The 136,995-nt window shown below is 37.7% G+C and overlaps 20 protein-coding genes, 1 long non-coding RNA gene and 3 other non-coding genes across 36 annotated transcripts; 17 read left to right on the top strand and 7 right to left on the bottom strand.

The window, feature by feature from the left end:
• The first annotated feature begins 7,371 nt into the window (after positions 1-7,371).
• Positions 7,372-11,374, top strand: LOC114729050 (uncharacterized). Its single transcript, XM_028915998.1, is given in 4 exon segments — positions 7,372-7,835; positions 8,993-9,744; positions 10,212-10,408; positions 10,411-11,374. Coding segments are annotated over 4 exon segments (1,521 nt in total). The 5' UTR covers positions 7,372-7,547; the 3' UTR covers positions 10,695-11,374.
• Positions 11,375-12,136: 762 nt separating this feature from the next.
• Positions 12,137-12,209, top strand: TRNAK-CUU (transfer RNA lysine (anticodon CUU)). Its single transcript has one exon. It is a non-coding gene; the product is annotated as a tRNA-Lys (tRNA).
• A 3,633-nt stretch (positions 12,210-15,842) lies between these two features.
• LOC114729037 (uncharacterized) lies at positions 15,843-19,124 on the top strand. Of its 2 annotated transcripts, none has more exons than XM_028915980.1 (5): positions 15,843-16,435; positions 16,612-16,685; positions 17,900-18,032; positions 18,193-18,470; positions 18,612-19,124. In XM_028915980.1, the coding sequence occupies exons 1-5, from the start codon at positions 16,319-16,321 to the stop codon at positions 18,883-18,885; spliced, it is 876 nt and encodes a 291-aa protein (XP_028771813.1). In that variant the 5' UTR covers positions 15,843-16,318; the 3' UTR covers positions 18,886-19,124. The 2 variants fall into 2 exon arrangements, with proteins under 2 accessions (XP_028771813.1, XP_028771812.1); XM_028915979.1 differs by having other exon boundaries at positions 15,855-16,435; positions 18,193-18,474; positions 18,616-19,124.
• A 1,796-nt stretch (positions 19,125-20,920) lies between these two features.
• Positions 20,921-41,088, top strand: LOC114729036 (probable mitochondrial adenine nucleotide transporter BTL3). 3 transcript variants are annotated; one of them, XM_028915978.1, is made up of 7 exons: positions 20,921-20,931; positions 27,583-27,587; positions 36,223-36,877; positions 37,586-37,889; positions 38,966-39,433; positions 39,939-40,026; positions 40,723-41,088. In XM_028915978.1, exons 3-6 carry the CDS (start codon positions 36,402-36,404, stop codon positions 40,005-40,007), a joined length of 1,317 nt encoding a protein of 438 aa, XP_028771811.1. In that variant the 5' UTR covers positions 20,921-20,931; positions 27,583-27,587; positions 36,223-36,401; the 3' UTR covers positions 40,008-40,026; positions 40,723-41,088. The 3 variants fall into 3 exon arrangements, with proteins under 3 accessions (XP_028771811.1, XP_028771809.1, XP_028771810.1); XM_028915976.1 differs by having other exon boundaries at positions 40,690-41,088; XM_028915977.1 differs by having other exon boundaries at positions 40,611-41,088.
• LOC114729034 (sugar transport protein 5-like) lies at positions 22,022-24,764 on the top strand. The gene is made up of 4 exons (XM_028915973.1): positions 22,022-22,251; positions 22,379-22,698; positions 23,382-24,011; positions 24,115-24,764. Exons 1-4 carry the CDS (start codon positions 22,122-22,124, stop codon positions 24,550-24,552), a joined length of 1,518 nt encoding a protein of 505 aa, XP_028771806.1. The 5' UTR covers positions 22,022-22,121; the 3' UTR covers positions 24,553-24,764.
• LOC114729038 (uncharacterized) lies at positions 30,076-31,081 on the top strand. Its single transcript, XM_028915981.1, has 2 exons — positions 30,076-30,379; positions 30,500-31,081. Exons 1-2 carry the CDS (start codon positions 30,158-30,160, stop codon positions 30,944-30,946), a joined length of 669 nt encoding a protein of 222 aa, XP_028771814.1. The 5' UTR covers positions 30,076-30,157; the 3' UTR covers positions 30,947-31,081.
• Positions 33,676-34,417, top strand: LOC114729039 (uncharacterized). The gene is made up of 2 exons (XM_028915982.1): positions 33,676-33,861; positions 33,961-34,417. Exons 1-2 carry the CDS (start codon positions 33,718-33,720, stop codon positions 34,120-34,122), a joined length of 306 nt encoding a protein of 101 aa, XP_028771815.1. The 5' UTR covers positions 33,676-33,717; the 3' UTR covers positions 34,123-34,417.
• Positions 41,089-41,902: 814 nt separating the features above from the next.
• On the top strand, positions 41,903-46,081 carry LOC114729035 (uncharacterized). Its single transcript, XM_028915974.1, has 8 exons — positions 41,903-42,405; positions 42,530-42,670; positions 42,783-43,010; positions 43,304-43,511; positions 43,932-44,068; positions 44,301-44,381; positions 45,016-45,082; positions 45,218-46,081. The coding sequence occupies exons 1-8, from the start codon at positions 42,086-42,088 to the stop codon at positions 45,515-45,517; spliced, it is 1,482 nt and encodes a 493-aa protein (XP_028771807.1). The 5' UTR covers positions 41,903-42,085; the 3' UTR covers positions 45,518-46,081.
• Positions 46,082-47,160: 1,079 nt separating this feature from the next.
• LOC114729028 (signal peptidase complex-like protein DTM1) lies at positions 47,161-48,074 on the bottom strand. Its single transcript, XM_028915968.1, has 2 exons — positions 47,805-48,074; positions 47,161-47,711 (listed from the first exon to the last, which is right to left on the bottom strand). The coding sequence occupies exons 1-2, from the start codon at positions 48,044-48,046 to the stop codon at positions 47,618-47,620; spliced, it is 336 nt and encodes a 111-aa protein (XP_028771801.1). The 5' UTR covers positions 48,047-48,074; the 3' UTR covers positions 47,161-47,617.
• Positions 48,075-53,369: 5,295 nt separating this feature from the next.
• On the top strand, positions 53,370-54,900 carry LOC114729076 (transcription factor MYB93-like). The gene is made up of 3 exons (XM_028916031.1): positions 53,370-53,528; positions 53,642-53,771; positions 53,900-54,900. Exons 1-3 carry the CDS (start codon positions 53,396-53,398, stop codon positions 54,657-54,659), a joined length of 1,023 nt encoding a protein of 340 aa, XP_028771864.1. The 5' UTR covers positions 53,370-53,395; the 3' UTR covers positions 54,660-54,900.
• Positions 54,901-59,305: 4,405 nt separating this feature from the next.
• LOC114729065 (pimeloyl-[acyl-carrier protein] methyl ester esterase) lies at positions 59,306-61,093 on the top strand. The gene is made up of 4 exons (XM_028916020.1): positions 59,306-60,157; positions 60,407-60,499; positions 60,585-60,652; positions 60,767-61,093. The coding sequence occupies exons 1-4, from the start codon at positions 59,531-59,533 to the stop codon at positions 60,930-60,932; spliced, it is 954 nt and encodes a 317-aa protein (XP_028771853.1). The 5' UTR covers positions 59,306-59,530; the 3' UTR covers positions 60,933-61,093.
• Positions 61,094-61,636: 543 nt separating this feature from the next.
• Positions 61,637-65,365, bottom strand: LOC114729066 (14-3-3 protein 7). Of its 3 annotated transcripts, XM_028916022.1 has the most exons (7): positions 65,146-65,364; positions 64,160-64,466; positions 63,602-63,689; positions 63,405-63,514; positions 62,984-63,132; positions 61,964-62,014; positions 61,637-61,843 (listed from the first exon to the last, which is right to left on the bottom strand). In XM_028916022.1, the coding sequence occupies exons 1-6, from the start codon at positions 65,210-65,212 to the stop codon at positions 61,971-61,973; spliced, it is 765 nt and encodes a 254-aa protein (XP_028771855.1). In that variant the 5' UTR covers positions 65,213-65,364; the 3' UTR covers positions 61,637-61,843; positions 61,964-61,970. The 3 variants fall into 3 exon arrangements, with proteins under 3 accessions (XP_028771855.1, XP_028771856.1, XP_028771854.1); XM_028916023.1 differs by lacking the exon at positions 61,964-62,014 and having other exon boundaries at positions 65,146-65,365; XM_028916021.1 differs by having other exon boundaries at positions 61,637-62,014; positions 65,146-65,362.
• Positions 63,828-80,661, top strand: LOC114729063 (uncharacterized). Of its 3 annotated transcripts, none has more exons than XM_028916018.1 (5): positions 63,828-63,841; positions 78,072-78,142; positions 78,243-79,569; positions 79,661-79,807; positions 79,900-80,661. In XM_028916018.1, the coding sequence occupies exons 2-5, from the start codon at positions 78,089-78,091 to the stop codon at positions 80,394-80,396; spliced, it is 2,025 nt and encodes a 674-aa protein (XP_028771851.1). In that variant the 5' UTR covers positions 63,828-63,841; positions 78,072-78,088; the 3' UTR covers positions 80,397-80,661. The 3 variants fall into 3 exon arrangements, with proteins under 3 accessions (XP_028771851.1, XP_028771849.1, XP_028771850.1); XM_028916016.1 differs by lacking the exon at positions 63,828-63,841 and adding an exon at positions 77,003-77,302 and having other exon boundaries at positions 77,755-78,142; XM_028916017.1 differs by lacking the exon at positions 63,828-63,841 and adding an exon at positions 77,003-77,448 and having other exon boundaries at positions 77,755-78,142.
• On the bottom strand, positions 66,753-69,948 carry LOC114729064 (5'-adenylylsulfate reductase-like 4). The gene is made up of 4 exons (XM_028916019.1): positions 69,436-69,948; positions 68,505-68,692; positions 68,298-68,422; positions 66,753-67,565 (listed from the first exon to the last, which is right to left on the bottom strand). The coding sequence occupies exons 1-4, from the start codon at positions 69,649-69,651 to the stop codon at positions 67,123-67,125; spliced, it is 972 nt and encodes a 323-aa protein (XP_028771852.1). The 5' UTR covers positions 69,652-69,948; the 3' UTR covers positions 66,753-67,122.
• Positions 80,662-81,193: 532 nt separating the features above from the next.
• Positions 81,194-81,287, bottom strand: TRNAY-GUA (transfer RNA tyrosine (anticodon GUA)). Its single transcript has 2 exons — positions 81,251-81,287; positions 81,194-81,229 (listed from the first exon to the last, which is right to left on the bottom strand). It is a non-coding gene; the product is annotated as a tRNA-Tyr (tRNA).
• An 805-nt stretch (positions 81,288-82,092) lies between these two features.
• On the bottom strand, positions 82,093-88,298 carry LOC114729078 (probable pectin methyltransferase QUA2). 2 transcript variants are annotated; one of them, XM_028916034.1, is made up of 9 exons: positions 88,016-88,298; positions 86,672-87,547; positions 86,453-86,585; positions 85,651-85,891; positions 84,886-85,099; positions 84,540-84,715; positions 84,082-84,385; positions 83,751-83,889; positions 82,093-82,768 (listed from the first exon to the last, which is right to left on the bottom strand). In XM_028916034.1, exons 2-9 carry the CDS (start codon positions 87,382-87,384, stop codon positions 82,610-82,612), a joined length of 2,079 nt encoding a protein of 692 aa, XP_028771867.1. In that variant the 5' UTR covers positions 87,385-87,547; positions 88,016-88,298; the 3' UTR covers positions 82,093-82,609. The 2 variants fall into 2 exon arrangements, with proteins under 2 accessions (XP_028771867.1, XP_028771866.1); XM_028916033.1 differs by having other exon boundaries at positions 88,002-88,297.
• A 5,377-nt stretch (positions 88,299-93,675) lies between these two features.
• Positions 93,676-93,760, bottom strand: TRNAM-CAU (transfer RNA methionine (anticodon CAU)). The gene is given in 2 exon segments: positions 93,676-93,711; positions 93,723-93,760. It is a non-coding gene; the product is annotated as a tRNA-Met (tRNA).
• Positions 93,761-94,140: 380 nt separating this feature from the next.
• On the top strand, positions 94,141-97,349 carry LOC114729084 (xylulose 5-phosphate/phosphate translocator, chloroplastic). The gene has a single exon (XM_028916040.1). It carries the CDS (start codon positions 94,356-94,358, stop codon positions 95,670-95,672), a length of 1,317 nt encoding a protein of 438 aa, XP_028771873.1. The 5' UTR covers positions 94,141-94,355; the 3' UTR covers positions 95,673-97,349.
• Positions 97,350-99,605: 2,256 nt separating this feature from the next.
• LOC114729045 (RNA-binding protein 38) lies at positions 99,606-103,377 on the top strand. Of its 4 annotated transcripts, none has more exons than XM_028915990.1 (7): positions 99,606-100,112; positions 100,234-100,357; positions 100,480-100,612; positions 101,120-101,164; positions 101,780-101,816; positions 101,936-102,224; positions 102,866-103,377. In XM_028915990.1, exons 1-7 carry the CDS (start codon positions 99,930-99,932, stop codon positions 102,964-102,966), a joined length of 912 nt encoding a protein of 303 aa, XP_028771823.1. In that variant the 5' UTR covers positions 99,606-99,929; the 3' UTR covers positions 102,967-103,377. The 4 variants fall into 4 exon arrangements, with proteins under 4 accessions (XP_028771823.1, XP_028771822.1, XP_028771826.1 ...); XM_028915989.1 differs by having other exon boundaries at positions 100,468-100,612; XM_028915993.1 differs by lacking the exon at positions 101,120-101,164.
• Positions 103,378-104,414: 1,037 nt separating this feature from the next.
• On the top strand, positions 104,415-105,485 carry LOC114729072 (protein TRANSPARENT TESTA 1-like). The gene is made up of 2 exons (XM_028916028.1): positions 104,415-104,855; positions 105,096-105,485. Exons 1-2 carry the CDS (start codon positions 104,463-104,465, stop codon positions 105,483-105,485), a joined length of 783 nt encoding a protein of 260 aa, XP_028771861.1. The 5' UTR covers positions 104,415-104,462.
• Positions 105,486-115,445: 9,960 nt separating this feature from the next.
• Positions 115,446-117,187, bottom strand: LOC114729042 (7-deoxyloganetin glucosyltransferase). The gene is made up of 2 exons (XM_028915985.1): positions 116,677-117,187; positions 115,446-116,581 (listed from the first exon to the last, which is right to left on the bottom strand). The coding sequence occupies exons 1-2, from the start codon at positions 117,185-117,187 to the stop codon at positions 115,641-115,643; spliced, it is 1,452 nt and encodes a 483-aa protein (XP_028771818.1). The 3' UTR covers positions 115,446-115,640.
• An 8,834-nt stretch (positions 117,188-126,021) lies between these two features.
• LOC114729043 (serine/threonine-protein phosphatase 2A activator) lies at positions 126,022-128,818 on the top strand. Its single transcript, XM_028915986.1, has 2 exons — positions 126,022-127,175; positions 128,299-128,818. The coding sequence occupies exons 1-2, from the start codon at positions 126,022-126,024 to the stop codon at positions 128,303-128,305; spliced, it is 1,161 nt and encodes a 386-aa protein (XP_028771819.1). The 3' UTR covers positions 128,306-128,818.
• Positions 128,819-131,463: 2,645 nt separating this feature from the next.
• LOC114729044 (F-box protein FBW2) lies at positions 131,464-133,825 on the top strand. 2 transcript variants are annotated; one of them, XM_028915988.1, is made up of 3 exons: positions 131,464-131,677; positions 132,462-132,774; positions 133,010-133,825. In XM_028915988.1, the coding sequence occupies exons 2-3, from the start codon at positions 132,467-132,469 to the stop codon at positions 133,665-133,667; spliced, it is 966 nt and encodes a 321-aa protein (XP_028771821.1). In that variant the 5' UTR covers positions 131,464-131,677; positions 132,462-132,466; the 3' UTR covers positions 133,668-133,825. The 2 variants fall into 2 exon arrangements, with proteins under 2 accessions (XP_028771821.1, XP_028771820.1); XM_028915987.1 differs by having other exon boundaries at positions 132,371-132,774.
• A 2,308-nt stretch (positions 133,826-136,133) lies between these two features.
• Positions 136,134-136,675, top strand: LOC114729041 (uncharacterized). Its single transcript, XR_003738705.1, has 2 exons — positions 136,134-136,181; positions 136,288-136,675. It is a non-coding gene; the product is annotated as an uncharacterized LOC114729041 (long non-coding RNA).
• The last annotated feature ends 320 nt before the right edge of the window (positions 136,676-136,995 follow it).

The raw sequence follows: 136,995 nt of genomic DNA, 5'->3' as shown, positions 1-136,995 counted from the left end.
TTTTTAATTTTTTTTTATATGTGGACTATCAGACTGTTTAGCGTGTAAATCACATATCTAGCGGTCCTTATTATATTTGACTTTTATTTGGGACCCAATCCATTTTCTCTCTGCATCCCAAGATAATCCTTCTAATAATGATAAGCCAAATACTTAATTAGCAAGGATATTTTAGGAATAACAACACTTATTTATTATAAATAACCAACTTAACTTACTTCCTTAATCTCCTCAAATAAGTCAATTGGGTCTTATAATTAGGACCGGAGGAGTATAATGATGTGAATTTTCTATAAGATTAATGCTCCTACGTTTGACAGGTCTTAAGTCCGAAATTATTCGGCGTGGCATATCGTGCATATTAAAAAATAATTAGTTTACGGGATACAACTGTAATGATCTATTGATCAGTTCAAGTGAACTAGCGCATGACATTGTGTACGTAGGTTCGTGTCTTGTGGGACTATTGGTTCAGCTCAGTGCATGAACGAGTTCAGATATTTTGTAACAGAAATTAAAGTTACCTCTGAACTAGTTGTCTAGTTGTCTAGTTGAAGTGGTGCCTTCTTCCCCGCATGCTGCTCGGTGTCTAAAACATAAGTTAAGCTATTGACAGTTTTTTCAATGATGCCACCTGTAATTACATTTTAATACTATCTTTGATTTTTAATATAAAAACTAATTACCTGATTTAAGTAGATTAAGAAAATTAATTATGTTAGTTATTCCTAATAAATAAGTTTTATCTTTCATTAAATACCCCTACTAATCAAATATCATTTATTGAAATATTTGACACGTACAATTAATATAAGAATTATATTGAAAAAATAGATAAATATGATAAATAAAATAAATTGCATCTTATATTCAAGACTAAATTGAAAATCAAACTAACTTTCATATTAAAAATTAGAAATAATATTTTGTATCAATGCTAATTCATCAATACGGACAATTACACATGTATTTGACAAGAGACTGGTTTTGACTAACCATTGTATGCAGGCAAGTTGATGTGTGGAAACAAGCCGGCTTAAAATGCATCCATCATTTTAAAGTATTTTCTCAGGCTCATCAAACACTTTAAAATGTTTTGTAATACATCTAGCACTTCAAAGTATTTTTTTAGACGTGTCCAATATCTTAAAATATTTTTTGATACATGCAATACCCTCAAAATATTTTTTTAGGTGTGTCTAGCATCTAAAAATATTTTTTGATTCATCCCGCACCAAGACAAAAAAATATTTCAGAGTGTTGGACATACCTAATAAATACTTCAAGTGTTAGATGCATTATAAAATTTTCAAGATGTTGAATCTACATGAAAAAATATTTTAGAGTGTTGAATGTATCCTAATCTTTAATCTTTAAGTAAATGGAAAAATAAGATAAGTTTGCTATTTAATAATAACAACACCTGGTATCGCGTTATATATTAATTTGTAGGTAATGAAAAATAGGTTGGTTCTGTGGTCTTGTTGACGTTCACATCTGACGCTCTCGCGCGGTGAGAACATCAGGAGGAATTCACAATCATCTACACTCCGACCTCGAAAGTGCCTTGCTATATATAAATATATATATATATATATATATATATATATATATTGCGACTCTTTTTTTCAAAAAACAAATTACGACAAATGAAACAAAAGATTTGATTTAAATATACTTTCATATGGACAAATAAATTACTGACGCGTGGCGGTTCTCTTGTCAAAAAAGGATTTTATGCAATTCGGCTTGATTATGGCAAAGTTTATGAATAATGTGGTGCAATGTTAACTGCTCACGTGATGATTAGGGATAATTGAGTGAGCCGTGGGCCCCGTTATTGTGTACGATCTAAGTTATTTTAAATAATATAGCGCTTAATTATAGATGCCGTAAATAGACAGTCAATAAACAGTATGAGATCCATCAATCACAACAGACGGCTATCATTCCTCGAAATTGTTAACATATATCGAACATCTCTGTGGCTCCAAAAAAAAAAGGACGGGGAAAAGTCTAGAATCGTGATTCACACGGGCCATGCCTTAAAAATAATTAAAGGGAAATTGTAAATAAAGACCCCTAAATATGTAAAATTATGATTTGAGACTGTTAATTTAAAAAATAACAAATAAAGATTCGGTTTCAAGTTACAAATATGAAATCTTGGTGAAATATCTGAAATGTTCCTCAGTTAAATTGTGATTTGATCTACTGAAATTGTTATTCATTATAGTGAATTTGTCATTTTTTATAATCAACTTGTCATTTGACATACTCCCAATCAATATGTGATTTGGTCCACTGAAATTGTCATTCGTGAAAATAAATTTATCATTTTTCATAGTCAACTTGTCATTTGGCTGGAGACATTTCAGACATTTCATTAATATTTCATATTTGCAATTTGAGACCGAGTTCTTTCAAGCTATTTTTCAAATTGAGAGTCCCAAATTCTAAATCTACATATTTGGAGGTCTTTGTTTACAATTTTCTCATAATTAAATGCTTGAAAGCGGAAAATGAGGTGCATCCCTGAATTGATGCCATGGCATGTGTTAGCGGTTTTTATTATTCTTTTATTTTATATCTTGTCTTTATTGAAATTTTAAAATCTCACTTTTTTTATTTTTCAAATCAAACTTATCTTGTTTTCTCCATTCTCCTCGTGCTAAGTATAGGATAAGAGTGGTTGAAATGTTGCAGAACTGGCCATAAGGCTATTTTATTTAGTTTGTTTAAATTGATGCCATAGCATGCATAAGCAGGTGATGATTAAGGACAGGTTTGGTATAAGGAAAATTGAACAGAGGAAAAGAAAAATTTTAATGTGCCCGTTTTAAAAAAAATTAAAAAGGTAAAGTTAAAATTTTTTATTTAATTTTCATTACTCTTTCATTTTATATCTTTATTAAAATTTAAAAACCCCATTTCTCCTATTTTTCAAATCAAATTTATTAGAATTTTGTTCTCCTTTCTTTTTCTCCATTTTCTTCATACAAAACATAGCGTAAGGGTGCTTGAAATGTTGCAGAACTAGCAATAAGGCTAGGTTATTCAGTTTGTTTGAAAATTAAAAAATAATCATGTTTAGAAGTATGAAATATATGTTTTGAGAAAAAAAAATGCATCCAACTTTAAATAAGATCATTATTAAAAAAATATAATTAACATCATATTTAATGATTTATAATAAGAATAACTTAATTCTTGTAAACATGACTTTATAATAAAGACGGAAGGGTCCCCGTAGGCGGGGGGAAGATTTTTTTTTTTGGGGGGGGGTGTTTTGAATATTCTTAGAACATAGACCGGAGAGCATCTACGCTTTCAAACCAAAAACAAAAACATCATCATGTGAACAAGAAAAATATAAAACATTTTGGGTCATTTTAGGGGGGAAGTAGGCCTTTTTTTTGGGCAAATAAACCTATCTTGCTCAGTTGAAAAAATGATAAATAAAGAGGTTAAAAAAATGTAATGTTATAAATTAGGCATCTAAGAATTAAAAATGATAAAAAAAGAAGTGATACCTGATTTAGTATTTTGCAAATATAATCAAATAATTAAAATGTCATTATACCAAAAAATTTATTAACAAGTTCTGAACTAGTAATGAGAAGTATTGAATACCAAATGACAAGAAAAGTACTAGCAATAACAAATTATTTATCAACAAATTGTGAACTGATGATGACAAGTACTAAACAATCAATAAGAAAAAATATATTGATAATGACAAGTTTGATAGCTTTTTTAAAAAAAATTTGATACAAAGACATTTTAATTATTTAACTATACTTATAAAATATCAGATCATACACCATATCTTTCTTTATCATTTCAAATTGGGAAATGATGATTTCAAGATTCTTTTTCTGAAATTTTTCCTATCTAATTTGTTTAAAGTTTTAATTCCTAGAAAAATAGGCCTCAAATTCGCTCTGTAACTTGGGAGAAAACCTTGTGAGAAAAACTCAAATTCTATTCTTCGATAATGTAATGTGATGCACAAAAAGAAAAATATCCCGACAAATAGAGATATTATACGGGAAAAGAATAATCAATGTAAAAAGTAATAATAAATTGGAGTTCATATTTAGCATCAATAATTATATTTTTTTTGGGAAAAAAATCATGAAAAGCAATAGAAACTTGAAATGAAGCGTTTTGTTTTGCTAGGGGGGGGAGGTAGATTGATGAATAAATGAAAGTAATGGGAGCAAGAGAGGAAAACGAGTGAATACGCAATTAAAGCATCCTGCATGTGATGGATGGGAAGGATGATGAAGAGGGGAGCAGGATGATGAGGCTGGGTGGCCCCCATTTGCCGGGGAAATATGGGGCCTCTGCCGCAATCATGACCCCCTCCATTTTCCGTGTCATCCCATATCAAAACCTCCCCTTCTTAAATCATTAGCTAATTATAAAATATTTTAATGATATTCATATAATTAATAATTTTTTCAGTGACGATGATGATTTCTTCTCCTCATCGCATCCTGTGGCGTGTGGATCCCTTCTATTAAAAAAGTGTTTGGGTAAAAACAAAACTATAATTTTAGAAGTGTTTTTACAGTATATGAAATAAACATGTAGAGAAATTTGTCTCGATTTAAAAAAAAATCCTTCTGAAATTAGCCAAGCACCCCTTAAAATTCCCTTCTCTTGGTGGACAGGTTTCACACTCTATGTGTTTCTGAAAGACTACTTATTATATGTCAAAAAATTTTAAAAAATATTTTTATAAAATTGATATAAAATTTTTCTCACACATCTATTTTATACGTTATAAAATTATTTTTAAAATTATGATTTAAAATTTTTCTCACGTATTTATTTTGTATATTATGAATTTATTTTTAAAATCATGATTTATAATTTAATTTTTTATATAAATATTTTTAGCACCCGCGTCATGCGTGTATTCTCCAAAGCCACTTCCTGCGCCCATCCCCTCAGCATCAAACCGGATGTAGTACTACAAGACTTCCTCATTTATTGTTCATTTCATTATTACTCATCGTCAATTATTTACTGCCGTCCTCATTCTCTTAAATTGGAATTACCACTCCTCTAATAACGTCATGCGCCATCATGACCTATTCTTACATTTGACCATTGGCCGCAGTGCACGCGCATTCCCCCCGCTTCCCCCCACCCCCGACCTTTTTTTGTTTGGCCATTTGCTCTTAGTGCGGTGATACAGATAAAAAGGCCCCGTTCATATATTTGTTGGATCCTGCCACGCCATTTGTTGGGTTACAGGGGGGAAAACAAAGCTAATTGCCCGTCAAAATGAGTCAAATTAGCCGATTCATTCCCCCGTCTGAATTCATGATTCCATAATATTACACATATCAGAGCTAGTTAAAAGTATATTAAAAAAATTAGTTATCTGTACTAAATAAGTATTATCTTCCCTAATATACATTTATTCACTATGTGTATTAGTTAGAATTATTATTTGATGAATCTTTTAACATGTGTACTATTATAAGGATTAATATGAACAAATGAATAAATACGAGACAGAATATATTGGGGTTTTATATTTAAGATCAAATTAAAAATCAAACTAGTTTTTATATTAAAGATTAGAGGCATTACACTTTTATTTTTCACCACATAAATCGGTAAAAGCTAAAACACATTTTATAAAATTAATACATTAAAACGAAATTTTATATCAATTTAAACAACTAAATTTTTTTTCCTCTTTTTTTAACCTGCCATTTTTCGAGTCTCAATTTGAATAAATTCCATCTGAAATTCTGAATCACGGTTGTAAGGCGAATTTTTTTTTTTTCAGGTGACATACTCGGTAATTAAAAAGGATCACTGATTTTTTTTTTGTTGCCAACAAAAAAATCACTGATTGTTGTGACCAAAAAGGACCAATTATATTGTAACTTTGGAGAACGGTGATTATAGTAATCTCGACGGGTGCAATTAAGATTTAAATTGGGTCGGCTGATTCTAACCTCTACCTGGAATCATGCTCTTAAAAATCAATAGGATAATGACGGCAACAGAATTACGTAAGCGATGATCGGAAGCTGGCGCAAGCGAGTCGAGATTCATATGCGCTTCCCGCCCATGTGAAGTTCTGTGTTTAATTAAAAAGGTATTTGGGTAAAGACAAAATTATAATTTTAAAAGTATTTTTTACGATATATAAAGTAAATATGTGGAGGAATTTGTTTCGTTTTACAGAAAAGAAGTACTTTTAGATGCTTTCAAATACCTCCTAAATAGAGTCATGATTGTGACTCGGGTATAATAATATCACAACGAGAAATATTATATATTAGTACTCTCTCCTATTCTAAATATAAGACCTATTTTATAGTGTATTGTATTTACACTATAAAATGAGTTTTATATTTAGCACAGGAAGACTATATATGTTTGCCCCGGCAAAAACACTAAAGTGCATATGTTTGCAATTGCGATGCTGCGACTATTATTTGATATTCAATAATTGTAATCCAACTTTGGAAACAACTGGCAGATATTATATGTGTAATATATGTAAATGTTTGGTTTTAACATGCTCTTTTTTGTTTCAATATATATTTCCTTGTTGGCAAAAATTGAAAAAAGTGTAGGGCAAAAGCGCAGATTGGAGAGTAGCCACGACCATGTGATGTGAGCCGGAAACTATGACGTGCTCCCTACAATCCCTCTAACAGTACGACGAAAAGTAAGGGTTTTATTTTTTGGATTGCCCAATGTATTCTTTGATATGAATAGTAAGAGATTAATCTTTTAAGATACTATTAAAAGCCGTAAGAGGAATTCCTCCCGGTAATATTTTTTCCATACATACTGTTTCAAAGATCAAACCTAAAATATGATGTTTAAAGTGTTCAATTCAAGTCTCTTCTATCTGTAGCAATACTTGTTGATGAGAGTAAGAGTTGTATGAACTTTGAAAAGAGTTGGCAGGCCCACATTATGAGGCAAAACCAACAAAACTACTCACTCTTGCCTTCCAACTCTTACCAGGCTACTTGTATTTTGGGCCTCAATGGACAAGGTCAAATCTAAAGCACCCTTTCACTTCATCCGCTCACTTTAAAGAAGACAATGACAGCCCTTTTTATCCCAAATGACTCCCAAAAAAAAAAAACGAGACAAGTCAATAGAGGCGGGGGAGTCAACTTCACGAGAAAAGTCCACAATACCAAACCGAATATGCTAAAGAAGGAAAGGAGGAGGTATTTTTTTTTGAAATCTTATTAAGAAGGAATGCGAATAATCCTGTGCATCTTACGCGTGGCCTTGGATCAGGCTTTGCTGGCATCGACTGGTCTCTTAAATTCGGCCACTTGTAAATTACCTGCGACAAGGTTTTTGAAGCAACATGGAATGCAGACACTCGTCCACCGGAAAGTTGGATTCACTGTTTTTCGAGACCAAGAGAGGAATATTAGATTCAATGTTTCATGCGTGTCTCGCAAAGAATTTAGGGCCTAGATCACATTCGGCTCCTGCAAAAGCTGTGCAGAGATATCTCGGTGCGTGCAGTTGGTGAAGAGGAGATGAAATCAGAGACGGTGACTTTGGTGCTGGTGAACCTTGCTGGGATAATGGAGAGAGCTGACGAATCGTTGCTGCCGGGTGTCTACAAGGAGGTTGGTGCAGCGCTTCACACCGACCCGACCGGACTGGGTTCCCTCACCCTATTCCGCTCCATTGTTCAGTCCTCTTGCTATCCTTTAGCCGCCTACCTTGCGTCGCGGCATAATCGGGCACACGTTATCGCAGTCGGTGCTTTTCTATGGGCCGCTGCTACTTTCCTCGTTGCCTTCTCCTCCACTTTCTTTCAGGTACTATGTTCATATCCGCTTCGTCCTTTTTTCTTTCCTTTCCCGCGTTATGTCTTTAAAATCCAGGATCCCGTTGATATTAGGCTATCATTAGACTGTGCGCTTATAGTCACGGAGGTCGATTCGAGCTCAAATTGATCTGGGGTTATGGCCGCAATTTCTTTGTTCCTCTCAGCACTATAAACGACCTGACTATTAATATGTGTGTTTTTCTTGCTTTTCTATTTCATGTTGTTGTGCAATTAACGAGGAGTACTAAATAACTTCTAAACAGGATAAATTAGTAGAGGGTTCAAGATTAATGGGAAAAAAAAAAAAGAAGTGTGGCATTAAAAATTATTTTTCTCCAACAGTGATAGGCAAATCCTTTGTCGCTGCATTCTCATGGTTCAAAACAATGATCTCCTGGGAATTGGGGAGGAGAATGGCAGGATCTACGCTTTGATACCCCCGTGAATAGAAAAAATCAACATTTATGATGTTTTATTTGTCTGTGGCTATGCAATCCTGACAATTGTCTATAAAGGAGGGCCAATAACTTGTGCGTGTCTATTCAATGAATTCCACCAAAGCAACTCAAATGTGGTGCAGGCGCTATAGCTTAAAAATAAAAAAAATGGAAAAAGATTTTTTGAACTGCCTGTGCTTTAGGTCTTGAAACCAAGCTGTTATATCACAGGTCATATTTTGCTCTCTTTGGACATATTCAGGAGTTTCTTCAAGGTCTTGGCAATAGGCTCCTGTAAGGAGGAAAAGAGACTTTAAAACGTGCAATAGTGAAATTTATTTGACTTTTGAACCCTAATTTTTTGTGACTAAGTTAGGTCATTCGCAACTTTTTTTCAACTGCCAAGTACAGCATATATGTATAGGCACACAAGATGACCATTTGGCGTCTGCTGAACCAATCTAAATCTGTGGACATTCATATTCTTGAGATGCAACTGAGACATTCAACTTGATTGAACATCGAGAAACCAAAAAATTACGAGCTCAGATAATTGAACAAATTCAAATTACTAATAGCAATTTAGGCATCAGTCAAATTTAATACAAAGTAATGTGAGTTTCTACTTTCTAGTGGTAATTCAATGGTTTTCCCTTTCGAAGACCCTTATTCACCTGATTGTATTCACTTTGAAGTGATTGCCATGCAGGTTGCTGTATCACGAGCATTAAATGGTATTGGCCTGGCACTGGTTGCACCTGCAATTCAATCCCTTGTTGCTGACTCAACTGATGATTGCAATCGTGGCATGGCTTTTGGATGGCTTCAACTCACAAGCAATCTTGGTTCTATTGTTGGTGGCCTCTTTTCCGTGTTGATAGCTCCTATTACATTCATGGGAATCCCTGGTTGGAGAGTTTCCTTTCATATTGTTGGAGTAATAAGTGTTATAGTGGGTACTTTAGTATACTTCTTTGCCAAAGATCCACATTTCTCAGGTTACAGCACAAGTGCTTGTAACCGAATTCCAAATAGAACATTATGGTCAGAAGTAAAAGAGTTAGCTCAAGAAGTCAAGTCAGTTTTGAAGATTTCATCATTCCAGATAATTGTTGCCCAGGGCGTCACTGGCTCCTTCCCGTGGTCAGCATTGTCATTTGCACCAATGTGGCTTGAGCTCACTGGCTTCTCCCACAACAAAACAGCATTCCTCATAGCTTTGTTTGTGATTGGCAATTCGGCTGGAGGTTTATTCGGGGGTAAGACTGGGGATATCCTTTCAACACGATTTCCAAATTCTGGGAGAATAATTCTGGCGCAGATAAGCTCTGCATCAGCAATCCCCCTTACAGCAATACTATTGTTGGGTTTACCGCATGATCCATCAACAACAATGCTACATGGGTTGGTCCTCATCATTGTGGGATTCTTCATCTCTTGGAATGCTCCTGCTACCAACAAGTAAAGTCTCCCTAGCTAACCTCTCCTTTCATTGATTCATATATCCCAATAAAGAATCATTGTCCTATCGTATTCATTTTGCGCCCTGACCATGAAATTTCTATAACTCACTCCATCTTTTCTTAGTGTCATTCATTCATTGAAGTTTGAACTCAACGTATTAATAAGAACTAAGATTGCAAATGATTGGTGTAAAAACAACTGCTGCCCAATGTGAATCTGTCAACTGTGCTTTCAAAAGCATTTTAATTATCACCTAATAACTTGGCCTTTTAACATATTCATTAATCAATTTTTCTCATTCTTGCAAACAAATTCATGTTTGCTTGTGGTTGAAAAATAAGCAGATTTGTCTTGTATGATCTACAACTGAAAATGGAAACAAAGCTGGTCCTTTTTGAATTCAATAGGATTGTTATTCTTAGATATGTATGGGAAAGCTATATGATAAAGTTTATGGACAAAAGTCCAATATTTGCAGAGATTGTTCCTGAGAGAGCTCGAACGAGTGTATATGCTTTGGACCGATCTTTTGAGTCATTGCTGTCATCTTTTGCTCCGCCTTCAGTTGGACTTTTGGCTCAGCATGTGTATGGATACAAACCAATTCCCCTGGGGTCTACTGTATCTGAAGAGATTTTGACGGATAGAAAGAATGCCGCATCATTGCTAAGGCGCTATATACTGCAATAGGTATTCCAATGGCAATCTGCTGTTTGATCTACTCATTCCTTTATGGGGCCTATCCAAGAGACAGGGAAAGAGCTCGGATGGTAGCTTTAATTGAATCAGAGATGCAGCAGATGGAGTCAGATGGTTTAAGCACCAATAGAGATTTCCTCTCAAAAGCTCATTCTTCCGGGTCTGAAGAAATGTTTGTTCATGATTATGCTGGGGACACCATAGATGTTGATGATGAAGATAATGTTCTGCTGTACCGTGGCATTTGACTTTCTCCAATTTAGATGATTAGTTTTGATTCAGCACTTTCTGCAATATCGACTGGGGAATTTTTCGAAACTGCACAAGGTTTAAACTTTTCCCGTGATGCATCACCCGCTGATTCCACTTGGTGAGTTCGGTGATAAATTTGTACATCAAGTTGAAGAGATAACCTCCTGCACCTAAGCCTCATGTGAACGACTCAAGCCTCTTAACAGTGGTAATTACAATATTCTAAAGATACAATTCAGCCGTGGCCAGGGAGTTTTTAGGACTATTTTCCCTTCAAAGATTTTTTTTTTTTAATCATCAGAGGTACAGACCGGCAATTTGCCCAAGTCAGCTATCAGTCGAGGGATCAAAGACTTGGGACGGTCAAACTCAGCAGTCCTGATAACAGGAGATGAGATAACGTCTCATCCTTTCAGAGATTACATTGAAGAGGCTCAAATATCGATAGATGCGAGCAACGGGGTGCCCATCAATTTAATGTACAGGGAAGAATAAGTGTGCCAATGCAATCGCTAGATTTGTTTTATTCTAATCAGTGATGTGCCTGAGATTTGTAGTAGATATAGAGTTGGATGAATTACCAACGTTTCAATTGAGCTTTGTATTTTGATTGATTGTAATGACAAAACGTACAGAACGACAGAAATGCACATAATGCAGGTGAAGACGAAGTATGGTAATATTAAGCCTCACCTCCCTTTAATCGCTGCTGCTACTGCCCGGGAATGCTTTTCTTTATTTCTGTTTTTTTTTTTTTGGAAAGTTCTTTTCTTTTCTTTGCTTTCCTTGCTTGTGCTAGATTATGGCACCTGAGATTCATCCGTTAGACCCTCCTAGGCTGTAATATGGAAGTTTGGCTTAAGAATGGCTCCCGCCCTTCCATGTGCGTGATCTCAGAAACACCTATAACTGTTCTTGAATAACCATATTAATTTAAATCCGATTTTAGAATATCACTATTTGAAGTTATTAGTTTATAAAAATATTTATCTCGAATTTTATGAGAATGCCTGAGAAGTAATTTGCTCTATCCGTGCAGTTACTAGCAGACTCGCTAATTTTAAAATTTGTACGTCGAATAATATATTTCCTTCGGCCCAGAGCAAGTCTACCGGTTTAGTTTATCAGCCATATATTCTCCGTTTTGTCCGGATAAATAATATATTTTTCTTTTTTCATTAACTCGTTTTTACTGTCACTTTCCTTTACAATTAAAAAGCTATTACCCAGTTTTGTTATCAATAATGTGTTCAATTTTTTTTTTACGCGCAAAGATTTACTGTCTTGACCATGCAGACCTTCTGTACACCGGAAACCCTAATCCATTTGTTTTCCTCACTTGAATAATGCACACCTGATGTAGTTAAAGAAGATGATAGTGTTAAGTGAAACTACTAGTATTACTTGATATTTATGTGTTCATAGCCCAAAACTAGCAGCCCGTCTAGCTCAGTCGGTAGAGCGCAAGGCTCTTAACCTTGTGGTCGTAGGTTCGAGCCCCACGGTGGGCGTTTAAATCATTTTACTTTTTATGATCGCCCGTTTGTAGCCGTTGCACACTCCATGTTATCGGGTTGGTGGGTTTGACCTTTAATTAATTTAATTCGGAAACTGCAGTACGTCATCTTCATGCTCCTGCCGACATCTTCCAATTTTTAAAGCACTTAACTATTGAAATTGATGCGTTGTCATATGTAAACCCACCCTCACCAAAACCGAATTATTAACTTTCAAAATGAACATAATTCTACTCATAAGTCATAACAATTGTGTATCTTTCCTCTTTACTTGCCCCGTCGCTGCTTGGCATCCCCTTGGGGCGCCCCACCAAATAAAACTAATTTCCTGCATCTGCACATCCAACAACATCACAAATACTAATAGAAATTGGGTTTAACGAGAAGGACTAGTTGATGAATTAGGATTCGAATTCATTAGAAGTGTATCCACATTTAGTACCTAATAGTATTTTGAATAGGATTGCTTCTAATAAGAGGATATCGATGTTTTAATTAAAAAAAAAAACAACATTACAAATACAACTCACCTAAGACGACTCCCTATTTTCTCATTTTCATGTGATCTGGTTCCTCATATAATAGCAAAGCTCAGACCCATTATTAAGACGCTTAAATAATAATAGATGCAACCACTTAATATTGGTGCGTACCTTGAAACACTGAGGGCCACTCCTCATATTATCTTTCTAGTCTCCAGCAAGAAACAACCATTGGCTAAAACACCCAAGTCGTTCACCCGTCGCAATATGATTGCCTATAAAATTTCAGGACATGACTATTTATATCTGGCTCTTTCCCTGAATGATTGCGCACGTTGTGCTCCTGACCTGTCGGAGTCGTATATGTTTACCTCCTTTCCTTTATAAAAGGACCTAAGAGCGTGTCATGCTGATGAAATGCCTCTAATTTCAAAACCCAACCGCCTAATTAATTAGAATCCAAGAGGATAAATGCGCACCAAATTGACAGGCCATTTTGTTATGATCACAAATGAAAAAAGGTTTCGCATTTTTCGCAGTCATCATCCTAATCCCGCAAGGCTGATGCAGACTTTGCGGCGAGTCATTCAGTTAATTTGGATGAAATCTTTGGAGCGGGCATTAATCAGAACACTGTGCTGCTCTAACTCATCAGAGGAGAGTGGGTCACAGAACTATCCAAATCTGAAGTTACAACTTAACTAATTGATGAAATTTTATGGTGACAGTAACAGGCTTGATTAATGATAAAATAAGGGGGTAGATGGCGAGGGAAAGCCTAAGAAGAAGGCAGGGGTGACGTTGTGGCTTGAAAAAGGGATCGGCTTCCATTTTGTTTGTGGGTGTGTGCGCTTCAAGTTAGGTTGCACTTACCCATGTGGGGCCATCTGCTATGCTCTTTTTTCAATTTGTGGGGTTTCTGGGTCCACTTTCTCTTTGCATCTGCGAAATTAAAACCTAGTAATCATGGAGTGCATGCCCATAATGGCGTCTTGTTGAAAATACAGGGTCGTATTTCTTCCGAGGCATGTGCCTGTTGTGTTCCTGTTGTCTGAGGAACAGCGATTGCTTGCCCTGGCCCAATACAGCCTTGTGCTCTGTATTGGCGACATTCTTTTTCTCTGTAATTCCACTCTTCAAACAAATGTTGTGTGTTCTTTAGAGGCTCCAGGGGCATGGCGCGGTATATGAACATGATGCTCTTTTCACCGCTGATTTCCTTCTCTCTCTTCCATTTTTTTTAATAATAAGAACAAAGTATGCAGTATGCACTAAGAGTATAATCTTGAAGAAACAAGTTTTTGCGTTGTGGATGTGCTTAAATAAACATTGGAACGGTCTGATTGTTACTCCTCCGCTCCTAAATATAAGACTTACTTTGCAATATAATTTATACTATAAAATGAATCTTATATTTAGGACTGGAGGAGTATTTACCTTGCGCGGATTTGAATCAAGAAATACGCATTTAAATTATTATTTTTCAAATTGTCAGATCAGAAAAAATCAATTAAAAAAATAGTCATTTTTTTGTATATATTCAGTTATTTTCAAGTTATTTTAGACTTGAGCCTTATCTAGTCGAAAACTTTAAAGTTAAAACTCTTTTAAATAAGTGTGTTTTTTAAGATTTGAACTTGTGTTTTTTTTTTATAAACATAAAACCGTTTATTCTCTTAATCAACAATTTGTTTGTAAAATAAATGGTCGTTTATATGAAAAGAGAATAAGGGATATTTTGGCAACCCTACAGTCATTTTAAGAAGTGTTTTTTTTAAGTTGAGATCAAACTTTTTTTACATAGTTATTTTGTATGTCATAAAATTATTTTAAAAAAACTAATCTAAACACCCATTAACGTGTCATTTGATTTTTTTCCCCGAGTGCTTAATTTTTTGCTGGAGACTGAATTTTTTTATTTGGAAACATACTATCTCGTGTCTTAATTATAAGGTTTTGTTTATGGATTGCAAATAAGGTATAATTAAGTAAGGAAGTAGTATAATATTATTAAATCACGGGTGCTGGTGAAGTGATAGGCCGGCCTATGCTTAAACGGGCGACTCGATTGACAATCGCGCCGGGGAAGCAAGACAAGATGAAATTAAAAGTAGTAACATTTCGAAAAATATGGGGGAGGAAGTCGCGAGTCGCAAGTAAAATGCAGGGCAACGGAACATCTCACGGAGGGGAGACGTTGCGTGGGATTTTCATTATGAAAAGAGATGATCAAATAACCGAAAGGACCAAGTTACCCTTGTATAAACTACAGCCACAGATAGCTCTGCTCCGCTCTGGCCATATACGCCATCAAATATCAGTAATTCAATACACGCGCACATTAACATGATATAAAATTCATAATGAATGGCGATATCTTCAAATAATAAATAAAAATAATATAATTCATTTCAGGCTTCAGGAAAAATATAAAATAACATTTTTCTATCTCTTAAAAAATTGTTTGCGGAGGATTATTGACAACAGCATCAATTTGCCTAAAGAAGGAAGAAGAAAAGTGGAGAAGCAAAAGGCTTCGAGGGGCATGTGGGGGAGAACAAGATAATAATGTACCCAACGCCCATTCGCTTCACGTGAAGCTGCGACACTTTCTTTGAGGGCAAAGAAAGAAAAGAGAGAAAGGAATGGCACAATTCATTCTCCAGCAGAGCTGGCCAGGTCCATTGGAAATTTGGAATCTCCATTTTATGCCTCACAGATTTTCCCCCAGCTCCCAAATTGCCTGCCCACCTCCTTCACTTTTGCCACATGACCTCCACGAGATTCCAATGCGGCTCATACTAATTTAAGTAACATTATTAAGCAAAAAATATTTACAGGATAATCTAATTTTTAGACATCCACGGGGGCAAAGACGTAATTAAGTGCTGGATTCGATGGTTAACAAATCGCACGTGGCGGTATTCTGGATGCGGTTGCCAGCTGGTCGTTTTGAAGCACCAAATTTGCGGTATGAAATTTAAATTATTGATCTCATCAGTTATTCTGATTTTGTATATATAAAAATGAGAGGCGATTTCAAAATTCAAATACACGACGGAGACGGAGGGCACCAAAAAAGGAAGGGAAGAGAAGGGAAAGAGGGTTATATTTAAATGCGAAGAGGGATGGGGTTGGTAAGGTGCTTTGGCTTGTTTTATTAAAAAAGAGGAAGGAGTAGCTTCTACTTCTACTTCTACTGCACTCTCTACTCTCTCCTCCCTTGCAATCCACTCCCTCCCCTTCGAACCAAAGCACCCCAAAAAGCTAACTCCTTCAAATTTAGGATAAAAGTAAAAGTAAAGCAAGAATCTTCCAGATCGGAAGGTCATCGTCGTCATTTCCCTCCTACCTCCTCTGTCTGGGCGTCTCAGTTTAGATAAACTCACTCACGCCCATAAACCCCGCAACTTTCCTTATTCCTCCTGGTTTTTCATTACATGCTTTTTTGTTTTCATTGCCTTCAAACACCCCGGACTTTGGCCTCCGCACAGTGAAGACTCCTGAGTGAACGGCAATCGCTATTCTGCATTTTCCCCTTTCTTTTGCTATATTGCGTGTCCGATTGCTGTTGTCTTCACAGCTTTTTCCGCTTTTTGCCGACGGTGTTTCAAAATAACAATGGAGAGGACCACTCCGGTGAGGAAGCCTCACACTTCCACGGCAGATCTACTTACTTGGTCCGAAACTCCACCTCCTGATTCTCCGGCTCCCGGTTCCGCTGCTCGTTCTCACCAGGTGCCCATTTCCCTCATCCTACTCTGAAATCTGAATCTTTCCTATCCATTTCTGCGCTCTTTTGAGCCTGCTCTCTACTTTCTCCCTTCGAGTCATTATTGCGGAGCTTTTATCATCTGGGTAATTGAGTAATTTGATTTTTTTTCCTCTGTTTGGTGTCTGGGATGCGATGTTAGCCGTCGGATGGGATCAGTAAAGTGGTGTTTGGAGGTCAGGTGACGGATGAAGAGGTCGAGAGCTTAAATAAACGGTGATATCTGCTTCTCCCGTCTTATCTTATCTACTGTAAAATTTTGAAGATGACCGTTGTCATCAGTGAAGCTGCCCCGCCATTATTCTTTAACTTAAGACATCATCTAGCTTTACTAATGGTTTTCAATGTTCTGGATTTTGGCTATAACTTGACCCTTTTAAAAAGCCAACATTTTCTTATATACCTGCTGTTTGTTGAATGGAATATTTCGTTATGGAGATACAGATTTTCTTTTCCGTTTTGCCTCTATTCTGTCGTTTAAAAAGCTGTCTTCCTCATTTACCGTGCGAATGGTCAAATGGATTGTATAAGTTGTTGGACTTGGATGAGCGGATCAAACGTTAAACCATCACCCTTGTTTAGTCTTCTGGCACATTCATCGGAATTCTATCTTTCAGCCTTTTTCAATCCTTTGAAATCATAATGCATCCATCAATTTAAAAGCGAGCAGATTTGAAGTTTCACAAATTAAATGTTGAAATAAGATGGAACTGTCAACTGTTTGCCATTTTAAAGAACAGAGTAATGGCATTCAACAGCTGTTGTGTTGTAGGTGATATGAAAAATAACTTGCTAAAGGAATTTTTGAATATTGTTCCAGAGAAATGTGGTCAAAGTCACCGCAGACTGTAATTTGATCGCCAGTTTATTGTTCGCTAATATTTGCTGTCAAATGCCATGAGCATCTAAAATAACACCAGCAGATCATTGGGACTAAATAAATATTTGTAAGTCTGGAAAGAATAGTTGTAAGATTTCAAGCAAAGTTGACAATTTTCAGTGTTTTATACAGCCACGGACACCTTTGTAGGCTTTTAAAGCACTTCTTGTAGCTTTTAAAGAGCACAGGAAGAAGCACCTTCCAAAATTTACTTCACATAGCAGGCTTTGCTGTTAGAATTTCTTCAAGATGCAAGCTATTAGAAAAATTGAAAACCGAAGGGCTTAACTTTCTCGAATGGGGATTTGTTTGGCATGTTTCCATGTTTGTTTATTATCTTTTGGTTCTCTGTGTGATGTGCTGCATCGATATTTCCTTGACAGTAGCATGTGTTATCCTAAACGAGCTGGATGCAAGTGTGACATCGATAAAGTACAATTATGATATTATAAAAGAAATTTTAATCCCTGCTATCGTTTCTATATAATTAGGCCAACCCGTGCTTTTTCCTGTTATGACATCTAAAATATTTTAACCATGAAATTTCCAGGAAACCTTGTTCCCAGTACAAAATGAAGGAGATAACAGGTAGTGGAATCTTTGCAGCCAACGGGGAAAATGACGAATCTGAATCTGGCAGTGCCAATCCTGCTCCAAGTAAAACAGGAGTGCGCATGTACCAGGTTTTATTTATTTATTTATTTGCTCTAGAGTATTATATTATTATGTGGATTTTTTTGTATGATTATATGATTATGTGGATTTATTTATCATTTTATCTTGGATTAATTAACTTGCGCACCAGATTTCTGTTATTCTTATTGTAATGTTGAAAATTTGTAGCAAGCAATTGCTGGAATCAGTCATATCTCCTTTAGTGAGGAGGAGAGTGTTTCTCCCAAAAAGCCCGTTACCTTGCCTGAGGTGGCCAAGCAGCGTGAGCTAAGTGGAACTCTGGAAAGTGAAGACGCAAATTTGAAGAAGCAGCTTTCTGATTCAAAGTTCAAAGAGCTCACTGGTCACGACATATTCGCTCCCCCTCCAGAAATTAAACCCCGACCAGTAACTCCTCGCATACTAGAGCTGAGAGGGAGCATAAACATAGGTGAACCTTCCCCGCACGAGGTATGCATCACAATAAGTTGCTAACTTGAACTTTCATGTAAATGCTTTTCAAATTTGATCTCTCCATCTTATATTGTAAAGATTTTTATATAATATTTGGGCATTTCAAATAACAATTTGCTTGTGATATTGGGTTTACAGGGCGAGGGAGATCAGGGCAAGAGCAGGTCTAGTGAGGAACCAGTGAAGACAGCGAAGAAGATCTATAACCAGAAATTTGCGGAGCTCTCAGGGAATGATATCTTCAAGGGTGATGCACCGCCACCATCTGCGGAGAAATCGTTGAGTGTAGCTAAACAGAAGGAGATGAGCGGCAGTAACATTTTTGCTGATGGGAAGGCAGAATCTAGAGACTACCTAGGAGGCGTGCGGAAGCCACCTGGCGGTGAGAGCAGCATTGCATTGGTATGACTTGTTAGGTCTAACTCTCTGATTTTATACCGTCTGGTTTTTTTAAATAGTGGGGATGTGTTATTATATTATTTGACCCTGTATCCTGGGTTCCGGGGACTCATATCTTAGGTTTCTTAACGTGTTGACCTAAAAGGGACCAGCTGCTAATTCTTGGGTGAATGTCCGAATGTCCATAATCTTATGTTGTCCTTGGTGTCTACTTTCAATGAAGTGATTTGGGTTTTGTTCTTGATTAAGGAGCATGTTATTAGTTGTGTTGTGTTGTGTCATAACTTCCGCCCATAAGGAATTAAGGATGCCCCAGAAACCTCGGAGCCTCCAAGTTACGCAGTAGGCCGCCGTCTCCGGAGAAGGTAATAGGGGCACAGGCTGCCTTGCTAGCCTTCACCTGTTGGACCGACCACCAACAGGAACCTTCAGATTTTGAGGGCTGCTATTGAAGGCCGCGCCCATGTTAAAACATGGCTAATTGATTTTGTGGCCTCAGGCCTGTGGGGTTCTCGCCTTGAATAACTGGGTGTGACATGACGCGGTATCGTAGCTGCTCTTTAACTCAAATACGTGTGGGAAAATGAAGTTTTCTAATAACCCACGTTATTTGCACTATATTTTTAAACAGGCCCCTTCATCCGCACATAATGTGATTATATTAAAAATAAACATTCAGAATATTTAGATGATAAATAATGATTACAATTCAATGAGAAAAAATGTTTATCGGTACGGATCAAATAAAGAATTTCAGAATTTGGTTATGCAGTGTTTATTCAAAATTTCAAATCTTAAGCTAAAACGTGAATGAAATTAGGCAGACAAGAATGAATTTAATCAATTTTAGATCTACATTTTTTTAGCATCGTGTGGTTATGGAAGGGTCATTGCGGAAGGCTATTAGAGTGGATGCAGGAGATACATAACTTGGACTTACCCGCTTGGGCAGACAAGTTGTGACGGTGAGCACGTGGTGGGCTCAAATGATCCGGCGATGCTATGGGTCGCTTTATTAAATACTATTTGCGGTTATTAATATAAAATTTATTTAATTTTTATTTTGATTTTAAATATAAGATTCTAATTTATTTTTTCTATATTTGTATATTTTTTTCTAAGGTAATCTTCAAATAATAGTAGTTCTAACAAGACACTTGATTAATAAGGTTATTTTAGGAAAAACACCTATTTATTACAAATAATTAAATTAACTTGTTTCCTTAATTTTCCTGAAATTAGTCAATTAGCTCTTATATTTAGGACTGGAGGCAGTAATGTTTTGTCTGGTAAATTATTTATAAAGTCTGAAATAAATTTAAAAATCTCCCGCCTTGAGTGGGGGGATAATTTATTGAAAGCTAGATAAAGATACATGAGACCAGCTCATGAATAAGGATAAGCACGTTATATATTGCAAGTCAGAAGCAACATGCAATTAATTATTAGAAGGGAGGAGGACAACTTGATAATTTGCTGCCTTATCTTGTCCTGAAAGAGTTGAATTTGATATTTGAACATCAAATTAAATACAGAATTTTGAAAGAGTTGAATGTAATGTAAATCCGTTGTGAAAGTAAATTGACCTACATTATATATATATATATATATAGCCAGCCAAAAGCTTGGACCTGGTCTCAAAATTATGCACAGAAGTTAGGGTACAAAAAAAAAATCGCACTGTGGATCTAAGAGAGCCAAGGTTTCCTCACCTTTTATAATCACATCCTTCATTTCATTTCATCCGACTGCCTGGTCTGTAAAGTACTATCTCTCCTGGGGCTACTTCACCATAATTCTACGGTTCAGCCATGTACGTGTGTTAAATAACCCAGTTTTTCTGTTCACGTCAAAAGGAAATCTCCTTCTGAAATCCAGACTCGATGGGCTGAGTCACCTGAAGATCATGGCCATTATTGTTGCATAGATCTTCTGTTTAAAAACCACAACTTGTCATCCGCCATCAACTCTGGTTAACTTAATTCGATTCTCATCAACTGAACATGATGCATTGCCGGCCATTTCAACAATACTGGGGGGGTCTTTTCCCACCACGTGCAGCTTCCATTTCCAAGTTGCTTATTTTTAACTCTGCTTAAGCTTATTATGGCATCATACATTTTGTCTTATCCTTCCAGTCAATTGCTGTGCAATATACATGCTTAGCTTCGGTCAACTTAACGCCTTTCAAAGGCAGCTCTAACTGTATGTTAGTATATAAATACACAGGAATTCAAACCTGCAAAATCAAAAGTCCAAGTAATATATATAGACCAAGTCTTCTGCAGCAATATCTTCTTGATTTAATTTATTTCTTTGCCCGTTACTCAATTATTCATTTTTTTGCTTTGATTTCATCCTCTGTGTATATTGTGCTTGTCTTTCGTATATATGGAACATAAAGTAGACAGAGGTTTCTGTCATCCCCGTTGCAATTCTTTAAAATAATTATCATTAGATAGACTGAAATTGCTGCCACCTGCCTTCCCAATTAATTAATATCACAGACTTCCCTCTTTTGTTTTGAAGGCAGCAACGGCAATGGGTAGCTACTTTGCCATATATACCAACCACCATTTTAAAAAAGAAAACATGATCATTGTCATTAAGGTAGCCAATTAATTTGACTTAAAATGTTTATCTCAAGTCGTTAGAGGTTGATTACCTCATACACTCAATAACAAATGCATTTGGTACTAAATTTCAAAGACAAATTGATTAGAATATGGTGCAGTCGCAGAAAAGCTTCCAAAAACCATGTGATTTTATTAGTGATGATATGTAAAAATAATCATTCCATCACTCACAGAAACAGTGAAACTTTATTTGGCCATCATCTATTTGACAGCATACTGGTTCGCTAATAATTTTTTTACCATAAATTTTTTAGTGAAATAATGGTCTGTATTCTTATATACTGATATGTACCTTCAGTGTTAGTTATAAGATCTCGTTTATAATCTATAAATAAGGTCTTATAATTAAGACAAGAAGTAGTATATAATAGTCAAAGCTAAAAATATGTGACGTGATTAATTTAAGACGTGATCATTACGTGCGGATAGAGTGGAATGCGTATTATATCACTGTAAGGGAAGGGAGTAATTAAATGCGTGATTCGTGAAGGAACATGTTGGAAATTTGAACTGTGGGACAAACATAAGAGCTGGAAAAGAGTTATGAATAGATCAGTTGGCAGAGGAGGCTGGTAGAATTAGCGGCGTTAGAAGCGGAGGACATCCAAAATGGCGGTCGGGGGCATGGCCGTCGACGCACCAGCTGGCTTCGATGGCAAAATAACGCTCTCCGTCGTCATTACTTGCATCGTTGCTGCCTCCAGCGGACTGATCTTCGGATATGACATCGGAATTTCAGGTTCAATAAACCTCTCCTCTCGTTTCTTATCTTTTCAACTCATCGTGCTTAATTAATCGTAGTGATTTTCGAAGATGTCGTTTAGATTAGAGAAGCTAATTATTGTGAAACTGATATTAACATTCAGGAGGAGTGACTAAAATGCCGCCGTTTCTGGAGAAATTCTTCCCGAAGATACTGAGGAAGATCGCGAGTGCAGACATAAATATATACTGTGTGTACGACAGTCAGGTGCTAACACTATTCACGTCTTCGCTCTACCTGGCTGGATTAGCGTCTTCACTTTTAGCCAGTCGAGTCACGGCTGCCTTTGGGCGGAGGAACACCATGATCTTAGGCGGCTTCACCTTCCTTGTTGGCGGCGCCCTTAATGCAGCTTCTGAAAATATTGCCATGCTCATCTTGGGTCGCATCTTCCTGGGTATTGGGGTTGGCTTCACTAATCAGGTAATAATTATATGCCCTCCTCCTTTTTCCTGTCTTGATTAACTTGTATATCTATGAGTTTTAAATTAAATAGATATATTTTTACCGTGATTAAGTTTTTATATCATATACTACCTCTAGTCCTCAATTAACATTTTCTTAAGTTAATTATTTATAATAAATAGTAGAATATCCTTGTTAATCTTATATATTAGTTAAAACTATTATTTAATAAAATTTTTAATATATATAATTATTATAAGGACTACTTTAAAAAAGATAACTAAATATAAAAAATAGAGTGGATTAAAATTTTATATTTAAGATCAAATTAAATATCAAATTAGTTCTTATATTAATTACGGAAAGTAGTATTAATAAAAGTAAATGTATGAATATTCACGTACACTAAGTACATCAAGATTCATAACTCTGAGAATGTATATCATGATGTTGGGAGGTATAATCTATGTACTAATATTTAATAATTAAAGGCCTAGCCTATTCGCTTACCTTGATATTATACTCTTGAATTGCCGGCCAAAAAAAAAAAATAGTTTACTTCTGAATAGACGGATATAATATTCAATTGCATGACATCAAGTCGTGAAGATTTTTATATTTCATTCCATAATATGATAAAACGATAGTAATAATTGAAAAAACGAGAGTAAGAAGAGGTTGCGTGATGGATGATGCAACAGGCGACTCCGGTATACTTATCGGAGGTGGCTCCGGCGAAGTGGCGGGGGGCATTTAACGCTGGGTTCCAATTCTTCTTGAGTCTGGGGGTGGTTGCGGCCGGCTGCATTAATTTCGGGACGTCCAAACACACTTGGGGCTGGCGACTTTCCCTCGGGCTGGCCATAGTGCCAGCAGCCGTCATGGCCCTCGGCGCCTTCCTCATATCAGACTCTCCCAGCAGCTTAGTTGAACGAAACAAGATCGACCAAGCCAGAAAAGCCCTGCTCAGAGTGAGAGGCTCCGACACAGATGTGGAACCAGAGTTGCAGGAACTCGTCAAATGGTCCGAAGCTTCAAAAGCGAACAAGCAAGAGCCCTTTGTAACCATTTTTCGGAGGCAGTATCGGCCTCACTTAGTGATGGCCATTGCCATCCCCTTTTTCCAGCAGCTCACCGGCATCAACATCGTCGCTTTCTATTCGCCTAACCTCTTCCAGTCTGTGGGTTTTGGAAACGACGCCTCTTTACTTTCTGCCATCATACTGGGAGTCGTTAACCTTGGCTCTGTCCTCGTCTCCTCCACCATCGTCGATCGCTTTGGTCGAAGAGTCCTGTTCATTGCAGGGGGGATTCAGATGTTTGTCTTTCAGGTAACAAGCAAGTCCTACATATCTATCATCTAATCCTTCCATTTATTAGCTGTTGTATGCCAGTGATTACTAATGAGTATGACCCCGCATTGACGTTGTGAAGATCGCGGTGGCAATTGTGCTAGCAAAGACGACTGGTACTCACGGGGCAGAGGAATTGTCGAAGGGGAGCGCAATATTGGTGCTGGTGTTTATGTGCCTGTACGCTATTGGTTTTGGTTGGTCCTGGGGGCCGTTGACATGGCTCATTCCCAGTGAAATATTCCCCATACAGATAAGGACGACTGGGCAGAGCACGAGCATTGCCATCAACTTCTTGACCATATTCATTTTGTCACAGACCTTCTTGACCATGCTGTGCCACTTCAAGTTCGGAGTCTTCTTATTCTACGGGGGCTGGATCTTTGTAATGACCATCTTTATTATATTTTTCTTGCCCGAGACCAAAGGAATCCCTTTGGATTCTATGTATACAGTATGGGAGAAGCACTGGTACTGGCGCCGCTTTGTTCCCATATCAGAAGTTAAACCATCAGCATAAAGGTCGTCATCATCTGTTTATACACAACACGTTAGGTCTTGTGTTTTAATGTCATGTTAGGATTAGATATCTCTCTTCCTGTTTTGTGGCCAGGATATTTATTTGTGTAGAAGTTTCTTCCGCAATAAACGTTGAGATTGATATGCTAAAGAATATAGTTATCTGTTTGGCAGCCGGAATCAATTAGAAGTTGGTTTGTTGCCCCGAGAAAACAGTTCTGGGTGTGTAAGCATTTTTCTATCTGTATTTTATTTCGGCATTCACTCGTGCGATAATGCAGACATACTTTATACGCATGATAATTTGTGCTTGCTAGTAATTAATAACTCTGGTCAATGACTTGCTGCTGTTATGGCGATCTTCTGGTCTTAATCATAAAATATATCTGCTATCATTTAATTTCTTAAATCTTCCCCACGGCAGCAATATCTCAACACAAGAGTGGGGCTCACCTCATAGAAGGATCAAGGCAGGGCAGAGAAATCGGGTGTTGTGCAAATACTGATGATCACATTCCGATGGAAATTGAATTGGACGGACCAGAATCATGAAAAGATCCGAAGAGAGTCATATTTTTTGAATTTATTTTCTTACTGGATGCATGATTATAATTTTTATACAGTAGGTGGCAATGCTGCATAAAACAAAAGATTATAAGGATGAAGATATTGCCAACCTGATGGAGATCAGATCGAGCTTGCAGTAACCGTACTGATCCACAGGCGTCATGGTAAAGGAAGAAGTTGAGATTTTACATTCACCTTTGCAAGAACGGAGAATACAGTCTTGTATTTCCCGTGTTTGAGAATATTATTAATTTTTTTTTCATGGCGAGACTCTAGAAATATTCTCTAACTAAGTGCCCCTCATTCCTGCAATCGAACACTGTGATGGGCCTTGATCCAGCCCAATAAGTCTCGCTAGTTGTCACTAGCTTCAGTTGCTCAACAGGACACAGTTAGCAATCAAGTGGCTAAGACGTCAGATGTGAGGATATATCGCACTCCCTGTTTAACCCGTCTTCCTTGCAGGACAGTTTCCTGCTTCCTTTTTCATTTGAAATCTACGAACGAAAAATTAAATACTGACGTATATACAAGTTTACGGGGGGTCCGACGTTGAACTACGATATCTCTATATATGTACGGAGTATGGTATTTATAATCTATAAATGCGTGGCAGAAAAACTTGTCGAAAATAAGTTAGAAACAAAGGCCGCTCAGGTGCAGTCATGTCAGCACTAATACACTGAATTCTATTAGAAACAAAGGATGCTGATCTGTCTCTCCCATGAGGACACGCCCTCTACTGGAAGTCGCTGATTTTGACTGGATGAAACAACAACTGAAGGATACATATCATAAGGTTAAAATATATATTTGATTCTTTAACTTTAAATGAGGTTTTAATTTGATCACTTAACTTTAAAAACATACACATTTGATCCTCTAACCCTAGAATTATTAGGCTTCAGTCATGAATTTTTGTAACAATCATGAATATTTTGAAAATTAAATTCAATATGTTAGCATCTTAATGTTGTCACTTTTTTACGAAATTTTAGGATTAAAAGACTAAAATATATTTTTTAAAGTTAAGGGATCAAATAAGAAAGTTACAAGGCCAAATATGTCCTTTAACCCATATTATAATTACTGAAGATCACTTAAATTCCATCACAGTGACCGACTTGAATGAAACCCACAATTAAAGCACCAGAGGCTCCTTCCTCTTCACAATAACTTCTAAAATCTACGCCACCAACCGGACTGTGAACTCATGAACCTTACCAGCCAAGCAATTCTGCACTGTAACAGGTGGGACCCCCCCTTGCTTCTGTTCTTCTAGCTTGCCCCTCATGATCATGCACAAAATAGAAACCTATCCAACGTTACTTCATCCATCCAAGTACTTCTTTTCAGTCATTCAATCTTCCTGCTGATCGTCAAAATCCTGCTCCATTTCTACGTACACCTACTCTTACATGTCATTATAGCGTGTTCTTTACATTACACGTCCCGGCTGCTTCCTAGGAAAAAGAAATAATTGATACTTCTCCGGTCCTAATTATAAGACCCAATTGACTTATTTGAGGAATTAAGGAAGTAAGTTAAGTTGGTTATTTATAATAAATAAGTGTTGTCATTCCTAAAATATCCTTACTAATTAAGTATATTGGCTAAAACTATCATTATTAGAAGGATTATCTTGGAAAAAAATGCATAAATATAAGAGACAAATGGATTGGGTCTTATAATTAGGACCAAATAAAAGTCAAATTGGATCTTATAATAAGGACTGGACGAGTATTTTGTTTTATCCGATCCAGTTGAAACGTTAAAGTAAAATTTGATTTCTGTATATGTATACGATACAACCCGCCCAGCAGTTCAGAAAAGGGATGAAATTCTAACCCGTTACTTCTTTCGGAGTTTGAGACATATCTAAACTGTAAAAGACTTCTAGTTAGGCCCTCAGAAGCCGTCACTTGTCTTCAAATAATAGTCTTTCACAACCCACACCCACCCTGCTCATATTACTATTTACTGTAATTTCAGTTTATTGACAAGCCTGGCATGGCGTGTGGGAATCAAAACTCATGTCTTTTTCTTCTTCTTTTTTCCCCATTACAAAACTGATGCCTTTTATCATTATTATCATTAAAAAAAAGTGATATGTCTTAGTTTAACGATAAAGGTCCCAAATCTTGATGCGGAGGGTCATGCTACAGCACGACCAAATGCAATGGTGGGCCTCGCTATTAAATTCAAACGTGGTCGGTTGTGAACTTGTGATAACTGTAATCAGATTGTTGGCCGAATTAATTTTAATTTATTGATTTTATTCGAGCAAGCTCTTTAATAATCTTAAAACGATAGGAATCTACTTCCTCTTTCTAATTTTAATAAAGAGCGCAATTTGCTCGCAGAAGGCACTGCAACAATTATCATGCCCTATATATATCCGCTATAGAAGAATTAATTATGCATGGACACACAGACAAGTACACTGCTATGAAATAATCACCAGGATAAGTTCGTGACAAGACAAGACAATCACACGCACCAATCAAAGTTATAATAGATCATTTTTCACACATACTTCTTCAAAACCAACTTTTAAATGTGGAATCACTCAAGATATATTTTGTGCAGAAAGTGGCAGTAGGCGGACGCAGGAGAGAACTTCTACCGCAAAGGGCCGTTAATAAATCACATACGGTGTTAAGGATGGATTGTATAATACCATGTTCATATAAATTTGTGATGAAAAGATCTATCGATCCTCGACTGCTTGAATAGCTTGGTACATGTAGTCTGCAAGGGTGTTAATATAAGCCAATGCAGAGTATTAGATATTCTGACAGTTGAATGCGTTTGAAGTAATTTGGAACTGGAAGAAAGAGAGGAGAATATAAATGAAGGGAAGGCAAGGTGGGTTGAGGGCATTTAACAGAAGAAACCTGCTGGTGAGAGTGACGAAGAAAGATGAGCAGAAGAGAGCGAGTTGGTTTTTAAGTTGGTCATGGTTGAAGTCTGCATTTAAGTGAATTCAAGGTGGTTTAATGAAGGCAGGTGGACTTACTTGAAATCGAACTCTTCCTCTCTCACTCACTGCCTTTAATGGCTTGGTAGTTGGCACCCCCTTTTTCTTCCGCTTGGATTTCTTCACCTTCGAATTTTTTCATCCATCCTTTTCCCTCATTCCTAACCTGTCTTCTCTTCTTGTATTTCTCTCTTTCGTGGTCAATCAGTAATTATCTTGCACTCTTTCGGGTAACATCTTCTTTTACGATTTAAGACGTATAGACATGTGGAAGAAGAGAAGCTGGATTGCTATAAAATTCGCCTTCTTGCAAGTGGTTGTCTGCTTCGCTTCCCTTATTCATTTTAGTTCTGATGGGTGACATTTGTCTAAGAATTGTAAGAAGTAAGAACCCAACAAGAAACATTTGCTATGTCCTTTCTAAATTACAGGAACAATCTACGAATGGCCACCATACGTATTATAGGGTAATTCATCTACGAATACAATTAAATTAAATCTAGATATAAAAATGAATACATACTCTGCACAACATTAAAACTCATGCAAGATAGTGCATTGATGCCATGATAACACCCAAAGGCCTGCAAAGAGCACTTTCTCTTTCGAGTTAGTGCATCTGTCAATGATAGAAAAGATTGTTTTATATGTAAGATGAGTTGATCTCGAGATGGAATTAAATATCAGTGGGAAATGACTTTAAAAAGTGATAGTAGTATTACTACCACATGAGCTAGATTTCAACCGGCGCGCACCTAGTTTCAACTATGCATATTTAGTGGCATGAAACGGCTAGCCATCGGGTAATTGACGGGCTGTTTCTCGAGTGGAAGAGTCAAGAAAGCAGAATTACTCCCTCCGTTCCTTATTATAAGAGACGAATAACCGAATTACGTTGATCAAAAAAGCAGTTAAAATTAGTTAAGAACAATCAATGTGTAAAAAATATAATTTTTTCCCAAAAATACCCTCATTAATATGGAGAGAGAGTATGAGAGAGAACAATTAAATTATTGAAAGAAAGAGAAGTGAGAGGGAGAGAGTGTGTGAATTTGAGACAATAAATATGGGTAAAATAGGAAATCAACACAAAAAAGTAGAGACAACTTTTAAAGTGTCTCTTATATATAGGAACATGCCATAAACACCAAATGTCTCTTATAATAAAGAACGGAGGGAGTATTTAATAAGAGGAAGCGGGTATCCGTGGGCATGAAGAAAATGCAGATGAGTGGTTGTTTAAGAGATTTAATTTAGGAGAGAAGGAGCAATAAATTTGGGCTTATGTTTTTTGTTAACTCATAGGACTTGGTTGATCACGATTTGAATGGCCGAGGGTGTTGAGAGCCTTTAAAGCACAGTTCTGGAGTGTTTAATACATGCATAGGTCACCCATGGGCGTATTGGTTTTGCGGGTGAAGAGGGTGTTGAGAGCTTTAAAGATTTTAGTTTTCTGAGTGACCCAATTGGGGAAGTTGGAGTTATTATCCACATTAAAGAACCATTGGCATTCAAGACCTCCCTTCAACTGTATACAGATCCCAATATTAATGACCCATGCATTGCCCTCTCCTTCTTCGCTTCTCACCGCCTTTCTCAAGTACCATAACTCCTCTCATCGGCTTGGCTTCGCTTCGCTTCGGCGTACTACAGCAAGCCATATTAATTTAGAGCCACTATTATGTGCTAGATTTTTTGGATGGGCTATGTGGCAACTTCATAGTGCAAAAGGGAAGGGCATTAGAAATACTATTTGACCAAAGATATTAGTTAGGAATTCACATCTAACACTTTAGGTGCAAGACTTTGGCCTTTGGGCTGTGTAGTTATTAATTGAAGAGGAGCCAACTTGGAAAAGCACGTCATGCATAGGTAGGCAAGCAACTTTATTTCCGTCTTCAAGTTTTGCCCACCCCCATTATAGACTATTTCTCCCTTTGCGGTTAAAACAGTGCTGCCTCATCCCCCCTATATATCCACCTCAAGCTTGTTGGATGTTTGGACGCTGAGACACGCGCACAGAGGTGGAAAAGGGCCCTCTTTGAGTCCGATCGAATCGATGGTTTCCTTTCATACAGCTCTGCCCGACGCTCCACCTTCTGGTGTTCCTGCAACAGAATTCGAAGCTTCTTCAAAGAAGAGGAAGTGGGAAGAGCCGCTTGCTAGAGAATTTCTCAGGGATCAGACCAAAGCGGATAGAAGGAAATCCATCTTCGATATAGAGCTTCACCTTGAGACCCCTTTGCCTTCTGATAAATGGCAACAATACCTCGGTATTCAGGTATATATAAGTTCATATACTGTCAGACTGACCGAAAGCTATACATATAGCCACACAGGTATACATAAGCTACATATGGTGGTTCGTACAAGTGTATAATAATCTTGTTTGATCATGCAGTCAGGGCAGATACATAACACAAAGATGAATAGGAAACCAGCGGAGGACCGGAAGAGCGCTGAGCCTGAACCACCATCTCCCGGGCACATGAGCCTGGACCTTGGGCTGAACTTAACATGTGAATCCCCAAGGAATAAAACAGGAAGCGGTTATGGTGTAAATGAGAAGCAGAATCGCAGTTCCCGTGGAATTTTGAAAGAGCATCAGGATCTGTTTGTTGAATCGAGAGAGGAGGATAAGAAGGGTTCCGAGGGGTTAACTCGTTCTCCGTCGTGGTTGTCATCGGAGGTAGATCAGAAAGAGATGGTCGCAACGGTATGCATGCGGTGCCACATGTTGGTGATGCTGTGTAAGTCATCCCCTGCGTGTCCCAACTGCAAATTCATGCACCCACCGGACCAAAACCCTTCAACGTTCTTGAAGAGGAGATGCAGCCTCTTGTGCTAGTTCATAATTAAGAAACGTGCAGATAATGGTTTAGATTTGTTAGCTTTAGCGTCGTCTTTTTATTCTGTGGTGAATAGCCAAGTCTGTGTACGCTGCTGTAAGCTGAAATTAGTGGAGATGAGGGTTATTCTACCTCTACCTAGCTGATGAATATTGGCTGTTAAAAGCAGGGTGATGACCGATAACATATATCATGTTACTATTCTAACCTTTGTACGTAATGATATATTTATGATCTACAAGTGTTTCCGATGATCCAGGCTTTAGCAATTAAAACTCAGCAACAAAAGTTTCCCGTATCAAACTTCACTCACAATTTCTTCACTTTAATTTGTGACGTTAAACACCTAGGTACGCCCCTCGGGAGGGCCATTTTTAAAAATTGCAGGACAGTGAGTGTTACGTTGTTGATTGATCTCTTGGAATCACGTTCTTAATGTGTGTTAATGCTGCGTTACAGTATTTAAGGAAATGCAGCGAAACCAGAAGAGGTTGCTTATATCCGGGCTTTCATGGTCCGAGTACTGCATTCATGAAAGCCTCATCCATCCATGCAGGAACAGACGAAATGTTGAGAACATTCAATTAACTCAGCTATGGTTCCGTGGAGAAGTAAATGAGCAGTTACTCCCTCCCCTGCAAAATATAATACTCCCTCCGTTTCTTATTATAAGAGACAAATAACTGAAGTACGTTGATTAAAAAAAACAGTTAAAATTAGTTAAGAATAATTAATGTGTAAAAAATATAATTTTTTTCTAAAAATGCCCTCATTAATACAGAGAGAGAGCATGAGAGAGAACAATTAAATTATTAAAAAAAAAGAAGTGGGAGGGAGAGAGAGTGTGAGTTGGAGATAATAAATATGGGTAAAATAATAAATCAACACAAAAAAGTAGAAACAACTTGTAAGTGTCTCTTATATATAGGAACATGCCATAAGCATCAAATGTCTCTTATAATAAGGAATGGAAGGAGTAGAGTATTCTTTTAATTAATTTGTTAGAATTAAAAAAAATTAATTAATATGATTATTTGTAGTAATTGACATACAGAGAAGATGTTTCTTTTTTTTTTTGAAAAAAATTATCCTTATAATTGTTTATAAAAAAACTATCTTTACTATTTAATGATTGGAATTTAATGAGCAAAGGATAAAAATACTTTGGCAAACATGGTTATTATGAAAGAGGAATAATTAATATGTAAGAGATAAGAAGGAATCACGTTTTATACTAATTTAGTATGAAGCCAAAACTCAATGAAACAAATGTTATGTTTCAGCTATGAGGCAGGATATAAAATGAGAGAGCAGAGAGAATACTTGCGTGTGAAATGAGGTGGTGGTAGTAGAGGAAGATGATGAGTTCACGCCTCTCCCACCAAAATTAAAGGCGAGAAGGGAGACGAACAGATTATATGATGACAGAAAGACCTGCACACATGCCAATCGCATTAATTGGCTAACGTTTTTGGTGCATTTCCATCCGCATTAAATGCGTGCTGGGCGTTCATGACTTAACATAATGTCTAGCCTCCCCTCCCTTTACTTCCATTTCATTTCCCCATTCATCCAAAGGATAAGGGGCGCCCATTCCAAACGATAAACACACATTAAGTCCACTATTTTTTCACATTTTGATGGAACCGGTACCATACTTGGAGGAATTGCATAAGCTCTTTCTCGGTGTTGGAACCACCAAGTCAGTTGCATTTACGCAGTGCTTCATGCACTGATGTGGTCTGTCAATGCTGGGGAAAAAAAAATTAATACTCCCAGCAAATACTATTAGTATTGTGGAATTTCTTATGAATTTTATTTTTTACCAGGGCTTATAAAGTTTATTGAAATTAACTAATCTTTTCATTTGTTTTTAAAAATTAAAATATCGATTTACATCACATTAGTCAAAATACTTCAGTGTAATTTGCCCTTTGAAATAATTTTTTGTTTCCGAGTAATTCTTGTATATATTTTGAAAATAAAGGATAGAATCAATATAAATTCAGGGATTTCAAAATTTTTATGCTTGCTTGATTATGTTTTCTGTTTTGTATTCTCAAACAATTATATAAAGTTCTATTGATGAAAACATTAATTTTCTAATAATTTATTTATTTTTAAAAAACTGCTATGGAAAAAAAACGCACTGTAATTTTTTTTTTTTATATCGTCACAGTTCCTTCGGCATAAAGTAACTCCAACAGTTGCTGGTAAAAAAAAAAAAAAAAAGGTCCGACAGTCGTTTCCTCTTCCTCGCCTCGGCTTCTCAAGAGTCAAGCGGGCCGATTGTTGCTGATTCTTGGATCATGAGCTCGGGGTTTTTTTGGGACCGAAATGAGCTCGGTTACCTTCACTGCCCCTCCGTGCTCCTTTTGTAATAAATCAAGAAGAAATTCTAGCTGAGTTTTGACTTTTGAATGACGCCTGCATTAATTATGCATTTCCTCATCGGTCAACACTCTTGATTACGTAAAAATCTAAAATTACCGGTAAGAAAAAAAGAAAGAAAGAGTGCATATACAAAATTTTATTCATGTCTTTTGAAACTGTGTAAATATTTTTTTATTCTGAAAAATATGTAATTTTAGTTTTGGATAAATTATTTTATCTATAATAAAATAATACAAACATCAAATTAAAGCCCCGAACGACACCCGTTTTAGCGCGCCGAAGCGTCGTTTGTATGAGGTGCCTGGGCGGGAATGCCCGCGGATTTTACAAAACCGAGAATCGGCTTCCCCCCGTCAAATCAAGTGAAAACGTGAAAATGGGGAAGGAGAGAAGAGATGGCGAGATGGAAAACGAAGGCAGGGATCTGAAGTCGCAAATGGCGGTACGCCGATGTGCAAAAGCTGCCCTCCTCCTTTCCGACCTGAAATCGCTCTCCGGTCTCGCCCTGGATAACAACGAGGTCTAATTTTTGAATCATTCTTCCATCCCCTTGTTTCCAGATTCACACATTTTAATTGATCGCCTTCTTGTTTCTCTGACTCCGTTTTTGTTTCTCAAGATGTTAAGGAGAGAAATCGAAGACCTGAAGATTCAATTGGTAAAGCAGCGTTCGATCAACAGGAGAATCAAGCTCTGCGCCCTCTCCGAGTTAATTGTCCAAGTCATCTTGATGCTCTCTCTTTTGACTTTCTTATTGATGCTCGTCCTGAAAACTCAATGAACAACTCTATCAATCTGTGTTCACTTACCTGCTTTTCCTAATCAGCTTGTGGTGAGTCTCTCTAGTTTATTTGTTCATGCCGGATAGAGGAACCGACCTTCGCCTTCTGCCGCGGATGCTGTTATCAGTTGTGTCCTTGAGCTGCCAACAAAAATTGATTACGGGTAGTTGAAATTAATAACTACAGAGTATAGAGAATTTTTATTTCAAATGTCGTTGGGGCATGGAGCCTTCGAGGAAGACCAAGTCGGTAATGCAATTTAGAGGCGATAGTTTTACTAATTACTGGGGCCTATTATATCCTTGCATTACATGCGGGATTGCAAGTGAAGGCCAGGTTAAAAATAATCAAGCACGTTTGCCTCGTTCAGCATGGATTATGTTCAGCACTCCACCTTTCACTTTATAAGATTTTATTTTGGTATTTTATCATATTCCATTTACATGATGATTCTAAATATAATATAAGACTTTAATTCATTTTTTTTATATTTATTACTTTCTCATAAATTAATTTAACTTTTTTAACTTATTTAAATTAATTAATTAGTTTTTACGTTAATGTGGTTTTTGAAACTTATTCTCATTAATTCATTTCTATTTAACAAACATAGCCGTAGATTAAATGCTTACTCGTTCCACTAATGTTGAACTAAACTGCTACCTTCTCCTATTAAACTCATTATTTTATTTTTTTGCCGTTATTCTTTTATTGCTTTGCTAGCAAACTGGCAGAAATAATATTACGAAGCCAATTTTCAAAAGCTTGTAAAATTCTATTTTTGTTGGTAAAATCAGATAATCGCAAATCCAGGAACTTGTTAAAGGAAAACGCTTGACAGGAAGATTGATCCTGTGACTTGTCTGCTCGTCGCATACCCAGCATGGGTTGGGTTTATCGCATAATTTAACCGTGCCACTATTCTCTCGCTTGTGTTTTTCATGCGATTTTAGCCTAGCAAACGACTCTTCGGCCTGGAGAAAAACAACAGATAGGGCAACGGATGAGGCTGGCTTCTAATTATTTTGATATTTATATTTAATATAAAATATAATGTAATTGATATAAATCTCAATCATAATAATATATCATACACCTGATTTAATCAGAAACTATTCATTTATCTCACAAAAATAAAAGTATTTTATTAGATGACACTATATTTTGATAATCTGAATACACGCTTTCTTTTTCAAGTAATTCCATTCCTTGACGTGGTGAAAAAGTGCAAAATCTACATTGGTCGAGGAGTCCCTATCCTAGCTAATATTTAGGCAGTTTAAATTGAGAGTTTTAACATTTACTTTTCAAATAATAAATTAAATTCTTTTAAAAAGTGACCACGTAAATTATTTCTAGTTAATATATATCAAATCTTATTCATTTTGCTTGTGAGTATAGGAATTAGTTGCATATAATCTTAATCTATTTTATCTCTCATATTTATTTATTTTGCTAGATGTTTCTATTAAAGATGGTTCTAATACAGACAATAAAAATATTTTTTAAAAAGACAATATTTATTATAAACAATTAAATTAATTAATTTTTTAAATATATTTAGAGTTGTTATAGACTAAGGGACTGTTTGAGTACCATGAAAAGTTTTTTTTTTAAAACACTTTTTCAGAAATTGAGATAAATCTCTTTACGTATTTATTTTGTGTATTGTAAAAATATTTTTATAATTATAGTTTTGATTCCAAACACCCTAAGTTTTCATAAAAATATTGAAATTCGTGGTGATCATCTACTCCTTTAAAATAAGGTAGAGAAAATATATTTTTGGGTTTTATTTATAGGATACTAAGAGAAATTTTTTGCATAAATGTATAATTTTACTCTTCATTTATTATTATGTTAATATAATATATATTAAATAGAAATAAATTTTTTTTTATTTTTATAAAATATACCATTAAAAATGACTTAGAAGAGTATGTAGGTTAATGCGTACAGGATAATTCCATTAGGTGGAACCAGCCGAGAGAGAAAAAGCCAAGGTGCTGCTGTGCTAAATCTACTGTCGTCTGACGAGCACGGCACGGGATAGTAGCAAAAATTTGAAAGCACAGCGAGTATAATTTTGTCGCGGTGAGAAATCTACTATGCTCGGCGATGAGAGCAAAGTATGGTGCCCCATTTTCGCCCTTCATGCTGTGACTCTCAGCTTCACACATTGTGTCCTCCATTTCCATTTGTTTTCTTGAGAAAGGGCTCATGTCTTTGCATTCAATCGCCCTAGAGTCAACTTCACTGCTACTCCTTTATTCAGAAAATGCCACCGCTGGAATTATGTTGCTCACAGGAACAATCTCGTCCTCCAGTTTTGTTCAAATTTAATTGCGATGCCGCCTCGTTCAATGTAGGCGGCTTGTTTCTCGAACCCACGATACCTGATTCCTTTACCCGTTTGATTTCGTCTATAATTCCTCCCGGTACTGCTTCTTGTTCGGTTTCTTCTGCGCACTATTCCCAGCAATCTGTAGTTTTTGGAGGTTTCCGGAGACCGAGGAAGACCTCGGCTACGGTTGGTGGTTGGTTTTTGTCGGCGAGCTTGAGAGGGGGTAAATTTGTTGGGGACCCCAAGGTAGATGCGGTGCAAAATGGAGATGAGAGCTCCGAGAAGGCTGCTTTGTGTGCCAACCCAGCTGCTGAGCAAGGAAAGTCACAGAAGGTTAGGGTGCGAGCCGGCAGTGCTATGAACGCCACCAAGCATCTATGGGCTGGTGCTATTGCTGCCATGGTTTCTAGGTATATATTTTTTTGTTGCAGCGTGCTTATCTTGAAAGTGGGCTTGGGCCATACTACTACGTTTGTTTTTCTCTCTAGTGCTGTTTTCAGTTTGGTGATTTGCTTACGATGATCTTTTCTATGCTCTTGCTTGTCACAACTCGCTCCAAAATTTATGTGGCGCAACCCTTTAGAAGGATATATTACCTTTTACAAGTGAAAATAGCTTTATTTTGAAGAAATTGATACATGTATATTGATGCAGTAAATGAATGAAATGATTGGTATAGACGGACCAATTCATGTCACTCATGTCGCATGCTTTTGGTGACACATGTCACATATAAATCAATGATCTTCACATGCTATTGCAAGCTCTGGGTGGCTGATGTTTTATACTTAATTACCCGATGATGTTATAACAATATCTTTCAGCATTATACATGGTTTAAGACCATCCCTTTTGACTCCAATTTGGATCTAATATAGCAACAGCGATGAAACATCAACAATTTTACTTGCTTAATTTGTATCAGATGCCAATCAAGTATACTGTTTTCACAAACAATAATGTAATAAACTTTTTCCCGTTGTTAAGTGTAGTGAATTTCAGTTGACGCCAACAATTGCTTGGCATTTTCGTCATGGCCTTTGTCTACGTATTTGAATGCCTACTTTTTGCATAACTTTTTTTTTACGCTTTTATAACAATGCATTTGTCTTTATCAGAACCTGTGTTGCCCCACTTGAAAGACTTAAGCTGGAATACATAGTTCGTGGTGAACAGAAGAATATTTTTGAGCTTATTAAGACAATTGCGGCTTCTCAAGGATTGAGAGGCTTTTGGAAGGGGAACCTTGTTAATATTCTCCGAACAGCTCCATTCAAAGCAGTTAACTTTTGTGCTTATGATACATACAGAAAGCAGTTACTCAGATTGTCAGGAAATGAGGAAACTACCAATTTTGAGAGGTTTATTGCTGGTGCTGCAGCTGGAATCACTGCTACCATTATTTGCCTACCACTTGACACTGTATGTGGAAATCTTAAAATGTGGTCTTTGTTTTTCCCTTTACTGCCTCAACCAAAGCAACACGCACATATGTCCATTATGCTTTAATATTGATAAATCTGGAAATTCTTTATTGATGATTTTCTCAACCAGTTGGCTTTCAATTATTGCATATTGTAATACTGATCTGTTTGTGTGGTTGGAACGGATCAGCAACCATCAACGTGCTCAATATCCATCTGGTTTCCTGGTCTTGGTTTGAATGATTGTTGAAATAACTAAGCGCTTTTAACATTTCCTGGTTAAGCGAACATAGTTACTTCACTCAAAATATGAATGGTGCTTGTCAACTATATGCACCTTTCAGGTCCGAATGCTTCCATTAAGAGTGGTGATTTGAGCATGTTTTAGCTAATTAAACATGTTAACTTTTGTTGCAGTTCCACTTGCATGCAGGATTCAGTTGTAGAGTATGATAAATCACCTTGTGTCAAACTCTTACTCTTTACATCTTAGATAGAAGAATGCTTAGACCCTTAAAGTTCCTTTTTGAGAATAAGAAATCTTGAAAAATTTTGTTTTGTTAAAAGTTTCCTGGCAACGCCTTCATGGAGTCCTATTCACAGTGTAAGCTGGGCGTTGCTTAAGTGGTTCTTGCATACGTTCGTATTGATTCACGAAGATATGAGGCCACCACAATAAAGAACGTGGAAGGAAATTGTTGGCAGCTTTTCTGTTATTCTGATATTATTATTTTGAAAACGAATGAGAAGTAAAATTTGTTCCTGTTTTGCTGGTTTGTTCTTCTCTTCTTCTGTCTAGTTGACTGGTCTCTTTCAACTTAATTTTTTTTAATTATTTATTAAAAGTCAAATAAATAAGGAATAATATGATTGGCATAAATGCATAAAATGTGTGCATCTTTTATCTGCCATGGAAAAAATGGTGCATCATCGTTTCTGTTTGTTTGCTTCAACCTCATTGTGAGCTGTCAATGCAAGTATAGTAAAGTAGGTCTTCTAGTGAATCAAATTGTTTGCATTTTATTATTTTGCGCTGTAATTACTAGGAAGTCTTAACATTGTAGTGTCTTTTAGATTCGAACCAAGATAGTGGCACCTGGTGGGGAAGCCTTGGGTGGTGTAATTGGAGCTTTCCGCTACATGATTCGCACTGAAGGGTTCTTTTCTCTTTACAAGGGTTTAGTGCCCTCGATAATAAGTATGGCTCCTTCTGGAGCAGTTTTTTATGGAGTATATGATATACTGAAATCTGCATATCTGCATTCGCCCGAAGGAATGAGAAGGATCCAGAACATGCGTAAACAGGGGCAGGAATTGAATGCCTTCGACCAGCTTGAGTTGGGGCCAATAAGGACACTACTATATGGGGCTATTGCTGGTGCTTGTGCTGAGGCTACTACCTACCCGTTTGAAGTGGTAAGGAGGCAGCTTCAAATGCAAGTCCAATCCACAAAATTAAGTTCATTAGCAACTTGTATCAAGATTGTTGAGCGAGGAGGCGTTGCAGCTCTTTATGCTGGACTTATTCCCAGTTTATTACAGGCATGCATATCTTAACTTTGGATCTCTTCCTTTTTTCTTTCGTTGTTGTTGGTAAATTTAGCTGTGTGGATACCTCATTATAGTTCTTGAAAGAATTAAGATGATCATGCTTCAGGTTCCAGTTCGTTCATACAAGATGATTCGCTGCACTATAAGTTGTTCAGTTCTTTAGTGTGGATAGTTTAGATTGTGGTTCTTCTTTTTTATTGACTTAATGATTCTCATTTTAAATTAGATCGTGTTGTAATGTGGTGATCACAAGATGGCCGTGCTTCTGTTTGTCCTTTTGTGATATGAATAGTTTTTATTATTTCCGTGTAGAACTAGCTTATCCTGCAGTATCCCATAAACTGAAATGACACTTCAGTAATAGCAAGTTGTGTAACTGTGGGAGATATACCCTGAAACGTCAATTTTATTTCTTGCACATGTATACTCTCATTTTGATAATGCTTTCTGAACATGAGGTTTAATGAATTTCTCATTCTGATTGTCCCATATGCAGGTACTTCCTTCAGCTGCTATAAGTTACTTTGTCTATGAGTTCATGAAAATAGTTCTCAAAGTGGTGTAGGCAACAAGGAGATCCTCAGGTATGTAAATCATGGGAAGGTTTAAGAATAAGCAGTAGACGTACACCCAACTGATCACTCTCTTCATGTGTTAGCAACAAAAGAAAATTTTTGGACTGACTCAAACAGTCAACTTACCCAGGCTTAAAGGCTGCAAATATAAATATTTAGTCTCTGCCGGAAGCTGAATTTTTTCCCCCAATCTGCTCAATTTTGTTTACATTTGTTATGTAGCTTTAAACCCTTAGAGAAATGAAATGGACGGAAAATGGATTTAAATTGAAGAGGCAAAAAAAAAAAAGGTTACTTTTAAGTAGTAATAAATTAATTATATATAAATATACAATATTTGTCGTCTATAATTGTAACCAAACAACCCCAAAGGGCAAATTTATTCCTCGTCTAAGAATTGCAGTTATTTTGCCTAATGTAGTGTTAATCTCTTGACTAGCTGTGTGATGAGCAACTACTGCAAATAGTTAATATTAATTTGATTCTTGGACAATGTAATGTGAAGCTTTTTCTTTATCTTTCCATGCGAGTATATATATGCATGTATGTAAATGTATGATACGAATGGGCTATTGTTGCCTTGCATCCTATAGGATGATCCTTGGAACAAGTATGATTTTAAGATTAGAAGAAGAAAGAAAGAAAGAAGTTCTTAGATAGCGCTTATTGTAGGAAAAATTCAATATTATTTTGATCAATGGGTAGGTGCCGGATGTCCAGGCCGAAAAGAAAGATGCCGGATGGACGGTGGACTAATGGTGGTCTCCTGTTCTATTTATTGGCAAAGACCGACCGAGGCTTATGAACAGTAAAATGGCGGTTGCCTCTTCAGTCTTCGCTCCAACTTACCAGTTCCCTAGTTCCCTTCCACCTCGTTTACTAGTGTCGACCAAATTGTTAGGCTTACTAATTAAGAACATGATTCGGCCGTTTGCGGTCGCGATTCACGAAAGATATATTTTTATTTTTATTATTTATTTTTTGATCTGCACACGGCTGGCATATTATGCACTTTGCGACCGGGAGGTTGAACATCCTTCGTATAATTTAATTTAATTTGGTTTTGAAAAATTACTTTCGTCTTCGCCCATTTCTTTCGGAAACTATTATTCCCTCTGTGTCTGTGATAATTAAATTATATTGTTTAAGAAAACGATTAAAATTAATTAAAAATAATAAATATGTGAAAAAATGAATTTTTTTCCAAGTATACCCTTATTTATAAGAGGGTAGATAAGAGAGAGAAATAGAATAAGACTAGTTAGGAGTAAAAATAGTAAAAACATATTAAATGTATGAAAGAGAGTTTAGTATGTCAAATTGTCAACCTTTTAATGCAATATATAAAACTAATTAGGAGTAAAAACAGTAAAAACATATTAAATGTTTAGACTACTTTAATTAGGTTTTTATAAAAAGAAGGCAATTTAAATTCTAGGCTGCTATAAAAAGGATGGGAGGTAGTATAAAACTAGAATCGCCACTCAGAAGCATATGTAAGCAAGTTATTATGGTCCAAGTGTTTCGAATGTATTCTCTTGATTCTGTATTCTGAAGAGTTACGTAACAGGTGCCACATGAACATATAGTTTGTAAATTTATATGCTGATGCTTATAATTTTTCTGCTCAGAATCTGAGGTGGGATGTTGCTCACCATACAAGTTTTTTTTTGGGCCAAAATCAAGAGACATTTAAAAGAAATAAAAGTCTGGGTTTTTCAGGTACAGTCAGTGGAGAGTACTAAAATTAATTCCCTTTAACAAAAAGTCAGAAATGACAAATGGCGGACCCGGGGCTCCAGCTCTCGCTGCTCGGCGGGAGGCAGTTGTGGTATTGGCCCTGGCATTGGTGGAACGGAACGAGGGAGTCAGTATCGTAATTATAAATTTGTAATTTCAAAAGCATTCGCCCCAACATACCATCAACCGGTTTCATTTGCGCGACTCTACATCGGCCCTTTTGTTCTCTCTTCCTCGCTCGGAAAAACTTCCCTCCCTGCCCTGCTGTTTTTCTCCTGCTACGGACCCTGCATTATCACATTCACTTGGTTGCTTGTTAACTAACGTAATGTCGCCGTCCGCGGACGGGTCCTCCGTAGCTGACGGCTTCTGCTCATGCTGCCTCGATGCGAATAGTGATTCTCAGAGTGATGACAGCAGATCTCTTTATGTGAATTGCAAACATTGTGGAAAATCGGGCTCTTCCCCGTCTTCGTCAGGGTCTTCAGACTTTTTTAGTCTTCTTTCACTGAAGGAGTGGGAGAAGCTCAGGAGAATTCTTATTGCGTCGGCCAAGGGCTTCACGGTTGGAGCTGGTCTCAAGGGTGGTCTTTCTCTTTTCTCGATCTTAGCTCGATTGAAGCAAAGAAGGCCGCTAACTTCTTTGAGGTAATACTCATGGAATTTAAGATACGCGAATATCTGTTTTCAGAATTCGGGCGGCATGTCTATTAACTAGTTCATTTGCTCATTTATGAATGTATATGTTCCTCTTTCTCATTCCCTGATTTAGGAAGGAGGCTCTGAAAACTAACAGCGAAGCAATTGTTACGGCTGTGAAAGAATCAATGAGTTACGGTCTTTTTGTTGGAACCTTTGCTGGAACATTCGTGTCCATGGATGAGCTTATAGGTGCTTTGGGTGGTCACCGCAGGCAGGTTCCTTTGTGGATAATCAATTTTGTTTATTGGTTAACATTTACGTTTTATGAGGTTTATCGAGTGGTGTGTGAGAGATTTTGATTCGTATTATTCCTCCTAGCTCAGGACAGCAAGATGGAGAGCTTTGCTGGCAGGGGGGATTGCTGGCCCGTCCATTCTTCTGACTGGCTTTAAAACACACCACAAAAGCTTGGCGATTTATATACTTATGCGAGCTGCTGTTTTGGCATCTCGATGTGGGATTAAGAGCAAACGATTTGGGAGAATTTGTAAACCTCTCACATGGAAGCACGGTGACATTTTCCTTATGTGTCTCTCCTCGTCACAAATATTGTATGTCTCCCCTTTTTCAATATATTAGCGAGGCTAATTTTGCTTTAATTTGATTTGGTAGAAGTCTTAACTACCACTTATGTTCAAGTAAATAAATATGTTTGTCTTTTATCTATTGTTCTGAATGTGACTGCATCCACATGGTTGCTCCCTTGATAGTTCTTTCTGGGCCAAGAAAAAAAAACATTTGGGAAGCCCTTTATTTTCCGCCCTAATGCGCCTCTACTTTTTAAAGCATTATTGTACAAAAATGATGAAGATAAGCAGGAAAATATTTTGGCAATTGGTTGTAGGTCTTCTTACATATTAAAGCAAGAGAGTTTACCTTCTTCATATAAGTCATTTCTCAATAAACATGGTGGAAAGGATCTTGTTATCTTAAAAGGTGTAAAAGACATTGCAAGTGGGATGCCTTTTACTGATTTGGAAGCAATACAAAGATACTACAAGGCCAAGGGTGTCGATGTGCATCTTGATCCGAATATGGAAGTTCCATGCTCGGTATGGGAATGATTCTTATCCATTTATTTATTTCTCGATAGCTGTTTGTTGGCTAGGGGATTGGAGGACTAAATATAAAAGATAGAACATAGTTATTACGTGTTCCATGTTTAACAAATATTACTATTAGAAACTGGAAATCATTTGATTCAGCATGCAGATGCTACACTTAGCTTGGAAGTTGGAATTATCACAATTTCCTGTACTCACAGTACTTAAAGTTCATCTTACATAATGCGTAAAACATCAGTTCTTTATCATGATCAGGCCTACTAGAGTTGAAGCTCCTATGGTCATTGTTAAGTATCTGATGAGGAATTACATATATGTTAAGTTTGTGTTTTCTATGGGCTCTCTCTCGTAGAAGCATATTTTATTTTTCTATGGCGCAGTATATCGTTGTTGACCAATATCTTGCAGATTATTCATGAAAATCAGTCATGTGGTGGGCATTTTCTTTCTTTTCTCCTTGAAGCCTACAAGAGAGCATTATCTGTTTATCTTCCAGTTTATCTGCTCCCAGCACTATTAGTTCACAGACAAGGACTTGTAAAGAGGTGATCTATTAATCTAATGTCCACTTTCTCCTTTCCGAACATATTAAGAAGTGAGCCTCTGTTTTATTTGGATAGAATTACTTTGAATGCAAGGATTCCCATGATGCAAGCAGTCCTTCAGCAATGTGGAAGGATTGCATCTGTATAATCCTTTAGTCTGTAATTATGGCATAGTGCATGGAATTACTATTTTTTTGGCCTTATTACTCATCATCAACATTCTTATATGCAGGCCTTATACAATATTAGCCAAGGGTCTTGTTGGCACGGCAAGATCAAGCTTATTCCTGTCTGCTTATTGCTCATCTGCCTGGTCAGCATCTCTTACCTACTCGATACCCATTACCTTATCCCTAGTTGTCTTGTTGCTAATTTGGCAATGGTTTTAAATTTAGTGTTCTTTATCTGTTCAAAATTTCCAATTATGCTGGTACGTTATGCTGTCCGTATAATGTGCATTGGCCAAATAGTGCAAACCAACATTACAATCTTGTGAATTCCAGTTACATTAAAAATTAATTGAATCAAGCAAAGCAGATAAACGTTGCAATTCTTGTAATCTTTTTTATAGGTTCAATCTTGCATGTCTAAAGATACGTGATAGTTAAAAGGAAAAAACTAACATGCGCCATCTAAATCATTATTTTGATAGTTTTTAACGTGAACCCAAAAACATGCTCATAGTAATACAATACTGGATTATAAAAGTATCCACTTATCATATTTTTATTGAAAATATGATAGAAAAGACGGACTAAGGCCATATATTTCTGTTTATTGCTAAACATTGGCTTAAAGAGAGAAAACTTACATGTGAGGGAACATAAGAAATGCATGGTCCCCTTTTAAGTGCTTGCGATCAATTGGCTCTATCATTCTCAATTTTATGAGATGACTTCTATTGAAAGTATCATATGTATGATGTGAATGCCTCAATTGTTCATCAGGATGTGGACGTGCTTGCTTTTCAGAATCCTCAGAAGATGCAACATTCCAATGGTGGTCATGGGAACGGTACGTTGCTTATTGTGTCTTTATATTCTCATCTGTTTGGCTAGGGTATTTTAATTTGTATCATCTGCTTGTAAGTGCTGCTGTTGGAATTATATTGGCGAAATATAAAAGCATCTCTAATGCATTTTGCCGCAGTTCCCTACTGGGCTTGCACTGGGTATTGAGAAGAAAAGCAGACGAATGGAGATTTCATTATACTGCTTTGCGCGAGCAATTGAGAGCTTTTTCGCATGCTTGGATGATGGAGGATATTTGCCGCAGTCAATTAAGATTAGGAGAGCTGATATTCTGGTTTTCAGCTTGTCAACGGCCATCATAATGCACTGCTATGCACAAGAGAGGGAAGTATTTAGATCCAAATATTTGAATGTCCTTGACTGGGTGTTCGGTGTGCCTCCTCCGCCATGTGAAACTCCACGCTGTAAAGGTGGGTAGAACGATCAAATGCTTGCCCAGAAGGCAATTTTACTCGCCACGTGCGCTGAAATCGAAGTAAAAACGATGCTCGACTTAGTGACAGCGAGAATAGCATCTAGCTCATCAAGAATCAACCCTTCGCTGATAAAGAACTGGCATTTTTACCCGAGTGCCTGCGGCTTCCAAGGAAGCTGCGTAGGTTTTCCATTCGTGATACATGCAGTGCTGCGTGTTTCTTGGATTTGATGCCGTACCCTGTCCTTATTCTTGTGGGTGTAAATTCAATTTTGAAAATAATTATGGCGGGCGTGCAAGCTAATGTGATTCCATTTATAATTGCTGACAAAATGTGGGGGAACAATATATGCAAGTTTCTCTATTGCTCATGTAATTCAAACAAAGGGAAATGCAACTTGCATATTCACATTTCGTCCTTGGGGAGGGGCATGTTTGAAAATTGAAATGCCCTCGATGATAAAGAGTGATCATTGGATCATTTACTTAAAAGCCTGGCTTATACGCCTATCTGCTTATATTTCTATTACATATTTACATGGGTGCGCGCCTGTTTAACTGTTCGTATATGCAAATAATGTGAGTGGCATATATTTATAAATAAAAGTACATAAAAAAAAACACTTTTTAAAACTTTATCTTTTGTTATACGAATATGCTAATGTTCTTAAAATAATGTTAGACTCAAACAAGAGAGTCAACTTACTTTAGTAGCTTGGAGTAAGCCATGCCTGGGGTTGCACCGCTCATGGCGAAAGCCTTCCAGGTCTTCGGCTATCTTTTTCATAGTGGCCATGGTTTATCTCTGCCGTCTTGTCCCTAGTCACTGCCTCAATTTGCCCCCTTCACATGTGACCATAGCATATTGCGTGTCAACAGCTATGCCTCACACATATCGCAGCATAATAGCTAGTCAGACACCGAGCTGAGTTTCCGCCCCTCTGCTTATTCCGCGGTTTGGGAATTAATTTGCGATATCGCAGGTCTTGGAGTGGGAGAGTGGTGGATATATACACATCATTGGCGCTCAATCAAAAGCCCTAAGCTCCAATCTAGTAATGTGCTTCAACAATACATATTAGATTCCAAACGTTAATTTATTTTAATGAACCAAAAGTAAAATAATTTGTGTTCCCTTCGTTTTGCAAGGAAGTCGCGAATTGATATTATTGTTACTTTTTTCCCCTTTTAAGTAAGCATGCACTTGATAATTTTTTTTTTTTTGACCTGGTACTCGATAATTGATATTGGGTGTTTATATCAACAATAAAATTAAATTCTCTGAATTTTTTTGACCCTATTTCTTATTAATTCGAAGAGTAAAATGTACAAGAGGAATTCAAGAGATGAGAGGCTCTCCGCTCTGCCATCGCATCCCTTTGACCGAGATGAAACCAGAACTTAGATTATATATATATATATATATATATATATATATATTACCTACTGTTTTTAGCATAAAAAACTAATTTAATTTTAAATTTAATTCTAATAGAAAATTTTAATTCACTTTATCTCTTATATTTATTTATTTTTCACAAAATAATTTTTATAATAGTTGTATATATTAAATATTTATTCAAATAGCAGTGGATCAGAAAGAATATCTTATATAATATAATATCTATTCATTATAAATAATTAACTTAATTAATTTTTTAATTTATTTAATTTATAGAAATAGAAGCAGTAGTTTATTGAGTTTCATGATTATAATACTTTGCAGTGATGATGTAGAAAGGGAAAGGACAAACAGAAACAGCTGAAGGAATAGATTTAGACCCTTTGAAGCCAATTCCCTCATTGTACATGGGCTCTTGAAATTGCCTCCGCCGTGAGCCGAGAGGTAGTGACTGGTAAGAGAATGCAATCGATTGGGCGAATATTCTAGAAGGCATTTGCATTACAGAACGCGCAGAGGAGGCAGGCAGTTGGGGTGTATTAAATTTTGAGCAGTCCATGCTCCTAGTCGTGCATCGACACGGATCAAAGATATATGGTCATTCTTACCCTTCAATATACTAAGATGAACAAATCAACACATAATCTAAAACGTACGGCCAGTGGATGCCGTTGCCGGCGCGGGGGAGAGGGAATCCGGAGTTACGAGTCGTCGGAAACATAATCCCACCATTTGTAGATAGCATATCCATAAATGGCGCTATAAGCGATCACCCTGAGGGGAGAACTGGCAAACCTGAAGGGTCAATCCGAGATATTTATAATGAGTGACGACAGGCTGATTATGTATATATATCAGGAGGGCATGAAAAGAAAGAAAGAAAGAGACCTGAGGAAGGCGGATCCATGGTGGGGAAGAGAGGCTCTTTCGTCGGCGGTGACGGGGTAAGGCCAGCGAGAGAAATGACGATTGAAGTAGTCCCAATCGGGTAGGAGGACGCCGGCAATGGCGAGCACTCCGACAATGTAGGTGACGAGCATCTTGCGAGGAGAGTGGGTGGAGAGGCCAACCACCACGATGATGGCCGCCAGCCACAGGAGAGAGGTCTTGAGGGCGGCGTCGTTGCCCATTCACTCCTTATTTACCACACTCCCTGCTTCTCCGGCCATATAGATAGGGATGGCTCACCTCATAAATAAATGGCACGTCCATCCCACCCCCGTGGCTGCCCCCACACCTGTCCTTTTCCAACTTTAACTCCTTCGCCTGTTCCCCCATTTAATGCAGCTGCCGCTCTTTTCCAACTCGCTTCACGCTTCTTGCTACTTCACTCCCCCTTTTTCGTTGTTCCTCCCTCGTTGCCTTCTTTTTTTCTTTTAGAAACATATACGTACTCTCAAATGTGACAAATTTGTTACGAGTTCGCGTATTTTGACTTTATAAATAATAATAGTACTACCTCCTGTGCTAAATATTAAAAGTTACTTTACTAATTTAAGTAAAATAAAAAAAAAAGTTAAGTTAGTTATTTATAATAAATAGGTGTTATTTTTTTAAAAAATATCCTTATTAATTAAGTATATTAGTTAGAACTATCATTATTAGAAGAACTATTTTAAAAGAAGTGTATAAATATGAAAGACAAATTAGATTGAAATCTTATATTTAGAATCAAAATAAAAATCAAATAAAATTTTATATTAAGGACTAGTAGATTATAAACTACGCCGTTGTTCATCAGTTCATGTTTAGTTAGCTTGGCTGAATAAGTAATACATCACATGACATAAAGATGCGGGATAATAAGTGTAGATTACTAGATTAGGTTGCCTTGGTGGCCCCATCTTACATCCAAAAGGAAAAAAGCGTAGTTTGATGATGAGTTTTCTTTTCTTGCTACCCATAAGTATTTTCTTGTTGAAAACAATTTTATTTAAAGTGTTATTAAACACTAAATGTGAATACTTTTTTAAGTAGAGATTTGAACCTTGGGTTAATGAGAGTATATGATGATGGACGGACTAGTTAAAAAATGGGTGGGATGCCAAATGAGTCCTCGGAGTTTCTTTGTTTTTCTTGGTATATAAATTTTAGGAAAGAGGCTAGGCTCACCCATACTCTAAGAGTATGGCACCTAACAGTTGATTCACTGGAGTATAATAAGCAAGTTCTTTTTTTTTTGGACCCGATAGGAATATCCCAGTTTTACTATGCTGTGATGATGCCTCTTCCAGTACTGTGACTAGAGTTACGACAAAGTGGTACTCTTTTGGATCGGATCCTCTCTTTTTAGTGAGAAAGTCCAACCTTTTTGCCAGCAAAATCCAAGGAAGAAAGGGAGTCCTCGGAGTTTCAGTTGCGTGACTATTGGCCTCTTGCATTGGTGAGAAGTCCATAATGTCTGTGAGCCCACAATAGAATGGCCCGCAAATTACAATTTGATTACGTCCATCACGCTCAGCAGCCCCAGAGAAAGAATCATCTTGGGCCGTGTTTATTCACCGCATTATTGATCATTCCAATTTTATTTCCTTCTTTTTCTTTTTTTCTGGGTGAACTCGAGGATTCTGTTATTATTATTATTTTTTTAAAGTTACAATGAGCATTCTGATTTTAGATGTCGTAACTTGTGTATTGTGTGCGAGACAAGTGACTTGAACTCGAAGAAGGTGTGCTATTTAATTTTTATCCCACTTACATTTTTATTTTTTAGTTCTCAATATTAACTGATTAGGAGAGCTGAATTCCAATGAGCTATAAAACGTAAGTGCAGATCCCCATTCCAGAAGTTCTGAATTAATTTCATGAAACGATATAAAGGGATGTCTTGTACACAAAATTAGAACATAGAAAACACAAACCCCGAATACACATTCTAAATCTTGCTGATCAAGTCCTCCTGGGAGCAAACTTTTATTTCTTTTGTGGCATTATACCTCTGCATATTTGGTTTCTCCAACAGAGGTATCACCCCAAACCATCCGAAATAAATGTCAGCTCTCTTCGGTAATCTGTAGGCAGGCATGAGTCTGTGACCCTAAGTAACAAGCACAATCATCACCTCTGGACTCTGCCCTTCGCCCCTTCAACCAAGTCATCTGCTGGGTCACCATTAGGTTATCAATTATGCCTTGTATACAAGTTACCTCTCCTTGGAAATAGCTTCCCCTTTTTGTCGACTTCTTTATTTCTCTGTCACTTCGCCTGTTATTAGCTACGCTCGTATGGTTTCTCTCCTTAACTCTTCATGAATTATTTAATTTGTGCATCCACGTCAATTCATTTATCATTACCACGCCATCCAGATTTCCTTCTTTCTTTCTTTTCCCTCTAATGCCTTCTTAAATGCTTCCATGATGAAGCATAACTTGCTGCAGTTGAATCTACCTTATCAGAACAAGTCTAGTCGAAGTTTACGCCTAAATAAAATCCATTACTAAAGAGATACCAAATATAGTCCATGAAGCTAGATAGATGAGGCCTCTTTTGGGGGACATGTCTTGAAGCACATAAGAGACCCTTGGAGGGATATATGTGAGTAGGTGTAGGTGGCCCTCCGACTCTGGCTTTTAGATGTATTGGTTGGAGACCTATTACAACAAGCAAATCAGTTGTTTAGCTGACACTGAAATCAAAACATAGATACGCGCATTAATTATGTATAAAGCCTTTTATCTGACATCATTACTTCCTTTCAGTCTCATTATATATAAGAAAGGTATGATATTGCCCCCCGACACAAGCAACAGGATCTTGGTGCGTATGAAATGAAACCTTCACTGACAATATTCACAGTTAGAGGAGGGTAATTAATAATATGAGGACGACATTAACGAAAAGCTTCGCCACGCATAATTGAACAAGAAACCGATTCGGAGTTGGTTAAATTTACGTTGTTCCCAGTTTAATAACTTCTTAATCTAGCTAGCTGCCCCACATATGCCGGTGTTTTCACTTAATTAAGTTGACTGGTATAGCCTTAGGTTTGAAAATGTGGTTTTGCTTGACTATGAAGGCACTTAAGGGCGCCACGTACGTCAGTGTTAGGGAATATGTTAACAATTTATCTCTAGCCTCTGCATCCATAAGCCGACCAATCAACTAATACTGTGGAGATAGTTTTCTTTCATACTTGTATGTGTATATATGTATATATATATGAGATTCTTACCTTAAATGACCTGTTACTTGTAATTATGATTTATGATATGTAATTACTAATTAATTAATTTTCTCGGCTCAAATGAGGAAGTCAATAGGCTGTGGCCAATCACAAAGCTCCACATACTGACATTTCCAAGTCATATATTCGAGCTTATATATAAATTATATATCATCATCATTATATAGCTTAGCCTTTAATGATACATATTGCACAACCTCGCTAATTTTAAGTCATCACCTGACTTGCACTAGGCGTTAACCTTTTACTTTGTACATAAATTAAATTAAACTGACCGAGAGTGCCAATATCAAAGAGAAAAATTGGTACAGAACAAGATGCATAGGGACAAGCTACAGCTAACGAATGCTATTTGAAGGTTTATCAACCATGCAAAGAATAATGATAACGTATCAAGGGTTACAAAAGGATAGGTATAGATTTGATGCACCAAATTCTTCTTCACGTCTTCAACTGCACCACCCTCTTTGTCAAACAGGTCACATCGATCCTTTATGTCATTTTCAGACTACAAACTGTTTGATTTCTACTGTTGCCATGACCCTTTTTGATTACCTGGAGGGTATGTTTGCCGGAGAAGATGTGATTTTCACTGTTGATAATTTAATTACGTGCTTATATACATTTTCAACGCACGACTTTGATAGATTTTTTAGTTTACCTGTTTGGTATTCGGTTTTAAGGTTGTGTTACGTAGCATATCTGTATTGACGGGCCAACAATCGGTCAATGCATACACATTAATTCACATGTAATTGAATATATATCTTAATTAATCAATATAATAATATAAAACTAAATCTACAACTCATGAATACAATTTATCTTTTAAATTATTGTAATATATGGAAAAGGTATGCTGGCTATATAAATTTATAGGATTAATTAGCTGTTAATTAAACAGAACATAAATAGTGAGATTAAATTGATGATATTCTATATGTGTGAATATACAAGTCATTTGATGCCATGCAAACCACGACGAAATAGTGAAAATAGCTTCTGCTTTGCGTGCATGAAAGGGGATCTCCTCGGGGTTCCGACCTTTATTTGTTCAGCATCTACTACGAAATGATGATTTGATTTGATAGTTTCTTTTTTTTATAAGCTATTTTCAAAATGTTTTATATAGATTAAATTTTTTTAACTTCATTAAATATTTTTTAAAATTTAAAAATTTTTCAATTTTATTCCTATTTAATATATATTATACCTCATATAAACAGAGTCAATATCAACATATGAAAAATTTCTCTCACTACCTTATAAATATGAACAAAGAAGTATATTTATTAATTAATTACACATTAAACTAATATATTTAAATACACATATCCCGGTAGCTATATACCTAACACCCGCACTTTTTCATATTAAAAATCTTCAGCTAATTAAATAATACAAAAATCTCCAAAGTCTGATGATTTGATTTAATTGAATGCCATCAGCCTTGCATGTTTTTTCTGACAATATTAAAGGTGATGAAAACGCAATTGCTCTGTAATTTCTTGTATCAGTTGTGCGTGCCATTCTCCTGTGAAATTTCTATGCAATGCAATATTTTTCTGAACTTTGAACTTTGCAAGGAGGCGGCACATTAATTATTTGCACGCTAATTGGAAACAATCGAAATGACACCACATAAAATATTAATAGAAAAGGTTCAAGATGGAAATCCTATTTATTTGAGTTGGATGAGGATTTTATCACGGTTAACAATTTTAGACTTTTTCTGAATATATGGATCAAAATTATATTTTAGCCGCCATTTAATGTTTATTACTTGAAATTGAAATTTTGGTAAAAAAAATTAAAATTGAAATACATTTTGAATTTTTCCTGCCTCAAAATATTAGATACTCCTCCGGTCCTAAATATAAAACTTTTACTAATATAAGGGTCTTATATTTAGGACCAAAGGAGAATTATGGAGACGCGCAGCCCCGCTAAATGAAAGTTCTGATTGATCTGTTAATATTGAGCAATTAATTAATTAACGTAATATGGTGCGTGCATGTGCCTATTTTAATTTGCTATAATTATCTGAAGGGCGCGTACGTATAGATGTCTAGGCGGAAGATATTTGTAGCCCACAGTTCTATTACTACATGGCAAGTACAGTCCCAATCTAAAATTAATCAGCCAATAAAGCAACTGTATTTTTAAGGGGAAAAAACAGAGAATTAATTAACAAGGTAGCGTGAAGTTTGGATATAAATAGTGTAGGCGATGCTGGGAGCCCCAAGTTTGATTGGGTGGTAAAACAGGGAAAAGACCGCAGATCTATTGTTACAGAATGGGAAGGTCTCCATGCTGTGATGAGAATGGACTGAAGAAAGGACCCTGGACACCCGAGGAAGATGAAAAGCTCGTGCACTATATTCAGAAACATGGCCATGGAAGTTGGAGAGCCCTCCCCAAACTTGCTGGTCTCTTCATGTTTCCAATACACACATATATATATACTGTCTCAACTCTCTCTCTCTCTCTCTCGCCCCCTGATCACCGCTTTGCTCATTTCCTTTTTAACAAATCTTTGCAGGGCTTAACAGATGCGGAAAGAGCTGTAGGCTAAGGTGGACCAACTATTTAAGACCTGATATTAAGAGGGGCAAATTTTCTCAAGAAGAGGAGCAAACTATTCTCCACCTCCATTCCATCCTTGGAAACAAGTACTTCACATTTTCTCTTTTCTTTTTTCGGCGGGGCAGGAATTGATAACGGAGATTTTGGGTTTTTTGCATTCAAATTTTTGGATTCTCATGTCTTACATCGATGCATGTATATGCTTGTTTCATAGGTGGTCTGCAATTGCATCTCATCTTCCAGGCAGGACAGATAATGAGATTAAGAATTTCTGGAATACTCATTTAAAGAAGAAGCTGATTCAGATGGGCTTTGACCCAATGACTCATCAGCCAAGAACTGACCTCGTTTCCAGCTTGCCCTATCTGCTGGCTCTGGCCAACATGACGGACCTAATGCATCATCCATCACTGGATGAACAAGCCCTGAAGCTACAAGCTGAGGCAGCACAGTTGGCCAAGCTTGAATACCTTCATTATTTACTCCAATCCACAAGTTCCTTGACTACCGACTCCTATGACCAGAGTGCCAACATCGCTAACATGGAAGCCCTCAATTTGCTAACTTCAATGTCTAATGTCAACGAGAATCCAGTTATAAACTGCCCACAAATGGATAACGCATCCTTTTTTTCTAATGGGATTGCTGGCTCTCAACCACTCCACCACCCAAACATGTTATCTCAAGTCTCAGACCCACAAGTCTCTTTCAGTACTTCCCAACCATGTTTGAATAGTGAGAAGAATCAGGATACTAATAATAACTTTACAATGGTTAGCGAAGGGGATAACATTGGCAATGAGTCTTCATGGATGATTCCGTCTCCTGCTCCATCTGTTCACCCAACTGTGACAGGGACCTCATCAAACAGCAATCCTGGAGATGCCAGCAGCCGCACCTCAAGCTATGGAGGAGGAACCTCATTTTATTGGCCTGAACTCTTTTTCGACGACCCAATTATACATAATGCTTGACCCGGCTTAATCAGTATTTCATCCGTGTGTTATTTATGCTTTTCATAGTTTTCTCACGCCAAAGCCTAATGCATATAGAGATGCTATACATACTTCGGATCAGTTAGTTTGAACTATTTGGCTGAATGCCACTGCCATTTTATTCAACAGTGTACACTTTTTTTTTTTTTCCTGAATTAAACTTGGCCTTGATCTGTTTTGTTTGATGATTTACCCTGTTCAAAGGATATATATTATTTGGGTGTGCGATTCCATGATGTATGCAATTAGATTTGGTATTCTCACCAATTCAGCTCGTTCAGGTAAGTGCGCTTTTTCGATGCCATTCCCTCTAGCTTCAACTATGGGTGTCTGTTGTCCAATATCAGTTTTCGAAAATGGGATATGGGACCAAGTTGCGTCATCTTTGGGTTTCCTCTGAATGTTTACGTTGCTGATGAACAGTGTAGATATTAATGGTGTCGAGAGGTCCAGAATATGTTGATGAAATATGACTTAGCATTCTTTTTTTTTTTCCGGTCAAGTCATTTGCCATGTTAGCTTATACTCCTCTCATACTTAATATAAGACTTAATTATTAAGTTAATTTTGATCTTAAATATAAGACAATTTTTCATATTCATTAATTTTTAAATTAAAGTATTTCAACATCATATTCTCTCAACCATAATCAAGTATAAGGAAATAATTACTAATATTTTAGAAAAAACATGTCATATTTCTTATAATTAACTAACTTATCTAACTTTCTTAATCTAATTAAATTAGTTAAATAGGTCTTATATTGAAGACAGGAGGAGTAATATGTATGCAATCATATCTGTGGAAAACCCCCAAGGGAACTCCATGGAAGAACTTGTTCTGCTATTTACACGAGCTTACCATGGAGAAGCCCCACGGCGAACTTTGCTATGCTTTATATCGACTCCGTTGGCACCAGCAACACCATGGACCATCCTCTTCTCTGCCGCCACCCAATCCCAAGCTGATCGCTGCTTCATTTTCACTGCTTGCGTCCCTGACATTGAGAAATACTCCTGTTTGCCCTCAGAAATTATTGTATGTTTGTTTATGGTCGGAGTGCTTCTTAAAATAGACGGCGAGAAAACAAAAACTACCATTATTGAAAACTTTGTTGTTAAAGAATTTTTCACACTAGAGGGCAAAAAAAAAAAAATCACCGTAACGCATAAATTAAAACAGCGTTACAAATGCAAAATAAGTCATTTCATCATCCCTATTATGATCATTAAAAGCTTTGGATTTTAATTTTTGTTCACCGAAAAAGCTTTGGATTTTTTGATTGAGGGAAGCAGTAGCAGGACAGACAGTACGACAAAGTCAACGGGAAAGAAGTCCAATGGGCGGGCTGCCTTAGAAGCATTTTTCTGTAATCCTATAATATAATAACTAGTTGGTTAATTTAAATATATTAAAAAAATAAATTAAATTAATTATTTGTAATAAATATGAGTTGTCTTTCTTAAAATATCCTTACTAATCAAGTATATTCCTTAGAATTATCATTATTATTATAAATACTATTTTAAGAAAAATATAGATAAATATGAGAGATAAATTAAACTAAAGTTTTATATGTAAGACTAAATTAAATGTTAAATGAATTCTTTTATTAAAAGCCCCATCTATCAACAGACATTACCACAAACGTTCCTTTTTCTTTGGTTAATTTTCTTCTCTATCACGGGTGCTTTATTTAATTGCCTGTGGAACCAGGAACGAGGATGAGGCCGGGTAATAGAAGGTGCTTGCACCGTCCAACCTAGAGAAGAATGACCAAAACGTTACTAAATGTAATTTGGACCGATCAGACGAAATTTTCTATCATCTAGTTTCTATTGTCTTCCCTTTCACATAGCATGCTGCAGCCCGGTTTTCTAGGGATCTTTTCGAGATTTTTTTTTCTCATTCACATGTGAGAATTAACTTTCAGATCCAACAAATGAAACATTTTCTTTCAGGTTCTCCATGAATTCTGAGTTTCCTTCTGCAATTCTGAAGGCTCTATTTGCTTGATAAGGAACCGTATACTTCAGTGTCTGTATTCATTTAATTAATGAGGACGGGTCGGTGCTTGAGAAATCAAATTCTTTCCCTTCTTCTATGCGTCTGCACCTAAACCGGTAGAACTTTCTCTTTGTTTTGGTTGCTTTCTTGTAGCTGCACGTTCTTCATCCAGCACAGGTAGGGGAAAACCATGAAGGGATTCAGCCTAGTAGGGGGAAGTCTAATCATCCAACGGAGCATTATCATGTTGCCAAGTTTGTGAATATATACAGTGGAAAGAGTTGGTTTTGTTTGCTAATTGCTATATATGATGGACATCTGGAAGAACACATCCCTGCCTACTTAAAGAAAAATTTGTTTGCTGACATGCTAAAGGAGGTGGGATGACACTTGAATTGTAAGGAAATTTTTGTATATATAATACTACTACAAAAGACACTTTTTACCCCTGTTTTAGCGGGTTTTTCACATCTGTTTCAAGAAGAACATTAGAAGAGGAGACGTAGAAAGTCTGGCACATCTCACGTCCGTTATAAACAGACGTGAATGTTGTTGATATTCACGTCTGTTCATAACAGAGTGAATATTGAGATTTGGAGAGGAAAAATCACATGGGTTCATGGCGAGCTGGGTTCACGGGCAACTTGTGGAGATTGTAGCTAGGTTCTCGTCGAAACAAGAGGCATGGCAAGCTCCGTCGCGAGTTGGAGAATGTCACACACCTCAACCCATTTTCAATAACTACACATATAAAACAACTTAGATAGATTCAACAGCCTCAACCCATTTTCAGTAACTACACATATAAAACAAACCAACTAAGATAATCTCTTCAACTTACCTTCATTGGATTGCGATTTGGAGAGGAAAAATCACATGGGTTCACGGCGAGCTGGGTTCACAGGCAACTTGTGGAGGTTGCAGCTGGGTTCCCGTCGAAACAAGAGGCACAGCGAGCTCTGTCACGGGTTGGAGAAGGACGCGCGCTTGCTGGGATGCGAAGAAGAATGCGAGCTCCGTAGCGGTGTGGAATCAGAGCAAGCACGGCGTGGATTCAAAGCAAGCACAGAGAAGGTTGCAAGGTGAGAATGAAGATTCAGAGGGCATAGTTTTAGAGCGGCGAGGGGAAAGAGCAGAAGAAGCTCGGATGCAGATTGAGTTGGGACAAATTTTTTTAAAATATCAGAGGCTCCTTCTCATCTGTTCTACTGAAAACAGAGGAGAATATATTCTCTTCTGTTTTTCAAAACAGATGTTAATTGGGGGGGGGGGGTGAATGGCTACTTTGTATATCTTCTGTCCTAATTTGATTAATATTAGAGTGAAGAACCTCTATTGTTACGCTTCATTTAATATGCTGGGAGGAAATTTGGGATGATCCCACTGGATCCGTCTCTAAAGCATATGAAACGACAGGCCAGGCAATTCTTTCACGCGGTTCTGATTCGGGGAGTGGTGGATCAACTGCTGTAATTTCATTATTGATTAGTGGTCAAAGGTAAAAAGTTGGAGATTCACGAGCAGTTCTTTCAATTATCAATTATTGGCCAAAAATATTATGGATCGAATCTTGAGTGCTTGGAGATAAAATCAGGAAAAGGAACAAAGTATTCAAAGAATGGTTTGAAAATGTCAAGGGAAGAACAAAATTTGTACTGAATCAGTGATTACAGATTGTGTGGATAAATATTAAAAATTCGTATCCTCACACACAGGCATTTTTTTTTATGCGTGTGCCTTCTTTTTTTGGCAATGACAAATGGGAAAGGGCTGCTTTTATCAGTCATGTCTTGCGAAGGCTGGTCTTTATAATTGGCAGACTTTACTTCTGATGTCTTTACGAAAACAGCTACTGTAGAGGGTAGCTCTGCCAGTCCAGGGCTTCAGTTGCTGGTTAAATTTACGTGTATGCATGAGGCCAACGTTTTTTTAATTCATTTATACTCAGTTATAACTTCTAGTTTCTAAAACATTTCTTAATTCTTAATTTCTTTATGAAAGGGTAAAGACGTCCTTCTAACTGATAACAGTGACTATGCCTCTCGAGAATTCCAATTGAAGAAGGGTTCACGGGGGCGTAATAATATTGTTCGTGAAGATGAAGTGCACGCAATTCGGGCGACTCGGCTTTTGTCTTCTGGAATCATCGCGCAAGATAAGTAGGAATTTTGGTGTCAGGCCAGAAGAGAATTCAAACATGAGCTAGACGGGTCTACAAAGAATTCAATTAAAAATAAATAAATAACGTAATGATTTGGGAAAAAAAAAAAAAAGACAATTCGGGAAGAAACACTCATTTTTGGGAACGCCCACCTCCTTTAGGCCTGTGAGAGACCTGCACGTGCCCCACAACACCAAGTTGAAGGCATCATTAAGGTGAAAAGTATGGGGGATGGGAGCGCATCGGCATCCAACTTGATACATCTGCCACCTGTCCGGGGTCGCTGCGGCCCCAAAATCATTTATTAGAATTAATAAGAGCCAGGAGTTTTTTTTTTGAAGGGGGGGTACAGCCAACAGTCAACCTTTTTTTTTATTCTTTAGAAACGAGGGAGTAAACAAATTTACAACGTGTGATTCGTGTTCGATCATTTGCTTCCATTACACACTGATTGACTATTATGGATTATTTCATTATATAAAAATAAAGCAACACGTGGTCATCTCTTCCCTCATCCAATTAATTGATAAGGGAATCTCAGTGGCTGCAGCTTCTTCAACCTCAGAGACGGAGGAACTTTGGAATAATTACTCATCAGATGTGACATGCCTTCTTCTTAGTTGTTATTTCCGACTTGGATCATCTCCTCCGCAGCCTCTGTTCTTGTACACACTTGTCGAAGATGACCAAGTGCTTTAGCTTGACAGAATCCAAGAACTGGTGTTACAGATCCACCTTCGGGAGGTCGGGGCTCCGATCCTCCACCACTGACCTGAAAGACGGCACCATCATGCATTGCTGGGTGCCTAAGACCCCAGTAGAGTCTAAACCAAATCTGCTCCTCATCCACGGGCTTGGAGCCAACGCATTGTGGCAATGGGGCGACATCATCCGCCACCTAACCCCTTTCTTCAACGTGTACGTGCCGGACCTTCTCTTCTTCGGTGGATCCTACACGACCCGCCCCGAGCGGAGCGACTCCTTCCAAGCTCAGTGCCTGATGCGGGTCATGGAGGCTAACTCCGTACAGAGGCTGAGTCTGGTGGGGTTAAGCTACGGTGGGTTCGTGGGATACAGCATGGCGGTTCAGTACGAGGAAATCGTGGAGAGGGTGGTGCTGTGCTGCTCCGGCGTGAGCATGGAAGAAAAGGACCTGAAGGAAGGCCTTTTCCCGGTGGACTTCGAAGAAGCTGTCAACATTTTGGTGCCGCAGACGCCGGAGAGGCTTAAAGAGCTCCTCGGCTTCACACTTTCCAGACCCTCTACGGTGGCTTGGTTGCCTTCTTGTCTCCTTATTGATTTCATTGATGTAAGGAGCTACTTCTCTCTCTCTTCCTTTTCATTCTATCAAGCCATTATAACATCTTCCATTGAGCAGTAGAGTGAGGAAAGGGAGAGCTACTTCATAACATAAGTAGCATTTCACGAAGCAAAGAACAGAGATAATTGGAAAGATGTAGAAATTTTTATTAGATTGTTTTGCGGTAAAACATGAATATAATTTTTTTTTTTTTGGGGGATTACGAATATGAAAGTTAGAAATGGTGGATTTGGATAGGCAATGTGCAGGGATCATGTAGAAGAGAGGAGGGAATTGATCCGAGCAATCACGAAAGGCCGAAAACTTTCTGATCTCCCAAGGATTTCGCAGGTACGTTCTTCCATCCCCCTATCACATTTACACTGCTACTGGACAGATGTGTATCAGAGGTTTTATTTCTCTTCTCCCGAAGCAGCCTACGTTACTGGTCTGGGGAGAACGTGATCAAGTATTCCCATTGGAACTGGCTCACAGATTGAAAAAGTCAGTCACATCCTTACCCTACTTATTTTGGGACTTTTTTTTTTCCCCCTTCTCCTGTCTTTGGCTTACTTCTCAATTGGGAATCCTGAGCTGATCATTAGGGTTTGAACACAGGCATTTGGGGGACAACGCTGAACTAGTAGTCATAAAGAACACAGGACACGCCCTCAATGTGGAGAAGGTCAGGGAGTTCTCCAACGTCTTGAGGTCTTTCCTTGTCGATCTGAAGCCTCCTGCGGCTGCAGACACTCCATCCCCCAGACCTCACAACAGATCATGACTTTAAACGCCAAAGTGATCTTTATGTCGGAATTTTTCAATTTTTTCTGCTGCCCAATTATTGTAATATTTCTCATTAAAGCAAGTCATTGTACAAGAATTCGCTGATTTCATTTTGGCTTCGTTGTGAGGAGCCTCCAAAAATAAACTTGCATAACACAATCTCCCTCCGCCTCACCCACATATTGTTTTTACTTGTACTACTACTCTCGTTCTTCACATATTTAATATTCCATGAGATTTTTATGATCCGAAATGTAAGTCATTTTACAAGAATTTATGAAGCATTAACATTTCACTCTAAAAATGTCCTCGTATTTATTGCAGAGTATTATATGTTTTTTTCAAGCTCCTGGTTTTTTATTTTTTGGGGTGAGAAGAACTCATGGTATTTTTTAGGGTAAAAAATGCAAAACCAAAATAATTTTCAGACGATTATATTGATTCTATTCTATTAACTTGTTCAACAAAACAAATTCAAATAAGTTTTCTAATATAAATTTCAGCGTAATTAAGAAAAACAAAACTTTAAAGAAACTTGGAGAGAGGCAGGTGTAATCTTTGTATTTGTTTTAAAACAAGACTAATTCAACTGTGACTGCAGCAAAAATGAACGAACATTTTCTCTAATCAGTAACTGAGGAAAATATTTTCTCTATGAGCGTTTTAACTTCTAGGAATCTAAGTACTTAATTAATCAGTAGCTGGGAATAACGGAAGTGTTAGTCATCATTAGCAAAGAGTAATATTATCAGAGTACAGGCTAGCAGATCCGGTGTTTCTGAAAAGTAAGAGAGTAAAATCCATACAAACAAGCCGAAGAGTCGTTTTTACCACTACTGAACGAACACTTCAGCTCCGCTAGCTCTTATGTGACCAAATCCATTCTTTACACGACAGTTTCCTATCCAACTACCCCACCAAATGAACTCACATCAGCAATTGATCCATGCAGAAAATATATGATACAAACGGAGTTAAACTCTAGCAAGTAGCCCACTAACAGCTGCAAAGTAGTGACACATCACTTACACTAGCTTTATCTTTCCTCTGCCTGAGATTCATCAACTTTTGATGGCTCAGCTGCCAGTTTGAAACATGGTAATTAAAATAATCAACACATTTTCTTTAAATTTAAAAAAAGATTCCCGAATGGAAAGTAACATTCTTAAATTGCAAGAAATCTTCTCCAATTGACAGCAACAAGCCGGTCCACTTGTGCTTTTTTTTTTGTGTGTTCATAATGAGGATAAGAGAAACCGGGTGGAAGGGAGGAATATGTTTCAGCAAGCATGACTGCTTGAATTCAAGAATATTTCAATGATATGGTAATTATATTCATTATATTTGAATCAAACTAAATATAAAGTCCAGGGTGGATTCAGAAAATAGGAGCCTTTGAACATGGTAGCTAACTGTTTCTACCAAGTATTAACACACTGAGCGACTTTAAAAACTTCAGAATTCGTTTTACAATCAAAGGCACATATAGCATCAGAATCAAATTCAAAGGGAGATATGCGGTCATGAAAAATATGACATCAAGTGCATGCATCATAAAAAAATGGCCGTCAATTTCAACCCAGAAAGCAACAACATAAATCATGACCCCAGAATAATCGTTGGGGTGACCTTAAATCATTAGCTCGATGTGCCAAACTATGAAAGCATTATCTCCTAATAGATCAGTCCATCATAACCACATAAGGAACGTGTTTAATGATAATGGCAGCCATGAACCTCGTGCATCATACTTGTGCTCCAAAAATTGAGGTTTTAATTGTCAAAAGAACTTATAATGATAACAAATTAAAAAGTATGAAAAACTATAGCATAAATACACTCCGCCATATATCAACCTACAAGCATTTGTAAGGAGTATTATGTAGGGTTAGGCAGAAAGCTGCAAGGAATCATTAGTGACAAGACAATCTAATTTTAGAGGTTCTTTAGTCCGCCAAAGAAAAAAGGTACTATGAAAAAATGGAAGATAAAGGGATATTCATAAAAGAAGCCCTCTAATATAGGGAAAGAGGAAATACATAAACTCACCTCCCTCCTCAGTCAGGTCTGAGGTCCATAGGGTGAGATTGTCCCTCAAAAGCTGCATAATTAGGGCCCCATCCTTGTAGGATTCTTCATTGAGATTATCAAGTTCAGCACTAGCGTCATCAAATGCTTGCTTGGCCAGATGGCAGGCCCTGCATGTATAAACAAGACGTGTGAAACAGGAAGGTGGCAATTTACAAAAGCCCAGAGAAAACTTTTTTTTTTTAGCAAAGCCCAGAGAAACAATTAAAGAATGTAAATTGATGCTTGGCATGTGCGTAAAACCACTCTAATACCAAGGCAATCACACAGGCTAAAATACATTAAAAATGATTTAAAAGGCAATGCTGTCCCCTGAGAAAAAATTTTCTAATACTTTTACAATTGAAGAATTGGAATAAGGAAGAGAAGACAGATGGCAAACCTCTCAGGAGAGTTTAATATCTCATAGTAGAAAACAGAAAAGTTCAATGCCAGGCCAAGTCTGATTGGATGAGTTGGGGGCAAATCAGAGGCAGCAGTACTACTGGCAGCCTGCATTTACTTATCTATCAGTTTCTAGCAAGTTTAAAAATGAGAGGAGGAATCATGAAATCAACGAAGAAGTCCAACTAAATTCACCTCATATGCCCTAAGTGCTTCGTCTGCAGCTTCTTTGCGATGATCACCCGATTTAAACTCAGCTAAATAACGGTAGTAATCTCCTTTCCTATACGGAGGAGAAAAAAGCTTGTGATCCCAGCAAAAACAAATACGTATGAAAAGGAATGTCGAAACATGCACACCAACAGGATCCTTTAAGACAACCAACACTTTTGCAAGTCCCATGGAATCAGCACAATAATTATCACCAAAAACTTCATGCATATGGAACCATATCTGCCGCTAAAAAGTTAAACTCGGTTCAACTGTTGAAGAATATACCCATCTCTCAATATATATTCAATGAACTTTGACCTTCCTGATTCTTTAACATTTGATAACACCAAATGGTCTAAACTTTAGGCAGTGAAATTATATTTCAAAAAGTATAAAGTCAAAGTACTGGCTGTATTCTGAGACTTCTGTAGCTATATCTTGAATCCTACTCAAATAATAATAATTAAAAAAAAAATGCATGTCACAAGGTATCAAAACATTTAAATCTACTAAAAGAACCAGAAATTATTCAAGTCTCACATCTTATAGTAGAAAACAGTTGATTCCCCAGTTGAGGAAGAGGGAAGGAGGTGCTTGTCTATGACCGATAATATGTCATGGCAGATATTTGAGAGCTCATCTTCAACTCTCAGTCTGTAGTCCTTTATCCTCTTCACATTCAATTCATGACCCTTACCCTCCTCCTTTTGCTCAATGGACGACAGTATCCGCCATGATGCCCTTCTTGCTCCAATTACATTTTTATACCCAACGGATACAAGGTTCCTCTCCTCAGCTGTCAGGTCCACACCTAATTTAGCAACACCTTTCATAGCTTCAACCATATCTGCGACAAGAAAAACCAGAGAGACACATAACCAAACAAAATGGAATGAAGCAATTTTAAAAATCTTAAAAAGAAAGGGATTAATGTTAATGTTTAGGAGAAACTACTGTTTATTAAATGATCCAATTCAGATTTTCAAAATGTGGCAAATTTTAGGATGAAACTTGCCTAGCAGTCAAATTTAAGCATATAACCGCACTTTGGTTCCAGGATATGAGAAAAGTACAATATACATAAATGGATTCATTACACTAAAAATACAATTGATAGTTTTTTTTTTTTTAATTGAGCATCCTAGTCATAGTAGACACATCCTCCTCTCTCTTTTCTCTTTTCTCTTCGTTCCTTTATTTGAGGTAAAAAAACAAATTCGCCGGCAGGCTAGTAGCAACCAGAATGGAAATGGCAATAGAGAACAATTTCCTAACCCGGGGGCCTAAAAATATTTATTCAGACACCTCAACCATGCATATTGTACAACAGGGCACAAGTCACTAATCCTTCGGTTTAAGTAAACCCAAAGAGTCAAGGCGGCAAGACGCGGCTATTAATCCAGCACTTCAGGAAGCAACAAAGTAGGGAGGACCTTACATGATCTCGAATTGAATAAAAGAAGTAGATACCGATTAGAAAAACTGCCAAGCCTCTGTGAACCTACAAAGAAAGAGAGAAAGCATACCGGCATATCTCTCTGCTTGTTCAGCGAGTCTCGCCAAGTATAACTGCCGCTCCCTCTCCTTCTCCATGGTTTCTCAGTCCCTGGGAGCGTTGGCAGTTTTGATATTTTGCTTTCTCCGACTGACTCCTCTCTTGCAACGGAACCAGGGGATGGGCTATGAAGAAGGGATGATTACTGGGTCGGATCAGGAGAATGGTCGGTTAATCTCCGCCGTGAATTCTAGAGAGACAGTGACCGTTGGATTAGATAATACGACCAGAGAGAGCAGTCGGTGCGGGCCGATAGTGACCAGGATGACCACTGACGCGTCCCTGACAGGATGTTGATTCTTGTGCAAATGCATGCCACAGGACAAATTCTCGTCTCACATTGGCTATGATTTCACTTGGCCTAACCTGGTACATACCCCATACGGGTCCGTTTGAGTACCCAATGCGAATCCACATTAGTTTCCTTCTCTTCTAGTAATACAAGGAGTATTTAGATAAAAACTAAATTATAGTTTTAATAGTGTTTTTATGATGTGAAAAAATACTTCTTAAAAAGACTTTTAAGGGTTGTCAAACAACCCTTTAGCGTTGGTATTCTATAAATTATTTTATAACCATGAAGAAATTGCATCCGGTTTTCTGAAAAGAATAGTTAGGTGTCTTTTTCTCCCTTTATATTTAAGCACAAGAATTTTTTTTTGTTTTCTAAAAAAATAAATTTATTGTCGGGGAAAGGAGAGAGAATAAGAAACTTGTAATACCAAGATATGGCACTAGATAAAGTGGAAGTTGTTGGTGGCTTATTCTTCCCTCTTCCAATTCCTTCACGACGGGTATCCTCCGTCTGATGCCATTTCCCATGCCTTTGCTTTCTATTTATAATAATCAGATATGATTCCGCCAGTGGCCCAAGTGCCACAGTGGCAAAAAGAGGGAAATCGCAAGTTCTATCCCAGGATGGGTAGCGGGGTGAGTTTCCTCTCCCACTGGAAAGGGTTATGTGTGCGCGAGTCCCTAAGACAAAAAATTATATATGGTCCCGTGCCCTCGTTACTGCGTTCAGTATACAATTGTTCATGCGGTGCTTCACATCGTTTCTTCACTGGTCTTCAGCGTGCTGCCTGAGCACACCCTCATTTTGAGTTATTGTTTCAATTTATCACGAAGAAACTTACAAAGCCTTTCCGAGGAATTCATGCGCGTGATTTACTTGGTTAAGAAATTCAATTTTTTTTTTTAAAAGCAGATTATTTTCACACAAATGCTCTTCAGCTCTTCAAGACCTGTCAGAAACGAGCGCCTTTTACTACGAGATAAGGACAGTTTAGTTGAAGCATACCCCGGGGAAATCCACTAACCGCTATTCAAACCTTAAAACTCCGGGGCGTCTAACCAAGAGAGACTAGTTTAATCGACTGGCACAAGATATCATCAGCTTTGGCCGCGGAGAAATCGAATACGGGTAGCTTGCGAATGCAAAGTCCAAATACGAGTCATCTAATTAGCACGACTATTTTAGCCTCGCTTGAGATAAAAGAGGCATCCCCATATTATCCGTGCCAGCATAATCAAGCATTTCGTCCATCCACATGATGGCCAATAATACTCAACAGGACAGCATTTACAATCACTTCATTCTCAGCAATAATTAATTTTATGTGGTAACGGTCAACGATGGGCCCTCATGTAAGCTTACAAGGCAAAGAATTAAAGACTTCTGCTTGAGTTTGCTAATTATAAAATCTATTCACATCAAAGTCCCAAATTTCTATCACGCCAAATGAATAAGTACTCAAAATCACATGGCCAAATGAAGAGGGATTAATTACTTCATTCAGGAAACTGATGACCTTCTTAAAGATCACCAGGCCACGTAATACCCATGAAGGGGTCTGATTATAAATCCCAACTCCACGCTCTATCTTGCAGCCAAGCCTTTCAAAGGGCACACGCTCATCACAGCAAACTGGTCACCAGTGCAATCAGCTTACTGGTGCACCCCACGACTGGTGCTACCCTCCCCAATTGAAACTGTAGCAAGGGATTTGGAAGCCCAAACTTTAGCATTCAGTGCTCCTTCCTGCAGATTACTTCTCTTGCAAGGCACTCTCAGACAGCTTATAGACTGCATTATTCGCTTCAGATATACCAAAGGATGTTCCAACAAATTCCCTAATCTAATATTCTGGATAACACTTCTCCAAATACATTGAACGCACGCAAGCAGTGTAGGGAAAATGAAGTATAGTAGTCTCAGAAGCACAAAGGTAGCAGCCAGAGCTAAATATGTCTCCTGTCGCACCAAATTTTCCGGTGATCTTGCCCAAGAAAATGGACAACTTTCTGGCTCAGTGTAACCGTGTTTCTCATGAACCGATAGGCTCCCAATTTTCTCAAGAGAAGGTTGATCGTGTGAGAAAGTCCTAATCCCTGCATTTACACGAAAAATAACACGACACCGTCACATGAAGCTTGCACGCATAATCATGTCAACAAGATGTTAAGGGACTTCTTCCACACCTAAGGCATTTTTTAAAGAAAAAATGTTTAAAAAGGAGGAGGAGGAGATAAATGGTAACAACCTATGGCCCTGACCGTGCTTAAACTACAACACAAAATGCAATACAGGTTAACCAATGACAGGGGCAAATCATGTCAATCAGAAACAAGCACCCAGATTTCATGTTCACCAACAACCAAAATAAAATCAAAATAGCGAACATCTTATGGGAAAATGACATTCCACCAGACGAAACAATTCCCACAGCATGAAGTTCACGTTGCACAGGTAAATCCACCCTCCATGTACATTTTGGAGATTAAATTACAAGCATCCAAGTTTCTTCCGTGAACATCTTATGGGAAAATGACACACCACCAGATGAAACAAACAATTTCCACAGCATGAAGTTGGTGCTGTTCAAGTAAATCCTCAACCATTTCTCCCGTGCCCATTTTGGAGATTACATAATGAGGGAAAAATTATCACACCTATTCTGGTGTGGTCTCAGGAAGACTACTTCTGACTACTTTTTCATTTAAAGAGCAATGAAAACTAGCTACATCAGAAGGTTTTGTGCAGACTAGCTGTATGAACTAATTAATATGAAGAAGTCATTCAAAAAACACGTAAAAGGGAAAGGAGTGCAAGAGTGGACTTACCGGTAACATCACTGTAGAAACCTAAGAGAGAGATAAGAGTCCGGGATCCATGATAACGGACACGCATGGTAGAATTTAAAATGAACAGTGTGGGGAAGCCATGAACACCATATTTTGACAGTATACTGCAAGAGATGGATAGTAATCTTCAGCAAAGGGGCAAAAAGCACTGCAAAGAATCCACAAAAGAAGCCAAATAGCACAAACCTAGGCCTGATATTTGACTCTTCAATTGCAAAATGTGGAATGGAAGGAAATAGGGAAGACATGATGGAGAAACTTGGTCTAAATATCCTAGAGAAAGGACACCAAGATGCGTAGAAGAGCACAGCCACATAATCATGGTTATTCTTGTGAACTATATTCAATGCCTTTTGCAATGAAATTTCATCTCCCTGCATTTTATAATGTATAGATTCCGTAAGAAGCGTGCCTTCAATCTTCTGTCATCTTTATCAATGCCAACAAAGTTCCATACATTGGGGAGCTCATAAAAAAGGAACAAAAATAAACATCAATATGCCAAAACTCATCCTACACCTTCTTTTTGGAAGGTATGGAATGATGATAGGCAGTATATTTTGCAACCTAGGTCTGCTTAAACCTTTTGCTCTGTAGTCATTACCAATGCTACATCTTAAGAATGCCAGTCTCATTTATGACAAGGACAACTACAAGGCATAAAGATTAGAAATCACACGAAAAATTTATAAACCAATATACCTTTTCACATCACGCACATACAATATAGTCAGAAGTGTCCGTGAAACACAATACAGAGTACTATGATAAACATCTTAAGATCAAAAATTACAGTATGATTTTCTCAGTGGCTCATTCATTTTATAGGAAAACCGTGGTTTTAGGTTAAGTTATCGCAACCTTCCAAAATTCTTGACTGTGAGAATTTGAGATTCATCATCTCAAGTAAACAAAGAAGATGCACTTCGGACGCCAAAATTAGGCATAATCGAAGTAAAGGACAAGTCAAATCCCCAGAGGACGCGAGACTTTTGCCCTCGACAAGGCGACCAAACTACGCCGAAACAGCTATGCAATCAAAAATCAAAATCATCAAGGAAATGAGAGAATATTTTACAGATTAAAAAACGTGTGAAAATAAAGGAAGAGTATTCACCTCGGTGACGCCAACATAGTCGATGGATCCAACAACATCGCTGGGATAGAAGCTCCAATCACGAAACCCTAAGATCGATTCGGAAAGGGACGCGGCAGGACAGACGCTGGTCCCGAGAGAAACCGCAGGCAGTCCGGCGGCGCATGTAAGGCTTCCCGAAAGGAAGCCAGCGAAGGCGACAAGGAAGCCCCAAAGTCCCATCGCGAAGGATCCCATGGAATAGGAAAGTTAGCACAGAGCTAACCCAAGAGAGAGGGGACCCACCGAAAGCGGAAAAGGAGATAGAAATCCTAAAACATGGAATTGAGAGAAAGGGGAATGAAGGAATAGGAAGGGTTGCAGGGTGTGAGAACGGCGGGTCGTGAAATTTCGGAAGGGCAAGGATTTGAGAGGAAGGAGATGACGTGTAGGAAAGTGAGTGGACAGTTAAATTCTACCAAGACGGTTGGGTTGGGGGATGATGAGGGTTATGGGATGGTGGTGGGGATCAGCATTAAGCAATGACCAGCTGACGGACGAAGCAGAGTCGACGACTTAATCAGGGGAATTCCTGTGTCTCCTTCCTCTCGATACTCTCTCTAGTCTCTAGGCATGAATTTAGAGGTGTGCATGAACGAGATTGAATCGAGTTTGGTATCAACCTGAAGTCTGGTCCAGTAAAAACCTCAGACTGAAAAAGACAGCTCGAGGTCTGGTCCAGTCTAGTACCAACCTGAGGTCGGGTTGGACTAGACTTGGTTCTCTGGACTAGTCCAGACAGTCCAGGACCTAAATTTTTTTTTTTTAATTTTTTCTTCAATTAGAGGCAAGATTGTAACTTATTATATAAAATTTTGCACATATTTTAATCCAAAATTCATCAAATTTGATCATTCCTGTTTAATTTCCCAATAATGTCATGTTTTCTTAATTAATCATCATTAATATAGATCTTATATTATAGAAAATATATACGCATGCTCATTACTTAGGAAGTTAATAGATAAATCTTGATTATTTGAATAGACAAAAAATTTACATAAAAAATTAAATCAAATTAAAATTATATAAATAATAATTAAAAAAGCTGGGCTAGACCAACTAGTATGAGGGGCTAATCCCTAATCTAGTTCAGCTCGATGAAACCAGTCCCATCCAGTTTGATCCAGTCTTGTTTTGAGCCAATTTTTTCTGAACCGGATTAGACTGGATTTGCTCAGGTTGGACCGAACCATATTAGACAACCGGGGTTTTACACAACCCTAGGCATGATCCTTCGTTTCCTCTATCTTCTTCAATTAATTAAAATTAAAAGAATCTATATTCTCGGATGGGGGACAAACGGGCGTGTGCGGGTAAAAAGTCTCATTTCAGCCCAACAGAGGGCAGAGAGAGGCTCCGCTGTCCGAGGATCTACATGAAAAATATGAGTGTCAAACACCGAATAAGACCAGTCTGGAGAGCAAACATGCATTACGAAGGGGGCCCAATGAAAAATGCTATTAAAATAGCTCAGTGCGTTTGGAATGCAATTGGACCAGTATTATCAAGCTATTGGCCCAACTGGTTTCTGCAGGGTAAGGGAGTGAGGAGGTGTTTGGCATTCTCAAAACCGTAGTTTCATAAGCACTTTTTCACAAAACGAGATAACTTCCTCCACATATTTACTTCGTAATCCGTAAAAGCACTTCTGAAACCATGGTTTGGTTTCTGTCCAAACACCCCATGAGTCCCATTTTTACGCATTGGATTATCCAGTGAAGTATGTTTGGATTAGTGTTTCTGAGCCTAAATGTGCTTAGACTTAGGAGGTGTTTGGATTGCAACCAAACTATAGTTTTATAAGTGATTTTACGATTTACGAAGCAAATATGTAGAGGAGTTTGTCTCGATTTACGGAAAAGTATTTTTTAAAAGCACTTTCTGGGTGTTTGCAAACGCCCCCTTAATCCAATCCCACTTATAGTTGAGGTATGTTGTCTGGATAAACTTTTTGCATGCTTCGCTTACAAGCCAAAAGCTGGTGAAAAGATGCTCATGGCTAATGTATTCGTGTGTTTGCTCTGGTGAGCTCTGGTGTCGGGTCAGAGCATTTATTATAAATTGAATACCAAATTTTTCTTGTGTCTCTTCTCCATCATGCGTTAATCTTTTTATTTTCAACAATTTTAATAATACAGTTTCCTAAACTCTTATCATATTATAAGTAACTTTTTTTTTATTTGTTATCAACGGTTTTTTTAATATTTTACCATATGTACATGTATTATGTATGCAAACGGCTATATGAACATATGTATTGCTGATCCATCCTATCCATATCATAAGAAATATTTTAGAAGGAATTAAGGAATTTTTTATCCAATTTATAAGATGTTTTAATAGTTTTAATGAGCATTAGAAGGCAATGAGTGAGATTAGTAATTAATAAAATTTATGTGATTTTTAATTGTTTTACAACGAAACTTATTTTAAAGGGAGAAAAAACCTTTAAGACTAATAGCTTCGTGCCACTTCACTGACTTTGAAGACTTTTAAAGTCAAGTAGGTCAAAATGCGTTGGCGCAAATGTGCTCTTGGGCACATTGTTCTTGGAAATAAAGGAGTCAAGCAAGGTTGGGGTCGAGGTGGGTCCGGAATGATGCTTCCAACTCTTTTTTCGTTTTAAGTTAGACAATTCGAATCTTCCATGGGAGAGGAGATCACACTCACCCACTCACTGCCCACGCCTCTCTTTTGCAAGGCCAGGTTAAAAATAAAATAAAATAAAATAAAATACGCATAACGTCACGAAGAGGAAATTAAAGTATAATGACAAACATACATTAATAACAGATTTACATAACCAATAAACATCATCATATTAGCAGTAGCAGCGGTTTACAGATATTGCTCTGTCTTCCAGCCTGCATTCCCCCCCTTCTGAAACCAACGCTGGAGCTCTTAGGAAGTGATCCGGCCGTCCTTCTGGTGGCTCTTTTAATTGCTTAACGCCCAGTTTGGCATTATCCACCGAGCAGATAGAAATGGGTTATAAGAAGGCGACATCAATTGAATTGAATCCATCAACCATGAGCTGGCCTAGATGTGTGCCAGGGTAAAGGATTCTGTCGAACGTCAGTCTCTTGGCAGAAGCTGAGAATATAATGTTGCAGGATATGCTTTAGAAACTTCAACAAAACAGATCAAGAGACTTCTAGTCTACGTATTAAAATATTATGTTTCATAATATCACCTCCTGTCTTTAATATAAGAACTGGTTTAACTTTAATTTGATCATTAATATAAAACTCTGATATATTTTGCCTTCAATATCTATCTATCTTGCCTTCAAGTAATTTGTATAATAGTTAGACATGTTAAAGAGTTACTATCAATATAAGCATATTTTAAAGAACAAAATATTTATTTACTACAAATAATTAATTTAATTATCTTTATTAATGTTTATAAATTAGTCAACTATGATTTATATTGAGGACGGAAGTAGTACTTAATAATTTGGAGCGTGTAAGTAAGCAGATTGAGTCGGTAGATTAGGGCATCAGGCCACCCCACACTCTTCGTATTCACTTTGTTAAGATTCATCGATGATCCCCCCCTCCAATGCAAGGCCCTGATTGAGCCGAAAACAGGAGAAACATGTGATTTTATTTTATTTCTTGCTTCTGCCATTTGGTTAGAGAAAAGAAGGATATCGGTTGGGCATTAAGACCGTAAAAAGGACAAGCACGTGAAGCTAAGGTGGGGGGTTGGACGAGTTTTGAACATAGTAGGCCATGCTGCGTGGGGGTTGGCTATGAGGGGATAGTGAAGGTGGAGGCTCATGCTCTTTTTTTCCCCCTTTTGGTGTCCGGTGGCTGTTTACATGCAACTAAAAAAATATTTAGATACAAATTAAATTATAATTTTAAAAATAATTTACAATATGTAAAATAAATATATAAAAAGTTTGTTTTGATTTGAAGAAAATATTTGTAGAAAACATTTTTATTCTGTTGAAACACTCCCTAAATTAGCAATGACTTCGTCCTCTTTCTCCTTTCTTCGACTGCGATGTGTTCGCCCCTTCCCCGATGCCTTGTTGTTTCGTCGTTTTGGTTCCTACCGATGTGCGTCTCTTGCCTGCGCTCCCCTTGTTCACTAGCTCCAGCTCATTCTTTTATTAGCCGTTCACTCATCGAGCATCATCGCCGGAGTAAAACCTAAATTGTTGTAAATTTATTCTCACGTCACAAATAAACGCTAACGATATTTATTGAAAATAATATATGTTCGGCACTCTTCATTCTTTAACATCACTCCCTCTTATCTTATCTTTGCTATAAACTTCAAATAACTAATTAAAAACACTAATAATTAGTTAAAATTAATTAAAAATAATAAATAGCTTGCAAATATATTTTTATTTTTAAATATGTTGCTGTAATAAATAAAAAAAGAGGAAAAAATATATACGGAGAATTGTGATAAAAGAAAATTTTAAAAATAACATTAAAAAATATATTAAATATTAAAATTAAATTAAATTAAAACTTATAAAACAGATTATACTCTTTATCGAATTTAAAACTTATGAATAAAAACTGTGGATGGAATGTTGGTTATTTTATATAATAATAAGAGCTAGAGTACCTTGAAAATAACGCTGTAGGAATATTTTGTTCCTGTATAATATTTCTTTCTGTTATGAATTGTGATTATACATGCGGAGTATCTGGGAGTCAAAAATAAATAAGCACAATAATTTCAAGAACAGGGCCTTCGTTTTTAACATTAGTTATACAAATTTCAGCACCCCAAGATATCGTTTCCGCTATATTGAATATTTCAAAATATTTTATGATGTATTTAATATTTAACACTTTAAAATATATCTTAAAAATATTTTAAAATGGTAAATATGTCAAAAAATATTTTATAGTACTGCATAAACTTAAAAAAACATTTTAAAATGCTAGATATGTGATAAAATATTTTAAGGTGCTTTATACATATTAATCCTATTATACTCCTCCGGTCCTTAATATAGGACCCAATTCTTGAATTGGTTTTGGTCCTAAATATAAGACCCATTTCTCATATTTTTTAATTTTCTCTAAATTACCCCTATGGATACTCCCCCAACCATAATCAAGTAGAAGAGGGAGAGGGGGTATTAAGAAAGATGATTATGGTGTTTTAGGAAAAATGTGTCACTTTTTTTATAATTAACTAATTTACCTAACTTCCTTAATCTAATCAAATTAGTTAAATGGGTCTTATATTAAGGACCGGAGGAGTATATAAATATATTTTATTGGAGGCAACATGTTTTGTACGGTGCGGGGTACGACACGCAGGTGGGTGAATTGGGAATATATATTTTGGGTACGAAAGGAACGAAGAAACGAATGGAGGCGGAGAAAAGAGCAGAGGCTGTCGTACGTGTCTTTTCGGCTTTAAATTAGCTCCCCACCGCCGACGGGTGCCATCTACGGCTCCATGTTGCAATTTAATATTGGTCAATCATATTTTCATGAAACTTCAATTTAAAAGAACTCACGCTCATAAATCGTCCATGTTTTATTAATTTTATATTTAACATTTTAGATTTGATTATCGTGATTCTGTGTTTTGTATAGGAAATCAGAGCTGGCATGAAGTTGGCAATGTACTAAACACTAAACAGCTACTTTCACACCAAATCTTGCCATAATAAGGATTTGTTTAGAAAGCATTTAAAAATACTTATAAACATATTTTATATAAGTCAAAATCAAATTCTGCTCAAATACTTATTTTAAGTCGAAATAATTTTTTTAAAACGTGTCTAGGGATGCGTGATGATAGATACCCATGATCGTTAGCCTCACCAGTTCGTGAAGTCGGGCCGGGATTGCCAGGTTGATGGTCCCACCGGATAAACAATACCCTCTCTCTCTTCGATTTTTTTTTGTTGGGCCAAATAGATCTCTATTTTTCAGTATTTTATCCTGAGTCGCCCCCAGACCAATTAATAGTAGGAAAAATTGTAATAAGATTTTATCTAAAAGATTTTGCTCAAAAAAAAAAAGATTTTATCTAAAAGATTAAATACAAAAAATCTATTAAAATCATCAGATTATTTTCAATTCCTGAGAGACTTTATTATGATAAATTTTATTTGTTTAATTATCAAATTATTTTTTTTTTTTTAAGTTTCCATTGATAACTGAAAAAACAATTGTTGACAATTTAAGATGTAAGGATTAACAACTATCTCTGCAGGTATGAGTTATTAACACCTGCCATAATAATTGTTAATCCTTACACCTTAAATTGTTAAGAATAATTTGTTAATTAAATCAATGAATTCTTTTGCAATGAAATTTTTTGAGATTTTAAAATAATTTAACAATTTTAAGTGATTTTTTTGTATTTAATTCTCTTAATTGGAATTTTGTTGTAATTTTTCCTTAATAGTATTTGTTGTGGTTTTGTTTATCCGCCAGTCATCAACATGAACTATCTCTGTTGTTTTAAATAGACCGGATTTAATTTATTTATATCTTTCTTTCTTTTTGGGGTTTCAAAGATAAGCTTATCCTATCAAACGAGATAGAGGACGGATCGGGAGCCATGCCTAATTTTGCCAGCCCCCACAGCCACACGCCTCATAGTTCCGCCAGGCGCCAACCCCACTTTCATCTTATTCTCCATATTCAAATCCTTCTAAGATCGGACTCATTTGTTAAAGGCATTCCTCCAACCAAAACCAACCTTCACGCAGAAAAATTTTTACAAAAAAAAGGGTATTTGGCCGCGACAGCATTGATATTAATGCGTGAGTTTGACGCCTTTGGGCTCCTATATGAAGACTATATTCAAATAATTAAAGAGAATAAGTGATAATTAATATTAAAAAATTATTGAAATGCTAACATAAATATTAAAAAAAAAATAACAAGCATTGGAATAGGTGCCAAAATTTAGTTGACATGATATACTCCTTCAATCCTAACCCATTTTGTAGTATAATCACAAGCATTGGAATATGTCTTATATTAAAAATTAAAGGAATATATTAATACGCAAGTTTGCAAATATAAAATAAGAAAAGGGGATTGAAAAACGCCTACCACTGGCTATAAAAATTGGGAACAGTAAAAAGGGGAGAGCATTTTATGGGGGTCATGATTTGGGACGCAAATGGTCGGAGTGGGAAGGATGATGGGAAGAGCATCTTAATAATAAGAAATAAACAAGTAAATGTGGGGGGCGTGATTGGGTGGACCAACATCCCCAGAATTGCGCATCCGGTACCGTTATTGTCGCAAGAATCATGCTGGGTTAGAAACCAGCGGACCAGATTTTGATATAATTTTAAGCATTTTTTTATTTAATTAAAAATGGGTTCCCCATTGACTATTAATGAATTTTAGTTTAGGCAGAGACCCATGTTACAAGTCCTCTTTATATAAAAGAATACATATGTGCTGCGGGGAAGAGAAATTGATTTTCTTCTCTCTGTTTTTTTTTTAATGAGTGATTACGAATTTACGATTGGAAGAAATAATGAAATAAATGGGGAAAGAGAGAGGGAATAAATAGAACATAATAAGTACTAATAAGGCGGGTGGTGATAGTTGGGCAGAGAGGCACATGGAGCGAGCCGAGCCGGGGGTGACAAAAGCACAGCTTCCGTGTTGATTGCGCGTAGGTTGTCGGGGTCGTTGCCGTTTGCCGTTTGCCGTTGCCGCTGATGATCTCCAAATAATACCTGCCTTTTCTAGCCCATTCTAATCCGCCCCACGCCTCCCTCACTTCCTCCCTCTCTACATTTCAGCTTTCTCTCGCGGCTCTCCGGATTCCACATCGAGCCCATCACTGTTTGATAGCTTCGCCACCTTGATTTTTGCTTCCTAAGGTAAGTTTCACCTTTTTCTCCTCTCGCCACATAAAAAGCTTCCTGGTTTATGCCAGAAATTGCGCGGCCAGCTTTCCATTTCATCCGTCTGTCCATCATGACGCACTGGGGTCCGTTTGTTTCTTCTTTTGACTCATAAAACAAAGGTTGATGCCTACCGTTGCTGTTTGTTTCTTGATTGTTTACCAGACATATCTGCAACCCTTAAAAAAAAAAAATCCTGTTTTTAATGGGAGCTAGTGTTTGCAGTTCCTATCAGATCTCTCCAAATAATGAACTTGGTTGATCGATGGCAGTAAGTTGGCCCGATGGAAATTTCTTAATATGTTGACGAGAAATGTCTAAAGTGTTTTCATTTTCGCATAATGGACGCCGGTGACGTGTTTGAGGGACTTTCTTAGTTTTCCTGAGTGGATTTTGCCCGTCTGACCGTTTTATCTTAAACTGGGCAGGTCTCTCTTGGAAGAGGCGTGTATATACATGAAGCTTTGAGGAAAAGATTTCACTGCACCTATAACTCTGGCCGACAATCTAGAGACATATTCGCCGGCCGGTGGTGCAGGCGTTCGTCCTTCGTTTGCCGATTTTCAATTTTTCTCGCTCTGGGTTCTATATCTTGTGCTGCGCCTTCCCACTGATTATGGCTAACTCCTAATTTGGGTCCAATGTGAGGTCATAACTCTCCGCCAGCCCCTGTTATAGCTGAATTATGAATTGAATAAGCAGAGATGTGAGCGGCAATATAGGTTAAACTGAGAAGATTTTGTGATAATTTTAACCTCTGCGATGGCCATGTGTAAATGTTTCTCTGTCTTCATGGGGAGGAAGAATGCCAACAAGGTAAAATCTTCTTCGAATTTTTGCATCTTATTTTGTATTGTGAGGTTCGTATAACTGAAGGATCGATTGATTTTAGCTCCATTTGGCTTACTTCTTTTAGTTGGAAGAACAAGCTTCGAAAGGGGGACTTGAAACTCTTCATGTCAAAATGGAGCTGCCAGGAACATCATCGGAGACTGATGAGTTGAAGGCGTCAACCTTCGATGTTACAGCGCCCCGTGGGAGCCAGAAAAATTCACGGTGCAATGTGAGGGTTATGAATCTTGAAAGTCCTGTGAAGGATGAAGCAGAGGAAGCTTATGAAGGGGAAGATGAGCATGAAGATTCAACCTCAATCAAGAGGGAACTCTCTGACATGGACCTACAAAGCCACGCAAATGAAGTTGACGCCAGCAAAGGAGGATTTGACCCAAGAGATAATGAGATAAGTTTTCCCATATTATATGAAACTGAAGCTAACAATCAATTCGAAGATAAGACTGATAAAGAGAGTCATAAGAATATTGATATGATCCAAAGCGGACATGTCAGTGATCCTGGGGTTGGCAAGACTGTCTTCTGGGCTTCTCCAAAGCTCCAGCGGTCCTGCTCCGACCTGGAAAGAAGGGATGTTTTTAGGAACATGACTCGTCAATTGCCTTATTCTACCTCGCAGTCCTACGAGGATTTGCAGGGATTATCAGAAAACCAGATGGGCTATCTTGAAAGCCCCAAGTCAGTGGTGACTCATTGTAGTGCCGATAAAGTAATGTTGAAAAAACATTCATCAAGTCAGGTTCTCCCTTCCAGAAGTAGAAAACTGTGGTGGAAATTGTTCTTGTGGAGCCACAGGAACATACACAGACCGTGGTTTAGCAAATCAACGCAATTACTTCCTGCTAATGCTGCCGCTGCTGCTTCGAATAGGCAATGTGGCTATTCTTCAGACATCCTCGAACCAAAACAAGGTAAGGCAGTGGAAAATGTGGAGTCGCCTGGATCATATACCGGTGAATCTTTTGGCAAACTCTCCATCGAAGAACATACTGATAACCAAAGGTGGGGGAGATTTCACATTGGAGAATCTAGCATGTGGCCTCAAAACCAGTGGGTTGCTTTCTCAACAGAATCATCGCCCTTCACAAGAGTGGACGAGTGGGTGAAAGATCTAGAAACCCTGGAACCACTTCCAGTGGATGGCGATGATAACAATGAGAGAAGCATCGTGTACCCAACATCTCCTGACACTGGTAGATCAATGGCCAGAAGCACAGCTCGACATCCAGGTGCCAATCTTCCAAAAGAGATTTTGTATGCTAATAGCATCGTCCAATCTCTGAATCCAGCCTCGTCTGCGGCTCACATTATGAGTATGGGTTTGAATGCCATTCCTGCTATTTCACACTTCTCCAGTCTCCGCTCTGTCAATTTGTCCAACAATTTCATAGGTATGAACCTCAGCAGCGGAAAATAACTCTTCAAACAACTGCAATTATAGCTGCTTAACTGATTGACTCAGTTCAATTCATCTATTTGCAGTCCATATCACGCCAGGATTGCTCCCAAAGGGTCTTCACACTCTTAATTTGTCAAGAAACAAGATCAACACCATTGAGGGACTCAGAGAATTAACACGTTTGCGGGTCCTTGACCTCAGTTATAATCGCATCTCAAGAATTGGACAAGGTTAGTTTCTTTTTCTGTTGAGGCTTATACTCGATGGTGATCTGTTTCTCATTTTATTTCACCTTGCAACCTATTCTCCTGTATGTTACCAGGGTTATCGAATTGTACACTCATCAAAGAGCTATACCTAGCGGGGAACAAGATAAGCGACTTTGAGGGTCTCCACAGGCTACTGAAGTTAACTGTTCTGGATATGAGCTTCAACAAGATCACAACAACAAAATCGTTAGGCCAGCTTGTGGCCAACTTTAACTCACTGCAGGCTCTGAATCTTTTGGGAAATCCAATTCAGAGCAATATCAGCGAGGAGCAGCTGAGGAAAGCGGTGTGTGGTCTTCTCCCAAAGCTAGTGTACCTGAACAAGCAATCCATCAAACCTCAGAGGGCACGAGAAATACTGACAGACAGTGTGGCCAAAGCTGCACTTGGGAACAGCAGTAGAAGCTCCCATAGAAGAGCACTGAAGAGAGGTGGGCAAGGAGGATCGCTTTCCTCCTCCAGAAGCAGTGCGAGTGTTGTTCAGAGGAGTAGGAACAGGTCAAGGAGCCGAACAAGTAATCAGGTGCCCTCAAGAGGAACAACTCGTTAGGGTTAAAAATTCTCTTAGCTTGGTTGTTTATTACGTTTCCAGGACTTGACCATAAAGTGGAGCTGCAGCAATCTTCGACGTTAAATTTGACGTTTTGGGATTGGGTTTGTTTCAGTTTTTTTTTTTTCCAAGTCAAATACTTGAGCTCAAAGTGGGCGTTGAAAGTCTCCTTGTTTGTTAACAATTGATGCCTTGTGGCCTTTGAAGTCTACAACTTTCACTGGTGGAAGTTTTTTTTTTTGATATCATCCGGCTTTTTCTCAAACTCTACCAACGTTATATATTAAACAATTTTGACGGTGCCAGAAAGTGATGGACCATCTCAATTCATCCTCTGTTCTGCGGCTATTATTTAAACCCTTTGTGAATCCCGAGGCACCTAATCAGTTTTCAGTGGCATTATGAATTTTGGCTGAGAAACTACAAGTTAATACGGAGGCTCGTTATTTTAGGCAGCTACGCGTCAAATTTGCATAATGCTTATTAAAGAGATGTGAAAATATAATTACTGCAGCTACTTAAAATGTAACTTAAAGAAAGCAGCACCGCTGCAGATATTAATACTCTGATCACGGAAAAATCTATTTGTTGTGGCAAGTTATTGGACCCGGGTTGAGTGCGTTATTCATTGAGATCTAAGCAGAAGGAAAATAGATGTTCTATAAGACGCTACTTTGACTTATAACAACAGTTTCACCTGATGATAATTGAGTGATGACTACTCGGGTACAACGGATCTTTCAAGAAAGTTCCCAGACAAACCATGAGAACGAAAATACATAGGAGCAAAACAAAAGTCCGACCTGCCGGATTCGAACCAGCGACCTAAGGATACCCATCAGGCGTTTTACCCACTACAGTCCTCCGCTCTGCCAACTGAGCTAAGGTCGGTTACGTAACGTTCGGTTCACCAATTTATTTAATTATGTTTATAACCTGGCTTTCCTCGACGGACCCCGGCTTCAGAAGAGAAAGCTATGTGGAGGCAGTCATGCTCCGAATCTTTGGCCGAGCCAGTTGGTCCCGCTAGCAATTTCTCTCGATTCATCCTTCGTCTCACGAGTCACGATGTAATGCGGGTTCGGCAACAAGGAGTTGATAATAATATCGTTGCATTCAGTGAGTTTCAAAAAATAATTTTGACAGTTACATAGTTAAACCGTAAAAGATAGCGCATTTCGTTGAAAAAATGAATAAAGAACCTCCGGAATGATTAATCGTGTTCTGAGTGGGGTTTTTATTTTGGCTAATGCTTTGAGAGAGAGTATAATTGTCTTGAAAAGATAATTTCTTTACTTTTTGGCTCAGGCTTCAAATGAGACGCTTCAAATTTCCTTCATTCTCATGGCAGAAAAATTATCTGTCAAGAATTTTATTTCTTCCGCTAAATTAAACAAAATGAATTATTGAATCAGAATAAATGACTAAAATTCAAATAATTTGTTGAAATCATGAAAATATATTAATTATCAGAAAAGTTACTATGATATTCTTATATTATACAGGATTTGAATTATAAACACCATATAATACTCAAACCCTTCACCAATCATACATAACACTTATTTGTGAATTAGAGGAAACATAAATATGTCGGGCAAAATGTAACTTAGTTAACCTGCAATTGAGGCGCATCAGCATTATAGATGAGTACAAAATACAACTCGCTCCATTTTAGGGCAGCTGTTGAATCCAATTTTCAGCAAAGATATCCCCAGTCGGTGAGGCATTGCAAAATTGCAGTGAAATACTGTGATTTTACATTATAATTTATAAACATTGACAAAAATGTCAAGTACAGCTTTGTCCAGCTTTTACAGGAGACAGTCGTCAAAAAGCCTGCAAGATGAGGGCAGAGAACAAAACTCAAATCGTAAAGGGGGAATTGATTGGCTGAGCATTTTATACACTACAGCAAACATGAATAACTTATTCTATCGCTTTCACAATCTTAATGATGTGGTTGTGTTAACTGTAATCAGACATCACATGAAAAAATAGATACACCAGTATAGTTCCTCCTCTCCTCCGGGACCTCGCTTGGTAATTGCATGGCCTAAACATAGGACTTGTGATTGTATAATTGACCAAGAGCCACTGTTTCCTCTATCCTGTTCTACTACTTTCTGTTCAAAATTTTCAACCCCCACTTTCTGTGGCGGAACTTTATGACAATAAATGAACATGACGGAAATGAATAGGAATAGAATCAATTAGTTTGACAGTCTCTTAAAGAAAGGTTTCTGACAGATTAGGAGTCTATGATCGTTGTCGCTCTCAAGTTCTACAACTCGGGCATCCCACTTCAGCCGTGTTGCCAGAGCTCTAGCTGACTCTATCAAAGGAACTGTATCCCGAATTATAATCCAACCCTGCACACACAATCAAGCCAGCAAATGAAAAGCCTTCAAAAGGATTACACCACACACACACACACACAAAAAAAAAAAAAAGAGCCTTCACCAAGACAACTCAAACAAAAAGGTAATTATCGGATTCGGTATGTGAATACAAATCAAATTCAGCAACTCAGACAACACTGAAGGGCTGCCAACGCAGAGCATGATTCTATTTGTAAAGGTATTAAAAGATACATCAGTGGACTGCTTGATGAGCAATTAAATGTTTGAAGTAATATTAGTAGTTTGGAAAACAGCCTTGTAAGGATAACAAAGGAGATTTAATTGATTAATGATAAAAAGAGTCCAGTTCAATTTGTTATGCTATTCATAGATCAGTGCATTAGTATTCCGTCAAAAAGGTAGGAAGCTACACTTTTCACGAGCCATAAACAATGTAGCTCCTTTTGAGCTCTGTACAAATGTACAAGTCCACTCTAATTTCATAAATAGCACCAATGCATTGGAAAAAAGAAGATCTCAATCATCATTAATAAATCAGGATAAAGGGGAAGCTGAACAAGTCTGATTCAAAAAAACAAAGTATTATGCTAATGGAGGTGAATTCAGACTTACAAAAGTATGTGCTCTTAAGCAGCAGCTTAAAATAGCACAAGATTTTCCGCTCAAATCCAGGCCATTATGTTTAGTTACAGTAAAGGAACATTGTAGATTACATTTTGTCACTCAATGAAGTTCCTACATTACTGTCACTCAATGAAATTCAGGGTACCGCTTTCATTACAAGGCTTGAGGCAAGTACCCCTTTTTTCCGAGGGAAAAAAAAACACAATTTAAGCTTACAACTAGGCGGTCCTAAATTCCAACACAAGTGTAGTGTGATTTCTGTGCTAGACAGATAAAGGAACAAAACTTCAAGGATTGTCATTCCAAGTCTATGGGCATGCCGTTTTCTGCTTACATAAAAAGGAAAAGCTCGGAGTATTTTAAATACCTCTGGACGAAGTAGCCTGTCAATTTCAGTAAACAGATCAAGCATGGTGCATCTACCAAGCTGAGAATTTTGAAGTGACAGAAGTCCCGCTGCATGCACCAAGTCATAGGTTCTAGGATATGTTGGAAAAGCCTCACACCTAGAAGCCAAAATAGAACAGAATTGTAAGAAAACTAAAAAGAACATGATATGATGATGATAGTAACGGAAGAAGACTGTAATGGAATTGCATGTGGCAATAAATTCATGTTCAACCACAAGAAATTTATTGATGAAACCTGCGAATCATAACATCATTATAAAATACAAGATACAAAGAAGAACGGAATACCAATCATGCAAAACACCAACAAAACCCCTGTCCTGGATCAAGGGAAGGTAGTTTGGTCCGCTGGTTGGGACCACATTCATGACCCACACGGCCTTTCCAGCTTGCAGCAGTGCCAGATTAAAACCACCAAAATGAGCATTCATGTCTAACACATTTCTGACCATGTTGTAGGGCGGTGAAGGATCCTCTTCACCAGGCCTCTTTGGATGATCAGAGAATATTAAAGGTGAAAGGAGAGACCAGTAATTACGGACTACTGTTCTCCAGCTTTCAGATTCCTCAGCAAATTCTTCTGGCTGCAGCCCTAACACATAAATATAAGCTTGATAAGATAACAAGTTGCTAGGAGATTCCATTGGGTGAAACAGATTTTTTTTTTTTTGGCCAGAATTCAGTGAAACAGTTTAAGTCCATCAAAGATCAATAACGTTTGAAAAACATTAGCATATAACAATTACCATAGGCAGCAAGCTCTTTATTGTTCAAGTTAGTCCGAGAAGGCCAGGTTGCCCTCTCATCAATAGAAATCCAACGACTACTATGTGTTCCTCCTATGCAGTTTTGCAGTTCTCGATAATATGGAGACTCCACATCATAACTCTTACCACACAAAGGAGGGCCAGCACCAGAATTTCTGAAAGAACCAGACAAGTGATGCTAAAAATCAGAAACAACTTCTTAATCCTTCATGCAGCATGATTGCATATGTTGGCATGAATTCGATTTTTCAGAAATATGTTTCTTGAGAACTTACAATGTGAATGTAATTTTCACCAATATGTCACAAGTTCACAACAGCTTTACCTTGAATTATAGCAATTCCTTTTACTAGTTTTCTTCCATATGACCGTTTCATCTTGTTGAGACAACATTTCCCAGCAAATATTTTCTGTGAAATCATGGACAAACTTCCACCGCTTCTGATTCTCTTTGCTACGGGCATTTGAAAGTGGGGATGTCCAGACAAAGTAGCCACCCGGTTTTAGAAGTCTATCAGCTTCAATCAAGAGAATACCATCTACGGCGAGTAATGAGAATGTAAGATTAAAAATACTGATTGATGTGCAACAATCACGTTAACAGTTATAAGGAATAAGCCAATAAGGACACCAACTAAAAAGTTGTTGGAAAGTAGCCTTCACACATATTTCAAAGGAAGACTCTGAAAAGTTAGCTACGGTTTGGCAGGTAATAAATTACATTAACCTTAGTAATCTTCACAAAATGAACACCTGACTACTCAGGACACAGTAAGAGAAAAATAGAAACTAAAAATGTTCAATATTTAGCTTGCCATTGGTAGCAACAGCATTACCAAGCTACTTGAAATTCAAAGGATGCAAAAAAAAAAAATTTAATGTGTTTAGCTTTGGGAAACTTCCTGTAATTAAGAATTAAATCTGGAGAATTTCTCAAAGGTATACATCATATCAATTTCTTTTTTAATTCTGCATTTGGGGATGTCGATTTCATCAAAAACAACTGAGGGAATCATGATGTCCCCGGCAAAATACCATCCAACACGCTGATTCTAGAAAATGTAGCATGAGATTGAATTCTGAAAGGTACCTTTCTGGTCCCATTCAATCCCACATCTTGCACAATGCAACATATCGAATGAGAGAGATGGATATGGCAACTGTTTTGAAATGAAAGATGCAATCATAGCTGGCAGGCCCCTCTCAAGCGTGAGCTGAACTTGGCTACCAGAAGGCTCATAGTCAGCAATGCACATAGTCAAGAGATGACTGTTAAAGAGGTGTGCTCCAAAGCTACCATAGCCACAACCTATGTCCAGTATGGTTCGAACCTGTGAATTTCAGGATGCCATGTTCAATCAAAGTTGAACTGTAAAGACTCAGTTATGTTTCAAAGCTTTCTATTATGAAATACATTATAAATCCATCCAAGTTGAAGTTACAAGAAATTTCATGCACAAAAAAGTTACCAATAAGATGTTTGACAGGAAAAAAAAAAAAAAAAAGAAGGGTAATAATGGACAAGAGACCGACAGCTTCTAAACAACCCAATGGTATCAAAACAAAAAGCTAATTCATTAATTCCATGTGATTATCTGGTAGCTTTGCAACATATCCATCATAGGTATACAAGCCAATACATGCTCGAATTCGCACAGTACCATTCATATATAATTTGCTGAGATCGCCAGTTAGATGATTAATAATTATTTTGTGATACCTGTACCAAATAAGGAAAACTTAAACTCACCCACATACGTTGACAAAGAAAATAAAAGCAAGTGACACGCACTAAATTTGTAAAATATAAGCATAATGGACGAGCTGACCACAAGAAAGGAGGCAGGAAAATTATATATGCCATTTCTAGTAGACAATATATATATATTTACCCCAGCTTGTATGAAATTAGACTCATTTCTGAGTCCAATCATTTCTGCAATTTGATGTGAATAGTCTTCAACGCCATCAAACATAAGAGAGGCTGAACGAAAGGAAATTTGTTCTTCATCCAGCATCATCATTCTATAACCATGTGAAAGAAGAGGCAACATTAGGATTAAGGGATCACTGAAAGAAAAACAATTAGTAGGGAGATGTATCTAACTTGCCTCTTGGTCAAGCTTCCAGAAGAAAGAACCTGCTGGGCGGTGATTTTGACATTTGCAACCCAGATAACATCTCTTCCAGTTGGCCACCGAAGAGGAATTTTGTACTTTGCAGGAGGAAGTATCAAACAGTTTTGCCTGAGCTCATGCTCACATTGCCTTTGAAGCTCATTGCCATCAGAATAACCCAAACCTAGATTCTTAGAAACATTAAAGCAAGGAACATGGTTTTCAAATTCTTGAGAGCAAAATTCCATTTCTTTAAATTTTGAGGTGCCGCTGGAAAACTCCCCAATATCCAACAGGTCTAATACAAGTTTCTCTTGGAGCCTTCTATACCCATGGTATATGTGACCTCTTGATGAGCTTGAAATCAAGATCGTCCACCAAAAAGATCCAGTAAGAGCAAGAACAACTATAAATAGTAGGCTTGATTTCAAGAGAAGCATTGTCAATTTATGTCGACTTCTTGGAGTGCCCGCAATGAAGCTATCCGTGAAACCATTCTCAGAATTACCATATTTTGCTTGAGAATAATCTGCAAAAAATAACCGTAAAGGAAACCTCAGGGCTAAAGGGCTGTGACTGTGATCTGATGAAGCTCTTCTATCCAAATCTTCCTTTTCTGCTTTATCTTTGAATTGAGAATCCCGCAACTCATGACTGCCGTCCGGGATCCGAACGCCAGATACACCTCGATGCAGAGGCCTGGACATTCTCCGGCCTGGAATGTTATACTTGCACGAAGAAGTTGATGCGCAGCTGAGAGTAGCTTATGAATATATTGAGAAACCAATAAAGGTTTGTTGTTTTAACGTCATCCGGATTTGAGGGGATAAGTAATTGGTAGACACCTCCTCCAGCTAAGCAATAGGAAACCTATACAAATAAAGATACCAGGTAAAACCATCAGACTTTGTACCAAAAGAAATTCAATTCCAGAGAGACGTTCAAATAAAGGGCAAGTGAAGAGAAGCAAGTTTAAAGGCAAAGAATTGGCAAAGCGATGGTGCGGCCATAGCACCAACAACATAAGAATGATGAAAACTTGGAGCATTAATTCAGCGCATCAGATCCATCTCAATCCCAATCTTGAAATGGATACAGTGAAGTTACGTAGATTGATTGGTAGGCAGCAGGGCAGTAAAATTTCCCTGACTTGAGAGTTTTCAGTACTAAGATTTTATGAAAACCAAAAAAGAAAAAGAAACAGCATATAGATCAATCCACCAGCTGACACAATATGGCAAAACATTATTAGAAGACATCAGATCAAATCCAGTGAACAAAAGAGAAGCAGAGACGGAGCAGCAGAACAAGCGGAGGCTAGTACCTCCTCCTCCTTACAGGGGCACTTAAGAGGCAGAAGACTGAAACTAATGCCGAAAAGTTTAGCAGGAATTAACGAGGGAATTGGCAATGCTCGCTGGACCACGGCCACACTAAGAATTATAAACACATTCCAGCATTCCTTTGCTGCTTACATATCCCTTCCTCTCTTTTTCTCTCGACCACTCTCTTCCTCTCTCCACTCACCCTCGCACCGTCGGAAGCTTGCTGCTTCGCAAAGAAAAATGGAGAGAGATACCACTGTCTCGACGAGCACACCGAGATTTTGTACTGATCCGATCGCGAGAGCAGCACTACTCGGATGCCCAAAAATATTATTTTGGGCTACTTAAAAAAAAAAAAACGGGGGAGTGGGGACGGAGCTCGTGAAACGAATTTGCTTTAAAAGATTTGAAGATTCGCATGAATTGTTAAAAATAATTAAAATTATTATGTTAAAATTATGAACTTAAAATATTTTTGAAATATGAAATTTAAATTTTATGTCAATGATAACTGATGATAGTTGTAAAATATTTAAACACCGAATTCGGTGTTTTACATCAATTTAATTTTTAAACTCGTTTTTAATTAATCTTAATGCCTCGTAAAATCATTAAATAAAAATATATTATAAGAAAAAGATCCAGAGGCAGGGGCATCTATAATGCGTAATAACGCGCTTAGCTCCACTGACAGTTCGAACCCAACTGTAACTAATTAATATGATCACTTTCCCACTATATGTCAATTCCAAGCGCATGATGACAAATGAACACACTTAGGAAGAGCCCCCCTTGAACAGAAGCGCACAAACGACAATTCAATTCATCCTCAGCAGGCAAAAGTTGCCCATTAATCATCACATCACATAATTTGGAATATTTCTGTCCCAAAGAAAAAATGCCACATGGCCCGTGATATTTAACAGGCTTTCCTTCTTCTCCGCGAAGCATCGAGTTTAAGCCGAGCTCGGCCGACTAAAAAGAATTCAGGTCCATTAAAAAAAAAAAAAAGTAACGAGAGCAGAATCATAGTGGGAAGTTGAGGGAGAAATGGTAGATCCAGCAGATTAAAGAACGGCGAGGTGCTAAATAATCAGGAAGGCCTCCGACATTAATTAATGAATCTCGAGAGCGTTGCACCGAAATTTAAAAAAGAAAATGACGGTTTCGCTGTTTCCTTCATTGTGTTGCAAAACTGACTTGAAGCTGTAATGGCGGACACTGACCCACATCATATTTTATAAACTGTGCAGTAGTACGTATTACTCCATAATTTAATAAACGTATATTGTCATTGGTGCAGCTTCACACTTGCTCGGGCTCACGTCTGCTTCATTTAATTTTTGCGTAAATCTGTGGCGGTTCGGGAGAATTAAGCGTGAATCAATAGGCGGGGGGCAGTGTAATAACCTGCCAAAATTGCTAAAAGCCGGGGTCGGCCTGAATCTGCTTTCCTTAGCTTGGATTCTACTAGTTAGACAGAATCAGAAAACATATTGGGATCTCAGTTTTAATTTTGCTGATGGTCATGTCATATTTCTTAAAATTCTGCGCTGCAAGGAAATATCAGGTATCAACCGTCCAAGAAGTGTTAGAATGATGGGGTTGATTAAACAATAAATTAGATTAAATGTACTGGAAATTAGCAGAGAAGTATGCCAAGAACCTCATCATCAATCGGTTCCCTCCTTTTCAGATATTATTGATCCATTTTGTTCGCGTTTCTTGTTGAAAGATTTTTACATTGTCAACTTTGTACACGGAAGTAGGTGGGTTGATGTCATTCGGTTCCCTCCTTTTCTGGAATACAAAGGGAGGTTCGTTACGCTGGATGTTGATGGTAAAAAGGGCGGGAATGCGATTAAAAAAACAGAGCCATATGTGAAAGATGTCAATTTTATTTTTTTAACTGCATTATGTAATTTTTAATACGGTGTAATGAATTTAGGAAATGTAACTGTTATTTGTGATAGTTTATTGTATTAGTATTTATTCCTAGTATATTAATCAAAATTAAAATTGACAGAAAATTCACGCACTGAAATGCTTCTATTCCTTTTCAGTTTCGTAAAAGCTGCTGCGCGCTCTGGCGACGAATCCGGCCACGAAAAAACTTCCACGATTAAGGAACTTATTTATGAAGCATTCTTGAATCCCGACTGATAGTAAACATTGGAAATAAAAAATAAGGACTAAAATTATAATTAAAAAATTATTTTAAAATATTTAATATATGTAATTACTTGTTATATGAGATTAGGTAAGCCTATTGAGGTTGGATTTGAAAATATCACATCCCACCATGGTATTTTTCAACCTGTTTGTCTGATCCCATATAACAAAAAATCTCTGATACTAAATATTTTTTTAATAAGCTTTTTCAATCCCAATTCCAATTTTTACCCCCTATTTTCAATATTTCGTTCCAAACACAACTTTAGTATTTTAAACTGCATTAACTTTCTGTTAAAATATAATAATTTTTTAATTTTGTTTATATTTAATATTTACCTCTTTCAAAAAAGATAATTGTTTATACTATAATAAATGAAGGACAAATGGTACATTCATACTAAAAATTTAATGAAATGACTTATAAATAAGACTAAAAAAATATTTTCTCTTTATAAATAAGACTACAAGAATAATCTGCTACCTCTGGTCTTTAATATAATACCTCATTTGATTTTTATTTTGATCATAAATATAAGACCCCAAGCCACTTTTATTACAAATAACTAACTTAACTTCTTTCTTAATTTTCTCAAATTAGTCTACTAGTTCTTATAATTAGGATCAGAGGTGTTATAATATAAGAGTTAGTTTGAGATTCAATTTGATTCTAAATATAAAAGCATAATTCATTTTATCTCTTCTATTTATTTATTTGTTCAAGGTAATCCTTATAAGAGTTATATATGTTAAATGTTTTAAATGATAATTCTAGCCAATATACATTATTAGCAAGAATATTTTAAGAAATATAATACCTATTTATTATAAATAACAAACTCAATTAATTTTTCTACTCTACTCAAATTCAAATTAGTCAGTTAATTTAAGCACTAGAGGTAAGAATAATCTTTATTTTCTTCTGGGCCCCACCGTAGAGCCGCGTTTTGTTGTGTCGGTGGACCAAAAAGGGAGACGTGTCGGGCGTGCGTTGGGTGGCAGTGCTGTATCATGGGGCCGCAGGTATCAAATTACTGTGGTCGCTCTTTTGGGGACGGTGGTCTAAACGCGGAGTTCGAATTGTCGTTTCCTAGAGCAAACTCTAACGCTGCTGCTTTATTTGACCTGATCTAATTTTTTATTTTTGTGACACGATGACCTGATCTGGTTTCTCTCTCTAGTTGTTGTTTTAGTTTTAACCCGTGGTCACATTTACCCGGGGTAAGGAGGGTGAAAGTGTGATGAAATGCCATGATTGCTTAGGGGAAAAGAAAAAGTCCAGATGACAAACTACCAACCTTTTTTTGTCATTTTGCAGGAGTAATTCCTCGTCCAAAATTTCACATGGGATATGGCCAAGAAAATGAAAACTGCGTGACCGGGAAAAGGCAACAGTCAAGCAGACGGTGCTATGATGATTGTACCATTTGGAACATTAGAGGCGGAAAGGCAATGGATTAAGATGGAGGATTGGAGGTTGACACGATAGTCAGCTACCTTATTTCTTTCCAAAAATGCGATTGAATAATTGAAGCCACGGCATTGGTTGAAAAAGCAGGGGAACAAAAAAGGCGGACTGTGTTGGGGCAAAAAAGGCATTGACAAGAGTGCACAGTGGGCAAGTGGCGGGCGGATCCTGATCCAGCCGGACTATACGATGTTGTCCCTGTACATTCACCGATTAAGTGAACAATGGAACGCATTTCAAATCTGACACGTCTAGCTCAAAACTTTCTCGTGAGTTTAGTAATCCTGCACCTTAAATGGTCATTGTTCAGGTTTGACTAGTTAAAGTTTAGTTTTGCACATCCGCCTTGTATCCGGATCCCATGTCTTACAAGCTTCTCCTGTTCTTTTCAATGAAGTGAACGCTGAGGGGAAAATGATCAGTGGACTACTGCCGAGTGAAAGTAGATGGGAAAAGATAGCCAGTGAAGAGCAATTAACGGAGGAGGGTTTGACAAGACAATACAAATTTAGCTTATCTACTCAATATTACTTACTGACTGACGTTTATTATTTATTAGACTGATTTATGGGATGTTTAGATAGAAACCAAACTATAGTTTCAGAAGTGTTTTTACTATTTATGAAGTAAATATATGGAGGAGTTTGCCTCGTTTTGTGAAAAATGCTTTTGAGAAACACTTTTGAGGGTTACCAAACACCCCTTCAGTTAATTTTTTATCCCACGGTTCAACAAAATAGGACGGATTCTCTCGGGGCTCGGGCTAAGCTCCTGGACTTTTTTTAACCTGCATGTAAAATAATTATTATGTATTTTCATAGCAATTAATTTTAGTGTTCGACCCTCTGTATCACGCACATTCTAAGAAAGACAAAAAAAAAAAATCAGCAAATCAATGTCTGACGTTTAGACTGAAGAGCGCACACATGGGATGAAAGTACTGGCAGAGAATAAAGTCACGTCATTCTCAAACTCAATTTCCGCCATTCGTCGGCCCGAAGCAACCCGTCAGTTACAATTACGTGATGAAGAGCAACAGCCATGGAAGGGCGAAGTGTTGGGTACGGTCTTGATGAATTAATGGGCCAGCCCCAATTCTTATTTTATATTTAATATTATTCAATATTATTTTGAACGACGGATGCAAAAGTTTTTACGCATGAGGGGTTTGTCAGCAAAATGAATCATTGCATGGGGACCCCTCCGCTCCCATGTGCCGTGCTTATTAAAGGTCACTCCTTTCGTGATTGGTGGAATTCTCAGCTGTTAAAACTCACCGGAACAATGCATGCTGGGTGGTTAATGAAGGCAAATTATGTGAACGATGTGACCGACAGAGTTGGAGATAGGCAACGTAGAAGAAGACCCTCACAAGTCGCAATAATTTTGGGCCAAAGGGGCTGTCTCTGAGGGATGTTGATGGATGTGATACTGAGGATTGTAGTGTTTGAGCAACTCAATTATTTAGGAAGCATGTGAATAGGGAGGAGGCATCTGCAGCGTCACATGATAACACGACGCTGGAATGGGTTTTAATAAATGCAGCTTCATCCATAAGTATGGCGCATCTGACTGGTAGCTTCAGCTCTCTATTCTCCAGCACCATCTCTGATTCGCTGAGCTTTACCCTTCAAAAGCAAAGAACCCGCGGGATTCAACTATTATACAAGGGGTTGTGTGAGTCCACGATGAATCATTCGTCACGTGCACATAGTTTTACATTTTAACAATCACTAAATAATCCAACCACCAATTTCAACTCATTAATGTCGATTCTGTCGCGTGTCCAAAACCGACTGTATTATTTACAGAAAATCTCATCAGCCACCTAATTAAATTTGTTGCCGATAACACACACATGCACGCATACGTACGTATAAAATCTACCTTTATGAGATGTCGTTACGTCCCTGTTAATGCACTTGCTGTTGCTTCGATTAAAAAGATCATGGCCAACCCCAACTGGGTAGGTCAGACGGGAAATCCAAATAACCATCAATCAATATGAAAAACAAATTCTAAAAGAAATTGATTGGGGTGAGAGAGGCTCGAACTCTCGACCTCAGGATCACTCAGAAGCTATGAGACCTACGCGCTAGCCAACTGCGCCACCACCCCATGATGCTGTTTGACCTGCAAAATATATTATATGAAACATGCTAGGATCTGGGTAATTCGCTCCGAGGAATGAATTGGACTTGGACTCGCGAAAAATGTCAACCCTTTTCTTTTCACATAAAAGAAGCTGGAAAGGAGTTGATAGCCGTCAAAGTACACTGTAGACATAGGTAACGAATTCAAAGCCCGACCTACAAAAAAGGTCAGCAGAATCGGATGAAGGTAGCTTGTGGGCCTAAAAGCCCAGACGTAGGCGTCCTGACACATCCGGATCGATCATCCGAGAACCCTGCGTGTTATCCAACCTACAGGGGCATGGCAGTGAAAAACCTTGGGCAATCTATCTTCTGAAACTGCTTCTTCAGTTGCGGGAGTCATCATTTGACTATGCATTTATTGGGCATTCGTTTTCAAGGAGCTTGGGAATTTTAGGATACAATTTTGGAGGGCCTATCATGTAAATAGCGTGTGGAAATGGAGCGTCATCTGTGACTGTGACGAGCGGCCCCTGTAACTTCAAATCATCTGCCCCCCTTTTCAATTCAGGATCTCTGTTTTCTTTTTTGCGCCACCGCACGAAGCCGGGCAGCGAAGAATGCTTTCTTTGAATGTTATTCCCTCACCCTCTGTCACTTTCGTCAAATCCAACCACCAATCTTCCGTGAATGCATCTTCGCTTTTCCATCCAAATCTTCTCACCAGGTTTCACGCCCATAAGAACCTCCAGTGCTGTAGAACCACTTCTCGGCTTCATGAAGCTGGTTCCAGAATTTCCGTCTCAACCGATTTCCATGGCTTCCCAGGGGGAATTCCTTTGCGACCCACATCTCAGATCCAAGATTCAATCACTACTTTAAGCCTGGTGAATAAAGCCTTCGCTAAACCGTCGGGTTTTTCTGCGAAATCCAGATACCAAATCGTTAGAGCAGCGTCTGATGTCAATCCTGAAGGAGAAAGTGCAGCTCCGAATCCAAAGGCCAAGTCCTTGAAACTTGCTTTTGTTTTTGGGTTATGGTACTTCCAAAACATTGTCTTCAATATTTACAACAAGAAAGCGTTAAACATTTTCCCATTCCCATGGCTTCTTGCTTCCTTCCAACTCTTCGTCGGGTCCGTTTGGATGCTCGTGCTTTGGTCCTTGAAGCTCCAACAATGCCCGAAAATCTCAAAATCTTTCATCGTTGCTCTCCTTGGTCCTGCTTTATTTCACACAATAGGCCACATCTCAGCTTGCGTTTCATTTTCCAAGGTGGCTGTTTCCTTCACCCATGTCATCAAATCTGCAGAACCAGTTTTCTCTGTGGTCTTCTCTTCGTTCCTTGGTGATAAATACCCCGTACAGGTTTGGCTGTCCATTCTTCCTATCGTGCTTGGTTGTTCTCTGGCTGCTGTTACTGAGGTGTCTTTCAATGTACAAGGATTGTGGGGGGCCATGATAAGTAATGTTGGTTTCGTATTGAGGAACATATATTCTAAACGAAGTTTGCAGAATTTCAAGGAAGTCGATGGGTTGAATTTGTATGGCTGGATTAGCATTATTTCATTGCTTTACTTGTTTCCAGTGGCTATAGCGGTTGAAGGATCTCAGTGGATTCCGGGGTATTACCGGGCAATAGAAGCTATAGGCAAACCATCCACATTTTATATATGGGTTCTGCTTTCTGGGTTGTTCTACCATCTGTATAATCAATCGTCTTATCAGGCCCTGGATGAAATCAGCCCATTGACTTTCTCAGTTGGTAACACAATGAAGAGAGTGGTGGTGATTGTATCTTCCGTTTTGGTGTTCAGGAATCCAGTTAGGCCTCTTAATGCTCTGGGGTCTGCCATTGCTATACTTGGGACTTTCTTATATTCGCAGGCAACAGCGGCCAAGAAAGCTAAGAAAGCTGATGGCCCAAAGAGCATCTAGAGCCCAGAGGAAAAGGGGGAAATGAAAGAGAGAAATGTAGAGAAGTTGGTTGAATATTCTTGGCAATATTTAATTTTTTTTTTCCCTTTTGATTTAGAAATTAACTAACTAATGTCTACCTTGCTATTTTACTTTGGACTAGGGTGATGGTGCCTCTATCTAGATTATAAAGCCATTTATCATGACACTGATCTGTTTTGTTCTTGCTGGGTTTCATGTTAGAATATATCAGGGGTTAGCTTTAACCTGACAAAGATAACTAAAAAACTGAGATGGAATGTTGGTTCATGGCAATGTTGATTTACTGCTATATCGGTCAGTTCATCACAGATTTTTCTGGTTGCTACTTTTGTGTCTGTTGGGTTATGTGCATGTGTCAAAATTCCTATTGTTGTCTTGTTTTATGCATGTGTCAAAATTCCTATTGCTGTCCTGTTTGCTCTTATTCATTGCATGCCGTCTTTGCTATTTTTGTGCTTGCATTTATTTTCTAACATAGTAGACATCATTTTGTTTTGTAAATACGAATCATAAACGTCAGTGATCACTTTCCTTTGTCAGTCAGCCCCTGAGTCTCCACCCCCGTTGCGCTTTTGTAACTTGGCTTTTCAATAATCTAGCATTCATTAGACTTTACTACTGATCGCTTATGGTGAGCTGATATGGTTTAAGAAATCGTCAAACTTCGATGCTCAACACCAGCTAATTGTTGCAGGGATGAGTTCCTTGGCCAGTAGGGGCCTTTTAATTTTCACTCTTTTCACCCCATGTTTCAGTGTGTTAGATAATGCAACTTACTGCTATCAACATTTAGAGCTCGGTTTTTCTTATGTTCTGAAATCTGTATTAATTTGATCATAGACAATCAATGCCTCAGAACACAGAATTAAAAGGCACAATCCTGGTGACAACTTTCACTCTTTTCACCCTTTTTTAACCTGGACTGCTGCCTCACTTCATTCTTCATGTTTTTCTTTCTTTTTTTCTTTGGGTCACTTATTCTCAACTTTCGAGTCATGTTCTTGCATCATGAACATAAGGGATGATCAGAATTTTTCTTGTCTTGTGGGAGATGTATTTTTCTTAGCGAAATGATGGCGAACCTTGTTTTTCCATTTAGCAGAATTTTGAACCATGGACTTTCATCCGGCCCAATTTTTTAGTTTTGTGTTGAAGCGTTTAGGCCTAAGCAAGCAATAGATCACAACACATATATATAATTTCCTTCCTTTATTTTTGTTGGGAATCTGTCATATCGCTTGAAAGATGGATTGAGAATCTCAAATTAGATTCTAGGTTGTGTAAGTATGGACACCATAGTTGGACAAAATATTGATACGGGATCTCTAAATTACAAGTGTAGTCGATTCTTGCTGGCGCCCATTGGCTCGGCGAGAGAGCAGAGAGGATCATTTTGCCGATCTCACAGTGATTGGGCAGAGAAAACCGGGTTTCACTTTGCACAGAGGTTTCTCCGTACAAATATCGAAGAACCTTTTGATGCCGCAGCTTTTACTTTCATCCATGCGACGAATACCGATTTACATCGATACCCTGACAGATTGCACCGTGTGGAGACCGGAGAGATCGAACCTTTTACCAATTATTGAGTTCAATATTGTGGCTACAGAGTTATGATGTAATGATTTCCCTTGATCATGATAAACGTTCAAAAGACATGTAGGTCGTATTTTTAGCTCCTATGTCCCGTCCTATCTGGTAGGTCCTCCAAGTTTCCAAGGCAGATCAAACAGATGTAGGCTCTTCACACGCTTTGTGTTGTTACAGCGCAAAGGAAGTATCAATAAATGAACCCGCTTTGGACTGTTATCTTGATTTTGGCTGTTCGCCAAACCTCTCTGAAATAGTCCTCTCTAATTTAATTAGTCGTTCTTGCAATCATGAAATACACACCCTTCATTTGCCTAGCGCCAGCCCAATTAATTTTCCACATGCAATAAGCTTGAATGCGATCGATCCCAACAAAGTTAGATGTCTTCTCGAGCTGAAAATCTCTCGGCAAGTTCTTCATTAGTAATCAATGCTCGAACACTATTATCAAGATTCTTTCCACTCATTCTTGCTTTGGCTGATTGCAACATCCTTATCTGGTTGGGTTATCAAAGCCAATCAGGAAAAAAATGACGTCAGTGATAGGATTGTGAAAGGTGAATCTATTAATGAATCAAGAGGTTTAGTTTTTTTGGGTCTTATCACTGGAAAGTTTGTCATGGTGTCACTGTCTAAAAGATGAAACGTGTCTTGTGGTGTTGCAGGAAAGAAAGATGAAGCCCAAAATAGGAGGTCTAAAAGGATCATGAAGCAATGGTTTATGTACTCTACAGTGAAGGAAAAGATTAGTGGGTGAGGGAACAGGTATTTGAGAGCACAAATGGCGTTAGCTGTAAATGGGTATGGAGGGGTGGATGTGGGTTGATGAAAGCCAGGTTGGGACTCGAGAGAGAGAGAAGGGGGTCATTTATAATGCATCAGTGTGTCCTAGAATGGCTTCAAGCATATAGGAAGTAGATGGAAATCCAGCTCATAGTTCTCCAACATACAAAAATAAGACCCCACGTGGAGAGAACTGCCAGTTCACGGACTAGCTAGCATATCTTTTATAATCCAGGATTTTTTTTTTTTTTTTAACATCCAACCAGAAGGTCCTTCTAGCTGTCTCCTCGTCCCTAACGCTGGCAACAAGCCAGATATTGATTATTGACTTTCTTCCCTTTCCTTCCCTCTCTCTCTGTGAATGTGTTGCCCTGTTCTGTTCTGGCTCATTTGCAAAAAGTCAGAGAAAGCTATTAGCTATAGGATCATGAAGGCCAAGATCCATAACATGGGAGCGACCAAAGGCAGTGGACGAATCATTATCGAAAAGTCAGGATACTTGTGTGTGTGGTTCTCGTCCTTGTGGGCTCATGGACGAGATAATGGTCTACCATTCATAATTAGGAGTGGAAGATTAGCTTGATGTTAAACAATTCTTAATGTGACGATTGACCGAGGAATGATAGGATGGCGATGGATATAAGTCATCAACCGTCCTTACTTTTGTTTTCATCGCTTGCAGCCGTCCAATGGTTTCCTTGCACATGATTTTCTATCTTCGCCCACTAATTAACAACTCAATATATATTCCGTTTTGGTTCTGCTTAACTTTGGAGATGGCCATGTAACGGTCTAGGATTAGCGGATTTAGGTTTAGGAACGTGGGGTCCTGCGGGTGTAATATATTTGGTCCGGACAGAACGAGGAACAAGGTGTAATAGTCGCTGGTCCAATGCATCACCTAGTAGAACACACATACATAAACAAATATTAACTAGCAAATGCAACGGTTTTGGAGAATTGAAGAGGTCAAATGGAAAGGAAGCCCGTTTTAACACTAATGACAGATTTTACACCAACAAGGACGTTATCTGAAAACCAAAGCTGCAAACTCTACCATGAAACCTTGACATTTATTATATGTCGTACATCGAACTTTTCTTTGACAGAAAACGAATTTCTTCTGTTGTTAAAATAAGTGAGTAGGCAAATGACACGGCCGGATGCTGAAAAGAAAAAGATAGACGAAGTCATTTGGTGGTGTGGGGGCAAGGTTGGGACTCAGAAGGAGAAGCAATGGCGGAGCAGTATAAGAGAAGAGAAAAAGGACAAGCAAATAAGAGGAGTTGGGTGGAGAAAGGAGAATGAAGAAAACGGAAGAATTGATTGGAGGGTGGGAGAGTATATTAATGCAGAGACAGAGAGGACACACTTCAAGTGAGATAGTAACGCAGCTGTCACTCCATGCTACAAAGCCCACTATCTCTTCCCTCCCTCCTGGCCAGCAAATTAGCGTTTGCAGCTGTCAGATCTCTCTCTCTCTCCTCCACTTCCCCCGTTCCTTTTTTATATTTTATTTGCTTTTTTTATATATTTTAAAAAAATCCTTATTATATATATTTTGTTTTTATAATTAACCAACTTCTCTGTTCCAAACAACCATCAAATAATAACATTATAACTCAACACATCGTCATAAACCATACCCACCTCTTTTTCTGTGGCTCCTGAATGATTCTTGTGCTGTAAAAAAGAAAGAGTTTGAGGGGGTGTGGAGGCATATATAGAGCTGCAAGCAGATACTACTGTAACTCTACAAGGGAATGGCAGAGAGAAGTGGAAGATAAAAAGGCTTAGGATTTGAGGAGTGATAGGCCAAGTCTTGATGCATAAACAAGTACAACCTTTTGTTAATTTGATGCCATGGCTTACCCGCATTACCGATCACAGTTCGGCGACACAACATTCACCAAAGTGTTTGTCGGAGGACTCGCTTGGGAGACTCCCACTGAAGAAATGCGTAAATATTTCGAGCAGTTCGGAGACATTCTCGAGGCTGTTATAATCACCGACAAGAATACAGGAAAATCTAAAGGCTATGGATTCGTATGTCTCTCTCTTCCCCCCCTCTCCTTCTCTGCCTTGAACACCAAGCTTTTTTGCCCAACCTGCGACTGCGCATATGCTGTAAGATTTTAGCTCTTGTATTCATCTTTTTCATGAGCAGGTAACATTCCGTGATCCAGAATCAGCCAGAAGAGCTTGTGCTGATCCAAACCCAATAATAGATGGAAGAAGATCCAACTGTAATATTGCTTCTCTGGGACGGCCTCGACCTTCCCCACCCCGAGGTTGTCAATTCTATGTCCTTCTATTTGTTATACTGTTTGAACTATGGATTCCAGAGTTATTACTGTTAAAATTGAAACTGAGACTGCAGCTATTGGAATGACGATGCTAGGTGGTAATGCAGGGAGGAATACATTTCATGGCGGAAGCACGTCACAGAGTGCAGCATCATACGGTGGCGCTCCGGCAGCAGCAGCACCGCCGCCGCCGCCGCCTCCTCCGGCGGCGGGGCCTGGGCTGATGTACCCGCCATATGGGTGAGTAGAGTTAGCTTTGTTCATTTAGTGGAGGTATTAATTATCCATAACACTCGCAGTCAAAGGAAGTGGTCCATGCTATTAATTGAGAACTGCATATAGACGCTCAGACGCACACACATTGCTGTCGACCTATGACGCTTGACTGCTCCCCCCTCCAATTACAGTAGGTATCAGTGTCAGCCTCAATATCGTAATACCAAGTACGAAATTAATTGAAGGCTGAAGCTCCCTCTCCTTTTTACAAAATCACCATTAATCCTCTCTTCATCTCGCAATATTTCTTGGTTTCTAATTCTATCACCATGCATCATTATTTCCCTTAGCCTCTTTCCTTATCATTATCCCCTCTCTCTAGCATGCCTTCCCTTTATGCCAAGATCAGCTGATTGATGCACGAAATCAATTGTGTCTCTTAGATAAATTGATTTTTCTGTCACCTTATCTTTTAAACAAGTTTGTTTTGGTAGTATATAAAAGTATTGATATTTCATATATGGTAATCAGTAAAAATGCAGGCGATACTGATGGCTACTACAGATCAAATAACGGGTATGCGATCCGTGGCAAGAATCGTAGTGGTCCAGCAGTAATTTATTTTCTTTATATTTTTCTTCACCCTCGGCTCTCACAGTACTGTTCTGTACCATCAAGTCATTTTCTCACCAGCGGTGTTATTGTTTTCTAATGAATGCATCGAGTTGGTAAAACAAAATACAGTTAAAAAGCAAGAAGACAAACGAAGAAATTAGCAGACACACGCGCTGGGGAATTAGATTAAAAACTTTTAATACCTTCAAACTGCTTTTTATTGTTCTTAAAAAAGCATACATTTCTCATCCTTCCTTTGCTTTCAGTCCATCCATTAATCAAACTGCTTCTATTTTCAAATGAAGTAATGCATTTTGTATATATAGGATCAAATAAATGAGAAATATGACCATCAATGACATCGCTGAAGTAGTACATCATTAACTTCAGCAAAGGGATGCATGCCATAATAAGAAGGCGACTTAACTGAATGCATTCAATTAGGGAACCAACGTCACCGGTATTGCAACAGAAGCATACCATATTTGAGTCATTGCTTCAATAATGCAAGTAAAATTGGCAGACTCTTGTCAAATTTTCTCACACTGGATTCTTTTCAATGTCTCTTTTTTGCAGCTACTCTCCCTACTCTGCTGATTACGGGTACCACCAAGTAAGCATCTTTCTCTCTTTCTCCATCTCCCCGTGGAATTAGCAACTTTGTAGTGTTTCTATTTTCAATGATGTGAAAGTAGTAACAGTAGCAACGTATGATTGGCGTTATGAGCACAGGCGGCATTGTACAACCCCCAGATTCAGCAGCCGCAATACTACCAGCAAATGTATGGAGCTTCTTCATCGGGCGTGAGTTCCCCGTATTACTATGGGTATTCTGTGCAGCCACCCAGGCCCTCTTATTCTACGCCCCAGCCTCATCGCCTGACACCTGGACCCCCATCCTATCTCTACTACCCTTACCCTTCACCCTCACCCGCACCCCCACCCATGGATCTCTCGTTCTCCGCTTATCGTACCCCTCGACAACCCACACTGTTGAGGCAGCCCTTCCCTTCCTCTACTGGTACGTACCATTCCCTTCCCTTTTAGTTTTCACCTTTCCCATCACTTTTAGTTCTCCATTATTAATTACATATGATAAGACCATATATGCAGACACCTTAATCAACGTACGCAATGGAGTGAAGGGTGGGGGGGTCTTTGATGCACTTACTGACACATAATATATATTGTGGTTTGGGTTTGACATGTGGGGAAGGTGGGGGGTCCACATGGGCAATCCCAACCCCATGTGAATGAGCTGTCTCGGTTGTGGCATCAAACTTATAATGTAAAGTGGGTCAATGACAGTGGAAGAAGGGTCATAGCTAATGTGTAAAGTAGCAGTGAATGCATGTGGTTTATATCAGTACCAAATAGAGTGGTTATTTCTTTTTAGATGCAGTCAAGTGGTCTTCCCACTCATTGGCCCACAATGCATGTTACTTGCTTCTGACCGCTGTAAGTTTTTTAAACCCACACAGCTCAAAAACCGAAACCATATTTATAAACCTAATTTCTTTCTTCGTCCTTTTGTTTATCATATGTGCAAGAATTTTAGTTTACGAGGCGGTTTATTTGGACAAGTATAGCTAGGTTTCGAGATCAAACACATTTTTAAGTTATTCTAATTTGATTACTGTTTATTATGATTCGTGGTCTCAGATTCAGAGTCACAGACTCAGCAGCGTACTTCCTCCGAGACCGCAGCTGGAGTAGTTACGGCAGCTTCATCGGAAAGTCCGAATAGCCAAGGGAAAAACTAATAAATATAGACACCTGCTGAAAGTTAAGTTTCAACTGTATAATCTTCACAGTTTCATCACACATTAATTCTTCGTCATCTCTTCCCGTAATATATCTTTCTTTTTTTTTGGGGGGTCCAAAGTTGTAGCTTTAGGCAATAATGGTTTTCGCAGATCGCATGTGCTTCCCACAGCTCTCGCGCTCAACAGATGGACTAATCAACAACTCCGTGCAGAGTTCCTAATTCATCCCCTTTCCCTTCTTTTCGAAGACCTTAAAATTATTCTTACTAATTATTCAATTCCATTTTTAAGTTCCATTATTATCCCATTATATGAGAGCTAAGTCTTGCATCAACATTGTACCATGAGCAAATGAATAAGAAAGGCATTGTCCTCAACAAGAAGCTTCGAGCCAATTTATATAGCTCTTACCGGAGTCTATGAACTCATCCAGCCTTTAATCAGATATTTCCTCGAGGAGACTCATTGGCATCCCCATGATCTAAACTTATGATTTAAAAGGTTCTTTTTTCCGTTTAATTTTCGGCCATCCAAGGCTTCCAAGGAGTTATCATCTGAAATTCTTACATTTCAGCTCTATTTTGTATGTTGGATTGGGCCGAGTTAGAGTTTTTCCCCTTCAAAATAACTAACCCTAAAGCCCAATGATTACGCTGAGCTCCACTGGTAACCTTTTCATACTGCGGAGTGCCGGCCAGTAGTTAGCAGAAAGGCAGTCTGAGGAAGTTAACGCGACCATTTAAGTATACGTATCTTCACAAATGTGGAAATATTATTTATTATGTATTGATGATCGAGTAACGTTCCTGGACTCACCGATACAATATTATACGTTATTCATTTCATATATAAGATACATGATGCAAGTAAAATGGAATGTACATCAATTTATTGACTCAACTTCTCTTAGATTGTTGAGTATTAATGATTTTTCATTTTATAACGAGAATTTAGAGTTGTCATATATGTAAACTGCAATCGTTATAAAAGACTGATGGATGGAATAATGAGGGATACAATGTTGGAAACACTAGACATTAATGAAAGAATCTCTCTATATGTTGCAAAACCTGAAATAGAAATGAAATTGAGCATGCTCCCAGTAATGAATGAGAATGTTGAGTGTTGGGAGCTAACTAGAAATAAAACTAAGTTGCCCTAGATTTGAAATCCACTGCTCTGGAATTGATGCTAAGTTTGGGAGAGGCGGGCCACGGAATTTAAGGTATATCCTATCCAAGCCTAAAACTGAAAAAGAGGACATACAGGAGGAAATAATGAGCCTCTCAATAAAAGGCTCTTTTCACTCAACTGTAATATTCTCCAGCCCCTATCATTACCCTATTTTCCCTCTCACTTCTCCTCCATCCCAAAGTTTCATTAGCTTCCAATCTATCCGGTGTGAGGGTGTATTCGCTATAAAACCCCCAGATTCTTATAAGCTCCAACATGCACTGCTCTAATAAAATCAGAGAGGATAATATAGCTAGGTGATGGAGCCCTCAGATCCAATATGTATGTCTTATTGCCTCCCTTCTTCACGTGATGATCCTACTGACTCCAAACTTTTGCCTGCCATGAACCGGGCGAGTCATCAGCTTCAGCCCCTACCTCTACTGAGCAGCTTCCTTGGTTCAACTCCATTTAGCTCAAAACCTAACCCTACGACTCGTGATGATGCTGGAGAGGAGGACGTTACGGTAGCCCTACACATAGGACTCCCCCATAATTCCGGTACTGATTCTGCAGGTCCAAACGGAGCTATCAGTGAAGTCCAAGTACCTGGCAATTACTGGATACCAACCCAAGAACAAATCCTCATCGGATTCAGTCATTTCTCTTGTCCCGTCTGCCTCAAAACCTTCAACCGCTACAACAATCTCCAGGTACAGTAACGTTCCTTGAATCATATATATATATATATATATAAACAAACACATGTATAATTTGAGCTGTTATAAAGATTAGAATAGAGGAAATGACATGTTCCTTGGCAAGCACATATATATGTAGCTAGGTCTAAACGTTAGAGTGCTGAGTAGAAGCTCGATTATATGTTCTAGTAGAATTATATTGCTGATCGACTACTGATGAAAATGGTGGGGAATTGAATTGAGGAAAAATAGATGCATATGTGGGGACATGGATCACAGTACCGAAGAGGACCAGAGTCGCTGAAAAGAACACATCCGAGGCCGTTGTTGGACATCCCATGCTATTGCTGCGCGAGAGGATGCAGGAACAACATAGAGCACCCGAGGGCAAAGCCTCTGAAGGACTTTAGGACGCTGCAGACGCATTACAAGAGGAAGCACGGAAGCAAGCCCTCTATGTGTCGCAGGTGTGGCAAGACATTGGCGGTGAAGGGCGACTGGAGAACTCACGAGAAAAATTGTGGCAAGCGATGGCTTTGTGTCTGTGGCTCTGACTTTAAACACAAGAGGTCGCTTAAGGACCATATCAAAGCCTTTGGCTCTGCTCATTACCCTCTCTCTTCTTCCTCCGATGCCATCTGATAGATGGTTCATTTTCCTTCACATTAAGTACGGACCGCGCGTTACCTTCTGGTTTCAGGCCTTCAAGGTCTCGAAGCATAAGGCCTCATCAGACTCGTGCTTTTGCCAGCAATATTAGTCATTTTCTTCGTGGCCTTTGAATATATATTTTTACACTAAATTAGTACATCGTTAAATAATTAAATCGCGTTTTCTAGTTAAAAACTAATGGAATGAACGTATCCAACCATCATGTGTAGAGGGTGGACGGCCTGCTTCTTTTATGATTTGTCCGATTAATCATTGTTGAGATTAGCAGCAATTTGCGCAGAAGGTTTTAGTTGGAGAGAAGGTTGTGTTGATGACGATAGTCCGATCACATGGGTAGCTCAAGACTCGCTCGTGAGTTTGAGTGGCCTGGTAGACTTGCGAAGAGGCAGATCTAGGTTAAGCGGGTACGCAAACGAGCCCATTATATGAGCTTTCGACACGAAATCTCCTTGCGTAGAAAAGTCGAATTAGACTCCTGTGATTAATTAGGTTCAACTAGCTACCCCTAATCAGGGACTGAAAATCTGTATGCAAAAAATCAAATACTACCTTCTATCCTAATTATGAGACCTCATTTATAAAATAAGATCTTATAATTAAGACAAGAGATCATAAACAATATGTCTGTTTTTTTTAAAAAGAATTTTATCAAGATATTTGCTGTACAGTGTAGAAAATTTGAGCAATAAAACTCCACGCCTTTTTTCTCTTATTACTTTTTCGTTTTCAGAACGGGACATGGCGCATTGAGCTTAACACGTTAGGTTTACTTACGCTCAGGCCCAACCGGGCGTGGGGAGGAATAAAAATAACGACCCTCCCTCCCTCCCCATAAGGCCCGTCTGCTTTAAGGGTTTGTTTGGTTGGAGGGGAGGAGAGAGGAAATGAACCCCTCCCCTCATTTAGTTAAAAATTCTGAAAGAAAGGGAAGTTAAAATGTCCCCTCCTCTCCCCTCCCTCCTCCCATTTTGGCTTCCCTCCAAATTGGAGGTTTTTGGAGGGGAGCCAAAATTTTAGACCATTATGTCCTTATAGTTTTTTTTAACATTTCACTTCTACCCATAAAATATATTATTATAATATTTATTTCAAATAAAAAATATATTATCCTAAGTAAAAAAATAAAAAATATATACATTATTATAATTAAAAATATATTATAAAAATTGTTTAAAAATAAAAAATTACTTAAATAAAAAATTGTAATATTATAAAATTAATTGTTTTTTATAAATATATTATTTATTAAATATATTTTAAAGCTGGAAAAAAAGATAGCCTAAAGAGAATAAAATTTCATTTTTTTAGAGCATATAAAATTTGTTAATTTGATTATTTTAAATATATTATTATATTAATTAGAATAAAAAATTACTGTACCAATTTTTTAATACACATATTAACATGATAAGATTGAATTTTTATTAAATTATATGATTTAAGTTAAGATGTAAATTAATTTATATAATATATCAATAAAAAACATAAACTAATATATAAGAGTCAAATGATAAATTGATTATTACTATCCCTCCCCTCCCCTCCTTGAACCAAACAAGGGATCATTAAATATCCTCCCCTCCCCTCCTTTTTAATCAAACCAAATAAGGTGAAGATGAAACCTCCCTCCCCTACCCCTCCCTCCCCTCAAACCAAACAGGCCCTTAATGCGAGCCCGAGTTGTAAGGGGTCTTTTCCTTGAGTTCTAAAAATAGGATCAGTTTTGATACTCATTATAATAATAAGTATCATGATACTCATCAAATTTTAATTATTTAAATTTAATATGAATGATTGAGATTTAATTTTTTATATCTTTGCTTTAAAAAAATTTTTCTTTAACAAGTAAATAATCCAAAATAAATATAATCTTTTATAAGTTTTTAAAAATAATTTTTTATTTAAAAATTATTAATTAAAAATTTTAAATCTAGACCATTAAAACTATATCTAAATGATATGAATTTTACCATAACGATAAGTATCATAGTATTCATTATAGCTATGAGTACTGAAACTGATTCTTGTAATAAAATAAGTCCTGCAATTAAGAGTTTAAAGTAGTTATAGAATAAAGTTGAACTTTCGTTTGTTTAAAAATGAACCCAGTTTTGGAGAGCGCTTATCACTTGATAAGCAATCTAAATTGTCTAGATTAAATCTGGACAGTTTAAATTTAATAGTTTTAATTATTTCTTTTTTTTTTTTGAAATATACTCATCAAATTAATTATTTAAAAAATGAAAAAAAAATCTGAACCAGATCTAGATCTAATGGTCCCATTTGGTATTCATATTAAATAACTTTTTAATAAATTTTTTTAATTCCAACTATAATTTTTATTTCTTATTTTTAATGTTTTATATTAAACTGGACAAGTAAGTTTGGGATGGTGACAGGGTATCAATTCTGCCCGTCCATTTTGGGGGGTGGTAGTGGTTGAATGGGCGAAAACAAATGTTATTTGTACAAGTATCACCTTCAGTTTTTAATATAAAATTTTGTTTAATTTTTATTTTAGTGTTAAATACAATATTTTAATTTATTTTATCTCTTATATTTATTTATTGTTTTTTAAGATAGTCCTTATAATAATCTAATAATGATAATTCTAACTAACAAACTTGATAAATAAAGATGTTTTAGGAAAGATAATATATATTTATTACAAACAACTAACTTAATTTATTTTTTAATTTACTCAAATTAATCAACTAGTTTTTATATTTAAGACTGGAGATAGTACAATATACATATGCTCTGGGAATTTTGTTTTTGTCAAAAAATGGAATACTAGTGGGGATAGACGGATGATTCTGAGAAAGAGTGTAAAATAGCTCTCGTTACCTCAACGAGGCCGTGCATCCCCGGGGATTTTTGTGCAGTTCTTGCGTCTTAGAGGCGATAAAATGGACTGGCCGAGCTCGAGACTATACGGGTTGGTCTTAAAAAGATCACTTCTTTACAAACTCAAACAAGGCGGGTTGATGGATTGACATGTCAACCTCCATCTTTTTTTTTTATTTTTTTTACACATATATTTAATTTTTTTAAATTAAATTATAAATTTTTATAGACCAATTTCTTCATGTTCTTACATTTTCATATAATTATATAATTAAATTAATCTCAAAAGTTGAAATATAAATATATAATTTATTGTTAATAATTGTTTTATTGTAAAAATAATAAAACAATAAAAAATGAGAAATCAAATTTAGAATTAAAATCTCTGACAAAATATAAAGTTATATATAATTTAAATGAAAATGATAAGTGAAATGGTTTCAAAAAGCCAGAACTAGATGGATCACTAAAGGTGATAGGAACACTCAATATTATCATCTCAAGACTTGTGTGAGAAGAAAGAGAAACAGAGTCGCTGCTTTGAAGAATGATCTTGGACTCTTGGTGGGTGGATTGGAGATGAAACTGAGCTAAAAAATATGGTTCTTAGCTATTTCAAAAAACTTTATGATGTTGATTCGGATGGGGGTTATAATCTTTGTACTGTAACGAATTTCCCCATACTTGAGGAAGTGATACGAACTAATCTCAACGCGGTTCCCCTGGACGAGGAGGTTAAAGAGGCAATTTTCTCTATGGGACCTTTTAAAGCTCCTAGCATTGATGGGTTTTCCCCTGTTTTCTATTAGAAGAACTGGAAGGTAATTGGTGGTGCTGTTTGTAGTTTTGTGCAAAACATATTCTTGGGGAATTCTGGAATTGGTGAGGCAAATAAAACTCTGATCTCCTTGATTCTGAAAAGGGACAATCCGGAGGGAGTGTACCATTTCCAACCTATTTCTTTATGCACGGTCCATTATAAGTGTATCGCTAAGATCATCACTAGATGGCTTGAGGATGTAATGAATGAGATTATATCTCCTTTCCAAGTTAGCTTCATCAAAGGGAGGCATATTCAAGATAACATAATTATAGCACAGGAAATCATCCACATCATGAACAGATCCAGAGGGAGGAAAGGTCTAATGGCTATGAAAATAGATATTGAGAAAGCATATGACAGGATCAAGTGGTCTTTTCTGAGGCAAGTCCTAATTGATGCTGGGTTCGAGGAGGGCTTCATCAATCTAGTTATGTCGTGCGTCATGACTGTGAGTTACAACATTCTTTGGAATGGTGAATTAACCAATGAATTCATCCCACAGCAGGGGCTCAGACAGGGAGACCTAATTTCGCCACTTTTGTTTGTTTTATGCATTGATCGATTATCTCATATTATATGTGATTCGGTTAATGAGCAGAAATGGACGCCAATTCGAGTTACTAGAAATGGACCTTATGTTTCTCATCTAATGTTTGCAGATGATCTCTTGCTTTTTGGACCTGCCTCTGAGGAGCAAGCTTATTGCATGTTGCAGTGTCTTGATATTTTCTGTGAAGCATCTAGAGAATTGGTGAGTAAAAGTAAGTCGTCGATTTTCTTCTCTCCTAGAGTTGATGCTATGACAAAATCAAGAATCAAGGAGATTACGCAGATGAGGATTAGCAGTGACATTGGTAAATACCTTGGTTTCCCACTTTTGAGAGGAAGGAGACCTACGGACACTTTCCGTTCCATTATTGACAGAGTTAGATTAAAGCTATCATCTTGGAAGGCAGCGAGCTTATCTATGGCAAGAAGAATTACACTTGCAAAATTAGTTTTGAGTATTGTTCCTCTTTACCTATGCAAGTAGTGAAGATCCCAGCAAAAATTTACTACAAAATAGAAAGACTGCAACGAGATTTTATTTGGGGACATAACAGTGAGAAGAGATGTTTTCACCCAATTGGGTGGCATTAAATTACACTCCCCAAATCACATAGTGGTTTAGGTTTCAAAAAACTTACTTCCATGAACAAGGCTTGTGGTGCTAAACTAGTCTGGAAGCTGTTAACTAGAGAGTCAGGGCTTTGGTCTGATGTCTTAAGTCAGCGATACCTTTTGACTAATGAGGAAAACCTCTTCCATTACCAGCAAGGAGATTCTAAATTATGGCGCTTTATTTGCGAATGCAGCGACCTTGCAGAGAAAGGAATTCAATGGCGGGTTAGAGATGGTAAGTTAGTGAAAATTTTCACTAATTTTTGGCTTTTCCCGGATAAGGCTGTTAGCTCTATGTGTAGAAGGCCTAGTTCTAGTGAAGAAGAAGGAAGTGTTGTTGCTGACTGGACACTCTTGTCACTGCTGGAATATTTAGAAGTTAGGCGCTATAGTTGACGAGAAAGTCATTCAAAGACTGATTAGTATTCTTCCACCTATGGAGGAAATGGGTACTGATTTCATTTATTGGAAGGCCTCCCCTAACGGGATCTTTTCTATCAAAAGTGCCTACTTTTTGTTAGAACAAAATCCAGAAGATCATTATCACCCAACCTATAAGTTCATCTGGAGATGGAGAGGAGCTGAGCAGATTAGAGTTTTTCTATGGAGGGCTTTCAACAATAAACTCCCAACAAATAGCTAGAGGAGTTGCTGGACCTCATCTTCCCCGAAGTGTTCTTTGTGCCCCAATGAAAATGAGGATACCTTGCATATCCTAAGAGACTATACTTATGCAAAGCAAATATGGTTGGCCTTAATTGATCCTGGGTATGCTGACTCTTTTTTCTCTCTATCTCTAAGGGATTGGTTTTCAACAAATCTAAAACTGCAGGGAGTGAGTACGAAACTTGGAAACCGGGATCTTGTGTGGGGAGTGATTGTTTGGAAGTTATGGAGCTGGTGTAATAAAGCAATATTTGAAAATGATTTTGAGAGGCCTAGAAATCCTGTTATAGCACTTAAACATTGATGGTAGAATTACGTTTTGCAAGCTGGAAGTGATGGGATAGACAAAAATATGACACCCATTAACACTGGTTGGAGTCCTCCGCCTTGTGGGTGGGTGAAATTAAATGTTGATGGAGCTGTGGAGTTAAAGTCCTCTAAAGCAGGGTGTGGGGGTGTTCTGAGGAATTCAGAAGGGAAGTGGATAGTGGGATTCTCTTTTAAAATTGGAAGATGCAACGCTTATGAAGCAGAGGAGTGGGCTTTATTCAGGGGTCTGCAATTGGCTTGGGACTTTGGTTTCAAGAAGATTATTATTGAATCTGATGCAAAAGATGTGGTGGGGAAACTCTTACAAGAAGACACCTTTCAGAATAGTAGTTTGATGCTTATCCAGATTAGAAACTTGCTTCGGAGTTCTTGGGAAGCAAAGTTGACTCATGTGCCGAGAACTTGCAATAGCGTGGTGGACGTTTTAGCAAAGCAGGGAATTGAGACGACATCATTCTATGAGATCTGTCCTTTGAACCTTAAGGATATTGTGGAAAAAGAGAGCTTGGGATTTATTCCCCATTTTGTTTAGTTTTCTGTAATTGGGCTTGACCCTCTTTTGTATCGAAAAAATAAATGAAAATGATAAGACATTGTCTTATTAGAATTAACATAAAAATTGTAAACAAAAATAATTTTTAAAAAAAAAACAGGCTGGTGGACTGTGAGTTGATGGGTGCGGGCTAAAAAAGAATGCATCAAGATGGTCTGTATTTTTTTAATCCAACCCACTATCTTATGACAAGTAGGGTTGGAAATAGACCAAGCGGCATGTTAAGGATCTGTGGCTTGGCCTATTTCCAAATTAAAGCAGGTGCAAGCCTTTTTAAAGACCTGCTTCTCTTAATAGGTCAAGCCCAAGCTCTTTAAGAAGCTCGTTAAGCTTGTTAGGTAGCCTGAGCCTGTTACTTTTTTTTTAATATTATAATTATAATTTATAACTAATTTTTTTACAATAATACCATGTTTTGATTAATATTGTAACATGTCTAATACCATATTTTTATCCTGAATAAGACCATGTTTGGATTACTCTTCAGTATACCTTAAATGATGATTTCTTTAATATGCACTTTATTGTTATTTCATGTTTGTTATTTTTTACTTTTATTTATGTATGCAAAACTACTCAGTTTTCCTAATATACATCATCAACAATTGAGAATAGAAATAACCCCTCTATGAATTTGATTTATGTTTGTCCCTTGTATTATGACTTTTTTAACTACATGTTCTCTTCAAGTTATTAAATATTTTTCACTTAAATTACAAAATAATATACTACCATTTGAATATTAAATATTTTCACTTAAATATTTTAAATAATTTTTATGTTTGTATTTTAGATAATTTAGATTGAATTATTGTAATTTTAAATTAGTTTAAAATTTTTTAAGAAAATACAGGCTTTTTAACAGGTTTCAGGCCAGGCTGAATATAAGGCCTGTCATAAGGCACAGGCTAGGTTCAAGCTAACAGACTTCAATACAGACCTAGCCTGTTAAGAGCGAAATCTGACCTGACCTAATCTGTTTTCAATCCTAATGACAATGACAGATTGGTAAGTTGAGCCAGAGACTCAATATATATTACTAGCCCTGGTGCATCTACGCATGTGTTGAATGCGACGACACCGAAATCAAAGTGTTGGCGGCGGCCGGCCGCCCTGGCTGGGAAGAAAGTGGTGTGGTTTTCTATCTGATATGACATCATTTCCATTGAAATCGACGTGGGTTATCAATTCAGTATTAGCTTCTAATTCCATTTCCTACTTTTTGACACTCTGCTGCCATATACAAATTTTAAATTTGAGAAGGGTTATGATGTGTTTTATAAATTTAAATTTAAATTTGTCTTGATATTTAACGTAATTTTTTAATGTTGTTTTCAATTATTTTTTATCACCTGCTTTTATATATATTTTTTCATTATTTTTTACTTTATTATTATTATAAGGATATGTTTAAAAATCAAAATATATTTTTAATTTATTTATTATTTTAAATTAATTTTAGCTAATTATTTATTATTTATTTAAAATTTATAATAAAAATATAGAGGAGTACGGCCTAATCACTATTCTCTGTCCTCTCCCGCGTTCTTGTCGCTGCGATAATCGCGCCTTGCGCGCGAATGGCTCCTCCTTTCCCGTCTTCCCCCACTTTTCGCTCTTTTCAAACTGGTCGCAAGTACCAAAAAAAACACCGAATGGTACAGAAAGGGGTCATGAGCGTAATCATGCTCTTTCCCAGTCAAATTTTTAATATTTTAAATTTTAAATCATAAGTATTAATTCCTCAATTTTTTTTTATTTATAACATTTACTTTTATAAGTTAATAAAAATTTAGATTATTTTATCCTATCAAGAACTAAAACTTCTAATTTAAAATTTAAAAAAACTTCTAATTTAAAATTTGAAAGACTAAAATTAAAATAAAAACAAATTTAAAACACTAAAAATTATATTAATCATAAAAAATACTCAAAGGCAGGTTTTTTTTTCCAGGAGAACTCACAGTCAGCCCTGTAGGCACTTAAAGGATATACTACTTCCTTCCGGTTTTAAATATAAGAGCTAGTTAACTATTTGAGTAGGTTAAGAAAAGAAGTTAAATTAGTTATTTGTAATAAATATATTTTATTTTTTTTAAAACATCCCTACTAATCAAGTGTATTGGCTAGAAGTATCATTATTAAAAAACTACTTTAAAAAAATATATAAATATAAATAACAAAATAAGTTAGTATCTTATATTTTGAATGACAATAAAAATCAAATAAATTTTTATATTAAAATTAGACGTAGTATATACTAGAAGTTGCGTCAGGAAGATATGCCCTCTGACTTTTCGTTTCGGTGAAAAATATCTTTGACTGTACCATCTCGACCAGTATTCTTCACCCTCATCGGCAACACCGAGGACCTGAAACTGAAACCTCCTGTTTCTCAAACTGTAGGATTTGAAAACTTCATACGTTATTGTGAGGTATTCAGCGAAAGCATCCAAAACAAAAATTACTTCCAGAGCTTATATATATAATCCTTCCCCTCCGTTAATGAATAAAACATTCTAACCCCACGCTCAGCAAAATGCTATATTCATGCACCGCCATTATGCTTGTTCCTGCGCCGACACTGAACCCTCCAGAAAATTGAATTTATTACAGGGGAACTTTTCAATAAGATGAAATGGTTTTCCTACAGATCTCGTGCTTGTTTAATCGAAATTTGAAAAGACTGCCCTAACTAATTTTATTGATTAAAACAGGGGGACAGTTTAAATAACATAAGCCACTTATTTGGATTAATATTTTATTAACATATACGCTCTTTACGCGCCAATTCTTTTTCGACATGGATGATTGAAAATCCTAAGAAGCACCTAAAAAAATGTTTTCTCATATATTTATTTGAGATCACAAGACCCTTCTTCGAATAATTTTTGTTTCAGATATTTATGCTATTACAAAGGCACAAACACGAGATTAATTTTAATCTGATAGAATCTAAACTTTTTCAAGCGGATTTCAACCTCAATTGCTACACCAATCCCCCGCCACGAATGAATTTTCCACTGGAACATGAATTTTCTATCAGAAAATTTTGTACTATATTTTTTTTTTCATCTTATGAAAAAATACTATGACTGAGGCGCAGAAGAGAATTCGAGACTCACTGGGATATGTAGGCTGAATTTTTTATTCGTGTCCGAATCCCAGAATTCATTCGTTAGCAGCATTAGAAATGGCGAAGATAACCGGGCATGCTCATTATCTAGATGACCCAAGTTTATAAGTATACTATTTAACGTTTATACAAAGATTATTTTCTAAAAATGTAAAAGATATCATTCTTTTCATTTTAGCCAAAACAACCAATATTATTAAAAACACAAACAATCTTTACTGCCCAATAAATCGAGTTACCCGCATGAATTGCATGGTATTATTATACTCTGTCAACTACTAAATTTTTACCTCATTGACTTGAGTTTTTTTCCGACATTCCTCTGTGTTACTTAATATTAAAAATATTATTCAAAATATTGAATCTGGCGGTGTTCAAAGTTCAATGCGATGATCGATTCGAACTGACCAAAGACAAGAAAGAAAGATCGTCCCACCTTTCTGCCATACATCGGGAGTTAGCTTATTTAACAAGATAAATTCAATTTTTTCAAATAAAAAAATCACATTGTGAGAAATGGAAGGAATGCAGAAAGTCAAACCGACAGGCGTATGACCGTATGAGGAACGTACAAGCGAAACAAACACAAAGGGACACGGTAATATCCAACTAGCACTTAGTCTCGGCCAGAAGAACTTGTTGAACCATGGCGTCCAAATTCCGGACCGAAGATCCAGCTGGGCCAGAACAAGCTTCCTTCGCTAATTTCTTCCATTCCGTCGCCTTCTCCTTCATCTCCCTCCCCTTTTCCCCCTCCATCAATTCCCTCACAAGCCTCTCCACGCCTTCCCTCTTCACGTCGCTGTCTACCTCCAACCCAATTCCCCATTCCTTGCACGAGAATCGACAATTGGTTTGCTGCTCAGCGAAGAACGGCCAACATACCATCGCCACTCCCCCGCACATGCTTTCCACCGTCGAATTCCATCCACTGTGCGTCAAGAACCCTCCGATTGAAGGGTGAGCTAGAACTTGCTCTTGTGGGCACCAGCTTGAAAGTAGTCCTCGGTGTCTAGTCTCTTGTACGAATTCTGCAGGAAGAACTGCGTTGTCACCTCCGACAAGGTCGCGTCTGATAACCCACAAGAAGGTTTGGTTGCTGTTGGCAAGTCCCCATGCAAACTCTATCAATTGCTCATTTGTCATCACTGTGATGCTCCCGAAGTTCACGTACACCACGGAGTTGGGTTCTTTGGTGTCCAGCCATTCCAGACACTCTGGCTCTTCCTTCCAGAGGTTCGAGCCGATTGACTTCAAGTCTTTGTCGGTGACATCGTTTATGAGTAGATTTAAGGGACCGATGGAGTAGACAGGAGGCAAAATGGAGGATAATCCTTCCAAGACGTCATGCTCCAGAGCGTCGAACGTATTCAAAATGATGGCCGATGCTCTCTGAGCTCTCTCGCACTCTACTGTTATAAAATCCAGAATAAATTCCTCTGGGTTTGTGGTTCTGACGAAGCTTGGGATGTCTCTCAGACGGATTTCCTTGATTCCTGGTATCCAATCTATCACAGTGTCCAAGTAACCATTTGTTAGATAGCTGGAGTCTGCAAAAGTCAACACGGAACAATAGGGTTTAGTTGATAACAGTTGATTACTCTCTAAATTCCACATAAACCATAAAGCCGGCATCAAAGTTTACCTTTGAGCGGTGTCAAGCCCTTCTCGATGAGGTGGCTATAATGAACATAACAGAGAAACCCGCAGGCACTAGTAGTCCAGAAAAGAACCTCTGGAATGCCGAGTTCACGAGCGGCATCAAGCGTGAAGCTCATGACACCGTCAGAAACCACGCAGGTAATGGGAGGGACGTCCGGGGAGCTGTTGAGTTTGTGAAGGAGGTCTCTGAAGGGAGGCAAGCAGGTTCTGCTGGTGGACTCGCAGAGGGCAGGTATGTCCTGCGTGGCGTCGACGTCGGAGTCGGGAAGGCCATCAGGGATGGTTTCGAAACGGAAGGAAGGGAGGCCATTGAGGGAATCTGGACCTCGCGATTTGAGGAGGCGTTTGTGGTTGAACTCGGTGTTAACGAAGGTGATATGGAAACCACGAAAGTGGAGAAGCTTTGCAAGTTTGAGCATTGGGTTGATATGGCCTTGTGCTGGGTATGGAATGCACACTGCGTGAGGCTTCTCTGGTGCCGCCAATGAACCCATTTTTTTGTATTCAAGTTCGACTCGCTCAGGCGACGAGATGGATGAAAGGAGTGTGGAGACGTGCTCCATTTATAGAGTTTGCGCCCAAGAGGCGGTGTTTCTTTTTAACTTTTTATCTATTTTATATTCTGCATCCCTATTCGCCGCCATCACCTTTGACTTCCTTCTCCATTCTCATTATATTATACCGTAGAGGCAAAACCAATGCAATTGGCGTCAAACTTGTCAATGGGCAGACACAAGCTAGTCAGTTGACTCTGATGATTTTTGTGGTTTAAATAAATACCCTTATTTATTTAAAATTATTGCCCCCTTCTCTTCATATATTTGTTAACGCATCAAGTGGTATGTCGAAGGCCAGGATGGCGCGGGATGCGCTCTTGTGACGTCGGAAACCAGCAAGCAATAGCTTGCCAATCCCCCCCCCCCAAAAAACAAAAAAGCCGAAGAGAAGTCCAATAGCTTATTGTAGAGCCGTTCTCCCATTCTACGTGTCATCATCATACTGGGTATGTGCGGGCATTATCATGTATCCGTTATATCCATCAATATGAAAATGATTTGCCTTTTGTCCTTTCCCCGCTCCATTAATCGTTTTGCCCTGTGGTTTCTTCCTTGCTCCATTATGGTGCTTTTACATTTTTATTAGTCTAATTTAATTTGAATTACGTTTACAAAAACAATTGAAGGGCATGATGCCAGTAATTTTATGATTCCAACTCATACTGGTTATTCATTCCGCCCAGATTGGGTTTCCAACAAGCTGATACAAAAAAAGGGTCGTAAATGATGGCTTCCCATTATTGTGCTCCGCTCATTTTGTGAAATGTTCTGAAATTGGGATCGGGGAGCAGCCACATTGTAATTTAAGGGCCTGTTTGGCAAGCATCCCAAACCATGGTTTGAGAAAAATGTCAGCCAAACAGTTCCTGAAAATATGAAACCATGGTTTGGGGGCAAACCATGGTTTTGAACCCCCAAACCATGGTTTTATCAGAAGCATATCAAAGTTGCTTCTTGGCTCCAATTATTGGAAGCTTACGGTGGGCCCATCACAGGTGACCAAATAGCCCCACTCAGATAATTGCTCTTCCTTTCCTCCTTTGCTTAAATAATTGCACAACAAAATAATTCATCTTCTCTAAAAATATTTTTATTCTTATATTTTATGAATATATATACATGTGGTGACAATTAATTAATTAATTATATTAAACATCGGAGGTAGTATGTTATTACAAAAACTAATTGTGAAAAAATGTTATGAGATTTCATGTTTAAAGTCTTTAAAGAAAATTAATATTTTTCTGTTAGCAAAAAAAATTATTTTTCTATAAACATATTTAATATTATGTTTTATAAATATATACACACATATTAATTATGTATTAATTATATTATCTTATATATTATTAATTATGTTATTAAAAATTATTTCATTAATAATTTTATTTCTTCAAATCAAAATATATCATAAAATCTATCCCTTATATAATTATCATATTAACTTATACCCTTTTTGGTAATTTTTACATGTAAAAAGTGCTTCTGGTAATAACTATCCAAACACTCTTACTTCTCAAAATCATTTTTTCACAAAATCTATTCTCCCATAATCTATTCTTCAAAACTACGGTTTGGTTTCATCCAAACACCCCCTAATATTCATCTTTTATTAATTTAATATATCCACACTGTAGTTTTTGCTGCCCCGAGAGTAAATGCCAATCGACAAATTAATACAGTATGGCGGAGCCGGGGATGTGGAAGAGGAGGGAAGCTTCGTTTCCTTCCTTTTTTGACCATAAGTCCAGGTCATTTATTAGCTTACCCAGCAATTTTGCCATGTCGCACCAGCTCTCCAAATAAGTAAACTTAATACTTTGATTCCGAGTCCAAATCCTCTTCAAACTGCATTAATTAACATTAGTATTAAACGGAATAAATTTGAAAAATCAAGAGTAATGGTTTTGAAACTTTAATTGGGAAACAAAATCAAAATCAGAACAGATTACAACGATCAACAATCAGCTCGCTTTCCTCCGAGGTTTAGGCAGTTGGGTTATCATAAAAAAAAACTATCAAGATCATGTTTTGACGTCAAAGTCGTGATTATGATCAATGTTCTTAGAGTCGTGTTGGGGCATTGAACCAATATAATCCGGAATGGTTCACCGAACCACAAATTATTTTTTTTAGAAAACAGGGCGAATTAAAGGAACAATTAATAATAAATTAAGATCCTCTGTTGATTTTAATGTAAAGAATGTCTAGAGAAATCACCCATTCAAAACCTTCCGAGCTTGAGGCGGCGAATCGGTGACGTCATGCCATATGTAACTCAGCAACATATGTGCATGATCATATTTTTAAAATGATATATTCTCTTTATTTATCAAAGGTTCTTACATTTTTATTGATTTGTTTAATTTAAATTATGCTTTCCAAAATATTAAAGGTCGTGATGTTAGTTTTTTTTTTTTTTTTACTCCAGCTTATGTTTGCCGAACTTCAGGGATCAGCTGGCGTCTCCTGACCTTTTTTTCCCCTTATTGGAGCGAAAATCCAGGTCATGCTAATTACTTGTACCGCCCATCTTGGTTTCCCAATAATTAAGTCTATGCAGCCACGGGGGGGTAATTAGAAAAAGAGGGAGGGAAACGATGGCTTTCCATTGTTGTGTGAAAAGTTCGGAGTTGGGGAATCCGTGAGAAACCACATACTAATTCAATATTCCCGGAGCTTGGTCTTTTAATAGTTTAATATATCCACACTATTGTTTTTGCTGCCCCACAAGCAGATGTCAATCGACAAAATAATTTAATATTCCCAGAGCTTGATCTTCTAATGCCTTTTCGATGGCGTTTTTGTCTTGGTTCAACATTGGCAACTTGCCTGGGGGATCCGAAAACCTGAAATCTATTATTATTAATAATATTATTATTATTGTATATTATTATAGTTTAAGCAACTTGAATTAATTTTTAACATCTGAATACTGAGCGAGGCTTAAATGAGAATTTTGGTTTATTTTTACATAGCCCGGGGGTTTGTTATTGATTATTGTTTCCGGAGAGAGCAGACGACGTCGACGCACTGGCTTTGCTAGCATTCGATGGGAAGGAAAATAGGGAAGTCGGCCATGCGGTCGCAAAGTTAGATGGACAAATGTCGTTGACGGAAGACTTTCAATGTTAGATGGACAGGTTGGCACAGAATGACACCCCATTTATCCACGTGTCTAAACTATTCGATCCACTAAGAACGTGTTTGGATCACAGTGACAAGCACCAAAAGCTTATTGAAAATAGTAAAACTAAGGTTGCAAATTGAGTTCGACAAAAACTACTGTTTGGCTGGATTAACTTTTCTAACCAACTTATGGCTTTCAACGAATGAAAATCTGACTTTTCAAACTATAGTTTTAAACGGTGATTATTAAAAATAAACATCTCAGATTTACCCTCACATTTTTTTCCTTTGTCTCATTTCTTTCGTTAGCATAATGAGTTTTTATTCAGACCAAATGAATTTTAATTTACATTCATATTAAACTATTCGATCCACTAACAATCACAATTACAAACACCAAAAGCTCATTAAAAATATTAAAATTGAGGTTACAAACTGAGTTAGACAAAAACTGTTGTTTCGCTGGATTAACTTTTCCAACCAACTTCTGACTTTCAACAAATAAAAATCTCACTTTTCAAACTGTAGTTTTAAACGGTGATTATTAAAAACGAGCATCCCAGATTTACCATCATATTTTTTCTTCTGTCTCATCTCTTTCGTTAGCATAATGAGCTTTTATTTATACCAAATTAATTTTAATTTATATTCATGTTTGTCCATTATGTATATTTAATTAATTATCTACAATATGTTTTCAATTTTTTTCGTAACAAATATTTTTATTTTATAATTTCATAAATAAACTACTTATATTTTATCATAATGATTTTACATATTTTTTAAATTATTATCATATTAAAAACATAAAATTTCAAACACTACTATTCAATAAAGTTCATGTTATTTTCAGTTATTTTACAAATAAATTAACTTTTCTATTAATCATCCAAACAATCTTCAACTTTCTCAATTGACTTTTTAAAAACACTTATCTAAACATACCATAATTGACTTTTACTCTAACTTTAGTTATAAAAATTAGCTGGGTTAGAAGTTAGTTTTGGCCAACGCCAATCCAAACATATCTTGAGCGATTGGTCGAAGCTTGCTTTATTTCACTGTGATCATGTCGTGTTGGAACAGAAGCTAATAAATTATTCTAAATTTGTGTAGTGTGTGTTAAAATACTATTACGTAGAAAAACAAAGAAAATAAAATGATTAGTTGGCAAGCTTTGAGGTGGATAGGCTGGACTCCTCATGGAGGCGCATGCAGGCCGGGGTTAGATTTCTGGGCTAAAATCTATGTGAGCTGGACTCGTACAGCGGCAACCGGCAATGTAGCACTCTTCTCCCTTCACAAATCGAGATAAATAGAAAAGAATTATTTTAGCTAGACTGAAAGGAATTCAACAGTCTCCAGTGTACCCTTACTCTAGTTTCTTAACTAGACTAGAATTACATCTTCAACAGGAGCTAGATGAAATTTTGAGGCTTGAAGAAATTAAATGGTTTCAAAAGGCCAGATCGAATTGGGTTACTAAGGGTGATAGGAACACAAGATACTACCATCTTAAGACACACAAAAGAAGAAAGTGGAATAGAATTCTATCTTTGAAAAATGAACAAGGAATTTGGGTGGCAAATGAATCTGATCTAAAAAGTCTGATTGTGAATTATTTCAAACAGCTGTTTGCTATGGAAGATGTTGATAATACGGTTCTTGAAACCAAAACGAAGTTTCCTGTCATAGATTACTCTATTGTAAGCGGTCTTAGTAGCATTCCTTCAGATGAGGAGATCAAAGATGCTTTGTTTTCGATGGGGCCTTATAAAGCCCCAGGTTATGATGGGTTTTCTCCAATATTCTTTCAGCATAATTGGAGGATTGTAGGCCCTACTGTCTGTAGCTTTGTGAAAAAATTCTTCCAGGGAGATCTTTCAATCGCAGACTCAAATAAGACTCTAATTTCTTTATACCGAAAAGAGAAAATCCTAAAATTGTGGCTCATTTTAGACCAATCTCTCTATGCTCAGTCCATTATAAATGTATTACAAAGGTTATAACTCAAAGATTAAAGTTGGTGATGGATGACTTGATTTCTCCTTTCCAAGCTAGCTTTATAAAAGGGAGGCATATTCAGGATAACATTATAATTGGGCAAGAAATTCTCCATATCATGAATAAAGCTAGAGGGAAGAAAGGTTTGGTTGCAATGAAAATAGATTTGGAAAAAGCTTTTGACAGGCTTAGCTGGGAATTCCTCAAGAAGGTTTTGCAAGAGGCTGGAATGGAAGATAATTTTGTAAATCTTGTGATGAGCTGTGTGACCTCTGCCACCTATAATGTCCTGTGGAATGGGTCTAAGACTGAATACTTTGCTCCAAAAAGAGGTCTCCGTCAAGGAGATCCTATATCCCCCCTCCTCTTTGTGTTATGTATGGACAAATTATCTCATATGATATGTGATGCAGTAATTGATGGCACATGGAAACCCATATATGTCACTAGTAATGGACCAGTTGTCTCCCACCTTATGTTTGCGGATGACCTTCTTTTGTTTGGGGTTGCTGCTGAATCCCAGGCTGCTTGTATGATGGAGATTCTCGATCTATTCTCTAAAGCTTCAGGTGAACATGTGAATAGGAGTAAATCTTCTATGTTTTTCTCTCATAGAGTTGAGCAGAATCAGAAAAAGAAGATAGGAGTTATTACTCAAATGAAAACATCTACTGAGATAGGGAAATATCTGGGTTTTCCTCTTATCCGAACTAGGAAGACAACTGAAAAATTCCAATACATTGTTGACAGGGTGAGAACTAAACTGGCTAACTGGAAAGCTGAATGCTTGTCTATAGCCGGTAGAATCACATTAGCAAAATCTGTTATGAGCTCTATACCACTCTACCCTATGCAAGTTTCCCAGGTGCCTAAGAAAATTTGTGATGAAGTGGAAAAGCTGCAAAGAAATTTCATATGGGGCCACAACCAAGAAAAACAAGGCTACCACCCTATGGGATGGAATTATATTACTCTGCCAAAGTCTTATGATGGCCTTGGTTTTAAGAGACTCTCATCTGTTAACTCAGCTTATGGATCGAAGCTGGCTTGGAGACTGATTATTGGAGAAAAAGGACTCTGGTCAGAAATTTTAAATAAAAAGTATATGCTAAAAAATGAGACTAATTTACTTACAGCTCTCCCAGGAGACTCACAGTTGTAGAAGTTTATTTGTCAGCAGAAAAATGTGATAGACAATGGAGCTATTTGGCAACTCCGAAATGGGAAGTCAATTCAGTTTTTCAATGACCTCTGGTTGTTTTCTGATAAAAAAATTAATGACATGTGCTTAAGAGAGCTATCTTTAGTAGAAAAGGATAGCGTGGTTGCTGATTGGGTAGATCACAATACTTGGAATTGGCAAGCTTTAGCTACGGTGGTTAAACCAGAAGTATTAAGAAGACTGACAAGTTTGCTACCTCCTTTGCAGGCTGCGGGGGATGATTTTATCATCTGGAAACATTCAAAATCTGGAAATTTTAATCTTAAAAGTGCTTACTTTCAAATTGAAGAAAATCCAAACAGCCTTTACAGCTCTATCTATAATTGAATTTGGAAATGGAAGGGAGTAGAAAGGATACGGGTCTTCATATGGAGGGCTTTTCGTGATAGGCTTCCTACTAATCTCTGGCGAAGTCAATGGTCTCAGTGCTCTTCTTTTTGCCACTACTGTGGTACTGAAGTTGAAACTACTTTGCATGTATTGAGGGACTGTATTTATGCTCAATACGTATGGAATAAATTTATTGACTAGTCCCATCGTCATAGATTCTTCAGCCAAGATCTAAAGGACTAGATTGCTCTGAATTTGCAGGAAAATTTGAGCCAAGGTGGAAATGTTGATTGGGATCTGTTATGGGGAGTTACAGTATGTAAATTATGGTTGTGGAGAAATGAAGACATTTTTAATCCTAATTTTTTAAAGCCTACAGACCCAACAAGCATGATTAGATATACCTGGAGGAATTTTATCACACTGAAGGATTCAAAGCAGCGAGGCTGTTTAACGCAGGAACAGGAAGAGCCTAACATGTGGTCTTGCCCACCAGAAGGTTGGGTGAAAGTGAACGTCGATGGAGCAGTAGCAAAAAGATCCAAGAGAGCAGGATGTAGAGGAGTGATCAGAGATCATACTGGAAAATGGATTGTGGGATTCTCAGCTCAGATCGGTGAGTGTAGTGTGGTAGAAGCGGAGACCTGGGCTATTTTTAAAGCCTTGAACTTAGCTTGGGATTTTGGATTCAGACAGGTCATTATTGAGTCTGATGCAAAAGATTTAGTGAAGATGCTGATAGACAAAAAGTCTAGAGACTTTGATAGTCTTATGGTATGGCAGATCCGCAATTTGCTGCAATATAACTGGGAAGTCAAACTGAGCTACGTGGCAAGGACTAGAAATACCGTGGCTGATGGGTTAGCAAAAAAAGGGATCAATACCACGGATTATTTTGATGTGTGCCCTGATGATCTGAAGGGATTTATACACCGTGACAGTTTGGGATTTAGTCCCATCTTGAGTTAATTTTTCTTTTTGGGCTAGGCCCTCTTTTGTACCCAAAAAAAATCGAGATAAATTCCTCCACATATTTATTTCGTATACTGTAAAATCACTTCTAAAACTATGATTTGGTTTTCATCCAAACACCCTTTTATATAACCCGAGAAACCTCAATTCCACAATTTCAGGTCCATTCATTTTAATTATCCGGACAACATTCAATACTAATGAGGAGTAAAGTCGCAAAAAGGCTGTGGGGAACTGAGCCAAAGATCACCAAGATGACAAAAATCTTTTAATAAATCATGATATTAGACCCATATATCTGTTGGCAAAAAAAAAAAAAAGACCCATATATCGTGTAATTATATAAATACCTATACTTTTCTCCTAAGCATGGATTCTTCAGGGAACATTAAAAAAAATCTGAACTGTACCTCAAATTTTATCCGCCCCTCAATTCACCCCTTGCATCTCATATACTCCAGCGCCTTACTAATATTTTGCCAATACTCATATGCTATTATACTAGGAAAAATTACACTCAGGTCTCACAGAAGATAATTAATTTCAAAAAAGTCTCTGAAAATTCCAAAATAATTCTTAAATCCCCAGGGACTGTGTGTAATTAATTATAATTATGAAATTACCTATTTATCCCATTAATTTGAATTCAATGTAATTCATTTACAACATCAACGGTGGCTGTTGACAACCCGAAGAGAGGTGGTTAACAACCTCGACAATGCCCCTGACATCCCACAGAGTGAGTTGTTAGGAGCGCTGTTGAGATTGTCAACCACTTCTTCTTGGGTTGTCAACAGCCACTGTTGAGTTGTAATTGAATTGCTGCAATAAAATTAACAGGGGTAAATAAGTAATTTTATAATTACAATTTATTACACATAGGTCCCTGGAGATTTCAGAATGATTTTGGAGATTTTTTTGAAATTAATTGTCTTCTGTGGGATCTAAGTGTAATTTTCCCATTATACCAATTCTATGGCTAAAGGGGGTGTTCGGGTCGGATTGTAATATCCACGGTTTTTTTGGTGCGGGAGCACGGCGGTGCCCCTTGATATCTTCCATTTTTCACCCCTTTCCTCCTCTCTTTCACTGCGCTGCCTTCGTTACAAGCAACATGGAAGCCCCCGATCACCATCACTCTCCAAAATCGCCTCAATCTCCCTCCTCTCCGACATCCACCGTCTCTACCGGCACTTGTTGCAAATGCGGCGGCCCCACAACCTTTCCGCCTCCGCCGCCCTCGTGGTCTGAGAGTTCTCCTCCTCCCACCTATCGACCCATCAGGGCCCCTGCTATTCCTCCCGACACTAACACGCAGCGTGCCATCATTCTGGCTCCAGTTCCACAAGCCCAGAAAGTCCCCGTCGTTTCCCCTCCCTATTGTTTTCAAATCCCATCTAAGAAAATTCAATCTCCGGATGATATTCGCCGCTTCCAGGACTCCGATTCCGGCAAGAATTTCCTCGGCTTTGTCGTTGCTCTCTCCGAGTCTATTCGCGGCCACAAAATATCGGATCCCTGCCATCAATCTGACACTATCAACTGCATCGTCGCTGTTCTTGATTCCCTAACTCAATGGGTCGAAGAAATCCCTCCCGTCCAGCAAGCCGGCCGTTATGGTAACATCGCCTACAGAACTTGGCACAGCCGATTGGAGAGCAACTGTGACTCCTTGATGCTTCGCTTTCTCCCGGAGCAACTTCAATCGGCAACCATCGAGATCGGTCCTTATTTTACCGATAGTTTTGGTAATTCTAGCCGAATCGATTACGGTACTGGCCATGAAACAAATTTTGCAGCCTGGTTGTATTGCCTTGCGAGATTGGGGCTAATCAAAGAGGAGGATTACCATGCTGTAGTGGCCAGAGTTTTCGTGAGGTATCTGGAATTGATGAGAAAATTGCAGTTGGTTTATAATTTGGAACCTGCTGGATCCCATGGAGTTTGGGGTCTTGATGATTACCATTTTCTGCCCTTCATATTCGGGGCTTCCCAGTTGATCGACCACAAGTATATGAAGCCCAAGTCTATTCATAACCAAGATATACTGGATAATTTTTCGAATGATTATCTTTACCTGGGGTGCATAGCTTTCATAAAGAAGGTGAAGAAGGGTTTATTTGCGGAGCACTCTCCAATGTTGGACGATATCAGTGGGGTGCCTAATTGGAGCAAAGTAAATAGTGGGTTGTTGAAGATGTACAAGGCAGAAGTCTTGGAAAAGGTCCCTATAATGCAGCATTTTCTTTTCGGCTGGCTTATCAAGTGGTAAGTTCTTTATATTTTTGGTTCAAAATTCTATGTAGCTTTTATGGGCTCAATTTTGTTGGAGTTCTATCATCACAGCCTATTATTATCGCTACCGAAATATATTTATTACGAATTTGCTGGAAGTTGAGATGAGATCTCTTAAATGTACAGTTTTTGTTGGAGTTAGCATCCACTAGACACTAGGTATATGAATTTAGCTTAATCACAAATGAGGAAACAAACAAGATCGTTACTATGAAATAGTTGATGCAGAGTCAGTTTGTCTAATCCATATATTAAAAGCAAACCCGGTGACTTGTTCCATTTGATCAAGTAACATCTTGATGAAGTACTTTAGCTTTTCCTCCGCTCTTAGTTGACTTTTGATTGTCAATCCAACCACATAAAAGGGAGGTAAACGGAAATGAATATGGTATCTCTCGGGAGGAAGAAGAAGAAGAAGTGATAATAAAGGATGGACGCTGTTAAATAATGATGATAGGAATATAATAAACAATGGATAATCAATTGGTGCCTCGTTTTTTACCATGATACTCATTCCCTCCCACTTTGCGTTGTGTTACCAAACATGCACTGGAAGGGAGGTCCAGAAAGGTAAGTGTGAGTGTGGGCAGGCTTAGCTAGGATGGCTCTTACGTGACACCTATGGATTTTATACATGAAAACCTGATCTTTATCAAGCTACTATCCTTAGGCTCCCGGGCTCTGCTTTGTTTCCTTCATGTTTATCATGTGGAAGACCTTATCAACCAAGTAAAGAACTGATCGGATACACTGGGAGTCTGGGACTGTGCCTTTCTTTATTTTGTTTTCAAAGCTTCTTTTGTTTCCCTTGGAATTTGAGGATGGTGTGATTGTATTTTGGAATGAATCGACGATGTAGTGTCGAATGTTGATCAAGCCTTTCCTGGAACCTAGCGCTGGAATTTTTATATTTGGGCCCCGCCGCTTACTAGCCACAGTGTTTATTTTCCCTCTTCCTTGGATTTGGCGTCTAACTATACATCAGTCAAGACTTTGAGTCAAGTCTTGTGTGCACAGCTTAACATTCCTATTTTCTCACCTTTTTCTGCGCCTGTTTCTTGTTTCTGATATTATCATTATCAATTTTTCTTGCCAGGGAGTAGTTCGTGGATGCACTTTACTGGGTTGTAGCTGTGGGATCAAGGCGAAATTCAGGTTTAGCGAATTTATGAATTAGGAAGGGCATTAGAAGCAGAAGGGATTATATTCGTAGAAGCCTGCTTTCGTTATTCATCTCGTACTTTCTTTTTGATTCCCTAGATGCTATGTGCCCCGTATGACCAGAGTGCCGGTTTCCTGGCATCTAGCTATTCTAGATAACCTGTACTGGTGGGGGTAAATAATTATGAGATGGAGTTTGTTTGTTTGATGCACAAGAGAAGAGTGTCTGTGATGCTTGTTGTCGATGAACAGTTATATTCTGACGAGTTATTTAGTGAACTACTAATATTTTAGGCCGTTCATCTTGCAAATGGGGTTTGGACTTCTTTTTCACGCTTTGCAATGGACAACCAAGGATTAGTAGTGTACTACATTGTTATTACTACGTATCAATACAGAATGTTGTAACAACAAATAACAAAGTTAGCGCAATAGAAATTTTATTGGTTTTGCAGTTGTTATAGATAACTAAATACCAAATCTCATGCGTCGCGGGGATTTTGAGGCTAAAAGCTGCATCGTTCGTGGTTCTGTGAGTAGTGGGGTGTTGTTGAGCTTTTACGCGCGCGCTCTTCTATATAGTAACCAGCTACAAGGGTCCGTCGATGCTTCTCATGAAACCTTGCACCATTCATATCACTTGCTTGCTTTCTATGCCGATTGGTTTGGTGGTGTTTTGCGGCTGGATCGTTCCAATTTTCCACCTTAGTCGAGGGTACTAAGGGGAATATGCCTGTAAAGTATGCTTATATTATAATTATAAATACTAGTTTGCTGAGGTACGTTTTCTTGTTTGAATATGGTGTGTAAATGACAGCGAAGGAGTATCTCTGGCCTGAAATATTTCAAATTCACTGGGCGATAATGTGGGGTACAAAATTTTTCTCCATTTTAATCTATTTGGATGACTTGTGTATGTTATATGAGTCTTTGCATTCTTAACTTTTCAGCCTAATTTCTCATTTCGGGATCAATATTTTTACGTAAATCAATGCTGAATTTGGGACACCATTAAAAAATCATCAAAATGAGTTAATTAACTGCTGTTGAAGGTTCAAAAATCGGAAGTTGTTATTTTCAAAAGCTGTAAACACGTACAAACAACACATAAACTACTAAAAAGATTATATCACATGTTAATAGCCATAAATCGCACGTGAACTTTCAATTTCACAATCGTGTTTTATTTACATTTTTAGACACGGAGATTGGGAATTTTGAAAATTGTATATTAATTATTAGAATTTAGGAAAGACAAAGATATTCATTATATATTTTGAAACACGAATATTAACAATCATAACCAAACATTTGTATAATTGAGTTAATAAAGCAAGGATACTGTCAATTTTAGGAGATATTCTGACGTTTCTAATAAAACAGATGAAATACTATATAGAGATATAAAATAGTACTCCTTCTGTTTTTTATTATAAGAGACATTTGATGCTTATGGCATGTTCCTATATATAAGAGACACTTAAAAGTTGTCTCTAGTTTTTTGTATTAATTTTCTATTTTACCTCTATTTATTTTGTCTCCAACCCATACTCTCTCTCTCTCCCACTTCTCTTTCTTTTAATAATTTAATTGTTTTCTCTCATACTCTCTCTCCTTATTAATGAGGGTATTGTTAGAAAAAAAATATATTTTTACACATTAACTGTCCTCAACTAATTTTAACTGTTTTTTTATCAACGTAATTTAGTTATTTGTCTCTTATAATAAGAAACGGAAGGGGTAATATTCTGCGAACTGATAAATGGGGTCAGGAGGGTAGCGAAAACTATTTGGCGGAGGGAAAAAATGGGCGAGTCCACAATGGGTGTGTGATATTGGAAAACGGAGGCTCAGGCATCAGCTTGACAAGGCTATGGCATCTGGGGCCTAATTCGATCAGAGGCCATATCCGATTTCATTGGCCGAAATACAACGCCGATTTCAATGGGTATAGAAATACAAAACAAGCCTTTAGGCCCCCAGCTCTTCTTCTAACCTAACGCAGATCCACCGGCAAATGCCACTGGTGTTTCGCGCCCAGCTGCTCGTTCCGTGCTTTGCAGCCACATATACCCTCACCCTCTCCCTCAAATGGTGTGATCAAAGAGGTGTTTGGCCGTTGTCAAAAATATTTTCTTGTAAATAAAGAGAAATTATTCTATATATTTATTTCGTATGTCATAAAATTATTTTTTTTTATAGATGTCATAAAATCACTTTTAAAACTATAGTTTAGTTTTCATCTAAATATTTCATAAGTCGAAAATTAATTGAGTAGGCTAATAAATCACATTGTTTATCATAATAGAAAAATTAGGTCTTTTTACATCTCATGGGATTGTTACTAATTATTTACTTATTGAGTAGTGGCCATAAACGATAAAAATCTCCATAAATATGTTTTACGTAAATCGAAATAAAATTTTTTTCGTACATTTATTTCATATTTTATAAATTACTATTGAAAAACAATTTATAAACAATTTATAAGCTCTTTCAAATTACAGTGTTACTTCTCTTTGCGTTCGCACAGTATCCAAGGTCCAGAACGATGTACTGCTCTACTCTACACGCATCGCCGCCGAGTGGGAATCACCTTATGGCTCTTCCTTTGAGTTACCGACTCGTGTCGGTGTTGCCCTTCATCGAACCCTTTTCCCACTTCTCTTTCTCAGTTTTCTTCCCCTATTTACTGTCTGCAGTTTTACAACGCATGCCTGCTTGGAATTTACCTATGCCCACGTCATTATTGACATCTCCGTTCCTTTTTCATGACCAGTCTGTACCTTGCATCTTCTAAATTCAACTTTCTACAGATAAATTTTATGACTGTAATTCTATTAATTAATAGTTAATTAATGTTTTCTTTTTTGTCTGTTTTTGGCCCTGTCAATCTTTTGTGTATGAAGTTTTGACAGTTTTTGAGTGTTGCAGTAAAACTTGGATCTTTTCTGGTTCCGCTGTCATTTCATTTCCCATTACGAACAAAATCTTTTTGGGCTCAAATACAAAGCGTCTCTCTGCTCCTCCAACTCGTAATTTCTTTTTTTTTTTTTTTTAAATTTTTGCTTTTATCTGTGTCTACTCTACACGTATTTTGGGTCTGCCACTGTGTGTCTTTACTCTCCTTTGGTTCCTGGTGGTTGCATTCAAGCTTTGGGTAGTTGGGTGGATGGCTCTTGTTTTTTAGTCTTTTTCCCCTTCCCTCTTATCTTCTTCTCCCTCTCTTTTTCCCGGCGCATGTGCCGGATGTCGCCTATTCTGTGCAATTCAGATTCTAGAAGAGCTTTCTCGCTTGCCATACATTACGCCTGGTAAACACCCCTCACTTTCTTTTTTCTCTTTGGCGCATGTGATTTGTATTTTCTTTTGCTTTCCGGGTTTCTTCCTTCCCTGTTCTTTGGTACTTTCATACTCTGAAAATGAGTCCAGAGAGAAAGCAGGGACTTCAAATCTGAGAAATCGTACGTCTTTTGTTTGGTTTTTCTTGCACGATTTGGTTTCACTCGTTGCGGCTCTGAAAGAAGTTTAATTTCCCCCTCTACACCAACTACTGTGAGCAATTTACTGGGGTTTTCGATCTGTTGGCCAATGACTTGGATCGTATACTGTTGCTCTGATGACAAAGGGGGCAAAAGTTTCTGGCACTCCAATGTTCTAGTTAATATGAAGATTTCTTATTTTATTGGAAAGAAGTACTTCCGTCTTATTGCTAATTACTTATGGGGGATAAATGCGCAAAGCTGCGAATCTTTATTCGCCTTCTATCTGCCAGCCTATTTCGGGCTCTACAAAAAAAAAAAAAAAAATTCCCCTTCCCTCTCTCCCAACTTTCAATCTTTTCTAACCCTCCCAAGAAGTCACTTTCTTTTACCGGTTATTGAGGTCACACATTTGAGCAAATCAATTGCTTCCCTTTGACAGATCTTTGAATGCATTTGTGTATCCGTATGCTCATTTCATATTTTCATTTGCCATATGCCTATATGGTGTTTCTTGTTTGGCAGGAGTCGTTCCGTTTCTTGTTAATGCGGACAAGTCCTTGGAAACTGAATCAGAAATCTAACAAGGCATAACTTTCTTTGCTGTAAGGGGCAGATTGGATGGAAGTAGTTTCTGAGTTTCGAAGTTGGGATGAGTTGATTCCGGACGCACTGGGTTTAATCTTCAGCAATCTGTCACTGCTGGAGAAAATGACGGTAATCCCCAGGGTCTGTAAGTCGTGGGCTAAAGCTGTCGCTGGACCTTACTGCTGGCAGGAGATTGACATTGAGGAGTGGAGCAGCCGTTGCCAGCCTCACCAAATCGACCGCATGCTTCGACTGCTCATCACGAGAAGTTCTGGATCTCTCCGCAAGCTCTCTGTTTCTGGCCTCCAAACCCATTCCATTTTCACTTTCCTAGCTCAAAAGTAAGACATATTATGATTCCTAATTTCAATGTCGTTACTTTATGTGCTTTCTCTTATTTTGCCGTTGACTACAGTCTTTATTCGCTTATACTGATATTATCCTTCTCGGTATATTATATCACATCTCTTGGAGTAGAAGGACTTAAAATTGATGTCGTAGTAGATGGATTAGTGTCGCTGTCCAGTTAGCAGATCCTTCTTATTAGTTGTTTTTTTAAATGATTGTTTTTGCAAGTGCTCGGTCGCTCCAGACTTTGCGAGTGCCGAGGAGTAATATGAGTGATTCCATAGTTGAAGATATTGCTGGAAGGCTTTGTATGATATCTTTCTTAGATGTGAGCTATTGCATTAAAATTGGTGCTTATGCTCTGGAGATAATTGGCAAGAACTGCAAATTGCTGCAAGGGTTGTGTCGCAACATGCATCCTTTGGATACAGCAGGAAAGCCCTTCCAAGACGAAGAAGCCTTTGCAATTGCCGCCACCATGCCTAAGCTCAAGCATCTGGAAATGGCTTATCATCTCATCAGCACAGAGGGCGTCCTTCGAATACTCTCAGTGTGTCCTAATCTTGAATTTCTGGATCTGAGGGGGTGTTGGGGAGTCAAACTCGATAACATGTTCCTGAAGCAGAATTTTCCAAAACTGAAGGTCCTGGGGCCTCTTGTTCTAGGCTACTATGAGAGGGAAGGCTGGGATGATTGCTCCGATTTCTCGGATACTTCTGAGTATCTGTCCTGGGAGTTTGTTGCTGGTGATGTGGGTGACTATGATGATGATGAAAGTGAGAGTTATGATGGGATGTGGGACGATGAAGGAAGGCTGGAGGAGCTGGAGTTAAGGTTCTATGAAGGAATTGATGATGCAAGAATGTATTGGCCGCCATCTCCTTAGCCTGTATTTCTATCTCTCGTAAATTGCACGCCCTCCTACTTACTATGACTAATGCTGCTTCTTTTCTTGACTCTTTCTGTGCTTCATCAATATGTATTGCCTTGGAAACGAAGCAAGTTTTCTTTTCCCCCTACTTAAAATTTCCTTCTTCCCTATCATGACTTTGTATTTCGTTCTTTGCAAGCGTAACTAAAATGCATCTAGCATTTGCCTGGCAAACAAGGAAAAGAAAGCTCTAAAATTGATATGATTCTCGGAATAGAAGTCACTGAAAGAATATTTTGGCCTGTGAAAATTAGTGCCTCATACCGCACTTGAATAGGTTTTTCTCGTGCTATGGTACCTTGAAAATATCCAAAAGACAGAAACTGTTGGGTTTGAAATTGGGGAGGCTGGCTACCCCACTTGGTACTATTATCTACTCATCTCGAAAGATACGTGGGGTTATCTCTTTCAGGGAACATAAATATCAACTTGTTTTTATTTGATCAAAAGGGCAAGCAGCTGGTTGACGAATTTGGGATTAGGTTTAGTCATTTTCCGGCTAATTTAACCCACGACTTTCTTTCCAAAGTAGGCCCGTGAATGATTAAAAATGAATACTATCTCCTAGCTCCTCAGTCTTGTTCGATGCCACTGAATCAGTCAATAGCTCCTCAACGGTCGAGGTTGCATAACATGATGCTCTGCAAATAATCCCCACTTATTGAAGAAAGAAGGATTTCTCATCGAATAAAAGAACGAGGTGTTCAGGAGCGATATACACCGCTGGCCCTGCGTGCCTTGCTTTTTTCATTTTTACTGATAATTGGGCGCTCTGGTGAAAAGGTTCCTGTTTTCTACTTCGGATGGTACCGTAAAACTGACCAGTATGTGTAGTAGGAGTAATAATTTTCAGTCGCCGTACTTTATTCCCTGGGCCCTCCGGATTCATTATTGAATAAATACAGACGATTTTAAAATTCGAAAGAAACACTGAAAGGACCAATAGGCAAAGAAGCATCAACCAAAAAACTTTTTTTCGGAAGGAGAAAGACAAAGTCCCATTCACAGTTGAACTCCAAAGTCCAAATAATCTCAGGAAAAGGGAATCATCCTAGTTTCTGACAAACTCTCATGACGACAGCCTTTGATGCCTTGAAAGGTGCAAAAAGTTACCGAACGAACTTCTGCTCATATTCCCGTGCTGTTGCTGATTAGAATTTAGAACTGTAACAGGAAATCATCAGAAATGATAATGAATCGGATGGCGCGGAGCACAAAATCTCCTCAGGGTTTTGTTAGCCCTCGTCTTGCCGCCAAGTGTGGTTTGACAAGATCGAGAGGCAGAGAATGAGCAAGATTCATGCCGGGTTTTGATGTTCCCAGGAATGTGTTTGGTGGATGTTTGTTCATGTTCATTTCTGATGTAAGTATCCAGCGTTTCACCCGAGGGTTAACGTTCTGAGTGTACTATAGTTAGCAGTCACATGATTACATGTGATCAGTGTTTTTGGATCTTGCAGCCTGTCACGGTTTGAACCCGTCCGTTGAAACTTGTGTCCGACCATTCTCTTGGAAGAGCTCAGTTAATGGCATTAAAATTAAAATTGGCGGGGCACGTGTTCCTTCCTTGGTTTAAAAATTGTTTGAAAACCACAGTTCATGATCAGCGACTTCAACTTCTGGATTGTAGCGTGACCGAATGCTTTATGAAGATAGACAAATGGAATTAAGGCAAGCCAAATTTGTTGAAAAATGCTTGTTGTGATGTGGAACTGAGAGGGGTTTGGAATTTGGAAAGTGAAGCGAAGAGCAGAGGACCACCGGCCAGCAGAATCGTCTCTTAATCTCTGTTTCATGCATATGGTGGTGTCTGCTTCCTGTGAACAGATTTGAGGTGCAGGAATATATACAAACTTGTCCTCTGCCCCTTCTCCATAATAATGCACCAACTTGTGGTCCTGCTCCCGCTACCTGCCCCTTTTTACGCATTTACCCTTCACCCCCGCTCGTTTCTGCCATTCACAACACACACACAACCCATTGCTTCTGGTTGCTCAGATTTGCCCCCAAAATAAAAATTACTCGGAGGCTCTTCTTTTGAGAAGCCACGAAACAAATGCTTTCAGGACCCAGTTTTACAGCGACATTTATGAATACATTGCTGATCTGTTTGCGAGATTCTTCGCTTTCCTCTCCAACTTGTATGCCAAATGATTATCAATACTACGTTGTTTGGGGCTTGAGTTTCCGCGCACACCCACACACACACAGATGCATTTATTTTTTCCGGGGGGGCAATCCAAATACGGACTTGAATTAGCTGGCCTTGAATTTTTCCTTTTGGCCCAAAGTAATAAAAAGCCGATCAAAGAGAAAACACGCGTCACATCCATGACGTTAGATGACAATTAAAATTCAAGACATTTATGTACAAGATGATCCCTACTTTCGCCGCATGACACTTTATTCTGGGTGTTAGTGTTTTTGTCATTATTATGACTCCACTAGTGTCCATTAGGGCAGTAATGTGTGAGTGTTTTATTTTCTGCTTACAGTAATCATAGAAATACCAATACCCCTCCCCATCCCTCTGCAGAAAATTTTGCATCACAATAATTTCTTTCCATATTTATAGGTAATTGCTCTGTTGCTCCCCTCAATTTTGCAAAAATTACGCGTCAGATGCGCTAACTTTTATTTTCTATGGAGGGGTCGCTGCACGAAGAGGATCAGAATGCAGTATAGGAAGGGACTTTGTTTCTGTTGAGGGGTCAGTGCTCATCACGTGGAGGAGATTGGGATGATTGCAACCCAGAAACGTGCAGAATGTGTATACATATACTTATTGAGGTCATCGCAATTCACAAATTGAGAGCGGGAAAAAACAACGCAATCCATTGTCTTCTTCATTACTCTTCCTTGTATATTTTTCAATCATTTTATAACAAGGTTGTCGTCAATTGCTTTTGTGAGTTCCTTGTTAAAAGCCTGGCAACTTTCTTTTCTTAAGGTATTTCGACAAAGAAGGATAGAAGTGCAACGTTAGTGTATCAGATCAAGTTAGTAAATATTGTTGAATGACCCACTAAATGTTGCGTCGGTATTCTACTATCAGATCAAACCAGACACTTTGAAGACAGATGAAATATTCCATATGAAGGGGAAAGGGAGAGGATCCTTTCTGTTCTATCTGAATCTGGGTTGATCGCCAATTTGGGCTTCATTTTCCCATCTCAAATTCATAACAAGTTAAGGTTATGTTTAGAACGGTTTATAAATACTTTTTCAATCAAAGACCTAAACATAAGAGAAATTTTGTCAAACGTGCTTATAAATATTTATC

This window comes from Neltuma alba, unplaced genomic scaffold (assembly GCF_004799145.2).
Source record: "Neltuma alba isolate B1F8T4 unplaced genomic scaffold, ASM479914v2 tig00012600_pilon, whole genome shotgun sequence".
Classification (NCBI taxonomy): domain Eukaryota; kingdom Viridiplantae; phylum Streptophyta; class Magnoliopsida; order Fabales; family Fabaceae; genus Neltuma; species Neltuma alba.
The sequence above is the reverse complement of the archived record's forward strand: the minus strand, read 5'-3'. Positions and strand labels throughout refer to the sequence as shown.

Coding starts and splice junctions, on each gene's coding strand:
- LOC114729037 (XM_028915980.1), top strand. CDS start 16,319: ATGGAGAGGACCACTCCGGTGAGGAAGCCTCACACTTCCACGGCAGAT. Junction 18,033..18,192: donor CAGGAGTGCGCATGTACCAG/GTTTTATTTATT, acceptor GAAAATTTGTAG/CAAGCAATTGCTGGAATCAG. Junction 18,471..18,611: donor ATAGGTGAACCTTCCCCGCA/CGAGGTATGCAT, acceptor GATATTGGGTTT/ACAGGGCGAGGGAGATCAGG.
- LOC114729034 (XM_028915973.1), top strand. CDS start 22,122: ATGGCGGTCGGGGGCATGGCCGTCGACGCACCAGCTGGCTTCGATGGC. Junction 22,699..23,381: donor GGGTTGGCTTCACTAATCAG/GTAATAATTATA, acceptor ATGATGCAACAG/GCGACTCCGGTATACTTATC. Junction 24,012..24,114: donor TTCAGATGTTTGTCTTTCAG/GTAACAAGCAAG, acceptor GACGTTGTGAAG/ATCGCGGTGGCAATTGTGCT.
- LOC114729038 (XM_028915981.1), top strand. CDS start 30,158: ATGGTTTCCTTTCATACAGCTCTGCCCGACGCTCCACCTTCTGGTGTT. Junction 30,380..30,499: donor AACAATACCTCGGTATTCAG/GTATATATAAGT, acceptor TTGATCATGCAG/TCAGGGCAGATACATAACAC.
- LOC114729039 (XM_028915982.1), top strand. CDS start 33,718: ATGGGGAAGGAGAGAAGAGATGGCGAGATGGAAAACGAAGGCAGGGAT. Junction 33,862..33,960: donor TCGCCCTGGATAACAACGAG/GTCTAATTTTTG, acceptor TTGTTTCTCAAG/ATGTTAAGGAGAGAAATCGA.
- LOC114729036 (XM_028915978.1), top strand. CDS start 36,402: ATGCCACCGCTGGAATTATGTTGCTCACAGGAACAATCTCGTCCTCCA. Junction 36,878..37,585: donor ATTGCTGCCATGGTTTCTAG/GTATATATTTTT, acceptor TGTCTTTATCAG/AACCTGTGTTGCCCCACTTG. Junction 39,434..39,938: donor TTATTCCCAGTTTATTACAG/GCATGCATATCT, acceptor TCCCATATGCAG/GTACTTCCTTCAGCTGCTAT.
- LOC114729035 (XM_028915974.1), top strand. CDS start 42,086: ATGTCGCCGTCCGCGGACGGGTCCTCCGTAGCTGACGGCTTCTGCTCA. Junction 42,406..42,529: donor AGGCCGCTAACTTCTTTGAG/GTAATACTCATG, acceptor TCCCTGATTTAG/GAAGGAGGCTCTGAAAACTA. Junction 42,671..42,782: donor GCTTTGGGTGGTCACCGCAG/GCAGGTTCCTTT, acceptor CTCCTAGCTCAG/GACAGCAAGATGGAGAGCTT.
- LOC114729028 (XM_028915968.1), bottom strand. CDS start 48,046: ATGGGCAACGACGCCGCCCTCAAGACCTCTCTCCTGTGGCTGGCGGCC. Junction 47,712..47,804: donor CATGGATCCGCCTTCCTCAG/GTCTCTTTCTTT, acceptor TTGACCCTTCAG/GTTTGCCAGTTCTCCCCTCA.
- LOC114729076 (XM_028916031.1), top strand. CDS start 53,396: ATGGGAAGGTCTCCATGCTGTGATGAGAATGGACTGAAGAAAGGACCC. Junction 53,529..53,641: donor AGCCCTCCCCAAACTTGCTG/GTCTCTTCATGT, acceptor AAATCTTTGCAG/GGCTTAACAGATGCGGAAAG. Junction 53,772..53,899: donor CATTCCATCCTTGGAAACAA/GTACTTCACATT, acceptor CTTGTTTCATAG/GTGGTCTGCAATTGCATCTC.
- LOC114729065 (XM_028916020.1), top strand. CDS start 59,531: ATGACCAAGTGCTTTAGCTTGACAGAATCCAAGAACTGGTGTTACAGA. Junction 60,158..60,406: donor TCCTTATTGATTTCATTGAT/GTAAGGAGCTAC, acceptor GGATTTGGATAG/GCAATGTGCAGGGATCATGT. Junction 60,653..60,766: donor CTGGCTCACAGATTGAAAAA/GTCAGTCACATC, acceptor GTTTGAACACAG/GCATTTGGGGGACAACGCTG.
- LOC114729066 (XM_028916022.1), bottom strand. CDS start 65,212: ATGGAGAAGGAGAGGGAGCGGCAGTTATACTTGGCGAGACTCGCTGAA. Junction 64,467..65,145: donor ACAAGCAGAGAGATATGCCG/GTATGCTTTCTC, acceptor TTCTTGTCGCAG/ATATGGTTGAAGCTATGAAA. Junction 63,133..63,404: donor ATATTAAACTCTCCTGAGAG/GTTTGCCATCTG, acceptor TTATACATGCAG/GGCCTGCCATCTGGCCAAGC.
- LOC114729064 (XM_028916019.1), bottom strand. CDS start 69,651: ATGGGATCCTTCGCGATGGGACTTTGGGGCTTCCTTGTCGCCTTCGCT. Junction 68,693..69,435: donor ACTATGTTGGCGTCACCGAG/GTGAATACTCTT, acceptor TATAAAATGCAG/GGAGATGAAATTTCATTGCA. Junction 68,423..68,504: donor GAGTCAAATATCAGGCCTAG/GTTTGTGCTATT, acceptor CATCTCTTGCAG/TATACTGTCAAAATATGGTG.
- LOC114729063 (XM_028916018.1), top strand. CDS start 78,089: ATGGCCATGTGTAAATGTTTCTCTGTCTTCATGGGGAGGAAGAATGCC. Junction 78,143..78,242: donor GGAGGAAGAATGCCAACAAG/GTAAAATCTTCT, acceptor TACTTCTTTTAG/TTGGAAGAACAAGCTTCGAA. Junction 79,808..79,899: donor CATCTCAAGAATTGGACAAG/GTTAGTTTCTTT, acceptor GTATGTTACCAG/GGTTATCGAATTGTACACTC.
- LOC114729078 (XM_028916034.1), bottom strand. CDS start 87,384: ATGTCCAGGCCTCTGCATCGAGGTGTATCTGGCGTTCGGATCCCGGAC. Junction 85,892..86,452: donor CTAATTTCATACAAGCTGGG/GTAAATATATAT, acceptor TGAAATTCACAG/GTTCGAACCATACTGGACAT. Junction 82,769..83,750: donor ACAGGCTACTTCGTCCAGAG/GTATTTAAAATA, acceptor TTGTGTGTGCAG/GGTTGGATTATAATTCGGGA.
- LOC114729084 (XM_028916040.1), top strand. CDS start 94,356: ATGCTTTCTTTGAATGTTATTCCCTCACCCTCTGTCACTTTCGTCAAA.
- LOC114729045 (XM_028915989.1), top strand. CDS start 99,930: ATGGCTTACCCGCATTACCGATCACAGTTCGGCGACACAACATTCACC. Junction 100,358..100,467: donor TCGACCTTCCCCACCCCGAG/GTTGTCAATTCT, acceptor TGACGATGCTAG/GTGGTAATGCAGGGAGGAAT. Junction 102,225..102,865: donor GCCCTTCCCTTCCTCTACTG/GTACGTACCATT, acceptor TCGTGGTCTCAG/ATTCAGAGTCACAGACTCAG.
- LOC114729072 (XM_028916028.1), top strand. CDS start 104,463: ATGGAGCCCTCAGATCCAATATGTATGTCTTATTGCCTCCCTTCTTCA. Junction 104,856..105,095: donor ACCGCTACAACAATCTCCAG/GTACAGTAACGT, acceptor GAGGAAAAATAG/ATGCATATGTGGGGACATGG.
- LOC114729042 (XM_028915985.1), bottom strand. CDS start 117,187: ATGGGTTCATTGGCGGCACCAGAGAAGCCTCACGCAGTGTGCATTCCA. Junction 116,582..116,676: donor GGGCTTGACACCGCTCAAAG/GTAAACTTTGAT, acceptor TGACTTTTGCAG/ACTCCAGCTATCTAACAAAT.
- LOC114729043 (XM_028915986.1), top strand. CDS start 126,022: ATGGAAGCCCCCGATCACCATCACTCTCCAAAATCGCCTCAATCTCCC.
- LOC114729044 (XM_028915988.1), top strand. CDS start 132,467: ATGGAAGTAGTTTCTGAGTTTCGAAGTTGGGATGAGTTGATTCCGGAC. Junction 132,775..133,009: donor TTCACTTTCCTAGCTCAAAA/GTAAGACATATT, acceptor TGTTTTTGCAAG/TGCTCGGTCGCTCCAGACTT.